Source organism: Heterocephalus glaber, unplaced genomic scaffold (assembly GCF_053883595.1).
Source record: "Heterocephalus glaber isolate CG9 unplaced genomic scaffold, H.glaber_assembly_v1.0 deba00001452, whole genome shotgun sequence".
Lineage (NCBI taxonomy): Eukaryota > Metazoa > Chordata > Mammalia > Rodentia > Bathyergidae > Heterocephalus > Heterocephalus glaber.
This window is the reverse complement of record NW_028258302.1, coordinates 11740815-11852868: the sequence shown is the minus strand read 5'-3', so window position 1 is coordinate 11852868 and position 112054 is coordinate 11740815. Positions and strand designations below refer to the sequence as shown.

The 112054-nt window shown below is 42.7% G+C and overlaps 3 protein-coding genes across 6 annotated transcripts; 1 reads left to right on the top strand and 2 right to left on the bottom strand.

Annotated features, from left to right (window-relative positions):
• Window positions 1–15292: 15292 nt before the first annotated feature.
• Snrnp40 (small nuclear ribonucleoprotein U5 subunit 40) lies at window positions 15293–44625 on the bottom strand. The gene is made up of 10 exons (XM_087215427.1): window positions 44424–44625; window positions 41594–41723; window positions 37894–37987; window positions 35885–36050; window positions 30006–30128; window positions 24901–25021; window positions 22390–22472; window positions 20826–20887; window positions 17019–17122; window positions 15293–15850 (listed from the first exon to the last, which is right to left on the bottom strand). The coding sequence occupies exons 1-10, from the start codon at window positions 44565–44567 to the stop codon at window positions 15801–15803; spliced, it is 1077 nt and encodes a 358-aa protein (XP_087071553.1). The 5' UTR covers window positions 44568–44625; the 3' UTR covers window positions 15293–15800.
• A 118-nt stretch (window positions 44626–44743) lies between these two features.
• Window positions 44744–92030, top strand: Zcchc17 (zinc finger CCHC-type containing 17). Of its 3 annotated transcripts, XM_004850809.4 has the most exons (8): window positions 44744–44886; window positions 47226–47345; window positions 53033–53090; window positions 66637–66737; window positions 67870–67961; window positions 75482–75582; window positions 77452–77597; window positions 91118–92030. In XM_004850809.4, the coding sequence occupies exons 2-8, from the start codon at window positions 47280–47282 to the stop codon at window positions 91277–91279; spliced, it is 726 nt and encodes a 241-aa protein (XP_004850866.1). In that variant the 5' UTR covers window positions 44744–44886; window positions 47226–47279; the 3' UTR covers window positions 91280–92030. The 3 variants fall into 3 exon arrangements, with proteins under 3 accessions (XP_004850866.1, XP_012929813.1, XP_087071551.1); XM_013074359.3 differs by lacking the exon at window positions 47226–47345 and having other exon boundaries at window positions 44762–44886; XM_087215425.1 differs by lacking the exon at window positions 53033–53090 and having other exon boundaries at window positions 44800–44886.
• A 751-nt stretch (window positions 92031–92781) lies between these two features.
• Fabp3 (fatty acid binding protein 3) lies at window positions 92782–100639 on the bottom strand. 2 transcript variants are annotated; one of them, XM_087215426.1, is made up of 5 exons: window positions 100564–100639; window positions 99914–100325; window positions 96397–96569; window positions 94537–94638; window positions 92782–93114 (listed from the first exon to the last, which is right to left on the bottom strand). In XM_087215426.1, exons 2-5 carry the CDS (start codon window positions 99984–99986, stop codon window positions 93061–93063), a joined length of 402 nt encoding a protein of 133 aa, XP_087071552.1. In that variant the 5' UTR covers window positions 99987–100325; window positions 100564–100639; the 3' UTR covers window positions 92782–93060. The 2 variants fall into 2 exon arrangements, with proteins under 2 accessions (XP_087071552.1, XP_004850869.1); XM_004850812.4 differs by lacking the exon at window positions 100564–100639 and having other exon boundaries at window positions 99914–100378.
• Between the last annotated feature and the right edge of the window lie 11415 nt (window positions 100640–112054).

Genomic DNA, 112054 nt, shown 5'->3' with positions numbered 1-112054 from the left:
ATTAGCATCACCCAAGTAGGGACCTTGGGTCACCTCCAGACTTCCCTGTCCCATCGGACCTGTCAATGAGTTCTGTAGACAGCACACCCGTGAATATTTATGAAATACCTACTATGTGCCAGGGGGATGAGGGAAGAAACTGGACAAAGTCTCTGTCCTCCCTGGGTGAAGTCTCGGTAACCATTCTTTTAAACAGGTCCTCTGCAGGGTCTCTTCCAGAGTCTCTCCAGTTCTCTCCGTGAGGTTAGCAGTGCACCCATAATAGTAACCATAGCTACCATTGGCTTACTCTGAGCCAGGGATTGACATATATTATCTCATTTAATCCTTACAATAACAGTGGATTCCCCTGGGGCTCTGCCCAGCCCTGCCAAGCTTACATCACCTCATGCCTGTGTGCATGAGTCCATCTTGTGGGTCCAGGAATGCCCTGTCTGACCTCAAGAGTACACCTCTGTCCAGGTCATTCCCATTCAGTCTGGGTCCTGCTCCCATGAGTCCAAGCACATAGCACACCAATTCACACATCCCTGTTTTGAGCATTTTATTTATTTATTTTTGGTTTTTTGAAACGGTCTCACTATGCAGTTCAGACTGGCATTAAACTCACTATGTAGCCCAGGCTGGCCTCGAACTCACAGTGATCCTCCTCCCTCAGACTCCTGAATGCTGGGATTACAGGCATGCACCACCAGGTCTGGCTGTTTTGAGCATTTTGGTCTTTTTGCCAGGCATACATCACTCATCCCGATCCTTATCCCTCAAATTCCTGCTCACTTTTCACATCTCAGCTTGGGTGTCACTTCCTCCAGGAGGGCTTTCTTGACACTCTGCCACCTGGGGTTCCCCTCCTTTCAGATCACCAGTGGTCTCTGCTGCCTCCATTGTAGGATTTACTACTCTGCCAGTAGAGTGTGAGCTTTATGAGGACAGTGACTGTTATGAGTCAGCCCTGTCTCCTCCAGGCCTTGGCTTTTGGCGGGAGCCAGCAATGCGAGGTGGATGAGTATCACATACCATCATCCCTTCTTCTGGCTTCGGGGCCCATCAGACCTTGGGCCTCTACATCCCTGGAAGTGCAGGATTCTAGGGGGAGGCCACCTACTGTAGGAAGAGATAGAATCATATTTGAGAGGCTGGGGGGTTAGGAACTGGAGGTGTGGGGATGACATCAGAGGGGACTTGTAGTTGTCACCATGAAGGATGACTAACCCAGGGACTAGGGACTGCTGTGGGGAAGATAAAGCAGGATTTAGAAATAAGGAACAAAGATGATTCAGAACATGCCCACGCTCAGGAGCGTGAAGGTGGAACCATGGTCAGCCAGGGAGGGAGGCCCAGTAGGTGCAATGGGGGGGTGTAAAGAAGCCATCCCCCTGATCCAAACCGAAGCTAGGCAGACTCTGCAGCTTTTGCCCTCTGTTGGTAAGCACTGACGATACCTGAGAAAGTTCACTCATAAGATAGCCGAATGTTAAACCTAACAATTTCCCCTTCTTTCAAGTCGGAGGACTGAACACGCTCACTAATTATAGCTTCTAGGACATTTTCTGTTACCAACCAATTCTTCACACCAGCTGGGTGTCTGACAATTCAATTCGGTTCTGAGGCTCACTACCAGGAGTTAGTGTAGATTCTGCAGGTTAAGGGTTCAGTCCCACAAGATAGCCCCGACTTCACATGCCAGTCACAAGCCTCTGCCCACCCCACCCCATACTACCAAGCAACACACTATCCATCAGGGGTTCCCAAGACCCCCGCTTTGCTTCCCAGAATTTACTACAACAGATCACAGAATCCTGGAAGCTACTTTAGTTGCGTTTACCAGTTTATTATAAAGGATGGGAGTGAATGGCCAGATAAAGATGTATATTGGGCAAGGTCTGGAAGGGACCCAAGCACAAGAGCTTTTATTGGAGCCAGGCGTGGTGGTACACATTTGTAATGTCAGCACACAGGAGGCTGAGGCAGGAGGATGGCAAGTTTGAGCCCAGCCTGGGAAACTTAATAACCTAGCAAGACTCTGTCTCAGAAATTGAAAAACAAAACAAACAAAAGAGCTGGGATGTAGCTCAGTACAAAGGCACCAGGTTTAATCCCTAGTGCTGGAAAAAAAAAAGGTTCATCGAGCTCTATCTCTCGGTTTCCTCCAACCCAACCCTTCCTGCAGGACTGTGGGTGACACTCAAAGTTCCAACCCACCAGTCACTTGGTCTTGCTGGTGACCAGCCTTGTTTTGAAGCGATCTAGGGGCCACCGTAAGTCATCTCATTGGCATAAATTGTGGTGTGATAAAAAAGGGTCTCTGAAAATCAAAAGACAACTTTGTGCTGGGGATATAGTTCAGCAGTAGAACATGTACCTAGCATGCGCAAGGCCCTGGGTCCCAGCCCTCGTATGGCAAAAGGGTGCAGTGGGAACCTCCGTAACTCACAAGACACCAGAAGTTTTAGGAATTCTGTGCCAGGAATTAAGGACAAAGATAAAAAAAATTGTGTTACACCATACTAGTTGACACCAGGTACCATAAACCAGGTATTGTTCTGAGTCGCTTGTATGCAGTCACTCATTCACCTCACAGCTACCGTTTAAGGTAGGTACTATTATCATCATGTCTCCATTTTCTAGATGAGGAAACTGAGGCTAGAAGAGGTTAGATTACTTGCCCAAGGTCATACAACAAGGAAGTGGCTGAATGTGTGTTTGAATCCAGGGAGAACTATTTTACCTATACCATTCCTTAGGGTTTCCAAACTTTTCTTTTACAGCAAAAGAGGTCTCCCTTTTTTCCCAAAAGAAAATGTACATTTCTAAACAAAAAAGTGTGGTTATAGAGGGAAAGATGTCCAGCAACCTTTGCTCTTAGCTGGTCCTCATCTCCTGTGAAGGCCTCCAGAATAACCATGTAATTCCAAGGTCCCTAAGGAACACCATGGAAAAGCCACCAGCCTAGATGGTCTTCGAGATGCCATTTAGAGCTGGGCGTGGTGGTGTACACCTGTAATCCCAGCACCCGGGGAGGCTGAGGCAGGAGGATCTCAAATTTAAACCCAGCCTGGGCAATGTACCAGTTTAGCAAGACCCTGTCTCAAAATAAAAAATAAAAAATGGCTGGGGGTGTAGCTCAGTATGAAAGCCCTGGGTGCAGTCCCCAGTACCACAGAAAAACAAATAAAAGTCAATACATCCATGAGGTATAGAAAGAGAATGCTGGACGCTGGAAAGGACTAGTTTTGCTTGGGAGTAAGTAGAGATGGAAAATTTGAGAGGAAAGATGATGGCTGCAATATAAATTGATAGGCAAAGACATGTGGATGCTACGAGGTGCATTTCAGGAATAATGGTCCCCTTTTCTTTAATGTCTTCCCTTACTTTTTGACTTCCTATTGCCTTTTTTGGGGGAGGGGGGACCAGGGATCGAACTCCGGACCTTGTGCTTGAGAGGCAGGCGGTGGAATCACTGAGCTAAATCCCCGGCCCTCTATTGTGTCTTTACTACCACCCTTCTCCAACCAGCTTTCTTCAGAACCTCAAGCCCAGAAGAAATCTGAAAAGGGGGGAAAAAAGACACTCTGAGAGGAAAGAATGGTTAGGGACGCTGTGGAAGTCAGTATGGAGATACCTCAAAGAACTAGGGCTCGAGGTCCCATTTGACCCAGCTATTCCCCTGCTGGGGATCTTCCCAAAAGAATTAAAGGAATCTTACCACAGCGATATATGTGCACCCATGTTTATAGCGGCACAGTTTGTAATAGCTAAAGCTTGGAAACAGCCCAAGTGCCCATCAACTGGAAAGTGGATAAAGAAGATGTATTTTTTTTTAATAAAATGGAGTACTACTCAGCCATAAAGAAGGAGAAACTAGAGACATTTATAGCTAAATGGATGCATAGTGAGGCCATCCTCTTAAGTGAAATAAATAGGACACACATGTGTAAATACTGAATACTTTCTCTAGTGTGAGAAACTGAAAGTGTAAATAAGGATTAAAATGAATAATTGGTAATTTGAAATAGGAAAAGGTCCAAAGGTGTAGGGGTGGTGGGAGGGGAAGAGGAAAGGAAAGAAGGAAAAGGAAAAATCATGAGAGGAGAAAAAAAGAATGGAAAGAAAGTCTATGTAAATAGGGAAGGGTGGAGGGGGGAAGGGCACACAGGTAATGGGGAAAAAATAAGAACCAAGATACATCATGTAGAGGTACAAGCACCCAATGATGAATGTAAACACATTGTATACCTAAAATGTACCAATAAAAGAATTAAAAAAAAAAAAGAATGGTTGGGGAAAAGGAAGGGAATACAATAGGTGTATAGAAAGGGCAGGGTCTGGGGCAGCAAAGCCTAAACAGCCCCGGGGGGCAGCGACAGAATCAAAGCTTTCAAAAAACATAGTCTCCTTGTCTGGGGCATGGGGTCCAGAGTCTCCAGCACAGGATCTGCTGACAGCCGAGACAAATTTCCTTTTCCACCAGCTCTCGGAGGCCACATGGGCTTTCAGTTCAAGCTGCCCTGGAGCCAGCTGAGCTGGGGACATTGAGAGATGAGAAGGGCCTTCTCCAATCGGCACCATTCTGCAGTTGGGCCTTCATTAGCTGCACCAGGCTTGTCCTGGGGCCAACAGGGGATAGGAAGACAGATGGACTCAGCTTAGGCCTAGCCCCGCTAGCAGGCCCCAAATGCCCTGATAGGATTCTCAATTCCCTGCTGGCTTCCCACCCCCTTCATTGTTTACAAGCCCTCACCCAAGTGTCCCTTCTTAGCAAAAAGCCCACAGAATCCTGAGATCAACATTTTAGAGTCTGAGGGAAATGCCACCTTAAAATCAGCTTGCAATAGAGTTGAAAGGACCCTTGGGACTTCTCGTGAAGCAGTTCCCACTTGTCAGTGTCCTGACCACCTGCATCTGCCCAACTCGGGCAGTCTCTGGAGGGGTACTGCTTCTGGGTAGTTTTAATATATTCCTCAAGGACTCTGATGAACAGCTGTAACCCTCGGAATCAATATGCTGCAGGAAATGGTCCCCAGCTTGTACACCTCCAGAGATGGGACTCCCTCCCATCCTACCCGTGGGCAGTTCTGACTCAGTGGCTCTTTGTTGATGGTCATTTGGTTGTTTTATAATTCACTTGGTCTTGGCTCTGCACTATGAAGTCTCCCAGAGTAAAAGCATTTGTTCTCTTCTCCAAAGTAGTTTTTTTTTGGAAACAGGGTCTTGCTGTGTAGTCCAGGCTGGCTTTGAACTCACTATGTGGCCAAGAATGGCCTCAAACTCATGGCAATCCTCCTGCCTCAGCTTCCCAAGTGCTGGGATTATAGGCTTCGAAGTAGCTTTCTGATGTTTGGACACAGTGATCTTATGTGTCTTCCCCAGTTCCTATAAGTGTTCCTCACAAAGACTTCCTGAGAGGACACCTAGAAGCAAAAGCAAGCTCAGCTTTGGTCCCCCTCATGTCCAGAGTACCAAGAAACTTCTGGCCTGGTATGGAAAAGCATGCCTATCATCCTGGCAATCGAGAGGCTAAAGCAGGAGGATTGAGAGTTTGCTCCCAGTTTGAGTTTTTCGAGGCCAACCTGTGCTACACAGACCCTGTCTCAAACACAACTTCTGGTAGCATTTTTTCCATGGGATGAAGCCAAAGCTGCCAACCAGGCTTTCAAGGCCCTTTGCAATTTGACTCCAACGATTTTCAAGTTTCCTGTTCAACTTACTCCAACACATGGTTATCACATGTTGTGTGTCATTCTGGGACACATGAGATCTGGTGATCTGTACCTGTTATGGCTTCTGTCTAGATATCCCGCTAAGGGCCGGGGATTTAGCTCAGTGGTTCCACCGCCTGCCTTGAAAGCGCAAGGTCCCCAGTTTGATCCCCAGTACCAAAAAAAAAAAAAGAATCTAGATGTCCCCATAAAGCCTCACGAAGCCATAGATGGGGATTTCAGAGGTGGCTGGATCTAGCGTGTGTGTGTGTGTGTGTGTGTGTGTGTGTGTGTGTGTGTGTGTGATGCTGGAATTGATTCAAGGTGTAATGCTACCTCAAGGGCACTAAGATTAAGGGTGTGGCTGCTACCCCCCACCCCCACCCCCACCCCAGTAGCTTGAATAAGATATAAGGGATAGAAAGAGATGTGGTCCCTCCCTTGCTTTTTTTTTTTTTTTGGTACTGGGGATCGAACTTGGAACCTTGCACTTGCGAGGCAGGCAGCAGAACCACTGAGCTAAATCCCTGGCAAGATTTGTGTGTGTGTGTGTGTGTGTGTGTGCGCACGCGCATGTGTGTTTTTGATTTTTTTGTTTTGTTTTTGGCTTGCTTGCTTTTGCTGTCTTCTGCCAGCCACGAATTGTTTCTCCTCTTCATTGCTTGTCTGTCGTGCCACCCTCCCTTGGAGCCAGTGGATTATGGACTAGAACTTCTACAAACTGTGAGCTAAATAAACCTTTTCCCCTTTAACTTTGGGTGTGGAGTATTTTGTCTCAGCAAGAGAAAAGTAACTAAGACAGTACTGTTGCCCATGTTTTCCTCACTGCCCAAACAGTCCTTACCCCTTCTCCAAGCTTCACCCACCTCCACAATTCCTAGTCCTCCTTTAAGTGTCATTTCCTCAGTCAACTTTCCCTAGCTCCTCCCTAGGAAGTGCCTCCTGACACAGGAGGAGGTACAGGTGTGCCTCTGACAGCATCTATGAGAGTGCATTTTAACTGTTTGTGTGTGTGTGTGTGTGGTTCCATGAAGAAAACACAAAGCACAGGCTATGTTCCTGCAGTGTCAATTTTACTTGGTGCTCAGTCATTTAAAACATTTATTAATATAAAACAAGGACATCTATATTATGAAGCAGCATACAAAACCCACATACATACACAGTCAGGGTCACTGGAAAAAGTAGGACTGTTCTACAGAGACAGAGATGGGGGGGGGGCAGGCATGGTGGTACACACCTTTAATCCCAGGACTTGGGAGGTGGAGGCACAGGATTACTGAGAGTTAAAGGGCAGCCTGAACTACATAGACTTTGTCTGAAATAAAAACAAAAACAAAAGGAAACAGAGAGAGAGAGAGAGAGAGAGAAAGAGAGAGAGAGAGAGAGAGAGAGAGAGAGAGAGAGAGAGAGAGAGAGAGAGAGAAAGAATAGGCAAATAGATAAAACTCAATTGATTCCAGATTGAAAAATAGTGGTAAAAGACATTTTTTTTTTGATACTGGGGATCGAACTCAGGACCTTGAGCTTGCAGGCAGGCACTGTGCCACTGAGCTAAATCCCCAGCCCTATAAATGACATTTTTTTTTTCTGGTACTGGGAATCGAACTTGGGTCCTTATGCTTGTGGGGCAGGCGGCAGAACCACTGAGCTAAATCCCTGGCTCAAAAAAGATATTTTTGATGCTAGGCAAATTTTAATATGATCATTGGATTGTATTAAGGAATTTCTATTTAATTTTTAAAATATTAAAATGGTACTGTGATTATGAAGGAGAATGTCCTTAACAGATGGTTGCTGGAATTTTTCTTTTGCCTTATTTTGAGATAGGGTCTATGTAGTGCAGACTGGCCTCCAACTTTCAGTGATCCTCCTGCCTCAGTCTCTCAAGTGCTGAGATTACAGGTGTGCGCCACCATGTCCAGCCTTTGCTGGAATTTTTTTTTTTGTACCAGGGATCAAACTCGGGTCCTTCCACTTGCGAGGCAGGTGGCAGAACCACTGAGCTAAATCCCCAGCCCTGCTGGAATATTTAAGAATATCTGGGCGTACAGAATTAAGATGTCTAAGCCAGGCATGGTGACACAAGCCTATCTATATTCCTAGCTGCTTGGGAGGTGAGGCAGGAGGATTATAAATTCAAGGCCAGCCTGGGCAACTTACTGAGACCCTGTATCAAAATATGGTAGAGGGCCAGGGATTTAGCTCAGTGGTTCCGCCGCCTGACTTGCAAGTCCAAGGTCCAGAGTTAGATCTCCGGTACCAAAAAAAAAGGTAGAATCCCCCTGGATTCAATACACAGTACATGGTGGCGGGGTGGGGGTGGGGAATTAAGATGTCCGCATCCTACTTTTCTTTGGTGCTGGGGATTGAACTCGGGTCCTTGTGCTTACACAGCAGGTAGCAAAACCACTGAGCCAAATCCCTGGCCCTACATCCTACTTTTAATGGTCATTGAAAGTTATATACAAGGTATGACCAAAATGTATGGTGAATGGTTAAATTTAAAAAATAATTTATCATAGTAAAAGACAAATTGTATTAACTCTCCTCAAAGAATCTGCCCCCCCCCCCCTTTTCGTACCGGGGATCCAACTCGGGACCTTGCACTTTCAAGGCAAGCAGCAGAAGCACTGAGCTAAATTCCTGGCAGTTGTTTTTTGAGACAGGGTCTCACTATGCAGTTGAGGCTGGCTTTGAGCTATGTACCCAAGGCTGGCTTCAAATTCACAGGGACCCTCCTGCCTCAACCTACCAAATGCTAGGATTACAGACGCCCATTACCACACTCAGGCCTTCCCCATTACTTTGAACACACTTATCTCATGGTTTTTGCCACTTTCTGAAGCAGCTCTGGAAGTTCTCTTTTATGAGTGTCTTTATACAAACGCTATTGTCATATGCTATCCAATGGCAAGGCAGGCTCATAAAAATATTCAGTGTAAAAAGAGAGACACCCCCCCACACACATTATAGTGTGCCCTCACTCACCTTATTCAGCAGATCTAGCATCTTGCAACTTCTGACTCTTTCCCAATGTCAAAATGGCTAGGAAAGGGAAATATTTTGAATTGACTTAGGACATTGAGGCAACCATGACAGTTTAACAAAAGATGTTAAGACTTTTGAACACAACTACTTCAGAAAGTGGCAAGTATGATGGAATAGCTGGGTGTGGTAGCTCACATCCATCTTTAATCCCAGCACTCGGAAGGCTAAGGCAGGAGGATTGCTGTGAGTTTGAGGCCAGCCTGGGCTACATAGTGACCCTGAACTATCTAGCAAGACCCTGTTTCAAAAACCAAACCAAACCAAACCAAACAAGCCAAAACAAAACAATGATGGGATAAATGTGTTTGAAGTGGGGGAGGTACTTTGAGGTGGATTAATGGTACTGTGTCTTTTACTGTAACAATTTTTTTAAACTTTAAACATTCACTATTTTTTAATCATATTTTTTTTTTTAGACTCAATCCTACATTGTATGCATACAAAAATGTAAGAGGAAAGAGTGGATCTAGGTGGAATAGATGTATATACTATGTGTGTTCAGTATATTGATCTTTCAATTTTTGTTTGAAAATTTTCAAAATAAAAAGTTGAGGGAGGTGCTGGGGATTTAGCTCAGTGTTGCCGCTGCCTGCCTCGAAAGCAGAAGGTTCTGAGTTCGATCCCCGGTACAAAAAAAAAAAAAAGTTGAGGGATCTTGGTTATAGCTCAGTGGTAGAGCATGTATTCAGCATGAATAAGGCCTTGGGTTTGATCAACACCAATAAAAAGAAAAACATCTCCCTGAATGAGCAAAACCACTAACTACTAACTATATATGCATGTGAACTTGGGAACATGCTATCTAGTCTCAATTTTCCTTCTGTAAAGGGAGGTTGGACTAGATGACCTAAGGACCTAGTTACCTACAAGGATTTTGGGGACCTTTTGCCCTTGTGGTTCTGGGGATGGAACTCGTACATGCCAGGTAAGCACTCTACCACTGCACTATACTCTCAGCCCTTGTACCTGGGACTTTGTTTTTATTTTATTTTTATTTTTTTTGGTACCGGGGATCAAACTCCGGTCCTTGCCCTTGCACAGCAGGCAGTGAAACCACTGAGCTAAATCCCCGGCTCTATACCTGGGACTTTGAAGAAAAGTCAGGAGCCTTTTAAAAATACAAATTCCCACACTATCACCAGGAAAATGACCAAGATGGTTCTCTGGCCAACTTCTTAAATTTAAGCTCAGCCAAGGGCTTTGGGAGGAGTGTTCTGAAGCTCATAGAGAGCATGTGTGAGAAGTAGCTTTCCAGAGCCAAGGGGTCACAAAGGAAGTCGGCTGGGCCTTATGCAGCCCTCCTGGCTATAGTTATGGCCAATGGCCAGCGCCAGTGTTCTCAACCTTGACTGCACCTTGGAATCACCTCCAACCAAGGAACCGAGGCCTACCTCCAAGATTCTGATTTAATGTATCTGGAGTGCAGCCTAAGCGTCTGGAGTTGTAAGGCCTCCCCTGGCAATTCTAATGTGCGTTCAAGTTTAGAAGCCACTACAGACCACATGGTGGGAACTGGGGAGATCCAGCTAGGTTTACATCTTGGATTTGCCTCTTGGACCAGCTAGATGATACTAGGCAAATTACTCCTCTTTGGTTTTTTTCTTCTCTTTTTCTTTCCTTTTTTTTTGTAGTATGAGGATTGAACTCAGGCCTGCACACTGAACTACATCCTCAGCCCTCTTTTTATTTTTTGTGGCAGTCTTGCTAAATTGCCTTGGCTGGGATTGAACTTGAAATCCTCCTGCCCCAGCTTCTCAGAGTGCTGGGATTACAAGTGTGTGTCACCATGCCTGGTTAAATTCTTTGTCTCATAGGTGAGAATCAAGTCAGTACTGCATGTGGTGAGCCAAAAAGCATAACTAATAGTGAAGAACAATTATGGAGTAAATAGGAGCCTCTGTGGCCACCGTAGGAGAGACTAAAACTTTCTGAGTGTGTAGAATGATTCTCAAATGTGCATCAGAACCACTTGGAGGACCTGTTAAAACAGACTGCAAAACACCCCTCTGAAAGTTTTTTTTTCTAGTGGTGGAGACCAAACCCAGGGCCATATGCACAGTAGGCAAGTGTTCTACCAGTGATCTACATTCCCAGCCCCAGTTCCCCGGAAATCTCATTCAGTAAGACTCAGTGGGTCTCAGGGATCTGTGGGTCTTTGGGATTTACTTTTGTTTTTTTTGAGGTCTTGGTGTGTAGTCCAGGCTGGCCTTGAACTCACAGCAATCCTCCCGCCTCAGCCTCCCAGGTTGGAATTTACATTTTTAGCAAGGTGTTGAGTCACTGCTCTAACACAGGGTTTCTCAGTGGCATCACAGTGATATTCAGGAGCTAATTCTCTGTCCTCTACTCATTTAGATGTGTAGTACCCCATTAGGTATCTCCACTGTCAAATGTCCTTTTCAGGGACAAAAATGCCCACCTAGGACATCTGCCATCTGCCCCGAGTTAAAGAAGAATCCAAAATCTAGGTGGGCTGCAGAGTACAGTGAGGAAAAGAACTTGCAGCCAGGAGTCCACTCCTGACAGCTCCTGGAATTTTTTTAGAGAATGTCATCATGGGTCAGGATAGACTACTGATCAGGGCAGGCTGGAGCTGACTGGGCTTCATTTGGTTCCACAGGAACATGGGCTGCTGATGTTAAGGCTGGATCTTCCATTTGTCTTAGCTGTAAAGCCCCAAGATGTTTTGTTTTTTGGTGCTGTGAATTGGACCCAGGCCCTTATGCATGCTAAGCACACGGTCTACAACTGAGCCACACCTCCAGCACCCCCACACCCCAATCTCTTCAAAGGAACAATCCTGTCCTAAGCCAAATGGCATGACATCCTTTCCCTAAGGCTCAAGTGCCCGCAGTTTCAAGTTGCTAAGCATTCTTTTACCAATTGATTTCCCACCCTCCACTTTGAGCTATTAATAAAGAGTAGACTTGGGCCAGGGATTTAGCTCAGTGGTGCTGCCACCTGCCTCACAAATGCAAGGTCCTGAGTTTGATCCCCGGTACAAAAAAAAAAAAATAGTAGACTCTAGATCTATCAATGAGAAGCAAATAGTCTATAGTTTTGCTGTGAAGAAACAACTCTACCAAGAGCCTGACTTGTCCATATTAGCTACCGAGACCCAAGCCCTGGATAAGGTTTTGTCTTTGAAGACAGCAGCTTCACTTCTTATGGTTGCTTGGAACAGAGGACAACTGGATCTGGCTCCCTACAGGACTTGTCCTTGGTAACTGTGAGGGCTGTGAAGGGATCCACAGCTTCATTTCTCTCACCTGCAAAAGGGTCAGCTGTGTACAACCAGGTCAGGTAGGTGAGAGAACATGGCACCAACCAGTGTTTTGATGGCTTGGCAAATAAACTATTTAGGGGGTTAGGACCAAATGGGATTGGGGCTACAAGCTAGCGGAAAAAAGGCAAGGCTAGCAAAAACTGCTAAGTCCTGAACATCCACTTCCCTGACATTCAGCCCACAAAAACCACCCAGCAAAGAAGAAATTTGGCTCTTTACGTGCCAACAGTATTAAGTGCTAGAGACTGTGGAAGCCATAAAGGGAAATTAACTGAAAACCAGAGATGCCATGACTCATTTGGGAGCAATCTATCTCTCCCAAAGTGAGAATACAATGTGCACCCTCCTCTGGGGATGTTTTATATTCAAACCTTTATTCCCCAGGCTAGGTCTTCTATCTCTTCAACTCCTAAGAGGCACTGCTGTTTCCTGGTAGTGGCTCCTACCCAGTAGCTTCTTGAAGGCACTTGGGAGGACTAAAGAGGCTGAGGTTAGAGAAAAGCCCTTGCAGCTTCCAGGACCTCACGTCCTCCCAGTCACTGCCAACTTCTCAAGGGACTGGTGGGCTTTGAACAGTGCAGTGTCAAGGTTCAAGCCTTCCTTTATCCCAAGCCCAGAAAAACGAGAGAAGGGACTGAACCCAGTCACTTGTGATAGTGCTGGAGGCACGGAGAGCAGCTCATATGCCATCTTCAGCCAAATCTCTCCTTGTTAAGGGTGTAACAATTTACAAAATTATTGTTCAGACCAGAAATCTGAGAGTCACCATTGCCTCTGGAGATTTTGCAGTACTTTGAACATGCCATCTTTATGCCCCAAAGTACATAACAACCTGTCTGGGAAATGGTGTTCTGTGAATAATTTTAGGAAACCTTCACCTAGAGGACCAAGTATCTGAAGTACAAGCTCACCAGGATTGGCTCCTACTTTCCTGTGCTGCTTCCCATCACCAATCAGACTCATTCCTTGGTTCACGAAACACGAACACATTCAAGCTTGTGCCTCTGTTTCTTGGAATGTACAATTTTTTGTCCCCTTGACAAGCCCTACTCATTTTCCATGTCCAGATCTAAGCACAATCACATAATCTGTGTAACTTCATCTCTCCCTGGCACAATAAATTGCTTCCTCCTGTGTTCCCAGTGTACTTTATTCAAACTTCATTCATTGTAGTAAACATAATTGGTTTGAGAGCTTTACCATCCTGCTAGATTCCTCATTAATGAGTTAAATAAATCTTTGGCATGTGCTCACTCAAAAAATAAAACAGTAATTGATTTGAGATAGTCTCTTCTACTGGTTGATGGCAAGAATGGATCTTCAGCCCTCAACAACAACTATCAAACCTGACGCAGAATAGGGCTTGGTGTTTTTTGAATGATAATGCCCCAAACCCAGGGTAATATCTTCTCTCCTACTAAATATAAATACAGTATATGACTCAAATTTGTAAACTAAGCCAGCACAGTGGTGCACACCTGGAAGGCTGAGGCAGGAGGATCACCATGAGTTCAAGGCCAACCTTGACTATGTAGTTTGTAAACTACAGTATAAAACCAAACATGCCCAGAATAGGGTGAAAATGAGATGCGAAGACCTTTTTTTTTTTTTTTTGGTACCAGGGATCGAACTCGGGACCTTGCACTTTCAAGGCAGGCGCTGGAACCACTGAGCTAAATCGCTGGCCCTCGAAGACCTCTTTGAGATGGGAGATTCAGGAAAAAAAATTTTACTCCCTAGTGGCACATGAGATTCATTAATGCTCGTTTGAGTGCTAGGCAGTCACCCAGAGATCCAGGAAGACAATAACTTGTCTGCATGATACAAGGCAAATCATAGGTGATGATGATTATTATTTTGAGACAGTCTTGCTATGTAGTTCAGGCTGACCTTGAACTATCTATCTAACTTTGAGGCTGGCCTCAAAGTTGCAGCCATCCTCCTGCCTCAGCCTCCTGAGTGCTGGGATTACAGTCATGTGCCACCATACCTGGCATTATTATTTTTTGTGGTACTGGGAATTGAACACAGGACCTTCATAATGATATATTCCCAGCCATTTTTATTTTTAATTTTTAGCTTTGTGCAGTGGCAGCAACGTAGCCACTGAGGTTTATCTGAGGTGTGATTATTGCTAATTTTGAGACAAGGTCTCACTAAGTTCCCAGGAGGGATTTGAACTTGTGATCCTCCTACCTCACCCTCCCAAGCAGTACAATTACAGGTGTGTGTGCCACCATAACCAGCTGCATTTTTAAATGTCCCTGTCAGTGTGGGAAAAGGGAAACAAATAGAACCAAAGTCTCACGTAATGTCATGGTTAAGTTCCACAAAAACACTCTCTTAACCAGGTACAATGGGTCATGTTTATAACCCAGCACTCAGGGGAGCTGAGGAAGGAACATCACCATTTTGGGCCCAGCCCGAGTAACTCTGTCAGACCTGTCTCACTATGTAGTCTATGCTGTACTCAAACTTGCTATGTAGCCCAGTCTGGCCTCAAACTTGTGATTCTTATGCCTCAGCTAAGTGCTGGGATTACAAGTGTACGCCACCATACCCAGCTAGTCAACGACTTTCTACCAGTGCGACTATTGCAAATTGGCCCAGTTCAGGAGCCAGAGAGGACACAGACTTTGTTCATTAGTCTAAGTTCAAGCAGACAATAACTGGTTCTTTTAAGACTTTTATCACCCCAACCCTGCCCAGTACTGGGGAATGAACCCATTGCCTTTGCATTGAGCTACATCCCCAGTTCCTTTTGATATTTTATTCTGAGACAAGGTCTTGCTAACTCCTTATGTTGCCCAAGCTTGGACTGAACTTGTGATCCTCCTGCCTCAGTCTCAGAGTGCTGGTATTATAGGTGTATGCCACCACACCCAGCATTTATCATTTTTCAACTGCTCTGCTTCTAGTAGGAGAAAAGTATCTGTTAATTACTGTCTGTCATTTTGATGGGAGTGAGGAAATCTAGAAACACAAAAAAGGGGGAAATAAACCTAACAGCTTCTCAGAAGTTGAAATGAAGCTGGGCAAGATGGTGTGTTCCTGTCACCCCGGCACTCTGGGTGGCTGAGGGAGGAAGACTGAAAGTTTGAACTTGGCACGGACAACTTGGTGAGATCCTGTCTAAAAAAAAAACAAAACGAAAAGAAAAGTTAAATAGTATCCCCTGACCATGTCATGCCCTGCTCTGATTTATAGCAATCAGGCCTCAAAGAAAAGATAGCAAGCAGCACATGCAATTCACATGTCTCTTGTAAAAAGGCATCTATTTGGTTTTTAATACAAAATGACTCAAAAACATAGAATGAAATCATACAAGCCAGTTACTAAATTAAAAACAAAACAAACCAAGAAACTTCAGTTGATATTTCCTGTCTTCAGCCAGGATTAGAAAACAGGAAACTGTGCAACAATCAATGTCTTGTCCATTTGAAATCTTTTTTTTTGGTAGTGGGGATCAAATTCAGGACCTTGCGCTTGTGAGGCAGGCAGCAGACGTTTGAAGAAATCTTATTAAAAACAAAACAAAGGAGAAACAGGTCCCTGAAGTCTGGCAGGTAGTATCAGAGGCCACCGGGAGCCTCAATCATCCTGGTTGACTGGGGTTCAAGTGGTTGATGGAATGTGCCCACCAGCTCTTGTTTCTTGCTAGTAGCGGTCATAAGAAGGGAGGAGAACCTGGGCACCGTTGGAAGCCAATTATGCGGCCTGAGGCCTCAAGGTCAAGCAGCCTCAGAGTCTTCCATCCTGTATCTTCACTGAATCTCCCCCATATACAGTCTCTTGTCACTAGATGCTGAGAGAACTGAGGTAAAGAGAACAGAGAAGATGACTGGAAATAATGAAGGCTCAAGGAGACTTGGTGCTCAAGGGCTCTTGTGTCAAGAGCCAATTTTGGTATATGAGAGCAATTGGATTCAGCTTGAATTCCCCACCTAAACACCATCCACAGGAAATTGTAGCCTGGCTTTTCAACCCAAGTCCTCTCAAAACCCTGAGGATGATTGTGCTATGGGATATACATTATCAGGTTCTAAATCCTGATGTCCCTTGTCACTCAAACCCCAAAAGATCTTCCTAGTCACTGTAGAAGAGAGGAAATCAATGTCTGTGCCAATCATTTGGAATATGCTTCTGCTTGTTATATTTAGCCCTGGAGAAAGTTACATTTTCTCCTTAAATTTAAGGTCTACTGTTTGGCTTAGCTGGCTAATGAAATTTAAGGTGCAATTTATACCTAAGAATTAAACACTGTTTTAGCCTGAGGTCCTAGCTACCTGGGAGGCTGAGGCAGATTACTTGCGCTTATGAGTTCAAGGCCAAATTCTGTCACACAAATACATTACTAAAGCATAGACTTGAAGCAAGAAAACACAAAAAGAACCAAAAACTGGCTGGGTGTGGTGGTGCACACTTGTAATCCCAGCACTCAAGAGGCTGAAGCAGGAGGATAGCCATATGTTCAAGGCTAGTCTGGGTTGCACAGTGAGTTCAAGACTGGCCTGACCTACAAAGCAATACCTTGTCTTAAAAATTGAAATAGCAGCCAGGTGAGGTGGCGCACCTTTGTAATCCCAGCACTTGGGAGGCTGAGGCAGGAGGACTGCTGTCAGTTCGAGGCCTACATATTGAGTTCTAGGCCAGGTTGAACTATAAAGTAAGACCACGCCTCAAAAAACAAAAGAAAACATTGCAGCGTCCAGAGTTCAATCCCTGGTACCAAAAACAAAAAAACAAAACAAAACAACCAAAACTAGACTAACAAACCTTTCCTTTCAGTTAGAGAAGGAAATGGAACATTACTCTTACTTTCAGCACTTAGGTCAGCGATGGTAAGACTGTCACCAATACCTGTAAGGACTGTTTACATGGAAATTCACACAAAACAGATGCCTACTTCTTTCTCTGTACTCCCAGGCCCCTCCGGGAAGACTAGCACAATTCCCCTTTCCCAGTAGTCAGGAAAGACTTACTGATGGGCTCATCAGGATGGAAAGCTACTTCATTGATGGAGCCAGCATGGCCAGGCAGCTTATACAGTATTCTCCTGCTTGTGGTGTCCCACACATACACAAACCTGCAAGGTATCATAAAGAGCAGGGGTGAGACCTCCTAAAAGTGTAGCTGGGGTACAGGTAAGAATCTTTAAGGGAAATGGAAACCACTCCATGTTTACTGAACTTTGTTCTAACTCTTAGAAACTAGGAAGAGTTTGAGGAAAGACATGGACCCTGCTCTTGAGCAACTGAACAGAGAAACACAAATAGTTAAAATTCAGTACTGCTGGTATTTTCAAATACAAACTTCTGGAATGGGAAATATCATAGAGAAGAAATGAAAACAGCTTCTTTACAAAGGCCCCATACAAAAATGTTCCTGACAGTCTAGTATAATTAGGGTACAGTTAACCTCATAATCATTCAGGAATGTCTTGAAAGTAGCATAACCACTGAGCTAAATCCCCAGGCCTGTACAGTGAATTTTTCAAGGTGACATATTTCATTAGTGGCAGAACTAAAATTAGAACTCTTAGCCAGGCAAGTATAATGGTACCTGCATATAATCCCAGCTACTTAGAAGGCTGAGGCAGGAAGATCACAAGTTTAAGGTGAGCCTGGGTAACTCAGTAAGACTCTGTTTCAAAATAAAAAATACAAAGAGCGGGCCAGGGATTTAGCTCAGTGGTACCGTGCCTGCCTTGCAAGTGCAAGGTCCTGAGTTCAATCCCTGGTACTGGAAAAAAACCAAAAAACAAAAAACAAAGAGGTGGGATGTAGCTCATCAGCAGAGTGTGTGCCTACCACGCACAAGGTCCTGGGCAAAATCTCCAGCACTGAAAAAAACTAACTACCAAGTTCTGGTCCAACATTACACTTTTGTTCTAAAATGCAAATAAACAAGAGCTTCTTAATTATACTGCTGAGTGCTCAGAGGTTCACAGACTCAAAGGTTCACAGAGGTCCATCAGAACTGAATAAAAGCTCTAAGAGGATAGAAAAGCAGGAACCTCATCTGCCTAGACCCCTTGGCTCTGATGCTCATGCCCTCCATGGTATCTTCTTTCCTGCCACGCATAAATAACTGGTCACCATTAATCCAGCTAAAGGCAGTGTGGGACAGTGAAACAGTGTGAGCACTGAAGTCAGAAAGACCTAGGTTCTGAGGATCACAAGTTCAAGGCCAGCCTGGGTTACATAGCAAGTCTGAGGCTGGCCTGGACTACATAGTGAGAACTTGTTAAAAAAAAAAAAGAAAAGAAAAAAGAAGCGGGGTGTGGTGGTGCATGCCTATAGTTCCAGCATTCTGGGAGGCTTCAGAGGCTCTAGGTTTAACACCCTGTATTGAAAAAACAAAACAAACAAAAAGGATAGATTTCCCAGGCACATAAGGGGCAGCAGAATTCCAGAACTTCAGCAGTTTACTTCAAAGCCTCATTCTTGAGAGCTGCCAATGAGATGCTAAATTTAGAAGGGTTCTTTGTCCTTTCATCATTTTGGCATGGCGACATTCAGTGGCAATCAGGCTCCTTATGTAACAGAGCTGGTTGCTGACTCGGGGCTAACTGGCAAGGTGGCCTGTGAAATCTGGCCGACCACAGCAGGTAGGGGTGGGCTCTCTTCAGACCCAAGCCACACTTCTACATGGAAAGTTGGAAGGAACAGTGGGAAGGACACTGAAAGTCAGAATGGGCCAATGTCAGAAACTACTCTTGTCAAGAAAAAAGGCTTTCTGGGCATGGTGGCAAATGCTTGTAATCCCAGCATTCAGGAGGCTGAGGCAAGAGGATCTCCATTAAGTTTAAGGCCAGCCTGGGCTATACAGTAAGTTCAAGGCCAGTCTGAATTGCATAGAGAAACACTGTCTCAAAAGGAAAAAAAAAGCTTATGCAAACACAACTTGAAAGACTAATTACACAGGAAAGATATACTATTGCTGCCGAAAATTATATAAAAATACTTAGCATGGTCCTTGCCCTGTCAGAACGCAGCAAATCTTATTCTGTTTCTTTCTTAGCTATATCCCCAGCCAAGTCTGCTTCTTAAGATCTTTAGTTACTTGACATCTGAAAATCCATTAGATTCCCTCTTAAACCATGGTGTCTCAAATCGTCAATGTGGCACTGTTTTACCTAGAACCACCTCCTTCCAAAAAAATACCTCAGCACTGGTCCATTTTTCCTGGCAGTAAACTTGTCAGGAAAAAAAAAAAAGTAGACACTGGAGTTTTTCAAGTATGTTCAGGATTAGTTACAAAGAGGGTGGGACAGATCATGTGAAACTTCTCCACGGCAGTTCTAGGGCTCCAAACAGGAAAACTGCAATGTGCTAAAAGCTTTGTAGCGCTGGGAAAGGCTTCCCATTTATAGGCAGTGCTTGCTGGAGTAGGGCAGGAGAATATCTAAAGGGGAAAAAGATGGAATTAAGCTAACAGGATCAAGACAACTCCCAATGGAAGTTAAAGCCAGAATTTGTTGTCACAAAGTCCCTTTACCATCCAATGTTTTTATCACATCAGCCTTGACACCTTGGACATACCTATTCAACCTCTGATTGCCTCCCAAGCACAGTACAGGTCACCAAAGATAGCAATTACAACAGCATCTGATGGAAGAATTCCCTCCCTGTTTCATTCACCACATAATGCTTTGAGTCAGTTTAAATTCACACATAAGAAAGTATTAGTTTATTAATTTGACACAGGGATGGGAAATACCTAACTCACATGTTGTTACGCTCTTCCCACTGAGCACTTGTGGCACTTCCCACTGAGCCCAGATCCAGCTCTGAATTATTCTTGACACTGGCTGTTATACCAAGAGCTGAGTTAATATGTATGGTAGAATTTGATCACTAGCTTTGAGCTAGGAACCCATTCACGTAATATTCACTAAATGCTTAGGACACCTTGAGCTTGACAAACACTGCCCCAGGTTCAGAGATGGCCAAGACTCATTACCTGACTTTTGTAGCAAGTATTTTATTTTATTTTTTGGTACCGGGGATCAAACTTGGGTCCTTGCGCTTACGCAGCAGGCGGCAAAACCACTGAGCTAAATCCCTGGCCCTGCAGCAAGTATTTTAGTGGATATTCCACCATGTTTGTGTGATAGTAAGATGTAATAAATACTAATAAAGGTTAGATGTATGATGTGTGACTGTAGCAAAGAGCAATCAGTTATGCCCATGAGGTAAGGGAGAGAGAAGGCCAGGCAAAGTTTATAGACATAACACAGAGGTGGTTACTAGAAAGATATGGAAGTTTGGATAATGGAGAAGGGGGGCTTGAGAGAGAACCTGGAGGTGAGAATGCAGAAGGGAGATTAGAGTAAGGAAAGTCATGAGAATGAAAGAATATGCCATGATAAAGGAGGTGAGTAATAAATATGTATTTGAATGAACTAAAGCTGAAGTAAAGCATGGCAGAAAAATCTAATTTTATTTTGATGACAAACAGAATATAACAGAATCAAATACACTGCGCCTCCTGCGCAAGCACAAGGATGCAAGTTCGATCCCCGGTAACAAAAAAAAAAGAATCAAATACATTGTTGACCCTTTAGGTCTAAAATGTATCTAAAGAAGATAGAAATTATATACACACAAACACACATATATGAAATGATGTTTGTCCAACAGGATTTTTAAACCCTTCAGACTACACATGGCTTCATCTCTGAGTACAGCTGTAACTCCGCTCTAGTCCATATTCATACTTCATATATTAAACATGAGAAGACCCGCACAGCTCCATCACTCTCCCTCACACCCAGTAATGCTTACCTGTCCGCTGAGCCAGCTGCTATTTTGCTCCCATCAGGTGACCAAGAACATCTCAGGAGATTCTGTAATGATGAATAAAGAATCCTCTGAAAAGTAATGTAGCAAACTCTTCACTAGACTATAGAATCACCAAGAGACTTTAAATTTCCTAAGCAGACTTTAAATTATTCTTCCTACAAAGATGATCAGCAATTATCTTACGTGTGTGGCCCAAAACAGCATACTTGGAACCACACACAAAATGAACTGTGGAAAATAATTTAATCAGATTAGAGCTGGCAACAAAAATTTGTTCTGCCTATAAATGGAGGCTCCCTTTATCTTTTTTTTTTGTTTTGCTCCATTTATCTTGATGCTCATTAAAAATATTTTCTACTTCTCTCTTCAGCCAGGGATTTAGCTCAGTGGTTCCGCCGCCTGCCTTGCAAGCAAAAGGACGCGAGTTTGATCCCCGATAACAAAAAAAAAGAATCTTCTCTATTCATTCTGTCTTGAAAAGTAAAAATAAAACCAAACTCAATTAAAAAAATAAGATTTTATTTATTAAGTGAAACAATGTCAATGCACCCTCAAAAGTATTAATCTCTATAAACAGATTTTTGAGGGGAATAGCTGTTTCCAACAGTACTGACCCGGAAACTTGAAGATCTGAGAAAAATTTTGTCTCTCAGAACCTGGGCCGTACGGCTTATAGAAGGGAGGGGTGTATTCCTAGGTTTCTAACAGCCGGAAACTGGGAAGACGAGGGAGGCCATCTCGGTAACAGCTATGGGAACCTGGGTCCTATATGAACACTGATCTAAGAGGGTTGAAATTCCCAAGGAATAAAAGGGTAGGAGTATCCTGCTTAGCGTAGAGTGATGCCCGAAGTCCTCAGTTTGTGGGCTGGCCCCATCACCATCTAGTTATATGTCTGTCTTCTCTGCTATGCCTCTATTCTTCTTATTTTTTCGCCTCTATTATTTTTTGTTTTGTTTTTTTGTTTTGGTACCAGGGATCGAACTTGGGTCCTTGCACTTGTGAGGCAGGCGATGGAACCACTGGGCTAAATCCCTGGCCCTGCCTCTATTATTTTTTTAAAATAAATTTTATTTTATCCCACCCCTCCCAACATCCCTCCCCTCCCTATGTACAAAAGCTTTGTTTTCATTTTTTCCTTCTATTTTTACTTTTTTTCTTGTCTCTCCCAGCTCTATTAGTTTTATTTTCCATGAAAACAATTTTGAGGGCCGGGGATTTAGCTGAGTGGTGCCGCTGCCTGGCTTGCAAGCACAAGGTCCCAAGTTCAATCCCCGGTACCAAAATAAGCCACAAAACCAAAAAAACCCCCCCAAAACATTTTGAGGGACCAGGGATTTAGCTCAGTGGTGCTGCCACCTGCCTTGAAAGTGCAAGGTCCCGAGTTCGATCCCTGGTACCAAGAAAAAAAAATTTTTTTGATAAAGAACAATTAGTAGGACACAGCCCATTTTTAGCAAAGCCACACTTCTCTATCCTTAGTATCACTTTAAATCTTTCTTTCACTTAAATGGACAGTAAAGTCATTCTGTCATACAGCACTCACCTTTTCAAAGTTATGCACATTTCCTTGAAATATCTTTACACACCTCTCTTTAGGGGCAAATGGACGGACATCCCAGACACGCACTGCAAAATAAATCCAAACTCATCAACAAGCAAAATAACTACCAGTCAGAGGCCTCCTTAGAACATGGCTGAAACTAGTACAATATCAATGACAAATGCTGTTTCCCTGGTGAAGAAGGCCCAAAATGACACATTACTACCCGTCAAGATCTTTGCTTCTTCTAGTGGAAGTAAAATATGTCAAAACATCATTAACTGGAAAGCTGAGAGGGTAGAAAGGAGAAATGGCAAACACATTGCTGGGAATTTGCAACAGAATACAGAGTGGTATGACACTAATTTCTTTTTCTTTCTTTATACTTTCTCTTTCCTTTCTTTTTCTTTCTTTTTTCTTGAGACAGTGTCTCGCTATGTAGTTCAGGTTGGCTTTCAACTTGCAGTGATCCTCCTGCCTCAGCCTCCCAGGTGAGGTATTACAGGCACCTGCCACCACGCCCTAATTTTTCTCATATGGGCATTTCAGTGTGTAAACCTGAGCAAGACCAATATAACAAAAGAACACTGTACCAAGAATCCAAAAGTGTGAGCCTTTTCCCTCTCTCCCCACAGGTGCTAGGGATGGAACCAAAGGCCTTGTCCATGCTAGACAAGTGCTGTCCCACTAAGCTACATCCTCAGCCCTGGAAAATGAGACCCTGAATCTAATTTTATCTCCCTCTAAATAGGTGGTGTTAGGTAAATAGTGAAGCTGTTTGGTTTCCTGTTCAAAATTAAAACTGCCAGGTGTGGTGGTGCATGCTTGAATTCTAGCACTTAGAAGACGGAGGCAGGTGGATCACAGTGAATTTGAGGCCAGCCTGGGCTGCACAGTTAAGTTCAAGGCCAGCCTGAACTATATAGCAAAGACTCTGTCTCAAAAAAAAAAAAAAAAAAAAAAAAAAAAAGGAAAAGGAAAAACAAAACACAAAAAAATTTTTTTCCCCCTGGTACTGGGGATTGAACTCAGGACCTTGGGCTTGCAAGACAGGCATGATGTAGTGAGCTACATCCCCAATCCATCACAAAATGTTATTTTTAAAATAAGTCTATTCTGAGGATCAAATGAGATGATGTATGTGAAAAGGTTCTAAAATTTGGAGGGAATAAACAAAAATTAAGAATTTACAATTTTATATAGCCATGACAAAACATTCTTATCATTTTAATAACCATTTTGGGAAGCCCACTGTTCCTCATTATAAAGAATGTAAGAATTAATGGTAAATCTACTGAAATCAAGATGTGCATATAAACATCCACTGTGAGCAATAGCTACAGCCATTATAACTGAAGCTAATCCTACAGAGAAATTTGAAAGGTACCATTTGAGTGCGAAAAAGTAACACCAACACTTGGAGTAAGACAGGCATAAAAAGACAAAGTCATGCATTAGTTTGCTATTGAGATGAGAATATATTCAGGAACGTAAAGATGTCCGTTTATTCAACAAATATTTACTGAACATCCATTGAATGCCAGGTACTATTTTTTTTTTTTTGGTACCAGGGATCAAACTCAGGGCCTTGCACCTGCAAGGCACCACTGAGCTAAATCCCCAGCCTAGGCACTATTTTTGTTACAAGGTGTCAGTGAGTAGATTTTTGTTCTTGATAAGCTATGAATTTTCTAACTTCCCCCAATATCAAGGATATAATCGCACAAATTACCTTCTTGTTTTGCTTTAGTAAATCTACCTCCCCACCCTACAACTCAAAAACAAGTAAAGAGAAAGGGGAAGAGCATGTTTGTGTAAATCCGTAACACTGATTTTTTTTTTTTGGTATTAGGAATTAGAGCTAGGGCTTTATGCATAATTGGTAAGCACTTTGCCACTGAACTACATCCCCAACCCATGGAGTGCTGGTAATTTAATAAGGACCTCCTCTCACACCAATGCTTTCCAAGTGGGGAAGACATACTGGTCTACTCATCATCCAAACATGGTACTTTCTGCAAATGCTTGAAAACTGCCTTCAGCAGACCACAGGACTCTTAATTTTCTCATTAATCTAATCAGTTGTATCTTGCTTGGATTTACTGCATACCAGAGTTGAAATGAGGCCTTAAAGGAAGCCCATTCTCTAATTTTAACCATGTAGAAATTGATGTCCAGAGAGGAGAAAGGCTGTGTATAAGTTTGTTCAGGACTAGAATCCTGGATTCTGGATCATCTTGTCTAAAGCTTTTCCCATTATGTCATGTTCTCCTAACTGTCTGGAAGAATCTGGGCTATCCCTGACTTTTTCCTTGGACTCTCATTTATCTTGGTACACACCTTTTCCCTTGTTTTTGTGGTGCTTTGGATCAAACCCAGGGCCTTGTATATGCTAGATACTCTACCGCTGAGCCACACCACAGGCTCTCTCTCCTCCATTTTTAACACAGTGCACATTTTTCTTAAGTATTCACAGAAAATGGACACTGGAAGGACATTCCTCTCCAAAGTTACCTGTATTATCCATTGCATTGGACAAGAGATAAGAACCTTCAGAACTTAAACTCAGACCAGTTACTGAATCTGCATGGCCTCTCATGGTGTAGGTTAGCTTGTTTTGGCGTAGGTCCCAGACCTGTGAAAACAAAAAAGTGCTCCCAGAAATAAAATTAAGAAACAGCAGAAATACAAAATTACTCAGGAATCAACTGCCTGGAGAAATTGGTTCTCTCCTTAAATCTGGCTCAGGGTCAAATATTACTTTACCACAAAATATAGAATTTCTGTCAAACAGGAAAAAACTCTTTCTAAAAAGGGAGGCAAAGTGACTATGTTTAACTAGAAAGATATAAACTATCAAATATTAAGATGAAGTTTAACAAATAACTTAGCCAAGTGTGGTGGTATATGCCTATGATCCCAGCAGTCTGAGAAGCTAAGGCAGGGAGACTGCAAGTTTGAACCTAGCTTGGGCACTCAGTGACTTAGCAAAACCTCATCTCAAAATAAAAAATAAATTTAGGCAGTGGTTTTTTTTTTTTTTTTTGGTTCTGGGAAGCGAACTTAGTACCTTGTGCTTGCCAAGCAGGTGCTGGACTGCTAAGCTATACCCTAGGCCTGTGGAAGAGTGTTTTAATCCCAGCATTTAGGAAGATGAGACCAGAGGAGATCAACACTGGTATGAGGCCAGCCTGGACTACATAGTGAGTTCAAAGCAAGCCCAGACTACTATACAAAACCTTGTCTCAAAAAAACCCCAAAAATCAAAAACCAAAAAAATTTTAGATAGAAGTTATTTTCAAATCATAACAAAATGTATTAGCCATGAAAGAAAAAAAAAAAAAAAGCCAGGCATAATGACACATGCCTGTAATCTCAGCACTCGGAAGGCTGAGGTAGGAGGATCACCGGGAGTTTAAGGTCAGTCTGGGCAACATGGTGAGTTCAAGGCCAGCCTGAATGACACAGTGAAACCTTGTCTCAAGAGAGAAAAAAAAGGGCCGGGATCCACCGCCTGCCTCGCAAGTGCAAGGCCCCAAGTTCGATTCCCAGTACCAAAAAAAAAAAAAGCTTGAACAGTAATTCTTAGGCACTACAAAGAAACTATTAGAATTACATTTAAAAAAATGTAATTTGAAGACGATTATTTACATGTAAAATTGTGTAACAGTACAATATACAAAATTCTGATGCTTAAGATTATTCATTCATTCATTCATTTTTTTGCTTTTATGAGACAGGGTCTCACTATGTAGCCCAAGCTGGCCTTGAACTCACAGCAATCCTGCCTCAGCCTTCTGAATGCTGAGATTATAGATGTGCACCACCATGCCAAGATTTTTTATTTAATATTACAATAAAATTATACATATAAACAGTATTACATATGTGTATACATGCACATATCCTATGGAAAAGTATATTTATTCCAAGAAAAGTAAACAGGAAGGTAAGATAAACAGTTTAGTTGAAAACAATGTATACATCAAATAGAGAAAAGAGATGGTCTACTATGGCTCAGAAGCACACTGGGACACTCTTGAGTTTTCACATAGGAGCCAGCATGGCAGGGTAGAAGAGGAGGTTTAGGGTCAGAATGAATGGGAGTTATGGGTCACTGAGCTTGCCAACCCTTTGTGACCCTGTCCTGGAAAGACAGGGATAACAACATTTACTGCTCATGGCTGTTACAAGGATTATAAATAAGAATGCTTAGCATATGCCTGGCACATGGCAGGCCTTCTATAACTGGCAGCTATTATTAAGCAGTTTCTAAAAATAATTTTGAAGGCTAAACATAAAAATATTTACATAATAAGCTATTAAGCTAAGAAGGAAAACACAAAATGGTACTTATATAAACTGCAACTATATAAAATAAACATCATCAGTGACATAAACAGTAGGGATGTCACGTGGAAAAAGAATAGCAATTCTGTGAAGGTCACTGGTACACAAAGTTTCTCCCAAATTTTATTTAATACTAGGGCCTGGGATTTAGCTCAGTGGTTCCGCCACCTGTCTCGCAAGCGCAAGATCCTCAGTTTGATCACCGATACCAAAAAAAAAAAAAAAAAAAGGCCCCAATTTTATATAATACCGCATGTAATTTTTCTAAGTGAATAAAATTTTCCTTGTCCTCTAAAGCGATGCACTTCCCCTTACCCAGAAATGTTAGGTACCTATGGTATGCCAGGGCCATACATAAACAGACAACTCTACTTTTTCCATCAATAACCCACTCACATGTGGAGCTCAACACACTATATATACATACATACATATATACATATACATACATATATATATATGATCGTATTTTTTTTTTGGTCAGGATGTTTGCTGCCTCACTAATGAGAACCTGAGATAGCCGACACTGATAGAAAAGGCACTACTGAAATCTTTAGCTTAGTAACAAGTAGGACAGAGTGTGCTTTACCACCAATCTCAGCACTTGTATGCTATTTCTAGACCTTTCTCCTAGAGGCCTACATTTTTGGTTTATGCAGGGCCAGAGAGTTTCTGGGATTTGCCACAGAAAGAGTGACTATGACACTAATTTAAGCAAAGCATTTTGCAAATGTCCCAATCAGCTGTTCAATGAACATTTGGGCATTTGATTAGTGGCAGGCACTGCTGGAGATTAAAAAAAGACAAGAGTCTCTGCTGTCAAGAAGCACTCATTCTAGCAAGGAAAACAGACATGTGAACCAGTATTGAAAGGCCTATACAAGGTTCAGCAGTACAGAAGATGAGGCTTAACTCTCTTGTGGAACAGGGATAAGAATGAGAAAGGGAAGCATTCACAGAGAATAAAGCACCTGTAGAAAGTAGGGAAGGAGGAGATTTTTTTTCAGACAAAGTGGAACTGTACTTCCAAGCACAACATGATAAAATTACTAGATTGCAGGGACTTAGGCACAGAGAGGGCTGCAGATGATGTCTGAGGGGTATATAGGCAGGGACCACTCATAAGAGGTTCCCCATGCTTGGCTTGGACCTTAACTGTGAAGTCACAGAAGGGTTCAGAATAGGGTAGATTTGCATTCTGGAAAGGCTTTTCTGGCCTAGACAATCAAAGAGATAAGACCAGAGAGTAGGAAACCAAAAGCATCTATTTTATCCCCTTAACCACTACATTAAAAAACAGAATAAGGGCCAGGGATTTAACTCAGTGGTGCCGCCGCCTGCCCTGCAAATGCAAGGTCCCGAGCTCGATACTCAGTACCAAAACAAAACAAAAAAACCAGAATAAAAACCAAAAAGAAGCTGAATAAAAACAACCTACCGGGCTGGGGATTTAGCTCAGTGGTTTCGCCGCCTGCTGCGCAAGTGCAAGGACCCGAATTCAATCTGAGGTACCACAAAAAAAACAAAAAAACAAAAAAAAAACAACAACCTACCAACTAAACTCCCATCCTACCCAGAGCTCAGGTTTACGCAAAACACCAAAGGATTGCTAGCCAGATCTTCAAACCCTCAACAAGCAGGAACACATTTTCTTTTTTCATTTTTCTCTGACTTCCCAACTGTAATACTAGGAAGAAATTCCCCAGAGACTTGTGTATGTTCACAAAAGGGGCTCCCATTCCCTATCTGTTCTTTCTTTTTAAAAAACAGGCAGTGTTAGCTGAGAAGCAAACAAGAATCAGGCTTTTATTTATTTATACTTTGGTGATGGGACTCAAACCAGGCCTTGTGCGTGCTAAAAAAGTGCTCTACCGCTAAGCTATACCTCCAGACTGCGAACCAGGCTCTTTGAGGAGCAGCTCTTAATGTTGTGAGGCAGTACGGTGATTTGTTAGGCAAGTGCTCAAGACTGTTGAGCTCCTAAGTGCTTCAAAGTTAACCTGTTAATTGACTAGAGGCAACAAGACAGAGTGGAGAGAACATCAGTCCTCTAGAGACAGTCCTCTGATCCCGGTTCTACAACTGACTGACATTGTGATCTTGGCCATATCACTTACCCTCTTGGGACCTTACCTTAGTCATCTGTAAAATAAAGAGGGATGGACCAAGTGTTTAAGGTCTCATTCAGGTTTGACATTCTTTCAGTCTGTTTCTGATTGAAAAGGAACCTCTTGGGGAGGGATTTAGCTCAGTGGTGCCGCTGCCTGCCTCGTAAGCACAAGGTCCCGAGTTCGATCCCCAGTACCAAAAAAAGAAAAGGAACCTTTCTTTTGCATGTTTAAAGAAAGTTATAAGGCCTGAGGATAATTAGGAGCATTTCTGGGTTGAGAGGCAATTACTGTGCCCTAAGCATGTAACAGCAAGGTATTTTTAGACATGAAAAGACTAAATTTTAACAAGCTCTCATATCTGTTCAGCATATCTCTTACTTATAGAAGGGTAAAACTGGAGACAAATAACTGCAGCAACCTGATTTCAAATACTTTATTAACTGCTGCTGCTAGAAAACAATCCAAAATCTGAAGCGTCCTTATACCTGTTAACTTTTGTTAATGGTACTGGTGATCAAACCCACAGTCTTATGGATGCTAGGCAAATGATGCTGTACCACTGGGCAATGGGTACCACTGACCCAACACCTGACACATTGATTTTTATCTGGAAATGTATTCTAAGGAAACAAGAAATAATTTATTTATTTGGGGGGGGTTATTGGGGATTGAACTCAGGATGTTGTGCTTGCAAGGCAAGTGCTGTGCCACTGAGCTAAATCCCCAGCCCTCATTATTAACTCATTCTTAGAAAAGTTTAGAAAACTTCTTTCTATAGCATCAAAAACAAATAACTTGGAAGATGAAGGTCGAGAATCACAAATTGATTTACTACTATCTCAGACTAAGACAGTTAAAAATAATATTTTAAGTGTCTTTAAGCAGGGAATGAAACACTCTATGTTTTTAATACAGTCCCCGAACCCAGTGATTTCACACTTCATATTAACTGCTTAGTCCTTGATGGGATTTGTATGAGGTACCATGTAACCTTTGATTTAGGCAGGTGATGAAGACAGGAGAGAAGGAAAATTTCAAGTTACTACTATCCTTTCAGATGGTTTTAAGTGCCAAGCTAGCACAATCTCAGAAGTTTGCAAAGATTTGCTTCAGTGAGTGTATACAGGTGAAAGGCAACTATATCATATATAAACGTACCTTTATATCATTGTCTATTCCACCAGAGATAATCTGATCACTTGTGTCATTAAAGGTCACAGCTAATACCTGGTATGTGTTTTGAAACGTCTGGATAGCTGCTTTCTTCCGGATGTCCCAAAGCTGAAGAAGAAGCACAGGTAGTCAGTCTATCAGTTATCACTACACTAAGAAATAATCACACATTATACTACTGAATTCAAGGACTCTGTATAGCTCCAATAGGGACCTCATTCAGAAACTTTCCTAGATATCCTAGTAATACATGGTGAAAAATGACCACAATTTTGTCAATGTATTTGAAAGTTTATGGTCAGACTTTTGGGTTTCTCTTGCCTCAGTCTCCTGAATAGTGAACTATAGGTTTATGACACTGTGCTTTGCTCAGACTCCTTTGTTAAAGTATGAATAAATAACACGTGTACAGTCTCAGCTACTCAGGATGCTGAGGCAGGAAGAATGGATTTAGCTCAGTGGTTCTGCTGCCTAGCTCACAAGTGCAAGGTCCCAAGTTCAATATCTGGTACCCACCCCCCAAAAAACAAAAAAGAATGCTTGAGCCCAGGACTTTGAAGATACTGTATATATATATATATTTTAAAGACAGGGTCTTGCTACCTTGTTCAGGCTCTGTCTCTAACTCATGGCAATCTCCCTGTTTCAGCCTCCCAAGTGCTGGAATTACAGGTGTATGCTACCATGCCTGGCTGAGACCCTGTCTTAAAAAAACAAAAAACAGCTAGGCATGGTGGTATATACCTATAATCCCATCACTTGGGGGAGATTAAGGCAGGAGGATTATAAATTTTGAGGCCAGCATGGCAACTTAGTGAGATCCTGTCATCAAAACAAAAACCCCAACCCAAACAATAAAAAATCAATAAAGTCTGAATAAACATAGATAATCACCATTCCCTTGGAGTAGAAGTCTTCTACCTGCTTATTTCATATATTCTTAGGATTAAAAAAAAACAAACACCTAGGGCTGGGGATGTAGCTCAGTGGCGTCGTACCTGATCCCTGGTACCAAGAAAAAGAAAAAACAAACAAACTCCTAGACCATTGTTTCTCAAACTGTAGATCCTAGCTCATTAGCAGCTGTAACCTACAGTTTAAAAAAGTGGGAAAATCAGTGAAAAGTGTGACAACAGGAAATGTCAAAAGCCTGTCTCTCCACAAAGGCAATGAACTAGTAAAAAAAAAAAAAAATCAGAATCAATTTTATCAGAATTAAAGAAACTAACTGAAAGGTAAGAGCATGAAAAAAACAAAGAACACTCAAAGTCTAGTGAGAGATCTCTGTAGTGTTTCAGCCTACTCCAGCTCTGACCTCTCTCTGCTCACCAAGGGTTCTGAAGACACAGCCCACATTCTCAAGTGTAGGTTCCTTACTGAAAGGAGCAGAAGGACTTTATCCTTTATTCTTAAGGAATTACGAGGGCCGGGAGGGAATGTAGCTCAGTGGTACAATGCCTGCCTGGCAAGCGTGAGGCCCTGAGTTTGATTCCTGATACCAAGAGAGGAAAAAAAAAAGGAATTACAGCTATGGACTATTTTTTTTACCTGGTGGCTCTCTGAAGGATAAGCTCAATGGGTTTACATTCATTTTGCCTACCCTGGAATCCCTGAAAACATTTAAAGGCAAAAGCCTTTGGCTCTGCTGTCTGAGGCAAGGACTAATAGAGCAAACAGGGTAACCAAAAAGCTTGGGAGGAAAGGCTGGGGAAGAAGACAGTTTGGGGGTAGATGCTTGGAAAAGCTCTGACATATCCCTGGGAATCTAGAAAGCCACTTCTGGGCTCAGAAAAGACCTAAGAAGCCCTAAGCTCTCACCTCTGGTTGACTTTCAGTGTCTGTACAAGCTCAAAGTGAAGGATAATGTGAAATTGCAAACTGCTGGCCAAGAGCTGAAGGCAGGCAAGGTCTAACAAAGAGTCAATTACAAAGACTGGCAGAAATGTCCTTCTGTCAATCAACAGCTGACCACAAAGCTAACAGAACAAGATCTCAGAAGCAAAACAGGACAAAGAAGATAGACTTTACAAAATCAGTTCAAAAGGACACTAAATATAACTGGGTGCAGTGCAGCAACCTTGTAGTCCCAGCTACTCAGGAGGTAACCAGTCTGGGCAATACAGTGAAATTCTGTTTCAAAAAAAAAAAAGGGCCGGGGATTTAGCTCAGTGGTTTCACCGCCTGCCTTGCAAGTGGAAGGTCCCGAGTTCAATCCCCGGTACCAAAAAAAAGAAAAAAAAAAAAACTGGGGATTTAGCTCAGTGGTGCCGCCACCTGCCTTGAAACACAAGATCCTGAATTTGATCTCCAGTACCAAAAAAAAAAAAAAAAAAAAAAAAATCACTAAACAATGACTACAAGTTGTACCAATAAACTCTTGGTAAATGTCTACTTTTCCACAAAAATTATTAAGTATGCAAATAAAATCTTTTTAACAAATGACACTGGGACAACTGAATAACCAAAACAAAAGAATGAAGCTAAGAGCCAGGTATTGTGGTGCATGCTTGTAATCTTAGCACTATGAGAGGCTGATGCAGGAAAATTTACAGATTTGAGCCCAGCCTGAGCAACTCAGTGAGACCCCATTCTCAAAATTAAAAAAAAAAAAAAAAATTGTTTTTCGTACTGGGAATCGAACTCAGGACCTTGTGGTCACCAGGCAGGTGAGGGACCACTGAGCTAAATCCCTGGCTCTCAAAATAAAAAATTAAGAAACAGTTAGGAACTTAGTGTAGCGCAAAGGCTGTGGTTCAATCTCCAGCACCTCCACCCCCTATAAGAATGAAGCTAAGGGCCAGGGATGTAGTAGCTCAGTGGCACCGCACCTGCCTGGCAAGCACAAGGTCCTGAGTTTGATCCCCAGTAACAAAAACAAAAACAAGGGCTGGGGATTTAGCTCAATGCTTTCGCTGCCTGCTGTGCAGGTGAGTTCAATCCCTGGAACCAAAAAAAAAAAAGAAAAAAACACACAAAGAAAGAACAAGCTGGGGATGGGTAATTGCCTAGCATGTCCAAGGCCCTGGGTTCAATCCCCAGTATCAATTAAAAAAAAAAATCCCTACCTTACATGATACATAAACTTAATGACAAGGCCGAAAAACTTAAATGTAAGCGCTAAAACTATAAAAACTCTTAGCCTGCTGCACAAGTGCAAGGACCTGAGTTCGATCCCCAGTACCAAAAAAAAAACACCAAACCTCTTAGAATAGGGGAGAGAAGGGATGAAGACCATAATCACTATTTGTTTATCTATCATCCATTGATGAATGTTTGGGTTGTTTCCATCTTTTGTGTATTAGAAATAATGATGCTAAAAACATGTACAAGTTTCTATGTGAATAATACATGTTTTCATTTTATTTTTTTATACTGGGGATTGAACTCAGGACCTTGCGCTTGTGAGGCAGGTGCGGTGCCACTGAGGTAACATCCCCAGGCCCCATGTTTTCTTTTTTTTTTGGTACTGGGGATCGAACTCAGGTCCTTGCACTTGCACAGCAGGCGGCGAAACCACTGAGCTAAATCCCAGGCCCTGTTTTCATTTTTTGAATACAGACCTAGGAGTGAATTGCTCAGTTAAGTGGTTACTGTTTATGTTTGAGGAGCCAGATCTTTTGCAAAGGTAAAGGGACTAAGAGATGGGGGGAACAAGGAGGGAGGGGAATGGAAATAAGAAGAATTAAGGTGTGTTAGTACATGTACCAATTCCCCATGATGAATGCAATGACAGCCCCTGGGTCTGATCCCCAGTAGCTGGAGGTGGTGGTGGTGGTGGGTAGTGGTGTGGGGGGGCTGGGGTGGGGGAGAAGCCTAGTGCAAATGTGCTGCAGTTAATTCCTAGTACCAGGTTTGGGGGGCATTAATTAATAGGTCTAATTCTGCCAGAATTAAGTCGTTTTGGGCTGGGGATTTAGCTCAGTGGCACAGCGCCTGCCTCGAAAGTGCAAGGACCTGAGTTTGATCGCCAGCACACACACACAAAAAAGTTAAGTCCTTTGAAGCAGGATGTACTCAGCCAGACATGGTAACTTATGACTGTAATCCTAGCACTTGGGAAACTGAGACAGGACTGTCAGGAGTTTAAGGGCAGCCTGGGCTACAAAGAAAATTAAGGGAAGCCTGTACTACATAGTGAGACCCTGTCTCACCCCTCCCTCCCCTAAAGCAGAATGTACTTTGTTTACAGATGTGACTAATGCTTAATCCTTTAAATTTTGGAGTGATACTGCCTGGAATATAGTATTTTTCTCTCTCTTTTTTTTAAAATTTAAGGCATCATCTATAGCTGGTGAAGTTTTATACTGCACTGGGCTATCAACTGAAACTGTTGGGAGGTTATGGTACTGAAAGGGGACTGTAGTATTAAGTAAACCTAATTATCACAATTAAAAATAAAGCAGGACTGGGGGTATAGCTCAGTGGTAGAACATTTGCCTAGCTCTAGATTCAATCTCCAGTACTGCCACCCCACTCCCACCTCCAGCAAATTTCTCAGGTGTATGCCTTTGAGGTCCACTTACATAGTCATTAAAATACAGTCTAAGAATTCAAAATTGGTGCCAAAGTAAAGATATAATGGTCGATACTATGAAGCAATGTGTCCTTGTGCATCTTTGAGATAAGATACTTTCAGGCCCCATTTTCTTCATTAGTGAAATGAGGAGACTAGATGAGATTAGTTGACTCCTAAAAGGTCAGACCTGAAACTAAAAATTCTGATTCCCATTCCATATCTACTGAATCTGAATAGTTTTAATAGGTTCTTCAGGTGATTCTAATAAACAGACAGCTATTGGACTAAATGACATTTAAGGTCCTCTCTTGAGCTACAGAAACCATTTACTTAGCTTTTTATATATCTGTAATTTTACCGTACTGTCCCTGTAAGACATTTACATTACTGTCACTGGTCTAAAGAGCGGGAAACAGGTCAGATGTGGTGGTGCAGCTTGTAATTACAGCACTTGGGAGGCTGAAGCAGGAAGATCACAAGTCAGAAGCCACTCTGGGCTACACAGTGAATTCAGAGGCCACCCTGGACTATGTATCAAAACCTGTCTCAAAAAAACAAAGCAAGCAAACAAACAAAACAAAAAAGGAAACTGAGGCTCAGAAATGTGAACTGCTCAAGACCACATACAATTGACAGCTAAACCAGGTATGGTGGTACATGCTTGTAATTTCAGCACCCTAGAAGGCTGAAGCAGAAAGATTAAATTCAATCCCAGCCTGGGCAACTTGGGGAGATTTTGTCTCAAAATAAAAGATAAAAGTCCCTCGCTTCAATTGCCCAGAACCACCAAACCAAACCAAACAACAAACCAACAAAAACAATAAATCAAATCAAAACCAAAACCAATTAAACCCATACGATCCATTTTACTCGAGTCATTTATTCTTGTGGCAATCCTCCTGCCTCTGCCTCCTGAGTGCTAAGAAAACAGGCATGTGCCATTATGCCCAGCCAATTCTATGGTTTTAACATTATTCTGTATGGTAATTAAAATAGTGCCTATTATTATTTTTTTTTTTTTTGGTACTGGGGCTCAAACTCGGGTCCTTCCACTTGCGAGGCAGGTGGTGGAACCACTGAGCTAAATCCCCAGGCCTTTGCCTATTATTTTATTTATTTATTTTTTGGTACCGGGGATTGAACTCGGGTCCTTGCGCTTGCGAGGCAGGCAGTGGAACCACTGAGCTAAATCTCTGGCTGCCTATTATTTTAAAAGGGGAAAATTTCAAGTGTCTGTTTTGGGAACTGAATGCTAAAACTAAATTGTGCAGAGGAGGGAGGGTACAGCACAGATGAGAAGGTTCACATTATGTCACGTCAAACTGCAACACAGACTGGTAATACATACCTTAACTGTACCATCATCGCTGCCAGTGCAGACAAGCTGGGGTCCCCTCCTGGCTGGGTAACAGGAATTTACAAAGGAAGTATGTCCCTTCAGCCTTTTAACCCTTTCGCCTGTTTCACTATCCCATACTGCCACAGTTTTATCTGTGGATGCGGAGAAGAGCATACTAGAAAGTAAAAGGGAAAACACAGAAGAAATTAGTGAAGACAGTAACAATCTATCTTTCCCACTTGTCAAAATCTGCCAAATTCTTCCAGACTACTGACCAGTTGTGCTTGTCAGTAGGGAACACAATGCTAGAATGCCTTATCCTACACATAGAAATCCTACTCATCCTTGTCTAGACCCAATTTTAACGATGATCCTCTGATGTTTTCAAAAATGTCCTTGTGAGTCCTCATGACACACCCCATACCTAATACGACAGTTTTCTCAAATCTTTTCCTCATCTGTGACAGATAACATTTTACACATAAGATATTCCCATAGGGCTAGGGATTTAGCTCGGTGGTTCTGCTGCCTGTCTCCCAAGCATAAGGTCCCGAGTTCAATCCCTGGTACCAAAAAAAAAAAAAGAAAGAAAAAAAAAAGATATTCCCTGACTTGGAAATTTTTAATCACTCCCTGCTGCCACAGAGGTAAGAGAGACTGCAATAATTCTGGATCCAACACTTGAGTCAATCAATCCTCACTCTACAAATCAAAATTTTTATTTTTTCTGAGGATAAGTTCTATTTAATTTTATGATGCTTTAAAAATAATTAGGCAAGGGTATTAGGGAGAGGTATAAAATCAGAGGTGGGTATAATGCTTTCTTTACTTAAAAAGTATATAATGCTATGTATCAATTGATGAAGCACCCTAAGACTTTAGACGTCAGGAATGTAAAAACAATCAGCCAGGCATGGTAATGCACACCTGAAATGCCAGCACTAGAGGCTGAGGCTTGTGTTCAAGGCTAGTGTGGGTCAATAGTGAGCAATGAGACCCTAACACCTCCCCACAAAGCAAGCAATGTTCACCAAGATATTTAAAAATGTAACTAATTTACTTCATATAGACAAATTTCTGTATTATCTACAGATATTCTAAAACTTCGATGGAATGTCTATGTTTGTAACAAAGATGTTAGATGAACAAGGTTAAAGGGAATAAGTCACCAGACAAGATTGTACAGTCTTAACAAATACACCAAAACTAAACAGTCTGGAGAGCTGGGTGTTGTGGTACACATCTATAATCCTAGCACGTGGGAGGGAGGCTAAGGCAGAGGATCACTGAGAGTTTGCAGCCAGTATGGACTACACAGTGAATTCAAGACCAGCCTGACAACACGGAGAGACCCTGTCTCAAAAAACCCAAAAAGAATCAGCCTGGACTGCACAGCAAGACTGTATTTCAAAAAAACAACCCACCCATCCATCCTGGGGCTTTAGCACTGAGCTACATCCCTAGCCATTTTTATTCTGAGACATGCTTTTGCTCAATCACTAACCTAGGCTTGGGCTCCAAACTGCCATTCTCCTGCCTCAGCTTCTCAGAGTGCCGGGACTATAGCCATGTGCCCCTATACCTGGCTCATTACTCTGCTTTTTTTGGTTTCTCAAAATAGTATTTTATTACTTTCATAATAAAAACAGCTAATTTCTACATATAAAAATTACAGGGGCCAGGGATTTAGCTCAGTGGTGCCATGCCTGCCTTGGAAGCATAAGGTCCTGAGTTTGATCCCTGGTACTGAAAAAAAAAAATTACATTTTGCTTCATGTCTTACAGAAAAACCAAATTTATCCAGAATACCAATGTTAGATAACAGTGTGTATTTATAACTGCTTACACACATTTCACTTGGGGTTATAGTAAGAATGAGAATAAAGCAGCTACACAAAATGTAGCAGTTTGTGACAGGAAGAATCTCCTGACAGAAGTAGCTCAAGGAGGAAAGGTGAAAGGATACTGAGAAAAATTAACTGAGAAGGTGTTGTCATTCCACTATGCAGAACACTCACCTGCCATCTGTGTTATAATGGAGCTCCATCACTGCTCCACTATGTCCTTTCAGTGTGGCATAATTATCACAGTCACCATAGACATTCCACAGCACTGTTAGGGAGAGAGGACTTCTGTAAGTACTACAGCCTGTGCATACCAGCTGTGCAGAGGTTATTTGTGAATTTACTTGTACAGTTCTAAAATTAAACTTATTGGATACCACTGGTTCTACTAAGCAGACCAACTTTCCTGACACTAAGATAAAAATAGGGCCAATATTTTTACGATTCAAAAGGTTAGAAAACATAAATTTTGAAAATTTAAACTTTTCTTATAATTTTAAGAAGCTGGCACCTCCCCTTGTCTCCACCTCTACCTATTTGTCTTCTGAGTCTGGAAGCAGGTACAAAATAATGGACTTACAGAAAACCTAGGAAGCCACAACTTCAAGGTCATGCAGCAATGACTGTATAAGGTCTGATCAAGAGAATACAGTCAATGTTTTAAAAGATTCGTTGCCATTAATCTCCCTTGGAATACTCCCCCGTGCATTGAACCCACTTATTCCATTGTTGTGATTTTTCTGAAGCTGTTCTGAAAGTCCTCTTCTGTGTCTTTAGTTGCATTATTGTGGCTGCCTTGATGTCCTGAATTGATTCAAAATGTTTAACTTTAACTGTCATTTCAACTTTCACAAAGAGCCAGAAGTTGCAAAGTGTCAGATATGGTAAATAAGGTGAATGAGGACACGTTTTTATGAGCCTGCCTTTCTGCTGCATGGCACAAGATAGCAGCATTCACTGTATTTTTCATTACAACTCAAAGACACTCACAAAAAAAGACTTCCAGAACTGCTTCAGAAAGTGGCAAGAACAATGGGATAAATGTGTTCTAGGCAAGGGGAAATATTTTGAGAGATAATTAATGGCAAATGTGTTTATTTACTTATTCATTCATTTTTTGGTACCGTGGATTGAATTCAGGACCTTGTGCTTCCCAGGCAGGCATGGCAGCACAGAGTTACATCTCTGGTCCACGAATATGTCTTTTACTCTCATAGATTTTAAAAATTTAAATATTCACTGTATATTTTGACCTCATGTACTACATTTATACATTCCACATATACTAAGTAAGTACCTATCACATGCCTAGTGCTGGAGTAAATGAACATAGTTGTTATCCCAACACAATGTAGTTTAGCAAGGATTAAAGTTTGATGAATGTTATTAAAGATCACCGGCATATGTAAGAGATATATTTATATATGCCTTTTTTTCTGCTAACAAAATTTGCTTCTAACTTTATGAAATTAAATATATCAATAATTCATGTGTGTCCTGCAAAGATCACTAAGCCTTCCAGATGCTTGGCTGCTGGAAATTACAGGGATTATAGGATTAGAACATCCAAATAGAAATGAGCAGTGAAGATTAGAATGGATCCATTCTGAGGTACTGTTATGGGTTGGGTCTAGATGTTCCCCTGAAGCCTCACCCAGTCACAGGTGGGGCTTTTCAGCAGTGGCTGGATCTAGAATATGTGATGCTGGGATCAAGGGTGCCTGATTACTAAATTAGTGAATGGTTTGGTATAGTTCTGGATGTGAATAATGGGAAGGCCCACCCTAGGTGTGAGTGCTACCAGCCCTAAGGGCATGTAGCCTGGATAGAATACAAGAGACAGAAAGAGGGCTGCTGCATCTACTTTGCTACTTCACTGCTTTGCTGTCCTCTGCCCACCATGAACTGTTTCTCCTCTGTGATGCCCCTCTGTCATGCCACCCTGCCTTGGAGCCAGCCAACTATGAACTGAAACCTCTACAAACTGTGAGCTAAATAAACCTTTCCTTTAACTTTGAGTGTTTGGTATTTTGTCTCAGCAAGGAGAAAAATAACTAAGACAGGTAAAAAGTTAACGGATAAAAAGCCAAAGAACTCATTTGATTTCATAATGAGGTAAACGAAGTCAGAAATCAAATAAAAGAGAGCTTTGTTATTTTATTTGCTTTTTCTCATGACTCCCTCAAATGGACTTTTTCTGCCTTCTTAAAGTGTTGGGGAGCTCAGTGGTTTTGCCGCCTGCTGCACAAGTGCAAGGACCTGAGTTCGATCCCTGAAATTGCATCAGGAGAGAACGGTATTATCAACCCGTAAAAATGCCTTTAAGAAGATAACAGAGAAGCTAACCAGAGAACATGAGACACTGAAAACACAATTACAAGAAAATGAGATGCATTCTCAGCTTACAAATTGGGAGAGAAAGTGGCAACACCATGAGCAAAATAATTTTGTGATGAAAGAATTCATAGCAACCAAGAGTCAGGAAAGTGATTACCAGCAAATCATTAAAAATGTGACCAAGCAGATTTCGGAGTACAACAGAACCATCGTGGATGCTCTACATAATACTAGCAGGAACAGAGTCTGAATCAACCGATAGTTTCTATAGAAGTTATCTTCTTTTTTTTTGGTACCAGGGATTGAACTTGGGTCCTTGCGCTGCAGCGAAACCACTGAGCTAAATCCCCAGCCCAGAAGTTATCTTCTTGATGCTGAACTTTGTACAAGATGACTGAAAAATTACAACATTTTGCCTTTTAAGAGTTATATCTAAAATTTCTAAATGCTGTAATTTTTGTGGCCTCTTTAAAGAGTGGTGTTTTAAATAGTTTAATAGTTCAGTAAGGAATTCTCATTAATAAATAAATAAATAAATAAATACAGCGTTGGGGATCAAATCCTTTGTTAGGTAAACACTACCCTACACCCTGGACCCATTTGTCTACTTGTTTTTCAAGAGTACTCCTGAGTTATAGCTAAGAATCTGTTAGCAAATTATAATAATGTAAATGTAGATTATCAAAGTAAGTTGCCACTTTGGAAATTTCTTCTTCCTTCTCACATACTAGAATTCTGGGTATGGCTCAAGAGGAGGGCCCTGTGGCTTTGGGAATAAAGTGTTTCTTTGTTCATAACTCCCATTAACCTGTGAAATCTGGATTGTTTATCTTGTTAAGCTGGCTCTAGACTTCTCTCCACGAGGAATATATCCTCAAACCAGAGCAACTCACTTTCTTTCCTTTTGTATTTACCACATGGACCCAGGGTGTTGCTGCTGTAATTTTTGGGTTTTTTTGAGACAGGGTCTTGCTCTGTAGTTCAGGATGGCCTCAAACTCGTGGTGATCCTCCTGCTTCAGCCTCTGGAGTGCGGGGATTATAGGCGTGCACTACCACATCTGACTGGACCCCAAGTTTAACACCTTAGTGATGATTCAGCATTTTTATGCCCTGTTTTAGCATGTTAAGTCATGTAGTTTATGTTGCCAATTTGTAGTTTATGCTGCCATTTGTAGTATCCAAGATTTTAAAAACCTAATCAGTATTTGGCAGAGCCAATTACTGTGGATTTAAAAACTATGTCTTGGGCTAAGGATTTAGCTCAGTGGCACTGCGCCTGCCTCAAAAGTTGCAAGTTCCTGAGTTTGATCCCCGCTACCAAAAAACAAAAAAAAACCAAACTATGTCTAGCTGGGCAACTGCAACCAAAGGCTGAAGCAGGAGGACTGCCAAGTTCAAGTTCAGCCTGGGGAACTTGGTGAAACCATTTCAAAATTAAAACAAAAGGGCTGGGGATGTAGCTCAGTAGCACAGCACTCCTGTGTTCCTTCTCCAGTACTGAAAAAAACAAAACAAACAATATAACTATGTCTTACGTATCAATCGGTCAAATCCTGCAGATGCCAAGGTGGAGCCATTGGGGTGAAACTTGCAGCAGTACACTTCTCCTTCATGTCCTGAGAGTAGCATGATTGGGGCTTGAAGGGAGGAACACCTTGGAGGTCCCTAGACAAAAGAGAAGTATGAGGTAGACACTGTACAAAGAAGGCTGTGAAACAAGGTTGAGGAATGGAGGAAAAAGATCAGGTAAACAATGCTTCAGGGGATTTCACCTGATTTTAGAGAATGGCAACTCTGCTCACATATCTCTTATCTCCCTCCTAACATTCCAGTATCCACCTGTTATACTGACTCCTCTTCTCTCACTTGGGTCTGGTCCCAGAGCCAACTTGCTGAAACATGTTAAAAGTCATTTTGACTCAGGATCTTCACCCATGAAGTTGTCCGTGATGAGAATTCCTTCTCCTAGATTTGGCTTTCAAGTATTTCTTTAGAAAGTCTTTCCTTGATCATGCAAACTCAAGAAACATGCCACACACTCCACCTATATTGTTCGATTCAGAGTCCAGAGTGTTCACCATTACACCATGGAACCCATCCCCCTACCTGTATTAACTCCATTATTATTCCTTCACAGCACTGAGCACTACATGAAATTACCTTCCTCATGTAATTGTTTATATATCTTGTCTTTTCCCAAAGAAATGAAGCTCTGTAAATGCAGGGACTTTATATGTGTCATTCAACACTGTTTGCCCAGTCTCTGGTTCATTTAATGAATTATTGAACTGGGCTTCCTGACAACCCTACAGGATTCAGATTATTAAACAAAGTAATTTTAATTATGGTCTTGGACACTAAGCCTAGGCTTGGCAATTCACTTAAACTTGGGCTGATATTCTTACTTGTCAAATAGAAGAACGGATACACTACAGAAGAATCCTCAATCTCTTTAATAGCTTCCAGCATATTTATTCATTCAAAAAATGTGTCAGGCAGTGTTCTAGGCACCAAGGAAAACAATACTGAACAAAATAATGAAGCTTGAATTCTAGAGGGAAGGAGGGGGAGAAAGAAGAGGAAGAGGGAGGAAAAAAGGTGGGGAAGAGAGAGAGGGAGACAGGGAAGGAGGGAGGGAGGGCGAGGGGGTGAGGGAGCGAGGGAGAGGGGGAGAGAGGGAGAGGGAGACAGAAAGAGAGAGAGAGAGAAAGAGAGAGAGAAGGAGAAAAGTAAAACATGACATGGATGGTGGTATGTGCCATGGAGAAAAATAGATTAGGAATGTGAGTTCCAGAATACGGGGTGTTACAATTTAAAAGAGGGTGGTAGGAAAATACCTCACACTAAGAAATATCTGAACAAGGACTTGAAGGAATTGAGTATGTAAATCATGTAGACATTTGAACATTCCAGGAGAGGGAACAGCAAATGCAAAGGCCTTGAGGCAGGAGAGTGTAAGTCAGTGTGACTAGAGCACAGTAAGCAACAGAAAACTGGCAGATCAGACATGTAAACGGAGGAAATGATTTGCTGTGCCTGCCTGGCAAGTGCAAGGTCCTGAGTTTGATCCCCTGTACGGAGAAAAAAGAGGAAATGATTGTAAAAGTTCTTATTTTTATTCTGAATTAAATGGAAAACCACTGGTAAGTTTGTTGCAGAGAATGTGATTTGATGTTTAGAAAGATTCCTGAGTGCTAGTTTGATAATAGATTGTTGATAGGACAGAAACAGGAATCCAAATTAGGCCCCCTGGCAATATCAAATTATTGGCATTAATGCAAACATCTTTATTTGGGAACAGAAATGTTTTCTCTCTTTATAACTCTCATTAGCCTTTCAAACTTAGATGGCTTGTCTCAGACTAGACTGCTTGATGGGAAAATGACTTAGACCAGGAGGAGGTACTGATGGAGTTGGTAGAAATTCTGGTTACTCTCTAGATTTCTTTTTTAAGAGTTTCATTATGGGGCCGGGGATTTAGCTCAGTGGCATTGCACCTGCCTCACAATTGCAAGGTCCTGAGTTCGATCCCTGGTACCACAAAACAACAACAACAACAACTTCTCACTATGTTATCCAGGCTGGCACTGAACTTTTGGGCTCAAGCAATCCTCTTGCTTCAGCCTCTTGAGTACTGTGCCATGACACCTGGCTCATCTATATGTTCTGAGGATGATGCCAGCTGGATTTGCTGACAGGCTAGTTGAGAAGCTGAGAGGCCACTTATGTATTTCCTCATCTGAGCCCAACAGCATAGAAGAGGTGTAACCACTTTCTATTTTACAACAAATGTAGTTAGGGTTACAGATTTATTAAAAATCTATCATATAATAGGCAAGAATTTGTTTTCCCACCTGCAAAATGAGAAAATAATAGTTACTAAATCTTACAAGATCTATGACACAAAACAGTACATGAGTCAATGAAGTTAATATTCAGTTGCTGCTAATGACACAAATGCAGAAAAATAAAGAGAAAAGCAACTTGCCCAAAGTCCCAAAGCGAGCTCATCTCACTTCTTCCTTCCCTTGCTGATTCATTCATCCACTCTAGAAACTTGTATGTTTACGTTACGCTGGATCCGTGGAAGATTTAGGATGCGGAAGCCAGGGTCTTTGTTTTTTGAGCCCAAGGTTTTAAACTAATTTTAACGTTACCTCACAGAGCAGTTAAAAGGCTGAAAACGGACATTCAACAGGGAAGCAGAGATGGAGCACTGCAGGATTTTGGGAGCTTTCATAGCGTTTGTGCGCTTCAACATCAGGTACGTTCTTGTTTCGCCAGCGCAGTGTGGGATCAACCAAAACAGCGCTCTGAGGCAAGGAGATGAGCTAAGGGCCCAAGGCCGCCTGCCTTTTCACTTACCGCTTGAAGTAAAGCTCCCGGGGTCGCCTGCTGCTGCCCTGCTCCGGGGCCTGACCCCGCCGCTGCCAGGAGCAACTCATGTCGCTGCCGCTTGACTGGAACCAGTGGCAACTCCGGGGCCTTGCGCTTCTGCTGTTCTATCATGGCGGCAAACGCTCTCCTCAGCGCCACCACGGACCGCGCCGACCGCCCCAGGCGCCTCGGATTGGCTGCGACTTACTTCTTCCTCAAGAACTTCCGCCTTGGAGAATCCAATTGACTGCCAAAGTTCCCCTCTGCCCCGCCCTCCCACGGTCTCCTGTGATTGGTTCTATCGTTCTGACGTCACGAGAACGCGACTGCAAGATTGGCGAGCGAACCTGGCGTCCCTCCTAGGCGCTCTGTGTCTTGTGGGCGGGAGCGCGCTGAGTGGATTTGGCCTTTCTGGCAATGCGGCGCCTCCGGGAGTCGGAGCCGACGCCTAGTAAGTAGCAGGGAGAGCTAGGGAGAGCGGGGGTGGGAGGCTGCTAGTAGGAGGCGATCTCAAGGTTGTGCGGCCTGAGCTCAGTTCCCAGCTGGGTCAGTCCCTTTGCGTGCAGGAACAGAGCTGAGGTCTGGCCCTTGACGGCTGCCCTTTTCTACAGGCGCCTTCTGTGTCCACCTTGTTCCCGGGTTTCCCTGACAGGCCTGTCTCCCAACCTCCTTCAGTGCCCCGTTTAGCTGAGGAGGCCGGCTTATTTTTGCTTCTGATTGTGTAGTCTTTTAAAGGGCCTAATCTATGTCCCTGAGGGGAACAATGATGCAGGAAATGCCCAACTCCTTCAGTCTCGTTGAAAAATTTGAGACTTACATATGAACGAGGCCTCCTCAGTCGTTCAACTGATGTTTCCTGTGCAGAGTGTTAGCGGATACATTATGAACCAAACGTAGACCCTAATCTTAAGGGATTGGAGTCTGTTGGGAGGGTAGATATTAACCCGGAATCTCACTAATAACTGGAACTGCTACCCAGGAGAGGTACTTGATGCTATGAGTGCCTGAAATAAGCAGGAATTCTTTTCTGAGGAAAAAACGCCCGAGCTGATATCTGACGGAATAATTCAAAAGAAATGAAGAGAGAAGGCAGAGCATTCCATACAGAATAGCATGTGCAGAGGTTCCATATCAGTGGGGAGGAAAACGACGTAAAAGGCACAAAGGGCCAGTTGTGGATGATATAAAGAGAATGGGGAGGGTATAGTAAGGATGAAGCTGGAGGTTTTAGAGGTTAGACCTTGCAGGAATTTGTAGCTTTTACTTTAAAACTGTTGGGAACCCCTAAAGGTTTTCCTTTCCTTGCAGAGTGGGATGTGGAGGAGGTAGCTTGATCCCTCAAGTTTAATATGTGATGAGGGGAGCTGTTAAGGCTTGTGTCTAGATGTCCCCCTCAAAGCCTCACGCAGTCATAGGTGGGGCTTTTTCAGAGGTGGCTGGATCTAGAGTGTGTGCCACTGGAATTGATTCATGATGCAATGCTTGGCTCAAGGGCACTAGGATTAAGGGTGTGAGTGCTACCCGCCCTAAGTATCCTGGACAAGACAAAAGGGACAAGAAGATGCCTTTAAGGTCCCTTGTTGCTTTGCTACCTTCTGCCCACTGTGAACTTTTTTTTTTGGTACTGGGGATCGAACTCTAGTCCTTGTGCTTGCAATGCAGGCAGCAGAACCACTGAGCTAAATCCCTGGCCCCCACTGTTAACTTTTTGTCCTCTGTGAAGCCACCCTGCCTTAGAGCCAGCTGATTATGGGCTGAAACCTCTACAAACTGTGAGCTAAATAAACCTTTTCCCCTTTAATTTTGGGTGTCGGGTATTTCGTCTCAGCAGTGAGAAAAGTAACCAAGATAGGAGCCTTGGTGAATGTGGATGGATCACTTAGGAGGATATGCAGTAATCCTGGTCATAGATGGCAGCAAGGACTGAGTGGTAGAGCACAGAGAATTAGATTTTAGAAACATGTAGGAGGTAAGATGGGTAGGAATTAGTGATGGATTGGATTCAGGAAGTGAAGAGTGGAATCAAAGGTAGCTCATAGATTTTTGGCTTATGTAGTTGAATAGAGAACATTAGAAGATGACTGGAAACTAATTTTTGTTCTTTGTAATTGTGTGTATGATTGATGACATCAGGAAGCTGTTTCAAATACACTGCTGGTGCTCAGAAGAGAGATTAGTGTTGGAAATATAATTTGGGAGCTAATTTGCATATATGTGATAATTTAGTCATAGGTATGAATAAGGCCAGCTAAATTAAACAAGTTGGCCTCAGCTGAACAGGGCACTGAAGGAGACCAGGCACATGTAGTAGTCCAGAAGTTTGAGATCAGCCTGGGCAACATAGTAAGATTCTTATCTCAAACACATTTGGCACACATTTATAGTTACAGCACTTAGAAGTCTGAGGCAAAAGGATTGCCAAGAATTCAAGGCCAGCCTGAACTACATAATGAGACCCTGTCAGAAAAACCAAAATCTGGCCAGGGATTTAGCTCAGTGGTGCCACCGCCTGCCTCGAAAGAGAAATATCTGGAGCTCTATCCCCAGTACCAAAAAAAAAAAAATCCAGCCAACAATACCAGTAGTCTAATGGCCTTGGGTAAGTGACACGTGGAAAAGAAATCAAGGTTTCCAAAACTCTCCAGTAGTAGAATGACAAAAGAGATTTGGAAAAAAGTACATGGTGTTTAATCCAGTGCAATTATTTTGTAGAGAATAGCTATGGACTATTTTCACATTCATTTCTTCTTTAATTCAGGTGTCTAATTGTTGCTTACGTCTTTGTAACAGGACACCAGAATTAGCTTTAGCAGAAGAGAAATGGAGGAGCCATAGAACGTAAGGATGAATTCAGGAAGGCCTGAGACCATGGAAAACTTGCCTGATCTCTACACTATTTTCCAAGGAGAGGTATATTCTTTTGCACTTTGAAAACTTCCCATTTACAATGTGTTAAGAATAGACTAAGGGGGCTGGGGATTTAGCTCAGTGGCACTGCACCTGCCTCATAAGCACAAGGTTCTGAGTTTGATCCCTGGTACCACCAAAAAAAGAATAGACTAAAGGTGGCTGGGGTTTTATGTCAGTGGTGCTGCTGCCTGCCTTGTAAGCGCAAGTTGGATCCAAGTTCGATCCCTGGTACAAAAAAAGAATAGACTAAGAATGAAAAGCAGCAGAGTTTGATGTTCCACTTGAGACCCTTGAACATTACCCCTTAAGTGGGAAGGGCTAGTGGAACATCTGGCTACTGCATGTACTTCCTCTAAGATAAGATTATGGTCGAGTTAACAAGGAAAGGGAAACATAGTAAGAAAATGTGTGTGTGTGTGTGTGTGTGTGTATGTCCAGGTATGAGTATATATTTTATATACCAAGTGAGTTTGCTGTTATGTAGCCCCCTCACTCTTTTGTCTCCTCTGTATTTTACTACATGGTGGGGAGGAACAACTAACTTGAGCTGAGGTGCTGACAGAGCCCTGCTGATTATCTTCTCCTCTCAATTGCTCTCTCTAGCAAGGGTTTAACTCTTTCTAGTCAGGATTTGTCAGAAAGCTTACTGAGGTCTTCATCCTTTTATTTCTCTTTCTGTCTGTTTGTCCCCTTTCCCTACAAATACAAACAAACTGATTTTTGTGCCTCTTCTATTACTTTTCTTGAATCCTGATTGCTTTTTCTTCAGAATCTTTGCAAATGCTGTTTGCTTTAGTCCATTTGTGCTACTGCAACAAAATACCTGGGATTAGGTAATTTATAAGGAACAAAAATTTTATTTTTCACAGTTCTGAAGGCTTGGAAGTCCAAGATCAAGATGCTAACAAATTTGATGTCTGGTGAGGGCTGCTCTCTGCCTCCACCATGCTGCCTTGTTGCTAGGTCCTCCAGAGGTGACAAATGCTGTGTCCTTAAATGGCAGAATGTGGCAGAAGGGGCAAACTTACCTCCTCAAGCTCTTTTATAAGGCGCTATTCAATTCACTAGGCCTAATCACCTCCAAAAGGCCCTACTTCTTATATTTATTGCATTGGGAATTAAATTTCAAATGTTAATTTTGAGTAATACAGCCACTCAAACCACTTTGAGAATGAGATTGATGGCATTACAAAAATAGGTTTCAGAGTGTTGCCTGAGCCTTCTGTCCCTTTCACTTTGTGAGGAGAAAATGGCATTTGTCTGCTCTGAAGAATACAGCAACAAGGTGCCATCTTGGAAGCAGAGAACAAGCCGTTATCAGACACTAAATCTGCTGGTGCCTTGATCTTGAACTTCCCAGCCTCTAGAAACATGAAAAATAAATTTCTATTATAAATCATTCAACCTATGGTATTTTGTTATAGAAGCAGAAAGAGACTAACTCTGTTCCTTCTAACTACCCACTTTCCCACCAACTTCTCTCTTTTAGGTCTCAGCTGTAATGTCTCTTCAGAGATCTTTTACTTATCATGGGTAAATAATTCAACCTGTATTTAGCTGTGTACTCATTTAATGTCTGTCTTCCCCATTAAAATTGAAAAAATAAATTGAGGGCCAGGGATTTAGCTCAGTGGTTTCACCACCTGCTGTGCAAGTGCAAGGACCTGAGTTTGATCCCCGGTACCAAAAAAAAAAAAAAAAAAGAAAAAATAAATTGGAAACTGTTGTATGTTAGCTCATCTCTGTTATTGAATCTTTCCAAAAAGTTAACTCTTTTAATGGATAAAGAAACTTCTCAGAAGTTAAGTAAACTCCCAGTGAATAATAAATAGCAAAGCTGGGATTATAAATCTTTCCAGGTCTACTTTGTACTAAACTATAGCTGTGATAGCCCAACTTTACATGAAAGTGTGGTGCAACCAAAAGACATATAAAAGAATTATTTTCACAGAATTGAGGAGTAGAAAGAAAGTGATGGTAAGTCTGGTTGTTCCAATCATAATTATAGCATTTATTACAGTCGTTTTTTCCCTTTATGGTACTATTGCTTGAAGCCAGAAGCTTGCTCATACTCAGGAATTGCTTTACCATTGGCTTTTTAAAAATTTTACTTTGAGACAGGATCTTGCTAAGGTACCCAGGCTGGCCTTGAACTTTCAGTCTATCTGCCTCAGCCTCTCAAATGGCTGGGATTACAGGTATGTTATCACTGTTCCCAGTTTATCACAATCTATCACGTAATTTTTTTGTTTTGTTTCTAGTACTGGCAGGCAAAGCCAAGGCCTTTGTATTGAGCTACATCCCTAGTGCTTTTTAAGTTTTTTTTTTGAGACAAAGTCTCACTAGATCACCAGGGTCCAATTTGCAATGGTTCTGCCTCAGCCACCCAGAGTTCTAGATTTACAGACGTGTGCCGCCATGCCTGGTTTGGGCATCTCTTTTTTAAGTTTTTTAAAAATTTCACAGTACCTAACATGGTGTCTTGCATACAGTAAGTGCTTTGTAAATGCTGGGATAAAATTGTACCCAACCATTGTCCTTGAAGAAACTGATAGTACAGCTCATAGCCTAGCAGCTCTTCTTTTATCAGGCTCAGCAGTGGTGGGGGCACTGTGATTGAATAGCCAAGAATCCAGTATTCATCTTGCTCTCATTCTCTTAGTGGCAGTGTCTGTTAAACATGATAAAGGAGTACAAACATAGCAGCAGTGGGTGTTGGGATTCTGCTCAGCCTTCCCTTTGCTAAAGAAATACTGAGGGGAGATTGGTGTTAGGTAGAAATAGCATTGCACTAGAAGTCGGAAAATTTCTGCTCTATTCCTGGCTGTACTACTTTCTAACTTTGTGACCATGGAGAATTAACTTACGTTGTTGAGGTTCAAATTCATCATTTACATTATGAGAACAAGTTTCAAGGCCAGTACCACCTCTAATCTGAAGATGGGAAATTCATCTAATCCAAGGCCTGAATTCAGTTGAGATAATTACTGAATTTTTTCCCCCTGAGCCATCTGAGTATTTATTCTTGGGACACCAGGGGGACTGTGTGGTCATCTATGGCAGGTGCCATCCTTTTAATTTCAACTCTGACTGCACACTAGGAGACACAGTGATGGAAACATCTGGTGCTGATATGTAGGCAAGAATGCCTCTTCCTAACTTATCAGTTGAGTGCCTCTATTCTGGAGCACATTAACCTTACCTTTTGGGAGAGGCCAAATTAGTCTATTATTACTTCTAAAGACCATAATGTGACATTGGAGCTTCAGGATTGGAAAGTGAGATTGTCTTAATTTATAGCAGCAAGGTGGTTTGCACTCTAACTTCCAGATGGTACTGTTAGGTTTGTTAGATAATTATGCTTCTTAACAATGTTATACAGTGTGAGATTTCTTAGCCCTTTTTCTAGAATCCTGGAGCAAAAGGTACCCAGTCTGAATACCTTTGATTCATAAGTAAGGGATTTGCTGTTATTTTAATTAAAAATTAAAAGACCCATCTTCATCCACAGGGCCCTTTACACATAGAATAAATTGCTTTGTGTACTTAGGTAAGCACTTTGTATCTCTGATCTTTACTTTCTTCATTTGAAAAGTGAGAAGATTGGACCAAGTAATCTCTAAAGTCCTTCTTAAAATCCTCCCTGCAGCTGGGGATTTAGCTCAGTGGTTCCACCACCTGCCTTGCAAGGGCAAGGTCCTGAGTTTGATCCCCAGTACCAAAAACCCCCAAAACAAAAAATCCTCCCTGCAGCTCCACCTTGATTTAAACTGTTTCTTTGGGATTGGCTTGTCTTTAGTCCAGCATACTTAGTCCAGCTCCTCAGTGTAAAATAGTTTAGAACTTTTGGTTCATAACCCATTCTTTATGCTGTGTCTCGGAGAGTTAGTTCAGCTGCTGTCTGAATATCTCCCATTAAAAATGAGGAAAATGAAAGCTTTTATTTATTCCCATCCAACACTGAAATGAATGATGTAATTTGGTAAGGTAGGAGGCACTGAACTAGAAATGAAGATATCCAGGTTCTTTCCCTACAGTGTATCTAAATTGTATACCTTCTACCAGTCACTAATCTTTTTTATGCTTCAGGGTCTTGGACTGTCAATTATTAAAAGCTACACTTTATTGAATGGACATTATATGCCAAAGATAAGTGCCAGACATTTTATGTGTGTCATTTGTTATCTGCATCAGCAAAGTGAAAGCAAATGGGAACTTAGGCCCTGGAAGACCAAGTGTGTTGAAAATTTCACAGATAAGAAATGGCCGAGCTGTGATTAAAAACTACATCTTTTACCTGGAAGCCTATGTTCTTTCTCCACCTAGATTATTCTGCCTTATCTATAGTATAGGGACTTAGTCTATATACTTCCGAGGATTGTTGCCAGGAGCAAATAGGATACCAAATTGACCCTGACACTACTTCTGACTGTTAGAATTTTATCATTAAAGGGAACCCAGAAGCAACTTTAAAGTAGTTAAGACTCCATTCAAATCCCAGCTCTTGTTACTTACTAGCTTTGGACTTTGGATAAGTTACTTAGTCTTTCCATGCGTCCCTTTGTCATCTGTTGAATACATGTAATAAGACCTATTTCATACACTGTTATGAGGATTTTGAATAGTCTTTTACATACATACATACAGTGTTTGAATAGTGTTTTGAATATTCAGTATATGTTGTGAATATCAGTACAGCATGGATTGTTTTATTCAGGCCCCTTGTTTTAGTTTTAGTGGAGCTGAAACTGCTTAACACAACTAAAGGCACTAAGTTTTTGTATATGATTGTATCAGATATTTTACAAATAATAATGAATTTAGTGATAAGTACAATATGTAGTGACATCAATTCTAATCCACAGGTGTTGGGGGTTATTTGAAAATTGGGGGCAGAGAGCCTGGGATGATAATTTATCTGACAGGAGTTCTGGGCCTTTATATCACTAACATTTATTGGAAGCCTCTAACTTCTCCATATTCAGTCAACTCTGCAAAAGACTTGGGTATAGCTGGATTTGGTGGCACACACCTGTAGTCTCAGCACCCAGGAGGCTGATGCAGGAGCATTACCACAAGTTTGTGGCCAGCCTGGCCTACATAGTGAGTTCAATGCCAGCCTGAACTACACAGCAAGACCCTGTCTCAAAAAACTAAAAACAAACAAACAAAAGACTTGGGGACAATTCATTTTCTCTCTGATTACATCTTTTTTGATTCTATAAGATGTCTGTGTAAATTTTTCTACTTGTCCTGTTAAAATCTAAGATGGAGATTTGGATTGAAATACAAACTATATGGTCTGTTTTGAATTTAAGAAAAAGGAATGCTTTACAGCCCACATAATCTGTCCCAGACTATAAAAATTCTCTATATGAGATTGGAGTCCTCAGGCTTAGCTAATAAAAAGTGTGACTTTACTACCTGGTTTTTGCTGTTTGTTCCTTTTATTTATAAAACTCCTTTAGTGTCAGATTTGGGCATTTTTTGGTTACAATCATCCATGTGGCAGCACTCTAATCTTGCCAATGTTTTTAATGTATCCACATATACCTGTCAGTCTAAATTTAAAAAAGAACAGAAAGAACTATTTGACAGAACATCACTTCTAGGCAGACAGAGAGAAATGCTCTGGAGGAAAGATTTTCATTTTTGTGACATTGATTTTTTTTTTTTAATCTTTATAGGTTGCTATGGTGACAGACTATGGAGCCTTTATCAAAATCCCAGGCTGTCGAAAGCAAGGTGGGAGCCTGTAACTTGAAATTCAACCTTCCCATTTCATTCTCTCTGCTCTAACCCTATCATGTCCTAATTTTACGCTCTGCATTTTATAGATCATATTTTTTATTTGTTTTATTTTGGTTTTTGTATTGATATGAATACATATAATATCATATTAAAATGAATATTTTTATCAGGTCTTTGTGTGTTTGCACGCATGCACATGCGCACATGCTGTACCACAGGGCCCACTTAGCAGGTCTTAACTCAGAAGAATGGTGCTCTCATAACTTGGGGAGAGGGCTTGGGTATAGCTAATTGGATTTACTTGTGGAACCAGCTCCTCCCTAGATGTCACCTGTGACCTTAGGCAAATCACTTTACTTCTTTGGACATAGGAATTTGGAGATGACAAGCTTCTTCCTGAGGCTGACATTGAAAGTTTACTAGTATGGCACATGGCTTAGAAACAGTATGTGTATATGTATATGTTCCATTAGTGAATATTAATTATGACGTACTGTGTTTTATTGTGTGATTTCCATACATGTATATAAAATTTTTTATCATATCCACTCCTTCACTATTCTCCCTATACTCCTTCCCTCCTTCTTGATTTTCTTCCTATTGTCTAATAGCTCTGTTCTACTTTTTTTTTTGGTACCAGGGATCGAACTCGGGTCCTTGCACTTGTGCAGCAGGCAGCAAAACCACTGAGCTAAATCCCCGGCCTGCTCTGTTGTACTTTTGTGTCATTTTTTTCTCTAGATTCTTTTTTTTTTTTTTTTAGTTTAAGTGTCTCTGTATTTTCCAGCTAGCTTTAAATTCCTTGGTTTAAACCTTCCTACTGCCTCAGTGTCATAAGTAGCTGAGATGTGTGCCATTGTGCCCAGTTCCTAATTACATGTATTATACGTATCATGCTGTACATTTTCTTTGCAAATAGATAAGCATCTGTTGAACATTTTTGGAGAATCCTTCTCATATCTATAATCTTATTTCTCAAAACAGTGTGTAAGGAGAAAAGAAGGGTTCCACAGACTGGTGTCCAAGGTGACTTAGCTGGGCAATGGAAGAGCCAAGACTAGAACCTAAACCCTCTGGGTTAAAGAATTTTTATTTGTTTTTGGTTTTTTATAACTTTTTTTTTTACCCTGGTACCCAGAATTGAACTCCAGACCTTACGCTTTCCAGGCAGGCAGGGCACCGCTAAGGTACATCCCCAGCCCCTTGTTTTTGTTTTTTGAGGCAGATCTTACTTTGTAGTTTAGGCTGGTCTTGAGCTCATTATATAGCCCAGGCTGGCCTCAAACTTGTGGTGGTCCTCCTATCTCAGTCTCCAGGGTGCTGGGATTTTAGATGTGTGCTATCACACCTAGTTTAAGATTTATTAAAGATTTTATTATAAAATGTAACCTAAGAGGACTAGAAGAATTCAGGCATGGTTGCACACACATGACATCCCAACACTCTGCAAGTCAAAGGCAAGAGGATGAAAGTTTAAGTCCCACCTAGGCAATTTAGTGAGGTCCTATCACAGTTTTAAAAAGGCTTGTGGGTGTAATTCCATTTAAAGGCCCTGGGTTCAGTCATCAGTTCATCAAGGGGGATAAAAGCACTAGAAGAGTATTTTACTACATAAAAGTCAGAAACATTTAAGAATAATTGTAAGCAAAGTTAAATTGGGGAAAAGAATTTACTGTACATATGATAAAGTGCTAACAAAAAGGAAGAAGTAGCTGGGTCTGATGGAGAACTCTTTTAATCCCAGCACTCAGGGAGCCTGAAGCAGAAAGATTATGAGTTAAACCCAGTCTGGGAAACTTAGCAAGATTCTGTCTCAAAAAGGGGGTAGGGGTGAAGTGGGGTGAGGATGTAGCTCATTGTGAAGACCCTACGTTCAATTCATAGTACTTCGAGGAAAAAAGAAAGTAGGAAGGAAAAGGGACAAAGATATGAAAAGACAACTTTCAGGAGAATAAAACTTTGGTCAAAAAGGGGGTTTTTGTTTGTTTGTTTTTTGGTACCAGTGATCGAACATGGGTCCTTGAGCTTGCGCAGCAGGCTGGGAAACCACTAAGCTAAATCCCTGGCCCTGTTTGTTTGTTTTTTGAGAGAGGGTCTTGCTGTGTAGTTTAGGCTGGCCTTGAATTCACTATGTAGCCCAAGTTGGCTTCGAATTCATGGTGATCCTCTTGCCTCAGCCTCCTGAGTACTGGGACTACAGGTGTGCACCACGATGCCTGGTAGTCAGTATATTGAAAAACAACTCATTTCAGGATTGGGTGTGTAGCTCAGTGGCAGAGTACTTGCCTAGCATAATTGAAGCGTTAGGTTCAATCCTAACACAGGCAAAAGAAAAGAAAAGAAAGAAAGAAGGAAAAAAAGCTGTACAGTTCTATGGTTTGGGATGAATTCACAGTGTTTTGCAACCATCACCACAGTCTAATTCTAGAGCATTTATCTCCCCAGAAAGAAACCCTATACCCATAAGCAAGCACTCCAAATTTCACCCCACTTTTGGCAACCAAAAGCATACTGGCCACCAGTTTACTTTATCTCTAGATGTTTGCCTGTTCTGTGTATTTGTTATACATGGAATCATACAGTACTATATGTAGTCTTTTGTGAATCTACAGTTATATCAAAAGGTTTTTTTTTGGTACCGGAGATCGAACTCGGGTCCTTGCGCTTGTGCAGCAGGCAGCAAAACCACTAAGCTAAATCCCCGGCCCTATCAAAAGTTTTTAAAAAGTGATTTAAAATATTCAGAAGATTTTTGAGATTAACACATATTTTAAAAAATTTCGTGCAAGCACAAGGACCCGAGTTCGATCCCCGGTACCAAAAAAAAAAAAGATTGCTATTAATACCCAGTGTTGGAAATGGGCACCTTTACTCACTTTTAGGAGCATAATTTATCATAGACTTTGGCTATGACTATTTTTTTTTTTTGGTACCGGGGATCGAACTCAGATCCTTGCGCTTGTGAGGCAGGCACTGGAACCACAGCTAAATCCCCGGCCCGACAATGACTATTAACATTTTAAATCTGCTTGTTGTTTGTTTTGTTTTTTGGGTTTTTTAGGTACCGGGGATCGAACTTGGGTCCTTGCGCTTGCAAGACAGGCAGCAGAACCACTGAGCTAAATCCCCGGCCCTACTTGTCCTTTATTTTATTTTATGATTTGCTGTGGATTGAGCCCAGGGCCTCTCACATGCTGAGTTACATCTCAGCCTCATGTACTTACCCCCTCCTTATTTGTTTTGAGACAGGGTCTCACTATGTAGTTCAGACTGGCCTTGAATTCACTGTGTAGCCTAGGGTGGCCTCAAACTCACAGCAATCCTCTTGCCTCAACCTTCCAAGTGCTGGGATTACAGGTATGAGCTACTATGCCCGGCCATCATGTCCTTACTCTTAAATCTACCAATTTTAGGGAGAATTTAGGTACAGGAGAGAATTAAATTACAAACATCTGTGGAGTGGACTGTGCAGATGATGAAAGGATAATTATATTCTGTATGTGTGTGTGTATGTGTACCTGTGTATCTGCTCAGATCAAACCCAGGGCCTTGTACATGCTAAGTATGTGCTCTGCCTCCAAGCTCCATTTCCGGCCCCAATAACTATATTTCTACCATACTGATGCTTAATTTAACCAGAAGATGTCAATAGAAGTTTTCACACAATTCCATCACATGCTACTTGATAGCACTTGTAAGGCACATTGATTATAAAAAGCATTCCATCTTTTGTTCTTTTTTTTTTTTTTTTTTTGTACGGGGATTGAACTCAGGACCTTGCACTTGCAAGGCAGGCAGCAGAACCACTGAGCTAAATCCCTGGCCCCACCTTTTGCTCTTTTGTCATGTGAGGACACACACAGTACAGTTTTGGAAGCAGAGACTGGACCCTTGCCAGACACTTACCCTGTCAGTGTCTTGATCTTAGACTTCTAGCATCCATAACTATGGGCAATAAGCTTATGTAGTTTATTTTTTTAAAAGCAGCTTTTTAAAGCAAGTATACACATGGCTTTATAGTTTTTAAATTATTCTGTATGTTTAAAAGAATATTGAACAAATTATTAATAGTGGTTACCTTTGGGCTTGCTAAGGGAGAGATGGACATGGAAAGAGAACTTTCACTTTGCAGTTTTTAGTTTTCTTTTTCAAAAAGCCCAACAGCTGATCTTTAGATAATAAAACCATGTTTCTATCTTTGGAGACTACTGTGCTGCAGATTGCATCTTTGCATGAGAAATGGCTTACCAGCAGTTTTCAAGCTGGCAGTCAGCAATCTGTAATTAAGTTTCTCATTTTATGTTAGCTGGGATTTAATGAGGTGGAACTCATCCCCACCCGTACGGGACATGCACCTCTTTCTGCCCAAAGACAGGTTTTCTTATTAGTGTACTTGCCATGACTGCCAATGCCTGAAAGTGCCATTTTTACTTGGGTATTTATGTGACACTTTGGGGACTTTATGGAGATTAAGGCCTATCTTTTGGCAGTTACTTTTCAACTCACCTGTTTTTATACCCTATCAGGTAATGCCTCTGATTATGGCTGACAGCTTACAAGTGAATTTATCATTCTGACAGCTGTGCTGAAACAAGGCTTGGAGTGCAAGCACAGGGAACCAAATAATTGGGTGGAAACTGAGTTTTAATTTTGACATCTTCTGTAGGATTTTTTATTTTGTTTTTATAAGTTAAGCAACTAACTTCTCTACAGTGTATCTTAGCTTCTGTAAAGGGGATGATCATAAGGTCCCACTGTGAAAAAATTAAGCAGTGAAATAACTGTGGTCTGATCAGATCTTACCATCTTTGATTCATGAAGGTAGACTGATTTGAATTAGTTTCCCCAACTTATATTCTCAGAATTATTTAACCACTGTTGAGTTTTTTAGTATCAGATATAACTAGATTTTCTTTATCCTCCCATAGTGATGTGATGTGGTGTGTGGTTTGGTTTGGTTTGGTTTGGTTTGGTTTGGTTTGGTTTTGAGGCAGGGTCGCACTATGTAGTTTAGGTTGGCTTTGAACTCAGTATGTAGCCCAGGCTGGTCTTGAGCTCACAGTGATCCTCCTGCCTCAGCCTCTTGAGTGCTGGGCTTACAGGTGTACATGACCTATTTTTCAATACAACTTCCTATAATGATAATATTCAGTATCTTTTTTGATTTGTTTTCTGGCACTAGTGAATTCTCCATTTCACCAGACACCAACCAAGTAGCCAACAATTCAGGTAAATTCTGACATTGTCTACCTCAGATTGCAGTAGATCCTACAAGTTAAAGGGGTTCATCCCACAAGATTGACCCCCTTCAAATGCCCCTATACTTCTGGCCAACCAGGTACAAATTGGAGGTTTCCACAACTCCCTCTTCAGGTTTGATAATTTGCTAGAATCGTTCACAGAACTTGGGAAAACATTTTGCTTGCCTTTGCTGGTTTATTATAAGGGATGCAACTCAGGAACATCTGAATAATGGAAAGGGGATACAAAGGGCATGGTATGAGTGCAGAGGGGTGAGGGGCTTTTATGTCCTCTTTGATACCACACTCCTTGTACTAGAATGTGTTCATCAATCCTGATCTACAAATCCCTTTGTGTAAGTATTGGAGTTTTTGTTTGTTTTTGTTCTTTTATGGTACTGGGAGGTTGAACCCAGGGCCTCCTATGTCTAGACAAGCACTGTACCCTGTGCAGGAGTTGTTGTACAGCCCCTACTCCCCATTCCTGGAAGTGGACATTCAAATCCTTTAATTGCTTGGTCTTTCTGGTGACCAGCTCCATCTGGAGGCTGTCTAGGGGCATCACTCTGTCACCTTATTCTTACAAAGAGGGCTGAGGATATAGTAAATGGTAGAGCACTTGCTATCATGTGTGAGGCCCTAACTTTAATCCCCCAGTACTGCAGAAAAACCAAAACAAAACACTGAGCAACTTCTCGAAACCCTTGATGCCCTGGGTTAAATCCCCAGTACTGAAAAAAAAAAAAGTAGCACAGTTGTACAGCATCATTACCAAGTACTGTGTTATGTACTGTACATAATTGTGTGTGTTATACTTTTATATGATTGGTAGCACAGTAGTACTATGTATACCATACTGATATCTCCAGAAACATGTGAGTATTGCGTTTCTATAGGACATCACTAGGTAATCGGAATTTTTCAGCTTCATTGTAATCTTATGAGACCAGCATCGTATTGCCATTTCATTGTTGCCTGAAATGTCGCTGTGCAGTGCATGACTGTATTTACATAACGTTTATGCTGTATTAGGTATTACAAAGTATAGGTGAGGGGACTGGTGTAGCCCAGTGGCAGAGCTTGTGTTTAGCATGCACAAACCTTCAGTTCAATTCCCAGTGTGCGCACACATACACACAGTAGAGAGGAGGATATGTGTAGATTATTTGGAAATACCATGCCATTAAAGCACTGAGCAGCAACATCTCACTGTGTTCATGGGTTCCACATCCGTGTATTCAACCAAATTGTGCATGAGAAATTTTAGGAAAAAAATTTCCTCTGTACTGAATGTATATACTTTTTTTCTTATCTTTATTCCCTAAATATATATAATTATATAGTGTTTACATTGTAGTAGGTATTATAGGTAATCTAGAGATAGTTGGAAGTGTACTGGAAGATGTGTGAGGGTTATAGACAAATAGGACACAGTTTTATTTAGAAACTTGAGCATCTGCAAGTTTGATATCCTGCAGGTCCTGGAGCCAATCCACCCTAGAACTGAAGGATGGGATGATTTTCCAAGCATATGTATGCTGAAGATTCTTACATCTCCAGTTCATGCTCCTCTTCTGAGCTACAGACTTACATAGGCAACTGTCTACCTGACATTTATTTTCAAGATTGAAGACTAGACCATGTCTCATTTAACTCACTGTGTAAGATAATGTGTTTGGTAATAAACCATTAATATTTCAACTTTTTTTTTTTTTTGTACCTGGGATTGAACTCAGGACCTTGTGCTTGCGAGGTAGGCGCGGTACCACTGAGCTAAATCCCCAGCCCAGTATTTCAACTTTTAAAATCTTATACCCTAGGTTCAATCCCTGGTACCAAAAAAAAAAAAAAAAAGTCTTATACCCCGGTTAACTGCTCTTAATATGCACTTTTGGTCTGTGTCCAAATGAGACATAGTTTTACATAATTTCAGCTATAGTGTCTATAACTTAAAACTTTCTTTAAAGATATTTTATGATTAAAAATAATGCATGCTTATTATAGAAAAGTAAGGGAGAAAACAATCACTATGTGATAGTACTACTATGATTTTCACCCCCTTTTGCAGTACAGGAAATTGAACCCTCATGCATATTAGGCAAGCATTTCAGTGCTGAGCTATATCCCCAGCCCTTTTTAGTTTGTGACAGGGTCTTGCTAAGTTGACCAGGCTGGCCCCAAACTTGTTATCTTCCTGCCTCAGTTTCCCAAGTAGCTAGAATTACAGATGTGCATCACACACTTTGCTTGGTGTTTTAATAGTCACATACTGTATAAAATTTAACATGTTGAGGGCTGCAGATGTAGCTCAGTGGCACAGCTCCTGCCTGGCAGGTGTGAGGTCCTGAGTTTGATCCCCAGTAGCAAAAAAAAAAAAAAAATTAACATGTTGAGATAAACATGATTCAGCACTCTTTCTTTAAAATTTGAGCTTTTTAGCTGGGGATAGTGGTACACACCCATTATCCCAGCATGATGGGAGGCTGAGGCAGGAGGATCACGAGTTTGGGCCCTGCCTGGGCAACTTAGTCACTTAGTGAGCCCTGTCTCAACATAAAAATTTAAAAAGGGATGGGGATGTAGTTTAATGCAAAGGTCCCGAGGTGAGTTCCTAGTAACACACACACACACACACACACACTCTGTAGCTTTTTACACTTAATAAACCTTTAATATTTTCCCACCTTTTAAAATACTTCTGTAGGGCTGGGGATTTAGCTCAGTGGTTATGCCACCTGCCTTGAAAGCATAAGGACCCGAGTTTGATCCCCGGTACCAAAAAAAAAAATCTCTAAAATACTTCTGTAAACATTTAATGACTTTGCCATTCAGATTCACTACATAATCATTTTAAATTGTTTCCAGTTTTTTTTTTCTGTTAACATGCCTATATATATCTATGAGACAGGTGCCTAGATTGAAAGAATATACTTTGGTATCAGGTGGGAGGACAAATTGTTGATTCCATTTTTTCTTTCTGATACTTCAATAAATAAACTTTCTCTTTTAGAGAAGAAAGATAAGATAATGTTCTCGTGAGCATATTAAGCTCAAAATTAATTTCCTTCACAACTTCCACTAACAATAAAGGAAAGGTGAATTTTAACTATTAGAGGAAGGTGCAGCCAAAAGAAAAAAAATCAAGGTAAAAGATTTCTTTTTTCTTCAGGGGATCTGAATTCTTTCTTCAAATTTTCTTTTTTTTTTTTTTAAATTTTATTTTATTGGTACATTTTAGGTATACAATATAAGACATTCATCATTGGAAATTTGCACCTTTACATAATCTCTCTTGGTTCTTATTTTTTCCCCTTCCCCTGCCCTCCCTTCAACCCCTCCATCCCTTCCTGTTTACAAAGACTTTCTTTCCATTTTTTAATTTTCTCACATTAATTCCATTCCCTTCTTTCCTTTCCCCTACCCTTCCTACTTCCCCTTCCCCTTTGCCCCTTTTCTTCCTATTTCACATTGCCTATTATGCCTTTTAGTCCCTGTTTACACTTTCAGTTTCTCACACTAGACAAACTATTTGGTATTTACACATCTGTGTCCTATTTATTTCACTTAAGAATATCACCTCAATGTGCATCCATTTAGCAATAAATGTCTCTAATTTCTCATTTTTTATGGCTGAGTAGTACTCCATCTTATTAAAAAACCACATTTTCTTGATCCAGTCTCCAGTTGATGGGCAGTTGGGCTGCTTCCAAGTTGTAGCTATTACAAACTATGCTGCTATGAACATGGGTGCCCATATATCACTATAGTATGATTCTTTTAATTTTGGAGGGAAGATAACCAGCAAGGGAATAGCTGGGTCAAATGAGACTTCCTGTCCTAGTTCTTTGAGGTATCTCCATACTGATTTCCATAGTGGTTGTACCAGTCTACACTCCTACCAGCAGTGGAGCAGTGTGCCTCTTTCCCCACAGCCCCGCCAGCATTTGTTATTGGTTGATTTCGTGATCACAGCCATTCTTTCTGGAGTGAGGTAGAATCTCAGCATTGTTTTCATCTCCGTCTCTCAAATGACCAGTGATGTTGAACATTTTTTCATATGTTTATTTGCTCTTTCTACTTCTTTGAGAAATCTCTGTTCATTTCAGATGCCCATTTTTGGATTGGGTCTTTAAATTTGGGAGATCTGATCTTTTTAAGTTCTTTATAGATTCTAGATAGTAGACCTTTGTCTGAGGAAGAGCAGGTGAAGATTTTTTCCCACATTGTGGGTTGTCTCTTCACACTGCTGGTGGTTTCTCTTGCTGTGCAGAAGCTTTTCAGTAAGAAGAGATCCCACTTGTTGATTGTGCTAGTTCACAGGCAACTGAGATTTTGTTCATAAAATCTTTTCCTACCCCAGTGTGTTCAAGAGTTCTACCTAACCTCTGTTTCAGCCGGTTCAGTGTTTCTATTTTAATATTTAGATGTTTAATCCATTTCAATTTTAGTTTAGTGCATGGTGCGAGATATAGGTCTAGTTTTAGTCTTTGGCGAGTTGAAACCCAATTTCTCCAGCACCATTTATTAAAGAGGCTATCTTTTCTCCAGTGAGGGTGTTTGGCTCCTTTGTTGAAGAGTGTGTCTGGAGTTGTTTCTGCATCTTCTAATCTGTTCTACTGGTCCTCAGGTCCGCTTCTTTGCCGGTACCATGCTGTTTTTGTCACTGTAGCTTTGTAGTATAGTTTCACATTGGGGGTTGTAATACCCCCTGCCATGTCTCTGTTACCTAGAATTGCTTTTGCTCTTCTGGGTCTCTTCTTGTTCCAAATGAATTTTTGGATTGTTTTCTCAAGATCCATGAAGTATGCTGCTGGGATTTCAATTGGGATTGCATTGAATCTATATAGCAGTTTTGAAAGTATGGCCTCTTCAAATTTTCTAATGAAGCAAGTCATAGAGGGTGATAAAATCCCATCTGCATGAATTCTACCCAATTTGGAGAGTATGTATTGACCCAAAATTTAAAACGTAGTTTATATAATGTATATAAAACGTTTTGGAGGCCCAGGATTTATTCAGATAGGTAGGCTATGAACCTCTAGAATCAGCTGATGTATAGTATGAGAAACTAGTGAGCATATGTAAAGAAAATAGTTACTTGTAATAGGAACATTAAACAGAAAGGTAGATACTTTGAGTTTCAGGCATGTATACCTGTGCTTCCCCCTCCAGAGAGGGGGGAGGAGAAAATAATCATGACCAAGTCTCCCAAGCAACTTTAGGAGCGTTTAGAGGGGACAATTATTTTAGACATAATTCCTTGTTTATTCTGGCTTTTCAAAATAATTGTTTAATTATTTTCATTTTTTCTTCAATAGAAGTAATTTTCTCTATTATGAAAATATTTGAAAAGAAGTGAAAATGTTAGCTTGTAATACTATGACCATTGTTCACATTTTAGGTCATTTCTTTCCAATTTTTAAAATATACATATATGTGTATATATATATATGTGTATATATATATATGTGTGTGTGTGTGTATGTGTGTATATATATATATATATATATATTTTTTTTTTTTTTTTTTTTTTTTTGTACCAGGGATCGAACTCAGGTCCTTGTGCTTGCAGGGCAGGCAGTGGAACCACTGAGCTAAATCCCCCTCCTCTTTAAAATATATTTTAAGTATTTGTAATCATAGTATTAATTTTGCATTGTACTTTCTTCTTTTGGGGGGGTACCGGGGATCGAACTTAGGACCTTGTGCTTGCGCGGCAGGTGCAGTGCCACTGAGCTAAATCCCCCGCCCCTGTACTTCCATTTTTTAGCGTGGAAAAATGCTAGATTCTTACAGTGTTCAACATAGTGGGCACGCAGTTATTCACTAATGAATGAATTACTTTTTTTTTTTTTTTTGGTACCGGGGATCAAACACAGGACCTTGTGCTTGTGAGGCAGGCATGGTGCCATTGAGCTAAATCTCAGGCCCCTATTGACATTTTTTTTTTTTGGAACCGAGGATTGAACTCAGGTCCTTGAGCTTGCAAGGCAGGCTGCGGAACCACTGAGCTAAATCCCCAGCCCCTATTGACATATTTTTTTACATAATCTTTTGAAAGACCTTTCAAGTGACTATACCTTAACTGACTTATTCATTGCCCTTGCATGAGATATTGTTTCCAAATTTTCCTGTCTTAATACATTTAGCCAAGTGTGGTGGCACTTACCCATAGTCCTAGCACCTCTGGAGGCTGAGGCAAGAGAATTGCTTGAACTGCCATTTGAGATCAGCAAACAAGAAAAAAAAAAAGATTATTTCCTTTGGACAGAGTCTCAGAAGTAATTATGGTGAAATTAGTTAGTAGTCAATTCTTGGCTGCAAGGGACAGAAACATAGGTAAGAGATATTTTGGACAATCTTGGTAGGGACTTGAAGAATGAATTGGCTGTTATCAAATGCTCAGTATTGTGTCTGTTGTTTAGTAGTGCTTTATTTCCCTCTGGCCAACTATTGCCATCTTGTGGTAAAGATGGACATTGGCAGTTTTTTGTGATTTCTGGTCCTTAAAAAATTTTGAGAAAGGTAGTTGTCGATTTAGCTGGTTTTTTGCTTATAATACTGAACCACTTACCTCGGCCAGGGAAATAAAGTACTGTACATTGATTGAGTAAGCCTGTGTATTGTTCCCTTAATTAGGGGTTAGGTCAGATTCAACCAAATTACAGATTATTTTAGAATATAAGGAGATGGTTCTCCTTAGGAAAGGACCTTGGAGAGGCAGGAAACTGATGTTCAAATATTATTAAATTATTATTTAATTTTTGTTTATTTCTTTTGTGGTGCTGAGGAATCAAACTCAGAGCTACACGCATCCTAGACATGCGTACTATATTACTCTACTATACCCCCAGACCTGTCATTCTTTTTTTTAAAATAAATTTTACTTTATCCCATTCCCCCCTCAAGTCCCCTCTCCTCCCTGTTTACAAAAGCTTTGTTTCCATTTTTTCCTTGTATTTTCATGTGCCTTCCTTTCTCCCTCCCTCCTCCCTTGTTCCCCTTCCCATTTGAACACTTTCTTCCCATTTCCCAACATCCATTGTACATTTCAGTCCTTATTTCCACTTTTGGTTTCTCACACCAGAGAAACAATGCAGTATTTAAACATGTGTGACTGATTTATTTCACTTAGGAGTATGCAGACTTGTCATTCTTGAAAGGTATTGCTAAGTGATTTTCTAAAGTTGATTCTAGCTTTAGTAATATTTCCCATTTTACTGTGCTTTCACCAACATTGGATATTGTTACTTTTTAAATATTTTGCTAACTTAATAGATTAAGAATGGGGCCAGGGATGTAGCTCAGTGGCACCTACACCTGCCTCGCAAGTGCGAGGTCCTGAGTTCGATCTCTGGTACCAGAAAAAAAAAATTTTAAATCGTTGTTTATATTTTCCTTTTTCACTTAACATTTATCATAATTATTTTTCATAATTGTAATTTAGATGGCTTTTATTCTTCGATTTGACAGACTCTTCATAGTTTGCTAAGCCATTTTCCAGTGATTGGTCATAGAAGTTGTTTTCTGATTCTTATTTTTTTAACCTTTGTAAAGAATAATGTTGCAACTTTTTTATGCCCAAGTTTTTGCCTCTGTTGTGTTTTTCTTTAGAAAAAAACTTCAGTGATGATATTCTTGCATCAAAAATACAAGTATCTTTGTGCCTTTGCTCACAAAGAATTTTACCAACTTGTATTTCTATTAGTATTATATGATTGCTGTTATTTTATCGTACATTTACTAACATTGAGAAGTATTTAAAATTTTTTTTTCATTTATAGTTTTTGGTGGTAGGGATTGAATCCAGGGCCTAGTGAATGTTAAGTACATTTTCCACCTCTGAGCCATATCCCTAACCAAGCAGTATTTTAAAGAATGTTTGCTGGTTGATCTAGGTATAAAATGCAATCTCAAGCCAAGCATGTTGGCACATATCTGTAATCCAGCACTCTTGTAGGATGAGGCAAGAGGATCACAAATTGGAGCCCATCCTGGGCAACTTAGGAAGTCCTTGTTTCAAAACTAGAAATAAAAAAAGGCTACAGATATATCTCAGTGCAAAGGCCCTGAATTCAGTCCTCAGTACCATACCTGCGTGCACGCACACACACACACACACACACACACACACACAGAAGCTCTCAAATTATTTTAATTTGCAATTTTAAGTTAATTTTCTTTTTCAATGAAAAACTTAATTTATTTCTTGCATTCTTCAACTCCTTTCTTCTCCTTGCCTGTTTAGAGTATAAATACCATCATGTCCTCTCCTTTATTTTATTTCTTCTTGTGCCTAGGTCTGGTCCATCGAACTCACATGTCATCTTGTCGGGTGGATAAGCCCTCTGAGATAGTAGATGTCGGAGACAAAGTGTGGGTGAAGCTTATTGGCCGAGAGGTAAAGTTCTATGCAGCTTAGAAAGGACTAGAAAAAGCTGAAATTTTCTTGGAATTTTATAAAGGCGAATGTGTAAATGTTAATTGTGGCCAGTAGTTTTATTTTTAAATCCTGCCACAATCATCTGTCTTAAACTTTAATCTTGTAATTGTCCTGCAGACTCAGAAGAAATTACATGAACTACAAAAATGTGAAATAAGTATATGTCTGTAAATTTGCCTTCTATAAGTCAATAACAACTCAATTGAAAGTATGAGGGCTGTTATTCAACAATATTTGAGTGCTTAATATATACCAGGTTTATGATAGTGAACCGTTCATAAATGATCCCAGCTACCATGGAGCTCATATAGAATATAAGTGGAGGAGACAAATTTTTTTAAAAGGAACATATTTATAAAATAATTACAAGTGGGCCGGGGATTTAGCTCAGTGGTTCCGCCGCCTGCCTCACAAGCGCAAGGACCCGAGTTCAGTCCTGGGTACCAAACAAAAAAACCAAACAAAATAATTACAAGTTATAAATATAAGTACCGTGTTGGGTTCAAACAATATTGAAGGTAGATTTAGATAAAGTCTGGAAAGGGCAAAGGACATGGTTTATGAACTAAGGCCCAAAGGAAAAAGAACTAATCATATGATGTTAGAATAAGAACAGTCCAGGCATAGAGAATAGCTGATGCCAAGGTCCTGCCTTGAAGAAGAGCTTCATGTGCAGCAGGAAGCAGTGTGACTCACAGGAGACTTTATGTTTAAAGAAGCTGTAGACCAAATCCAGAAGTACTAGATCTAATCTCTAAGAATGTCTGAAAATCTCTTTTGGGCTTATGGATCTCTGAACTGATCACCAGCTATGCTAAACTTCACCTTTTATTTTCTGTCTGGTACTTCTGCAAGCCTTAGGTTTCTCAGCAACCATTTCTGTCTTTCCCCTAGGGATAGGAATGAGATAAAGACCATTTCCTAAAACCCTGCTATAGAGTCTGCCTGCAGTGTTCCTAGCACAGTAACTTGGCTATTAGAGGAGCTCAGTGATATGATGATGAAAACTTTGACTGTTAGATAGATTTAGATTAGCAATCTAAATTGTGTACTTAGAGAGTTTTGGTGACTCTTCTGTTTTGTTTTTCAGATGAAAAATGATAGGATAAAAGTATCCCTCTCCATGAAAGTTGTCAACCAAGGGACTGGGAAAGACCTCGATCCCAACAACGTTATTATTGAGTAGGTAATAGGTTGGGAAAAGCTAAAATCTTAACTCCAGAAGCATAGAATGCTATAGTAAATCAGACTGAACTGGGAACTCTCCATTTGCAGGCTGTTAGTATATTGACATGTTATGCAACCTTTGTGATCTTTGGTTTTTCAAGAGTTTTAGGATTAATTGCTAACACAAATTTAGCAGATAAGTGTTCCATCATTGGTTTTGTTTTCTTCCTCTTAATCTTTTTCTGCTGCTTCCCTTTAGCCAGCTAGCCAATAAGCATTCCTGAAGTACTGTTATTTGCCCTATCTCCTAGTGATTTTGGCATTGGGACTGAAAAAAGGTAGAGACTTTGTGGGAGAGAAGAATAATACAAGATGAACTCTGTAGTGGGGTTTAGACTGCTGCATCTTCTGGACATGGCACCCTATTTTCATTGGCTCTTTTTGACCTTTTATTTAGGAATGGAAGATTTTTCTATCTATCTGGGATAATGTCTGCTGACACAGAATATTCACTGTCTGTCTCAAATTCTTTCCTCAATTTTTTTTATGCCTGTGGTGAGGATTGAATCTAGATTAGGCAAATGTTCTATCATTGAGCTACCATCCCAGCCCCTCTTTCTTGAAGCCAGAAGTTTTTGGATCTCTAAGATCCTTTGAGGGATCTTGGGGGATTTATTAATGTTTTCAGTGTTTCGAAAAGCCAGTCAAAATCATACATTTATCCTCAGATTAAGCATAACATCATATTGCTTTTGACCATGAAACATCACATTATTTCTCTTATGATAATTAGATACTCTCCATCGCAGTTATGTCATTGATTAATTTAAAAAATAAGAAAAAGTAATAAATGATATTTGAGTTGGATCTTGGCTATAAAAAGATTTGGAAATCCTTATGTTTATAGTTTTGAGCAAAATAGCTTTGGATACACAGGAATTTTATCTGAAAGGAAAGGAAGTGATATTTATTGAATGTATACCACGTGCCAGAGATTATACAAAGAAGCTTATATACACTAGAAAATGTAACTCTCATAACAACCAGCAAAGTGGGTGTAATCTCCATTTTATTTTATATTTCTGTTTTCTAGCTTGGTGTGTGATGGTGAGTAACTTACCTGTGGTAACAAATTACAGTGAGTCACGAATTTGAGTCTAAGTTCTGATGTTAGAGCTAATGTTCCTTGCACCATAAAATATTTCTAGCTCTTGACTGTAACTTAGAGTTTTTCATAGTTCTGTAGTTTAGTCTCTAAATATTGTCATATTTCTAAGGCTGATTATTGACAAGATGCTTTTCATTTACAGTAGAAATCTTTTGTAACTCAGAAATGTTATTTAGCTCTGACACTTACTGATTGCATTGTAATAAACTGCTTTTGTGCCAGAGAATCTTATGGTATACAGACTCATTAAAAAAAAAAAAACAATGAAATTGGGCTGGGGACTTAGCTCAGTTGTAGAGCACTTGCCTAGCATTTGCGAGGCCTGCCCTGGCTTTGATCCCCAGCACCACACACACACACACACACACACACACACACACGGCAATAAGAGTTCCCATAGCCCCTTTTACAGTGGTAAAATGTAAAACAAGTAAGGTAAAAGGGTAGGAAAGGGGAAGGCTCTCTGTATGTGTCCCTATGTATAGGCTATTTCTGGTAATAACCAAGTGGTGGAAACAGTAACTTTTGTTATAAAAAGTTACTGTGACCATAGGTGCATCCAGGAAAGGATGACACAGTGGAATGATTATAGGTTACAGAGTTAGAATTGATCAGAAAGAGTCTTAGTTCTCTAAACTAGTGTATATCCTTGAACAAATTAGTCTCTCCAGACTTAAGATTCTTTACTTTAAAAAAGTAATAACACATATCTCAGAAATGATGGAATGATTTAACTAAAATCTTTCTTTATTTTCTTATTTTTGAGACAGAGTCTCACTATGTAGTTCAGGCTGACCTTGAACTCACTATGTAGCACAGACTGGCCTTGAATTTGCAGTGATCCCCCACCTCAGCCTCCCAAGTGTTGGGATTATGGTGTGCGCCACCATGCCCAGGTTGAGTAAAATTTTAAGATAGAATCTTGATAAGTTGCCTGGCTGAGCTTGAATTTACCATCCTCTTGCCTCAGCCTCTCCAAATGCTAGAATTACAGGTGTGTGGTACCCACCACACCTGACCCAAGCCCCTTCCTTTTTTTTTTTTTTATACTGGGGATCAAACTCCGGTACTTCCGCTTTCGGCCCTCCTTCGTTTTGTTTTGTTTTTTAAGACAGGGTCTCACTTTGTAACTCTGGCTGGCCTTGAACTCATGGTAATCCTCCTGCCTCAGCCTCCTGAGTACTGGGATTACAGGTTTGTGCCACCACACCAGGCCCCGGCCCTTTTTTTTTTTTTTTTTTTTTAGTTTAGTTTGAATCTTTGATAAAAAGACCAAAAACTGGGCCAGAGATTTAGCTCAGTGGTTCCAGTGCCTGCCTCGCAAGCACAAGGTCCTGAGTTCAATCCCCGGTACCAAAAAAAAAAAAAAAAAAAGACCAAAAGCACATACTGGAGAAAAGATAACCTCTTAAGCAGATGGTGCTGGGAAAACTGGCTGTCCACTTGCAGAAGATTGAGCCTAGACCCACTCCTCTCTCCATGTGCTAAACTAAAATCAAAATGGATCAAAGATCTAAATACTGAAAAAGAAATGCTGGCCAGGGGATTTAGCTCAGTGCTGCCTCCACCTGCCTCGAAAGTGCAAGGTCCCAAGTTTGATCCCTGGTACCAAAAAAAATAAACAAAACAAAATAGAAATGCTTACTTTGCTGAAAGATAAAATAGGTAAAACTTTTGATAGCCAAAACCTTTCTGAACAGAACTCTAGTTACACAAGAAATAACATCAAGAATCAACAAATGGGATCATATCAAATTTAAAAGCTTTTGCACAGCAAAGGAACAACCAACAGTGTAAAGAGACAATTTACAGAATTGGAAAAAATGTTTGCCAACTATTCCTTGGACAGAGGGTTATTATCTAGAATATATAAAGAACTCAAAAACTTAGGGTCCCCCTCAATAAAAGATACAATCAAAAAATGGGCAACTGAAATGAATAAACACTTCTCAGAAGAAGTAAAAATGGCCAGTAAATACATGAAAAAATGTTCAGCATTTATGGCTGTTAGAGAAATGCAGATTAAAACCACACTGAGAATTGTGTCTTACCCCAGAAAAAGTGGCTATCATTAAGAAATTAAACAATAACAAGTGCTAGTGAGGCTGCGGAGGGGAAGGAATCCTACATTGTTGGTGGAAGTGTAAACTAGTACAACTACAATGGAAATCAGTATGGAGATTCCTCAAAAAATTAAAACTAGAAATTCCATTTGACCTAGCTATTCCCCTTTTCAGTATCTTCCTGAAAGAGTTAAAGACATCATGTTACAGTGATACATGCATACCCCTATTTATAGCAGCACAGTTTATAATAGCTAAATCTTAGAAGCAGCCTATATGTCCATCAACAGATGAATGGATAAAGAAAATGTGGTGTTTACACACAGTGGAGAACTACACTGCCATAAAGAATTGATAAATGAGTCATTTGTAGGAAAATAGTACACCTTAATGTTAAGTGAAATAAATCAGGTCCACAAACTTAAATATCACATTGTTTCTCTTATATGACAAACCCCAAGTTATAAATACAGAGCAAAAATTATGTAAAGGTACAAATTTCCAATGATGAATGTCATTATATACCTAAAATGTACAATAAAATTTAAAAAAAATACAGAGCAAAATAAAAGACAGATAATACTAGGAGGCAGAGAGATCTTTTGCAAATGAGAAGGGACCAATGGATAGGATGGGGGAGAAGGGGTTAAAAAATATTTAAGGTGTGTTATGTACACGAACCAACTCCGCATGAGGAATGTGATCCCTGTGTACTACAAATATGTACTAGTAACAAATTAGAATTGAAACAAAGTTTGAGATAGGGTCCCTCTAAATTTCCCAGGCTGAATTTGAACTTGTGATTCTCCTACCTCAGTCTCCCCAGTAGCTGGGACAACAAATGTGTGTTGTCATGCCCATCTTAACACCTTTTCTCTTGAAAATATATAATCCATGGTAACAGGAGCTATGTCTTTCTTGTCTCATATAGTCCTGATGTGTAGCATTCATTTAATTAGTGCACTCATTTATTGACTTTTCAACAAATATAAGGCAATGTGAGTGGTTTATAAAGAAATGGTTCTGAAGGCTGGGCATGGTGGTGCATGTCTCTAATCCTAGCACTTGGGAGGCTGAGGCAGGAGGATCACAGCGAGTTCGAGGCCACCCTGGACTACATAGTGAGACTCTGTCTCAAAAAACCAAGAAGGAAAAAGGAAAGGATTCTAGGAATTAGCTTGAGGAGGAAGTGTTGATTTCAGGCAATATTGGTCAGAGAAGAGGTGGCACTGGAGCTAGTTCTTGAATGGATAAGATTTTGTTAAACAACAGAAGGAATGGTGTTCTGGGCAAGTGAAATGGCTTGAGGAAAGGCATTCGAAAGAAAAGCAGTAGTGTTTTTGAGTCTTGTTTAAGGAAAGAAGAGGCTATGGTCAAGTTGAAAGATATGGGGTCACATCAGTCAAAGAATACAAATTTTTGCTGGGTGTGATGGCACATCCCTGTAATTCTAGCACTCTGGGAAGCTGAGGCAGGAGGATTGCAAGTTCAAGCTGAGCCTGGACAAAGTAACAACTTAGTGAGACCCTGTCTCAAAATAAAAAGGGGCTGGGGCCAGGGATTTAGCTCAGTGGCGCCGTTCCTGCCTCACAAGCACAAGGTCCTGAGTTCAATCCCTGGTACCAAAAAAAATTACATGAAGTGGTTAGCTGTGTTCTGCTTTTACATAGCTTTCCTGCATTTTGCTAGATAATGTAGCTGATTTTGCAGAATATTTTTCTGTTTTTGGTGAACTATAGAAACACGGTAAAGGGTTTGAAATTTTTAGCTGTAGTTACAGCAGAGGTCCCCAACTCCCAGGCCACAGACTGGTTCTGGTCTGTAGCCAGTTAGGAAGTGGGCCATGCAGCAGACACGCATGGTCAGAGTGAAGCTTCATCTGTACCTACAGCTGCTCCCCATCACTTGCATTACTGCCTGGGTTTCACCTCTTTGTCAGATCAGCAGCTGCTGTTAGATTCTCACAAAAGTGTTAACTCTACCATGAACTGTGCATGGAGGAGACATCTGGGTTTGCATACTCCTGATAAGACTAATCCTGAAACCATCCACCACCCCCATCCAGTCTGTGGAAAAATTGTCTTCCACAAAACTGGTCCCCAGTGCCAAAAAGGTTGGGTACTGCTAAGTTAGAGTGAGATCAGACGTGGAGAATCAGGGCTGGGGGTGCAGCTCAGTGGCGAAGCACTTGCGTAGCATGCACAAGACTTTGTGTTTGTTCCCAAGCACCACAAAAACAACAAAGTTGAAGAAATTTGGGTAAAGTAAGAATATTTTTGCAAAGAAATTTCAAAAAACGTTTATTGAGTTGGCATGGTAGTACACACCTCTAAACCTTAAGGTGCTGAAATTGGTAGATTACAAGTTGGAGGCCAGCTTGGGCAACTTCGTGAGACTCTGATTCAAAATAAAATTTTACAAAAGGGCTAGGGATGTACCTCATTGCTCCCTGGGTTCCATACCACTCTCTCACACACACACACACACACACACACACACACACGCACACACCCAAAAAGTAAAAAACTTCATTGACGCTTTGTATGTGTGTTGACCTTTTGGCTAAGTTGCCAGGGAATGAATTCAAGACCTTACCTGTCCATAGAAAAAAACATAATGCATGATACAATAAAATATGAATGTGATAGGATTGATGTGTGTGTAACATAGAGTTTGAAAAGAGTGATGAAGGAAATACTCTTCGATAAACACTTTCTGAGTACCCAGTCTGTAGGTTCTGTGTGTTATAGTAAAGTTAAAAAAAAACACAAGCTATGACAACTGGAGCATTTATACTATGCTGGTTGGAGTGTAAATTGGTAAACATACGATGGGAAATTGGTCATGTCTACAAAAACCCGGCAGTTTGACTCCCATATGGAAGTCCCATCAGGACTTCCCATCAGGAATGCATGTGTATTTGCCAAAAAACATGTATAAGAAAGTTCATAGAAGTATCATTCATGCAGAAATTACTCAAATGTCCAACAACAGAATACTCAAGCCAGGTGTGGTGGTGCACATACATAGTCCCAGCTTCTTGGAATGCAGAGGATCACTTGAGCTCATGAGTGCAAGACCAGCCTGGGCAACATTGAGAGACCTCACCTGAACAAAATAAAATAAATAAATGGTAGAATAATATATAGTCACGAAAGGGATTGGCCTATGACTACTAATAACAATATGAGTGAATTTCACAAACAGGCAAAAAAAAAAAAAATCCCAAATTCAGAAGTCCCTATTTTATGATTGCATTTACTATATGTAATTTATAAAAATTAGTAAAAAACACTCTATGCTGTTAGACATCAGAATAGTAGTTACTTTTGGAGGAGGCATAGTGACTAGAGTTGAGCATGAGATGGGTTTCAGAGGTGCCAATTATATATTTTTTTTATTTGAGTACTTATCAGTTATATGGATATGTTCAGATTGTGAAACCCAAGTGTATACTTAGTATTGTATACTTAGTACAAATACCTTTCTATTTGCATATTATACTTTGGGCAGAAATTTATAATTTTTTTTAAAAATGCCAGGCATGGTGGTGCACGCCTGAAATCTCTGCACCAGGAGGCTGAGGCAGGAGGATTGCTGGGAGTTCACGGCTAGCCTGCACTACAAAGCAAGACCCTATCTCAAAAAAAAAAAAAGTGCTATCTATGAGAATGTGAACAAAGAAATTAATTCTGGCTGGGGGGTTCAGGGGAGAAGACTTGATAGAAAGATCAGAGCCTTGAAATATTTGAGTATAGTGAAATGATAGGATGGGAATAAAGGGAGGGGAGACCATTTCAGAGAGTGGGAGCTGCCTGAGCAAAAGCACTGAAACATCTATAGAAGATAAAAGAGTCTCATTTGGCCAGGATGAGTATAAATAAAAATGAGGCTGGAGAAGTAAGTTAGAGGCAGATTGTGAAAGGCCTTGAATGCCAAGGTAAGGAATTTGGACTTGATTTTCTAGAAAGACTTGGAAGATCTTTTAAATCTATGAACTGGTAAGCATTATAGGGCATTTAGCATGGTCACTAATTATATTTCATCCTCTGTGCATTAATAAGATGAAGCCTATTCTCACTCAAAATTGCTAATTTAAAGCCTTGTCCCAAATGAAAAAAACATGCACTATTTCATGTCATTGCTTTCATTGCCTATCTTGTTCCTCTCAGCACTTTTCCTGTTTCTCTCCCTTCTTCATGCCAGAGACAAAACAAAAACACAACAAACCATAAGTGTTAGCCTATAGTGCCTCTGGCCACATCTCTTAAGAGGGCCAGCAGTCAGTATCTTTCTCATTATAGGCAAGAAGAGAGGAGGAGGCGGTCCTTCCAGGATTACACTGGGCAGAAGATCACTCTTGAGGCTGTCCTTAACACTACCTGCAAGAAGTGTGGCTGTAAAGGTAAGGTGAAGCCAGCCATTTCTGTATTTCTCTGCTTGTGGTGAACCAACCCTCTACTGGGTGAAGGAGATAGCCCAGTATTAGTTTATCTCATCCTGCTTTGTAGCTAACCAATGGTGTGCCTGTTCATGCTGTTGTTTCTATTGGACTTGTATCAGAGTGTATGGCTTGATGCTTTTTATAGTTACTTTTTTGTCTTTTTTTTTTTTTGGTACTGGGGATCGAACTTGGGACTTTGTGCTTGTGAGGCAGGTGGTGGAACCACTGAGCTAAATCCCCGGCCCTCTAGTTACTTTTTGAATGGTGGCCCTGTGAAATACTGTATCACATAGCACACTCCCCTCCCTGAACTTCTTGCACCATAGCTGGTGACCTGCCTGATTAAAGGCCCCGTATACTATTCCAGGAGGGATAAAGTGTTAGATGGTGCTTAACATCTAAGCTTTATCTTCAGGGACAATTATTGTTCTGCAAATACTAAGTGACTAGGAACTATATTCCTTAAAGGTCCAAGTTAAATCCTTTTTTCATCTTTATTTCTTTAACTTCAGAGTTCTAAATATCCTTTTAGTAATAAAGAATGTAGGATAGTCACTTTCTTTTAACTTTGTTTCCTCAGGTTTCTTCTAGTCTTACTCAAATATTAGAAAGCTCTTTCAGCCTGACTTCCCCTTTATGGAGCTATAGTGAGAGGGATTGCCAACTTCTCATTTTCAGTGACCTCAGTTTGTTACCTCGTCTCCCTAGCCTTCCATACATCCTGCTCTGTTCATTTTTCTACAACTGGTAGCAGATTTGTGCTCTAGTTGAAATTGTAGGGTTTTATGTCTCTATTTATTATTGATGTCGATGGAGAGAAAGGAAAAGGTAAAATTGAGAGAAAGAATACCTCCTCAGGGGAATTGTGGGAGCATTTCAAGTATTTGGAAAACTCTGTGCTGTGTTCCGTTTCCAGGCACCATCCAGCTTCTGGACCCAGAGATGCACAGTAGCTTATACCTAGCTTTTAAATTACCTCATGCAGTTCCTCTGTGCCCTTCAGACAGGTTCTACCAGAAGCTTAGACACAACTAGCTATTGGGCATATAGCATCTGTTTAAGGGACCCTTTAATAATACTGTAGACTCGGGGAGGTTAGTCTCCTGCCTTCAACTTGTATCTACCTGATGTTGAGTAAGGCAGAATAGAATACTGAGATGTGGGATTTTCCCCAATCAGCAAAAATCAGGACAAAGGTAGTTGACTCTGGTATAGCAGAAAGAGCACAGGGAAAGAGGGCATAAAATCTAAGATAAGATTTAGCTCTCCTGCTGTCTGTGTGACCCTGAACTACTTCTCAACTCTAGCCTTTCATATCCTCTGCAAATGTTGGATGATCTACAAGGCCCTTGCCAGATCTGACAATCTGTGAATACTCAGTGCCCATAGGTGACTGCTTCTCTGAATGCTAGTTTGGATATGAGTGCCTACTTCTTGCCACCTAACTTCCTTTAGAGGTTGGCCTGCCATTCAGCTCCCTCTGCTAAGCGTCCTGTTCTCTGGAGCAGCCTTTCATTGTCAAGAATAAGTTCCAAAACAGACCTTTAAAAATTAATAAGCCTTATTGCTAATGGAGGGCAGCACAAGCCTGCACCCTCATATCCTCTGCCATTTCCAAAGCAGCATCAGTGTTTCCCACAGCTCTGAGACCAGCTGCTTGCCTGGCTTGGATGAGTGAGCAATGCCATCTTAAGTTGACAGAAAATCTGCTCTGAATGAACTCAATAATACTCCTGAACCACTGGGCCCCTCTCAGGAGCCTCTGGGGAAGATCCACCTGCTAAGAGGACAGACTACTTTCTTTCCACTTGCTCTGCTTTTCTTCTGCAGGCCACTTTGCAAAAGACTGTTTCATGCAACCAGGTGGGACCAAATATTCTCTGATACCCGATGAGGAAGAGGAGAAAGAAGAGGCAAAGTCAGCAGAATTTGAGAAGCCTAATCCTACAAGAAATTCATCCAGAAAAAGAAAGAAGGTGAGTGTTGTCTTACTTATATTTATCATATTTTTGAGTCTTAAAATGAAAATATGTTTTTTGCAGAAATTTAGAATTATTGAAAAATAAAAAAAAGGATATCCTATAATCTTTCCATTCAGAGACTGTTATTAATATCTTTGGGATATTCTAATCTTTTTTCTGGCTGATAATAAATATAGATATATATCATTGTACAGATCAATACAAAATTATTATACTAAGAATCGTTTATAACCCAACTTTTTATTTTCTAGTATCCTTAAGTGTTCACCAGAAGCTTAATGTAAGTGCAATACAATATTCTGCCCTAAGGCTATATGATTATTAACTTATTTTCCTGTTGCTGGATATTTTTTATTACTTCCAACCTAAATTTTTGGCTCCATCTCTTACTATTTTCTTTGGATGGATTCTTAGGTAAGATTACTCAGTTAAGACTTTAAAACTCTTGATATATCTCATCAAATTGTGTTTTAGAAAGTACTTATCTGTCTTCAGCAGCATATTAGAGTATCTGTCTCCCTAAGTTTGCTTCATTTTACTACTTAAGCAGAGCAACTCATAAAACAGAGCTTACTGTGGTACAGAAAGAAACAATGCATTTGTGGCATGCTACACAGAAAGGAAGTAGAACTATGCTGTAATTTAGTCAGAAAATAGTTGTTCTCTTATCGTGTACAAATGTTTTTGTGACAAGTTATTGACTTTTGTTTTTAAATCTTTTTTTTTTGGTACCGGGGATTGAACTCGGGTCCTTGCACTTGCGCAGCAGGCTGCGAAACCACTGAGCTAAATCCCCGGCCCTGTTTTTAAATCTTTTTAACAAACTTGTTGAGTGGTCATTTTGTGACAGGCATTGCAAACTCTAGGAATACAAAGACTATGATGAAATCCTTGCCTTCAGCGAGCATTATCTATAAGTAAAGTATAATCTTCATTTTATGAGGAAAATGTTCCTTTATACTGTTATAAGGAAAAGGTTCCTTCATGCTGTTCTAAAAATCAGCCAGTGATAATTTATGGATCTGTATATTCTCTCCCTGAGTGTTCCTGTCTCTCCTAAGACATCAGCTTTCTTGATGACTTTCACATCCCTCCAATGGCCCATGGGTATCTCACACTTTGGCTTGAGTCATTCAGTTTTGCATTCACTGTAGTTTTTTTTGGTATCAGGGATTGAACTCAGGTCCTTGCGCTTGCGCAGCAGGCAGCGAAACCACTGAGCTAAATCCCCGGCCCCAAGTCATTCAGTTTTTTGAGGCCCTTCCTGTGCTACTTACCTACCATGTAATTTGGAGCTAACTTCATTTTCTTCATTTGCAAAGAGGGATTGTTGTGATCTTTGGTGTCAGTATTTCTGTCAGCCGGATGCCAGCTCCCCAAAACAGGTAGAAAGCACTGACAAGTTCCTAATAATGCTGTCGTGACTACCATAGTCTTTATTTTCAACCCTTCTCCTTCCCAAACACATGCTCATACACCCTACCACCACAAAATTCTTGTTTCTCTTTCTATCTTATAAGGCAGTAATACTCTCCCAGTCTCCCAAGAAGGAATCCAATATGCTATTATTTTCTTCTCCCTTCCATCTCACATGTAGTCAGTCACCAAGTCCTACCAGGGGCACATTTTAAGCATCTCAAAATTCCATTCCTTCCTCCTACTCCCATGTGGCAGAGAACACATAACATAAAATTTACCATCGTAAGCAGATTGTGGTAATGCATGTCTAATCCCAGCATGCTGGAAGGCAGGAGGATCACAAGTTTGAGCCCAGTCTGGGCAACTTAATGACTTAGTGAGACTCTGTCTCCAAGGAGAGAGAGAGAGAAAAAAGGAGTGGGAATGGAAGGCCATGGGTTCAATCCCCAGTAACACCCCCCCAAATTTTTTAAAATTATGATTCTAAATTCTTCCTCCCTCCCTTCCTTCCTCCCTTCCTCCTTTTCTTCCTCCTTCCCTCCCTTCCTTCCTTCCTTCTTTCTTTCCTTCCTTTTCTTGGAGTGCTGGAAATTGAATCCAGGGCCTTGCATGTGCTAAGCAAGTGCTGTACCATTCAGCCACAGTCCCAGCCTCCATTTTAATTATTTCAAGTGTATAGTTTCATAGTGTTAAAGTATATTCACATGATAGTGAAGATAATTGCTTCTTGAAATGCATTTATTTATTTTATTGCATATACTTTTGATATTATGTTGAAGAAACTCCCCTAAGAGTTTATACATTTAGATATTTGATCCATTTTGAATTAATTTTTATATGTGGAAGAAAGTAAGGGTCCAAACTTTTTTTTTTTTTGGGCACTGGGGATTGATCTTGGGACCTTGCGCTTGCGAAGCACTGGCGGACGAACATTTTTTGTATGTGGATATCCAGTTATCCTGACTCCACCTATTGAAAAAATTGTTCTTTTTCCACTGAATGGTCTTGGCATCCTTTTCAAAAGTCATTTGACCATATATGTAAGGATTTATTTCTGGGCTGTTTATTCTGTGAGTCTATGTCTGTCTTTATGTTACCACTACACTATTTTGATTACTATAGCTTTTTAGTATGGAAGTATGAATCTTCCAACTTTGTTCTTGTTTTTCAAGATTATTTTGACTATTCAGGAACCTTTGAGATGTTGCATGAATTTTAGGAGGAATTTTTCTTTTTTCACAAAAAAAGTCATTGGGATTTTGATGGGGATCACTTTGCATAGTATGGACAACTTAACTATATTATATCTCTCATTTATTTGTGCCTTTAATTTCTTCTTTGCTTTCCTTTTCTTCCCCTTCTTCCTTTCTCTCTCTTCCTCTCTCCCTCTGTCCCCTTTCTCCTTCCTGCTCTTCCTACTCTCCCCCTCTCCCTTCCTTTCCTCCTTTCCTATTTCCCTCCCTCTTTTCCCCCTCCTCCTTCTCTTCTTCTCCCCTCCCCTTACTCCTTTTTACTCCTCCCTCTCCCCTTTCCTCCTTCCCTTTTTCCCTTCCTGTCTTCTTTCTTTTCACCTTATACATACTAAGCACATGCTCTGAGACTAACCTTAATACCCATAAGCCCTTGTGGCTTAAATTTCTTTCAACAATGTTTGTAGTTTTTTCAGTATATAAACCTTTCATCTCTTTATTTATTCCTAAGAATTTTATTCTTGATGGTTGTAAATGGAATTGTTTACCACTTGCTTATTTTAAGTGAATAGAAACAACTGATATTTACATGTTGGTTTTGTATCCTTTAACTTTGCTGAATTCATTTATTATTTTTTTTGTTTTACCTTTTTTTTTTTTTTAGTAGTGGGAATTGAAGCCAGTGGTGCTCAACTGCTAAACTACATTCCCACATCTTTTTGAGACAAGGCCTGCTAAGTTGTTTAGGCTCACCTTAAATTTGGGATCATCTACCTCTGTCTCCTAAGCAGCTGGGACTACAGACATGGGCCACCACACCTGTCCATATGTTAGTTCTAATTGTGTTTGAGAGAGAGAGAAAGGGGGGGGTGATCTTTATGGTTTTCTACTCATAAAATCATATCATCTGCAAAGAAATGATTTTCTATTTTTACCAGAGCTAGATTTTTAAGTGTGAGTATATGTGTCAAAGGTTACTCTTTTTTAACCATTTATGGAGTTAAATAGTATTTAGATTCCTGAAGTGGTTACATTGATATTTTATGTCTGGGTTTTTGATTAAGTTCTTTTTGCATTGCTGAATATATTAAGTTCTATTCATTATTCCTTTTTTCCTAAAATGCTTTGAGATAGCTACTTCAGTTCACCAAAGCAATTTGTAAGGATCTGCCAGCTACGAGGCTTTTTATAACCTATTTGGTTAACCCACTATCCTACCCTCTGCTATCTGCACTTAGTAGAGGAATGGTCTAATGAACAGTGGCAATAGTAATCATTATATCTTACTTTTTTTTTTTGTACCGGGGATCAAACTCGGATCCTTGCGCTTATATCTTACTTTTAAAAGTATCTTTTTTAAAAGTGTCTTTTTGTATATGAACTTCTAATTTATTAGTCTTCTTGGATTAACAAGTACTGTGGGGCTACCACTGTAGCTCAGTGGTAGAGCATATGCTTAGCATGCATGAAGTGTTTGGTTCTGTTGCCAGCAGCAAATTAAAATTTTTCTATAGAGTTGAAAATTTAAAACCTCCCCCTCTTGATGCAAACTTGTTTCCACCACTATATCATCTAGCATTATTGTCCTTTCACATCATTTGTCAGTCCCATCATTATCTATGTGTGTGGGGGGGGCGGGTACTGGGAGTGAACTGAAGGCCTTCACAGTGACCTACATTCCAGCCCCTTTTAATTTTTTTTTTTTTTCAAATTTTGAGACAAGGTCTCCGTAAGTTGTCCAGGCTGGCCTTGAATTTGGCTTGAGCCTCCCAGAGTGCTGGGATTACAGCTGTATGCCATCATGCTGTGTGCATTCATTATCTTTTTTTTTTTTTTTTTTTGGTACTGGGGATCGAACTTGGGTCCTTGTACTTGTGCAGCAGGTGGCGAAACCACTGACCTAAATCTCCAGCCCCTTTCATTATCTTTTATGGCTCATATTTGTCCAGTACGTATAGTTTATAAAATACTTTCCTAATTTCATTTCTTTTAATTCTTTTCTTTCTTTTTTTTTTTTTTTTTTTTTGAAACAGGGTCTTGCTTTGTGCTTCAGGCTGACCTTGAATTCACTATGTATCCCAGGCTGGCCTTGAACTCAAACAGTACCAGGGATCGAACTCAGGACCTTGCCCCCTTGCAAGGCAGGTGTGGTGCCACTGAGCTAAATCCCTGGCCCATTAACAATATTCTTTATACCACACTTCAATTGCTCATTTAACTCTTTGGTTATTCATTTACTAAACAATTATGTATTATCTGCTTCATATTTATCTAGCATTTTGTCAAGAGCTTCACATAACAGGCCTCATAAGGTCACTTTCTGGCTGGATTTTGTTTTGTTACCAGTTACCCTTTGCAGCCATGTAATGTGATCTGGTGACTTGTTTCTGTGTGTAACCAGAAATCAGGGTTCTAGGCCTCCTGTTTGCCCCACTAATTCTGATTCCAATAGGAGACTGGCTTTCTTTTCCAGTAAAAAAAATCTGTCTGAGATTGAGGCTTTTTGTTGTTTTGTTTTGTTTTTTCCGGTACCAGGGATCGAGCTCAGGACCTTGCACTTGCAAGGCCGCCATGTTGCCACTGAGCTAAAGCCTCAGCCCATACTTTCCACTTTTTGAGTGGCAGGTAGATGTGGACACCTGTTCCACCAGTACCTGGCTCTGGGAGCCAAATGTGGAACTAAGTGTCTTTAAGCAGTCCATGCTACCAAATTGGTCGGTGAACAACAGGGATGGCTGGTGTGTGGAGGGCATATGTGATAGCTCTTGTGAAATAAAGGTCATAGTACCTACACTCAAATAGCAAATTGCTTCAGGAGAAAGATAAGCAGCCAAGGTATGTATGGTAGTAAGGGACAGAAACTCATTCCAAGAAAGTTACCGAATCTCATAGAAATCCAAGGACAGGAAATGAGCTATAAGCCAGACTACTGAGGACAGACACTGGAAAGTAAACTGAAGCTCTTGGGTCTTATCTCTGTTAGAGAATGCTAGGCATGTTGAGAAACTAGGAAATGGCCCAGAGTAAAGAATGAATGCCACATATTCCAAAAAATGCCTGAGATATAATAGGCATGCTCTACCTATCTTTGTATATTTCTGTTACCTGTAGCTCTTTAAATTCCTTAACTCAGTGAAACCTGCCCTCAGTTTGGAGAGTAATAGGCATTGGCTCTAGCTGGGGAATAATGAAGGGAACAGGGCAAGAGATCTTCTGAACCTGGGACCCTCCCCCCACCTCTTTCACCAAACATACATGTGTGGAATGCAAGCCCTTATGCACAAATCTAGGATGTGTTGGTTTAGCTTTGTGTTCAGTACCATGACAATTTTTGTTCTAATGTCATATGTTGTGAGTCATTTTTGTTGGGTATAGAGCATAAGACTCACTTTGTTGGACTTACCAAAGAATCCAACTTACAAATGTTCTCCCAGAACAGAACTCATTGGTAGTCGAGGACTTACCTTATTTAGTATAAGAGGAAACTGTAGCAGATGGAAATGGGTTATGAAGTGATGAGTAAAATAGGAATTGTTGTTGTTGTTTGTTTGGTAGGTTGGTTGGTTTTTTGTTTTTTTCTTTGGTACCAGGGATCAAACTCAGGACCTTGCACTTGTGAGGCAGGCGCTGGAACCACTGAGCTAAATCCCCAGCCCAGTTGGTTGGTTTTTTGGGGCAGGGTCTCCCTTTGCAGTTCAGGCTGGCCCTGAACTCACTATGTAGGCCAGGCTAGCCTCGAACTTGAGGTGCTCCTCCTGCCTCAGCCTCCCACTGAGTGCTGGGACTACAAGCATGTGGGACCATCCCCGACTCTGGGAATGGAGTTTTTTTATAGTGAATCCCTGGGTAATCTTCCCTTGAACCTGTAGTCTGTGCTTTGCTCACCTCTTTCATTTATCATATGTCATCATGGGTCTTTCTGAATTAGTGCTATATTATGAGGAAACATGTGCCTTGGGGAACAGACTACCCACTGATTAAAATGAAGTTGAGGGCCAGGGATTTAGCTCAGTGGTTCTGCCGCCTGCCTCACAAGCACAATGTCCTGAGTTTGATCCCCAGTACAGAAAAAATGAAGTTGAGCTGTGTTTTATCCAAAATATAATTTTCTTTTTTTCTGTAATCCCAGCACTTGTGTGACTGAGGCAGGAGGATCACCACAAGTTTGAGGCCAATCTGAACTATATCACAAGACCCTGCCTCAAAAAACAAAACAAAAAAATTATTTTTTCTTTTTTTGATTTGGCTATTATACTTGCTGTCTGCTATACCATATACAGAAGAACAAGAAACAGGAATACAAAAACAATTATAAACATTTTATATTAAACTGGCTGGATTTTAAGGTGAAAAAAAAAAAAGGAACAGGAACATATCTTTTGGCTACAGTGCTAGCTCTGTCCTGTCCATAGCACTCCTGGTGCTTATCTAAAAAGAGATTGCCAGGCCTGGGCCCATTTTATAGTGCAGAGCACAGAGGGTTGCCCAGTGTAGTCTTTCAGAACTTCAGAGATTCTGTGGCTTAACCTCTAAGGTCTCTTGAGACTCTTCAGATCTGCTTAGTTTTCCAGCATCTTCTCATATCAGTCCCTTCCCACATACACTGAACTCCAGTCTCATTCAGTAATGGACCTACTATGTACCAAGCTCTGTTCTAGTCACTGGAAGTACAAATCCAACAGAACATCTAAAATTACTATGTTCATAGCAGATTCTAATGGAGGTGATAGATACAAAATCCAAATTAATAGTAAAATATCAAGTAACATAGTGATAAGTAACATAGAAAAAAATTGGTTATGGGAGATAGGAGGTACTGGAATTGTTTATGTATTTGTGGTGCTAGGATAGAGCCAGTTAACAGATAATATTAACAATCCCAGGGCCGGGGATTTAGCTCAGTGGGGTTTCGCCACCTGCTGCGCAAGTGCAAGGACCCGAGTTCGATCCCCGGTACCAAAAAAAAAAAAGAGAGAACTGTGGAGTCATCAAAATATAAATGTTAATTTTGTTCATGAGATTTTATGAAGTCACCTGGAGAGTAAATATAGGAAAGAATAGGCATTTTAGGGACTGTCCCCCAGAGTGCTCAACATTAGAGGTTATAGGAATGAGACTGAATCAGCAAAAAGATTAAAAAAAAACCCCAAACAACTGAAAATGAACAGCCAGGAAAGTTAGCAGAAAAAAGTGAAATAAAATAGTGGAAGTCAGGGCCAGGGATTTAGCTCAGTGGTTCCGCCACCTGCCTTGAAAGCATAAGGTCCCGAGTTCAGTCCCCGGTACCAAAAAAAAAAGTGGAAGTCAGATGAGGAATATGTCCATCTGAACTGATTGATCAAGTAAATGACACTCAAAAATTGACCACTAGAGCCTGGGCATAGTGGCACATGTTTGTGATCCCAGCTGTTTGGGAGAATGAAGCAGCAGGTCCACAAGTTCAAGTCCAGTCTAGGCAACTTAGTGAGACCTTGTCTCAAACAAAGGGCAAGGGTAGGGCTGGGGCTTTAGCTCAGTGGCACCATGCCTACTTTGCAAGCTCAACGTCCTGAGTTTGATCCCTGGTACTAGAAAATAAAATGGGCAGGGGTGAGGCAGTAGGGCACAGCTCAGTATAGAGTGCTTGCCTAGCATGTGAGACCCTGGGTTCAATCCCTAGTATTGTGACAGGAGGGCATTAACCACTAGGTTTGGCCACATGGAGGTCATTAGTAATTCTGACAAGAGCTGTTTTAGTAGAGTGGTGGGATAACTTGATAACAGTTGTTCAGGATGGTTGGGTTTTTGTTTTTATCTAAAGGAAATATTAATAGCCTTTTTGTTTTGGAGACAGGGTCTCACTGTGCAGTTTAGGTAGGCCAGGCTGGCCTCCAACTTGTGCAATCCTCCTGCCTCAGCTTCCTGAGTGCTAGGATTACAGCATGCACCACCATGCCTGGCTCCAATAGCATATTTATTTATTGTTAAGAATGAGCCAATAAAGAGAGAAACACTGATGCAGAATAGGTGCAGTAATTCCTGAACTGGTGTCAGAGCAGGAGAGAAGGGTTAGGATCCAGGCATAATAAAGAAGCCACACACAATTATTTGTCACTTCCTGAAACACATCCTTGTCTCATCCTGTCTTCCTTCTGGCTAGACAGCCCTCACTTTCCTGCCATCAGCAGCACCATCACTCCATTCGCAAAATCATGTTCATGCTTCAAAATATAATGCTTTGTGGCACCACTCTATAACTGATTGGTTTCCATGGGGTGTAATGGTACCTTTGTTGTACCTGACATCATTTACTGTGGATTGCCTAGTGTTTTCATCTTTCTTCAGACTACTTTGTTTTTTTTTTTGGAGACAGGATCTTGCTATATGGTTCAGGCTGGCCTTAAACTCACTGTGTAGTCCAGACTGGCCTCAAACTTGTGGTGATCCTCCTGCCTCAGCCTCCTAAGTGCTGGGACTACAGGCATGCACCACCATGCCCAGTCAGATTACTTTGTTCTTGAAGGCTCATGGTCTCTGGTTTCTGACCCCACTAAGCTACTATAAGAGATGAGTTAATTAATATTTCTAGCTCATAAAAGGTCCTCAACAAATATTTACTGAATGAGAACATACTGTATAATTATAAAGAGTTACTCTTCTATTTGATGAGATTGGGTCAAGTTTAGAGGACACAGTACCAAGCTCCACTGCTAAGTGTTTTTACTTTGCACCCCCTAGCACCTGCATAGTGCTTTACACTAGAAGGTACTCTCTTTGTCTGAATTATATTAGGAATCTGTGTTGTCTTTATTACCTAAGCAACACTCTATGTAACTGTGGTTCTCTAAGTGCTTTATACATAGTAAATATTTGTGAGTTTTTTGATGCACCTTTTTCTTGGATTGCACTTTTTCCTTCCCAGGCTACAATAAACTGGTACCTTGTAGGCAAGTGCTAGCCAGAAAATACCCACTGTCCTACTTCCCAAAAGTTTATCCTAGAGAACCAGTTTGATAATCAAATCATCTTCTGAGAATCAGTAATTTCTTAAAAACAAATGCTTTCTTATTTGCCTGCTTGCTTGACTTCTGGCCAAATAAGTGCTTTTGGTTGGGGCTGCTAAGTTTGATGCTGCCTTTAATGTAGATAGAGCTAAAAGACCTTTCGCTTTGGAACCCAGGCTGAGTCAACTCCAAATTCTATCACATAAGAAAGTCATTCCATCTCAGTCACCCTCCTTGAGGTTACAGTGTTCTCTCCTGAAATTTTTGGGTTAATTATGCCCACTTTTTATAGATTTGTTGATGAAGGTTAGATGAAATGTGTGTGGAAAGTAGGCCTAGCATCTACAAAATTAAGTACTGAATAAATGCTCACTGGACTTATTCTTGCCTCTCTGAGTTTTTGCTTTTCTTTTTCTTTCACACTGGACCCTCTTATTCCTGTTTCAAAGCTATAGAGAAAATACTGTAGCAAGGGGTATGTGCTTTTCCTAGAGAGTCCTGGAGATGTCTAAGCAGTGGCTTCTTTCCAGTGCCTCTTTTGGCCTATCTCCCATGGGCTCACACACCTAGGTCCTTTTTTCACCCCTTAGCTTAAATTCTGCTTCCTACTTGAATACAGTTAGGTACTAGAAGTTCCTGGCTTTCTATCTTCCCACATCCAACTCTCTCTCATGTTGAACTTCAGCTCCTGAAGTAACCGTTTCTTAGGCTTTCTAGTTAGACACATGGTACAGGTCACACCACCTGCTGGAGTGTGAATGGTCTTTGTTTAGGCTGCAAAAGCACTTTTGCATTAAGATTGAGGTTTAGAAGGCAATTTCCTCACTAGTTAGAGTCCATTTCTACTGTGCAGAGTTCTCTAGTAATTTGTTTTTCTCTTTCCTCCGAAACCACATACTTGAGAGCGAGCAGACAGAAATAGGCCAAATTCTGTTAGAAAATACAGCGTTCTTCTTGCTTTACCCTTGATCAACTTCTGATTTCTAATTTCTCCATGTGTAGAATAAGAATAATAATTCATGAATTTTAGCTGTGACGGATTATAGCTATTCAAGAGGCTAGGACAGGAGGTCCTCCAGTTTGAGGCCAGCCTAGGCAACATAATGGGGCCTTCCCGATCTTCCCTATCTCAATAAAAAAGGTTTGTTTTGTTTTTTGGTACCAGGGATCGAACTCGGGTCCTTGTGCTTGTGCAGCAGGCAGCGAAACCACTGAGCTAAATCCCTGGCCCAAGGACCCAAGTTTGATCCCCGGTACCCAAAAAAAAAAATTATGTCTTGAATTCTGATTCAGACTATTATAATAATATAAGGGATACAAAAGGCTTGAGAAACTGTAAAATGGTTTTTGGAAGTAAGACAGTATTATTATTCTCATTTCCTTATGCAGGCTGGGCAAGGTTTAGAGGGGACTTAGTGTGCTACATTTGTTTATTTACTTTGTAAGGGGTAGTACCTGGTGTGGCTGCCAAGTCGGCAATATCCTGGAGTGGACCTCCACGGTCTTATCCTCTACAAAGGTACAGCACCGTAAGCCAAACCATCCACTTGCTAACTCTCAGTTCCTCCTAGCCATGGTTGCTATATCCTGATAATATGGGTCTGGGAATCTTTGTTCCCTACTATCTACTCCATTGGTAATGCCAAGAAAGAATTTTGGTTTAATCTTCTTTCAGAACTTTGACGCATCTGCTGTATTTACTTGGCCAGGCTGTAAGAACATCCTAGGAGCTCTCTGAGACGAGAGAAAAATATTCCTAGCAGGTTAGGAGTGTAGCTCAGCAGCAGAGCACATGCCTAGCTGTCCAAGCCCCAGGTATGATCCCTAACATGGGGGAAAAGACATTTCAAGTTACTACTTAGTACCTATATCAGGCACTATACTTAGAATTTACTTAATTCTCTTAGCATCCTTTGAAAGTGGTACATATTATTTCCAGTTTACTGAAAACTGAGGTTCAAAAAGTGGACCCTTACTTCCTCACAATAGTGATTTAAGTGGCAGAGCTGGAATTTGAATTAGAATTCTGTCTTATCCCAGACTTGTTCTGATCATCATACCATGAGGCCTCTCATCGCTATGGAAGAGGGGCCCTGTGCTACATAAGGTAACTCAGGAGATTCCCATTCACAGCATCTGCATGCAAGTCCCAACTCTGCCTGTGTGATCTGGGACAAGTCACCTCCAAATTCTCCCAGCCATGGATTTGTCTCATTAGATCACCATGGCCTGTGACATAGGTGCTATACTTACCTGTTTTCCATTTGAGGAGCCTAGGCCTCAGTCAGGTAAGATGACTTGCTAAGGTCACAGAATAGTGAATACTAAACATAACTCAAATTTATGTCAGATATCTGGTTCATTGTTCCTTCCACTCTCTCACACTGCTTCTAACACCTGATGTAGTACCCAGGCAAACAAAGTTCCCATTCACGATGCTGGCTGGAGGCCTGTGGAACAGGAGCCTCACCTTCTTCTGTGCTTTCCTTTTCGCCTCCAGTAGTCTCTCCTCCTTTACAAAGCTTACTGAAGTAATATACAGTGTTTCAAAATCAAGGAAAAGACTTGTGCAATGCTTAAAAACTGCCTATTTTCAAAAAAAAAGAGAGAGAGAGAGAAACCAAAAATGCCGCCTGCCTCGCAAGCATAGGGTCCTGAGTTCGATCCCCAGTATCAAAAAAAAACCCACTAAAAAACACTGCCTAGATTACCTGGTAGAAGCCTAGGAAACTGTCCCGTCCTTTATATGGATTTGTACTATATTACTCTAGCAACATGGTGTAGGGGGTCTAGTTTGGGAAAAGTTCTTTCTTAGCTCTGTTCTTTATCAATATACTCTTGTAAGCTTGTTGTGAAAGTGAGATAAATATTGAAGGATAGCAAGTAGGGGCTCATTAATTTATGGTGATTTTCCCTGGCAACAGGGTCTAACAGAAACCAAACTGGGAGTCACAAGTCCTAAATTTTTGTTTTTTGAGACAGGGTCTTGCTTTGTAGTTCAGGTTGGCCTCGAACTCACTATGTAGTCCAGGGTGGCTTTGATCTCATAGAGATCCTCCTGCCTGAGCCTCCCAAGTGCTGAGATTACAGGCATGAGCCACCACACTTGGTTTGTTTTTTCTTTTTTAACTGCGGATAAAAGCTGGATGTGGTGGCGCATACCTAGAATCCCAGCACTCTGGATGCTCAGACAGGAAGATTGCTGAGAGGTCAAGGCCACCCTGAACTGCATAGCTAGACCCTACCTCAAAAAACAAAAAACTGGGGGGGGGGGGCGGGGTGGTGGTGCAGGGATTTAGCTCAGTGGTTCCTCCACCTGCCTCACAAGTACAAGGACCCAAGTTCAATCCCTAGTATTCAAAAAAAAAAACCCCAAGAATAGTTTCTTGGGCTGGGGATTTAGCTCAGTGGTTCTGCCGCCTGCCTCACAAGCAAAAGATCCTGAGTTCAATCCCCAGTACCAAAAAAAAACCCCAAAAAACTGGGGATTGAACCCAGAGTCTTTGCACTGAACTACATCCCCATCCCTTTATTATTTTTTTTTTCTTTTTTTTGGGGGGGGTACTGGGGATCAAACTCGGAACTTTGTGCTTTCGAGGCAGGCAGTGGAACCACTGAGCTAAATCCCCGGTCCAAGTGATTTTTTTTTGTACTGGGGATTGAACTCGGGACCTTGCACTTGCAAGGCAGGCAGGGGAACCGCTTAGCTAAATCCCTGGCCCTACATCCCTGTCCCTTTAACACCTCCCCACAGAGGTCTTGCTAAGTCATTAAGTTGCCCAGCTGGACTTGAACTTTTGACTCTCCTGCCTCTGTCTTCTAGAGGGCTGGGATAATAGGAATGCACCTTGCACCCAGACTGTGTAATTTTTAAAAATCAAATATTTACACACAATGTTGAATTTTAAAATTTTCTTTTCAGGAAAAGAAGAAAAAGAAACATAGAGATAAGAAGTCATCTGACTCTGACAGCTCAGACTCTGAGAGTGATACTGGCAAAAGGGCAAGGCACACATCAAAAGACAGCAAGGCAGCAAAGAAGAAGAAAAAGAAAAAGAAGCATAAGAAGAAACACAAGGAGTGAGAGTAGAAGAGAGTGGGGGTGGGGGTGGGTGAGGGAATATGGATCCAGGAGCTTTGTACATTGAAGCCCTGGGCCCTGGAGAGACTCAGTAGTGAGAATATGGCCTCCCACCCCCAATGACTTCACTCCTGTGGGAGATGGTTTCCCCTCATGCAGCAGGCAAGTTTGGGAGTTGAGGTCAAAAGGAGCTGCCTGAATGAGTTGTTTCTTTATTGCATCTGACCCCTTTGCAAGTGACCCCTGCAGCCCACCCATTCATTCACCCGGCTTCCTTCACTCAGCAGGTGGTCCTTTTACCCAGCTGCCACTGCCAGAGCTGGATTCCTTTGCAGGGATCTGGGCTAAAGCCACAGGAACTGCTGTGGAGCTGAGCTCGGCTGTAGTTGGAGGAGTGACTGCCCCTTCCTATTGGACTGTCTTGAGCCAGTTGGCTCATGGTCTCTGCTGCACCCACACAAGAGCAGAGGGAAAGTGGCAGTAGGAGGGAGAATGTGGTAAGAAGTGGTGCTCACTTTTTACATTCCCTCAACATGGTTCTACTGTGCTAAAAGTGACATCCAGTGGCCACAGTCAGAAAACGATCATTTGCAGTGTGATTCATTTTGTGTATGACATTCCACCGGACACTGAACCACACATCTAAGGCCAAGATCATTGCTGTACTTTCTGTGTATTACTGTGAGAGTCTACTGGTTCTACTTCATCTCTGCTTAAATCCCTGGCACTAAATGGACTTGTGTTTTGTTTTAAACTTACTGAAAGTTCTTATTCCTATAATTCTTATTCGTGGGTAACTTATAGACGTCAAGTCACTGAGACTGCATTAGTTGACAGAGAATTTTCTTTTTCTTGAGAGAGTGTCTCACTGTGTAGCTCAAGCTGGCCATGAACTCAGGCGATCCTCCTAACTCAACTACCCCAGTGCTAGGCCAGAAAAGCATTTAATATGTTATCTTAGACCTTGGAGAGAGGCCCAGCTGAGGTATAGGCAGGTCACAGGCAGCTACGGCACTAGGTTTCTTGGGAGATCACTTGTAAGCCTCCCTTCTGTAATGATCAGAGAGCCTCTTTCCCCAGAGTTGGTTAGAGAATCACTCAAAATCCGTAACCTTGAGTACCACCCTGGTGCGTAGGTGGCAGTTTAGTAGTCATGTTAGTCAGTGATCGTCTTCTCCCACCACAGTGGCACAAGCCTAGATGCTGTGTCCCGAGCCTGTGCCCTGGAAAGCATTCCAGAGAACCAGACCCAAGGGTGTTCAGTGCAGGACAGGCCTGGAGAAGCCCCACACTGACCAGACTAGCTCATTTGACCATGGCAGCGGGCAGGAGAAGGGCAAGGTATAGGGGCAGTTGTTTCGTCAATAAATGTGTAAGTTGACCAGCTGACTAACAGTCCTTGAGACTATTCATCTGCCCCTCATCTAGTGCTTCTTCCTGAGTGACCTTCAGGAAGTCATTTCTGCTCACTGACTCACTCGGGAAACAAGACTCCCTTCACCATGTTATCAGAGGCAAAAAGGCAACTCGTGGCCTTTGCTCTGCTTTATTGACCTCAGAGCACCTTTTGGATACATTTTTAAAAAAAACAAAAAAACCCAGACCACATGCATTAATAGAAACTGGAACAGGATCCAGGCTGGTACCACTTGACCCCCCAAAGAATTTCCCAACCAAAGTGGAGTTATACAAAATGCCAGAAGAAAAAAAGTGAGGCAATGTGGTGCAGTTGAGGGGTAGTCATTTGACAGAGGAGTAGTCACTGACAGCGCTGGCAGCTCAGGTCATGCCTCCTTCTCGTAAGTGCGAACGCAGACTGCACTGCCATGGGTGAGTGTCTGGAAGGAAAGACAGAGTCAGATGGGGCGGAGGGAAGCAGAAAGCAAGAGCACCTTGCACTCCCTTATCTTGATGATCATCACTTGAGTACCTACTATGTGCCAGGCACTTTACATATTTTTTTCCTGATGCATAGGACAAGCCTTTAAGATAGGCAGTATAATCTGTTTTAGAGATTTGGAAAAATGAGCTTTGAAAGAGGAAGTAATTTCATCAAGATCCTAGAATGTTTCTGGTTCCCTTGCACCATTCAGCTTCCTTCAAATTCTTAGTGCTTAAAACAGTGCCTGGTACATAGTAGACAAATGATGAATAAAAATTTCCAGAGACTCTTGAGAAATGACTGTGCTAATCTACCAACTCCCATTCTATCCCTAACTTTGGGGAGTTTGAGGGCCAGATCCCTGAACCCCCACTATTTATTTAGTCTGGCATTACAGAGGCAAGCCCATGGCCTCACCATTGTCTGACTGTCCAGTGAGTACCTGGTCCTGCATATCACATCCTCGCCAAAGCTAGGCACCTCATTCCTAGTGGGATGTGAGTGCAAGAATGTGGCAGGCCGGTTACAGTGGCTCAGGAAGTTCTGCAGAGAACAGGCACAGAGGCAGCAGGCAGCACCAGTGGCTGCTGTCTGTGCCCCTGGCTCTGGGGAGGTTCAGTCAAGGACACCATTCTCCAAGTGAAGTCCCTAAATAGATCTGGTGACCTCATTGTGTGACTTCCTACCCAGATGATAGGTTCTTGTAGGAGGCTGGCTATAGAATGTACTGAGAGGCAGGACTGGGACAAGGGAGAGAGGACTGTGCTGCAGGTCACCACCCGTCACCAGCCTGTCACCCCTCATGTGACAGTCCAGTCCTAGAGAGGATAGGGAAGGAAATGCTGTGATGGGAGATGGGAACCTCTCCTAGAGAGCTTGGGATCAGATTGGCCCTGCTTTCTACCTCTTCCTGGAGGAAGCAAGGTAGAAACAAGGAAGCTAAGGCCATGGAACATCTGCTGTATTTCTCCCATTTGCATGTGTTTTCTGCCATGCACACACTCTCTCTCTCTCAGACTTGCCTTCAGCACTGTAAGGTTGGTGTGCTTTTTATGTTTTGTTTTTGTTTTTGTTTTAGTACCAAGGATCAAACTCAGAACCTTGTGAGGCACTACTGAGCTAAAAATCCCAGCCCATTGGTGTTATAGATACACATTTTACAGTTGCACTTGGAGAAGGTGACTTGCCCAAAGCAATGCAGTCTTTCGGGTGAAATTTGAACCCAGACCTGTGTGACTCCAAAGCCAGGACCCTGTCTCTGTCTCTCTTGTACCAGGTCCTGTGGCACCCAGAGGGGGGCATAGATTTTAAAACAGGCCTGGCTGAGGAGGCAGTAGTAGTAACCAGTTAGGTGAGGCTCCAGAGTTGTCCCTCTTACCAGGATGAGTTTCCCATCAATTAGCTCCCGAACAAGTGTTGTCTCTTGCCCGTCCCATTTCTGCACATGGACAAGTTTTCCTCCATCCAGCGTCACAAGGGACTGTGGACAGAGGACAGACACCTAAGCAGTGATCTGAGCCAGGACTGAGGCAGGATGGGATTAGGAAACAAGCTCTGATTCAAACTAGTGATGGTGCTGGGACCAAAGCTCAGGCTGCCCACTTCCAAGCTTGCCCTGTAGGCTGTCCAGTTCACCTTCAGCCTCTGCTCCATAGCTGCATGGCAGGGGGATGAGCCTTCAGGTAGGGAGAGGCACAGCCAAACGGCTCGGCTCAGAAGTGCCCAGGACTCCAAGAAGGGCACTTAGCTGAGAGGGTAGCTCAGTGGTAGAGTGCATACTTCACATATGTGAGGCCCTGCTTTAATTCCTCAACACAAAACAAAGCCAAACACAAAGCGGGCTCTTACCCTACACTCTAGGAGATGCCCATAGCCACAGTCCCCCTCAGGTATAGGGGGAATATACCTATCTGTATCCTTAAAAAAGACTGACTGAGGAGGAGGTATCTTATGGCCATCACTTGGTTCAGATGCCCATTTAGTCCTCTGGGTGCTCGCAACCTGCATGAGCTGGTTCTCATTTGGCAGCCCTCTCAGGTCTCCCCTGTAGGAATTTGGGGGGTATAGGCCAGACTAAGGAACTTAGACTGACCAGAGCTCAGTTGGAGGCTGGGAAAGTTGTGCTTCTGTGTTAGGGTTGCTTGGCTCTTGGCCTGCTGTCTGTGTAACACTTTACTCCTTATTCCTCCGGTTTTTTGCCTTCTCGGCAGATTATTTTTGGCCTAGACATCCCAGAGGACTATCATTGTGTTTAACTGGGGTTCTTGCCCCTCAAGAAGGTGGCAGGTTCATAGGAGGATGTGTTGGGCAGCCACCCTCATCCAAAGTGGGCTGCCATCTTTGGACACCACCCGCTACTTTGCTGCCAGCCTTCTGATCCTGGGCTGGGCTTCAGCTCCTCTTCCTCTGCAAGGAAACCAGCCCCTACCCTGTTCTTCCTGTGGGCAGCTGTGAGGAAGAGGAAACAGCTGAAGAGCTGGTTGTGGTAGAGGGGATACTGCTGTAGGGACACCCTGTAGAAGTCAAAGCCCCGTTCTGTCCCTTGCTGAGAGACCTGAGGCAAGCTGCTAAGACAGCCAGCGTGGGGTGAGCGCTCAGCACGCTGAGGGAAGCTTGCTGGGAAGATACTGTAAACGCCCATAACAGTGTGAATGCCCCATGCCAGTACATAGCTTTTCCTGCCTGTCAGTTGGCAGCATTGGAAACTGTTCATCAGGGGCACTACCAAGTCTGGGAATTGCAGGTTGCAGAAGTTGAGGCATTTGTTGAGGTCTCAGCCTCTTGTTCACAGCAAAGGAGGAGTCCTTCTTGCTAGAGGCCTGGATGGCCTCACTCAGTGTGGGGTCCTGACATCTGGGCTTCGCTCCTAAAACACTTCAGGTTACACAGCCACGGCCACTTCCTGCCTCCATCCGAGGAAAGAAATTCATTGCATACTTTATATAAAGTCACCCCACTGGGGCTGGAGCAGACACAGGTTAGAACATCCTGGCTCTGTGCTGCCCATTCCCAGATGCAGCCAGTTAGATGCTTCCCAAGAAGGAAGGAAGAAACAAGAGGACAAAACTAACGTGGATTTGGCCCCTGGAACACTCCAGCACTGAACAGGCTTTATGAACCTTGTTTCACTTAAGTCCTCCTGCCTTTAAGATGCAATGACAAGGGACCAAGACTACCAGCTTCTGTCCTGTCAGGGTCTCAGCACCCTCTGTCCCCCATTCCCACTTCTCTGACTCACCTTGACCTTCCTGTCATCAGCCGTCGTCTCATCAAACTCCACCCCCAGCTGAAAGCTGACCTCCGTATTCTTGAAGGTGCTGTGTGTTTTTATGACAATAGTGTCACCATTCTTTTCGATGACTGTGGTAGGCTTGGTCATGCAGGCCACCTGTCTGGTAGCAAAGCCCACACCTGAGGGCCAGAGGAAGGTTATGAGTAGAAGCTAGAACAGAGAGGCTCTGAACAAGCTGAAGGAGTAACTCAGGCCCTGGTGTGGGGCCTAAGAAGAAAGAGGATCCTAACTTTGAAAGCCTTGGTGTGGCTTTTTTTTTTTTCTTTTTTTTTTGAGACAGAGTCACGCTGTGTAGTCCAGGCTGGTCTTGAATTCACTATGTAGTCCAGGTTGGTGTTGAACTCATGGGAATCTTCCTGCCTCAACCTCCCAAGTACTGGGATTACAGGGATGTACCACCATGTGCCTATTTTTAAATTAAGTCTTCCCCTTAGCTCTGTGCACTGAACAATCAATCCCAATACAGATGAAAAATGTAAAAAACATGCATGCCAGAGAAAAGTAGCAAGAGCTGAAATCAGGATAAGGTACTAAGACTTTGTGCATGGTGAGGAACTGTACACATTATCTCATTCAGTCCCCCCTTTCCCCTTGAAGGGCTGATATGGTTATCTCCCCTTTACTGAAGTAAATACTGAGTTTAGGGCCCTGGAGACAGATCTAAGATTGAAGCCCCAAGTAATTTGATTCCAGAGCTCTTGCAACTTCTCAGCCCCAGGGCCTCCCAAGGTAGAGCAACAAGCTGCCTTCCAGGAAAGCCTAGAGGTAGTGAGAGTTGTGACTCCTAAGGCCCTATGACTTTCCTGACCCAAGCATGACTCCCCTGGGTGCTTGGCAGAGTCCTAAGTGTCCTATGAGAAGGTGGTATAGACCACAGAACTCAGGGTAAGCCTTCATCCCTTCAGGCTATAACTTCCCTGGGATCTGTCCTTTTGCTACCAGTCTCCATCATGACTGGCCTGTCTCTCTGCCCCCAGCAGCTTTGCTGTACTGTCCTCCAAGGCAGAGGTCAGGCAGGAGGCAGCTATGTGGTGAAGTGGTGTGTGCCAGGTTTCCAAAGGTGTCTGGCTACATAGTGCTTGCTGGAAGCTAGGTACATTACAAGTGCTCTAAATGGGCTGTTCTAATGCTTAGCCCTAAGGGTGGGTTTCTTATTATCTCCCATTGACAAATGAGACTGAGCGGTGTCTTACCCCAAAGTCAAAGAGTGATTGACCTAAATTCCCAAGTTATTCACTGTTCCCATTGTGCCATTCTACCCAGCACGTATTCAGCACCAAGGCCACCATTTGTGTCTGTGGTCTGTTGGAGGACCCTTGGTCTAAAGCAAGAGGGGCAAGGGCTTCAGCTGCAGCTGCAATGATGCCAGCCTACCCTGCCTGGCCAGTGGAGACTTGGCTTTGCCCCCTGGTGTCAACTGTGTCAGACCAGTCACACACATCAGGACAAATCAGGGCCTGGTCACTACAGCAGGAGCTGTTTGCTTAGGACTTACCCAGTGTGTGAATCTGAGGAAGGAAACCACTGGGAGAGTGAGAGACTGAGCCACAAGAAACCTAAGACAGCTGGACTGGCCAGGGGGCATAGCTCAGTGGTATAGTGCTTGCCTAGGGGTTGCCTGTGAGATCCTGGATTCAGTCCCCAGGACACTACCCCCACACACACATAAAAAAAGACTGATCTGACGGAATTTAGGAGACTCAAGAAGAGATGGGTTCTACCTAGAAATGAAGTCAAGTTATTTACTGAGAAAGGAAGCAGGTCTTCAGTGTCCTTCAGCCTATCCACCATGAGAAAAGTGGGCTGGAATTTCAGCCCCAAATTCCCCTAACAAAAACCTGCCCTGGGCTGGAGGTGTGGCATAGTGGTAGAATATGTGCTTAGCATACTGGAGGCCCTGGGTCAATCCCCAGTAACACAAATACACAAGCACAGAGCTGCCCAAAGACAACAGGTCTTTAGAGAGACCTTCCCCCTACCTAAATTGGAACAGAATTAAGGAATAGAGGTAGTAGGGTTGTTCAGGGATTCTACTCTTTGGGCCAACTGTCTGCATGGTTGAAGGAACTGGGCAATCCAGCTTCCCCAACAGCTGCCTGTGGCCGCTGCTTCTCAAGAATGGCTCCCTTCTTGGAATCACTGGGCGTAGTGCCCAGGGTAGGGTAGGCACCAGGAAGCTGAGAGTTATAGCCTCATAACCCACTCTTGTGGGCCCTGTTCTAGGAAACAGTAGGAGTTGAGGTGAGAGGGACCCCCTCACACCCCCTTCCATATCTGTTGCAATCCAGCCCTCCTTCCTCGGGAGAAAGGCATGGAACCTAGCTCAATCATGAACAATTTTCCTCATCCTTGCTGGGTGGACTAGGATAATATAGCTGAGAATTTCACAGGAAGGATATCAAGTGCCTCCATCTAAGCCCAAACCAGGAGGGAAAGGGCTCAGGCCAGCACCACTCCTCCCGTTCCCAGGGCCTACACTGTAGTGGGAAGAGCTCTGCGCTGTGGGTCCTAGGTTTTTGTACCAGCTCTGCTGTTGGGTTTGTAAAAGTTTCTGCTCACTCAGGGCCTCCGTGTTTCCCTGTACAGCTAGACCAGTTCCTTACACCTGTAACATGAATTGAAACTATTCTTCCCCATCTCAGCACCACACCCTCACTGACCAATGACCCCTCTCCAAACAGGTCTGGATCTTGCTCTGGGACCCTGGATGCACCTCAGAGGTCCAGTGGCTTTCTCCACCCTTCCCCTTCCCCTTCCTCTTCCCCCAAGGGCTGTAGGGAAGGCGCCGGTGGGGATGGGCCTCTTGCCCCGCTCACCCCCTAGGCTCACTGACAGCCCTAGTTACAAATCACTGTAGCACAAGGTCACACCTGTGAGAAAGAGGGTATCCTCCAGGGACAATCCTCTTCCCTAACCCGACTTGTAGAGGGGAAGAATGGTGGCTAATTGTGGTGAGGTCCTTGTCTCCCCAAATCCAATTCACCAGTTTTCTGCCCCAAGTCGCCCTCCTCCTAGGCATTTCCTTCTGCTTTAGGGCACAGTACACTCCCTATCAGTTCCATTGCCTTTCTGGGTTCGTCTCCTCCAATTTGCAGACCACCCAGGCACCTGTTCTCGCCCAGCTGGCCTCGCGCCTTCTGCGCTCTGTGCTCTCATTTTATCCAAACTCCCACCTGGGGATCATATGCCCCTCTTCCTCCAAAGCCTCCCAGCCTGACATCCATAAAGCTGCCTCCTTCCTGCGCCTCCCTTTCGCCCATTTCGGACCGTGAACGCCCTCTTTCAACAGACTCCCCACGCCCTAGCCCAGGCAGCCCCCGCGCGTCCCGTCTCGCAGTTCTCCAGCCTTGGCCAGGCGAGACGGATGCAGCAGGTACTGACCAGGCGAGGAGCCCTGCACTGGGTCAGGCACATGGCCGGCCCCTCCCCACCCGGCATCTGAGCCCCGCGGGTGCTCGCTCACCTAGTGACTTCATGTAGTCATCAAAATTCTTGCTGTCCACCAGCTTCCAGGTCCCCACGAAGGCTTCCACCATGATGAGGTTGTGCTAGGCTGAGAAAGAAGCTGCGAAACAGAAGGTGTGCAGGGACTCCAGGAACCGGCGCTGCGTCCCGAGCCGCCCGCTTTAAATAGCCCTAGCATCACGTGACGAGACGTGGCCCACGCCCCCGGCTCCCGAAATAGGAAGCCTCAGGCAAGCGGTCACCCTCAGGGGCTGGGCGCCCATCCCCCCAACGCGCTGGGGTCCGGGGTGGGGTGGGGCAGCAGTGGCGCGCCCCGCTCGCCTGGGTCAGCGCAGGTGTTCAGCCGCAGAGTCCCTGGCCCACGCTGGCCAAACCTCTCCCTTCCCTGATTTTGAGACGCTCTTCGGAATCTGAGAAGGAAGCAGCTGTGTTGGGCGCATGCCACCAGCATCTTCCATTCCCAGATATGACCAAGAGGGGAAATGAAACCTGTCCTTGAGCTGATGCCCGCGCCAGGGAAAGCGTTCGTTGACCCTAGTGGCACAGGCATCTTTGTCCTCAATTTATAGGAGCCTAAGCCCAGAAGGAAACTGACAAGGTCACGCTAAGTGGGAGGTGAACTGGAGCCCAGATAGGCACCTGGGCTACCTGGCTCCGGGCGGTGCTCCCCTCCGGCGGCCTGGTAGCGGGGACAGTCTCCAGGGCACTGTCTGTGGCTGAGCTGGAGCTGCCCGAGTCCCCACCTCTGGGTGTACGCGTGACGCACCCCTCGCCCCAGCCCCACACGTGCTTGCCCCCTCCCTGTGGAATGTCTCCTGCTGGTGCCTTTCCCCAGCCGCCCCTGCAAGTGCTGCAGGCTGTTCTGACCTCTGAGCCTGTACTCAGGTGGTTTCTCTCTCACCCCTCCTTTAGAAATTCTGTCAGTTCAGATCCTTTTCAAGGCCCGAGGCCGCCTCCCCCACCTGCCTGAAAGCTGCTTGCTTACAGCCCTTCCTCTGACCTCTGCACACAGCCAGCCTGCTTGCTCATATAACTTGTTGCCTCCTTTAAAGAGTCTACTGTGCTGTTGTTTTAGTTTACAAAGCACTTTTAATAATAAGACCCCAAACCCACATGGTGGTGCATGTCTGTAATCCTAGCACTCAGGAAGCGGAAGCAGGAGGGTTTCGAGATTGAGGTTAGCCTGGGCTACATGACAAGTCTTTGTCTCAAAACTACACACACATACACACTGTCAGGTAAAAGGGCCGAAGACCAAGACAGACCAGGCCACAACAAGCCTTTATTAGGGGAACAGATCTGCCAGGCTGTCTCTGAACAAAGGAGAGACAAAAGCAACATGGCTGGGGGAGGGAGAGTCTTTTATAGAGACTGGGGTGGGGCTTGTAAGGGCTGAGGTGGGGTTGAGTGAGGTGATCAGGGAGTGGAGGAGCCGGTGACATCACTAGGTGGTAGGAGATGAGCAAGTATTAGTTTACTCTCTAGGTGGGACCAGGGGCATGCTGGAAAGAAGGGTTTGTTCTTTGGTGGGAGCAACCATCTTGGCATGATGTCACACAGGGGAGGGGGCAAGGCACCATAGGAAGAGGGCAGCTACTATACATAATAGCTGCTAAGGTAGTGGGAGACCTATCACACACACACACACACACACACACACACACAGAATCCATCTCAGATTGATATTTCTGGCATTCAGAGGGCTTTAAGTACATTGTCACATTGAACTTTAAAAATCTATGAAGCAGGTTGTTATTTGTCCCCTTTTAACAAGTGAACAAACAAGTTCACAGGAGCCCATTCATTAATTCATCAGTTATTAAGCACGTGTTTTGTCCAGGCCCTGCTGTGGAGAATGACAACAAGAAATAAGACACACACTCAAGGAGACTGCTTCAGGGGAGCAGTCATACAGGGAGTGTAGTGACTGTCCTGGGAGGCTGGGCTGACCCGAGGCTCAGGGGAAGACAAGTGTAAGTGAGTCCCTGGGAGACCCTGGGGACAAGGGAGTGCTGCGAACTCCCCTTTAGCCCAGGGAGGACATGTGAAACTTGGGACTGTAACCCTGGACCCAGGGCAGGGACCTATGGTGTGGTAAGCCCTGTCCCCTTCCCAGGGCTCTATTTCCCTGTGTGGAAGTCCTTTCCTCCCTTCCCCTGACTGTTCTGGGAAGGAGACCAGGAAGAGTCCTCCCCACCGGTCTTCATTCCTTTTGGGTAGTCCAGTTGTTGGAAGACTGAGAGGCCCATTTCTGCCAAAGCAACAGGGACAGGCCTCAGGGCTGGGCATGGAGCCCTGGTGACCTCACTGCCAGAGAAGATGACAGGGAGAGTGGGATGTTTCAGAATCAAGGTCACAGCCTTTACACACTCAATGTCTCAGTGGCCAGAGACCCAGGGACCAGACCTGTCTCCCTGCATGGTCCTCACAATGAGGTGATGGGCAGCTATGCTAGGCTGACAGCTGCTGAAAGAAAGAGCTTTGTTCTGACCCTGATTTCACCAGTGCTAGCTGCGTGGCCTTGGGCAATTCACTTCAGTCTCAGTTTCATCTTTGAAATGGAGATATTTGGGGATCAAATGAGACAATACATTTAAAATGCTGAGCATGCGGCTGCTGTTGGCATTATTTTTAGGCTTATCTCCATGGATGGTTCAGGACTCTAAGAGTCTAAACTCTGCCCCTCACTGACTTTGGGTCACTCAAGGAAGATTGCTTTTCTAATCCTCATTTCTCCACCTTGAGACGGGATTAGAAACTGTTACCACTGTGAAGAAGGCAGTAGAGATCTTTGGGATGGGTTGGAGTAGGAGGCAGTACTAAGAAGTCTTTTACTCCTCTTGACTCTAGACAAACCCCAACCAACTACCCTTGCTGTAGCTACCATGCTAACTCCTAAGCCTCACCTCTCCCTTCCGCCCAATTTTGAGGCAGGTGGCAGCACCACTGAACTAAATCCTCAGCCCCTGTATCACCCAATTTCATCCTCCTTAGTATGTGTAGTTTTCTCCTCATCCCTCTTTGTTGCCCTGGTATGCCAACTGCATTTGGGGTGAGGGGGATGTGAGCCTTGCCCCCTTTCCTGCTCTTTTTGCCCTCGGTAGATCCAGATATGGCTGTCTCATGTGGCAGGCAGCAGAAGTGGATCCTGCCAAGAGCTGTATCTCTTCAGTCCTTGCCCTGTGGTGATGTCACCGTTCTATTTCCATAGCAACCATGGGCTGGGAAGATGGGCAAGAGGAGAGATGAGTAACCAGGAATGAGCCAATGAGATGGGCTGGCAGCACCGGATGATCCGTGGGGCCATGGGGAGGGGGGAAGCAGCGGGGCCTGCTCAGCATCTTCAGTAGTTTCCTGGACCCTCCCTGCCATCTGGATACCTCCACTAGGGAATGTGCTATTAGCATGGGAAGGAGCTTGGAGTAGAAGCTGAAGAAGCTGAGCTGGAGGCCACTGACCTAGGGATATAGAGACCCTATATTTGCTCCTTCCGGACCTAAGCAGATGCTTAGAGGTGGTCGACCTCTCCCACACACCCCCCATCCATACCTTGCAACTGGAAATTTTTCTTTGTTGGTAAAGGTGTCCAGGCTGTCTGTCTGTCACTGACTGCCCTGGAATTACCAGGCCTTAGCCCTTCTCTCTGCACTTTCCATACCCCTCCCTTGGTGCATTCAGAAGCACTGGGTTCAGTGGGGACTCAGGGGAAACCAGAGAGCTCCAGCCTTGCCCCACTCAGCTCAGGGCATGGGGAGATTGCAGTTACAGGTGGTGGGGGCAGTGTTCCTTCTACCAGTAGGAAACCTGCTTCCTTGTCTCTGGGGGTTATCCATACTCTGGGTCTGAGAGGACAAATGAGGGCAGCAGGTACAGGTTTGCTTAACACAGTTTACTTCTGAGCAACTGCTGCCTATGGTAAATGGCAAACTTCCTAGGAAGAACAATGGCCCTTCCTGCCCTGGGGAGTGGGGCAACTCAGGGTAGATGGGCACTCTGCCTGCCCAGGAGCCAGGTGTATGTATACTCCATTGTGGACAGAATAAAACCCAAACTTTTAGGGAGAGGGTGTTGAGGATTAAACCCAGGGCCTCCCGTGTGCTAGGCAAGTGTTCTACCACTGAGCTATACTTCTAGCCCTTTAAATTTTCTATTTTGAGACAGAATCTTGCTTGCTAGGTTGCCCAGGCTGGCCTCAGTGGAATACTCCTGCCTCAGCCTCCCAAACAGCTGAGATTACAGGCATGTGCCATTGTTCCCGGCTTAAAAAACCCAAATTCTTTAGCCTTGTCTTATCTGTTTTGCTCATTTAATTTATTACTAAAATGCTGTTCCAAGAAGAGCCCCTGGCAGAGGATAGGTTGCAGTATACTAAATGAGTGAGTGAATCTAGGTATCTCAGTAGCTCTGGGGGTTCTGGAAAGAGACTCACCTGGGTTTCAGTCTCTTCTCCATTACTTATATATCAGCTGGGTAACCTCGGACAGTCCCGAACTCCTTGGGTCTCAGTTCACTCATCTGTAAAAAACCATAATCCCCACCTTGCTGGCCTCCCATGAACTCTGAGAAGACAAGATAGGGTGCACTGGGGAATGCAGTGCTAAGGTTGTTTCTCCCCCTGGTTGTGAGCCCTCAGCATGAGCCCCGCTTCCCTGGCTGGGTCGCATGGTCTAGCCCCTGCCTACCTCTCCAGGCTCTCCACCTGCCACCACTCCGACCTCCCTGTAGGTCAGAGACCTTAGGCCTCCACCCACCACTACCCTCTCTGAACCTTGGGCATTCGTATCCTTTGCCTCTGGGTAACCCTATCCGCCCTGTCATGCACTTATCCTGGCCTGATGCAGCCCATCCATTTCCCAATCTGTCATTCCTGTTACACCAGAGGCCCTTCTGGGCTGCCTGGTCTGTGTGTCTCTCTGTCCTGCACAGGACCTGGCAAATATTTGTGTAATGGACAAACAGTCTCTCCAAGGCAAAGAAAGCCACTGTCCTCTTCCGTGTGCTCTCTGTTTGAAAATTCTGCCCCTTACCCCCCACTACTCTGTGCTTTCCCCTGCCAAAGGATCCGATCTCCTACCCCATTCCCACTCCATCCAGGACACTGGGCCATTTCCGGTGTGTAGTCGGCACCCAAGTTTCCTCAGGTAGGAACTGCCCTTCTGGATGCTCAAGGCAGCCTGGACCTCAAAGGCAGCTTTCTTTGGAAAGAGGGCTGTTCCCAGCAAGTAATGAAACCAGGTCCCAGGCTGACATTGGCTGTCCCCCCACCCAACACCCCAACTATAGTTTCTTCCTCTATAAAATGAAAACGCTGCCTCTGCAAGAAGCTAAATAACTTCTAATGTTGGATTAGATGATGTGGAATTAGAAAGGTAAAACTAATGCTTTACAAAACAGTGCCTCCCTTCCCTTTATACCATGTCACCTGGCTTCCATACCCTGATGGTTCTACCCACTCTCCTGGCACCAAACAGATGGCTCAAGGGACACAGCTCAGAGCGCACTTTGTTCAGAGACAGGCTGCCCAAGATTCTGGAAGGATCTGGGCAGTTCCTAAAGACCTGATGAGCCTGTTTGGTGAGGACAAATGGCCACTGTGTGTCCCTGGGTGAAGGGGGCTGGCAAGGTGCAGTGGGGGTGCTGGCAGGGAGTTGATCTTGGCCTCAGGAGTCCTGGGCTAGGTGTGTTCCAGGAAGCAGGGACAGAGCCAAGATGACAGCCTAGCTTGGGTTTTTCTGGGGGCTCATCTGGAGGTCCATGGGGACAAAATGCTTGGGCTCCAAAGTAAGCAGAGATACTAGGTCAGAGGAGGAGAAAGCTCCTATTCAGGAAGGACTGGGTGGGCTGGGAGGCGACTAGCACTGGAGCCCCTGGTAGAGATTTCCCTATCACTGTGATTGCACTTACCAAGCGCCAACACTAGACTTAGCAGCATTTTTTCTTTCAAGTTGTGTGATCTTGACAGTAATCTAGTGATGCAGGTATTGTTTACTGTTCCTATCCCCAGATGGGAGCCAGGGTTTGGACTTGGGCAGGCTGACTCCAATGGTGGCATGGCCTTCCCTGTGGCAGTCTTCATCCTGCCTGGCACTGTGACCTTGGGCCGGTCTCTTTCCTTCAGTGCTCCCAATTGCATGGTAGAGGAGAGGGCCAGATGATCTCTTCAGTCCTTTGAGCCTTGACAGTTAATGGTTCAGGCAGGGAATTTCCAAGTGGGTAAGAGGGTGATATGGGGCACAGCAGAACAAGGACAAATTTTTCCAGTGTGCCTGCCTTAAGCCTTTCCCTTATCCAAGGGTAGGCTGGTAGGCTCCCCTTTGCCCTACAAGTGGTGCCAAAGGAGCAGGTGATGCTCAGCCCCAGCCCAAAATACTTACTAGTCACTAAGGGTCACTGAGCTCTGAGTCCCAGGACTGTCTACCTTGGTTACCAGACTCAGAAGGCTGGTGGCCCTGGAGCAGGGCCACACTTGCCTGACCCACACTTTTCAGGCTCCACCTTCCCATCCTGAGCCACACCCTCTCACACAGGGGCAGATTATCTGGGCACTAGACCTGGTCTGGGGCTATTTCTAGATGTTCTCCCTGTCTCCTTTGCCTGGGCCTGCAGCCATGTCTGACTGTATACACACAATCTCTCTTGCTCGCCCTGACTCTCTCTCTCTCATTGAACTTGACTATCCATTGGCTTGGTGCTTGGTCAAGATTTTGACTCACATTTTGTCCCTTCCTTCATAGAAAGATGGGAGAGGTGGATGCATCTACAGGCCCGTGACAGGACAGAATGGCTGTAGACAGACCATGGAAGACCAGAGGAGGAAACCACTTGCCCAGAGGGTCAGGAGAAGCTTCACAGGGGACATACTCTTTGGGTTGGCTCTTAAAGGATACAGAGAAGTCTGCTTGTGTGGGGGAAGGAATGGGAAGGGCAGAGGAAGTAGAAATCATTGAGGGAAAATGAGCTTTTCCTGATGATTGGCCTGAGGTGAGGGCAGAAGATAAAAAATGGCAAGTGATGAAACCAGAAAAATTATTTACAGCAAGACCAGGAAAGCCCTTCCCATTATGGAAGAGTCTGTTCTTTCTTCTGAAAGCAATCAAGGATCACTGAGGGTTCTGTCAAAGGAGCCCATGCTCTGACTCACTATATGTCAGGAGTGGCTGCTTTATGTGTGACTGAAGGGAGATTGGTTAGGAGTTGCAGCAGCAGGGGATAAATGGTCTAGCAGGGCATCCCCCGCTTCCCTATGCAGCCAGCAGCAAGGTGGGACAGGAAGGGGACACACCTCTTCTAATTACAGGCATGACCTGGCAACCGCACACTGTTCTCTGGCCCACAGACTAGCCACTCCTTCACAGCTAGCCACAAGCAAGACTGGGAAACTTGGTCAGTATTCTGCACTGCTTTTTCCTCTAGGAAAAGGAGAGTGTAGATTTCAGGGCCTGGAGGTCTCTTACATGATGGATGAGAGTCTCACTCTTTTAAATCACATTTAAGTTTAAGTCCTGCTCTATCACTTACCAGCAAGGAAGGCAAATTTCTTACTCTTTCTGTGGCCTCATGAGCTAACTCACCCCAACTGCTTAGACACAGTGAGGCCCAGAGCTGTTTTCATTTTCTAGGAGAAGGTTTCTGAAGATGGTGTTGTCTGAGTCCCCAAGTAGGCATTCAGTCAGGGCTGCCAGGATGCCAGGACAATGTGCTGTACCCTTTAGCCTCCTTTCTCAAGCCCCATGATTTAGCTGAGGCAGAGGATGCTGGGAGCAGGAAATAGGGATCCTGGGAAAAGTAAGGAACATTGATTTGGAGGGAAACTGAAGAATGGGTAGCCTAAGAAGTGATACCTCTGCATCTAGGAGCTTCAGAGGCAGCCCAGCCTGGAAGCCCTTCTCTTCCTGTTCAGAAGACAACAGATATTCCAGGGTATCAGACAGGAAGGACATCTGGGGGCAGGGTGGGTGTGTGGAGCTGGGGGTAGGCAACTGGGAGTCAAAGGCATGTGAGGCTTAGACTTGGAGTTGCTGCTATGTGACCTTAGGCCTCTACCTACCACTGCCCCTCTCTGAACCTTGGGCATTTTGTATCCTTGACTTCCTGCCAGCTGATTGTGAAGAGCCGACTTCAGGCCTTGCTCTGGCATTGGCTTGCACCTTACAGGGCTGAACACCTGAAGGGGTGTGTCTTTGGCAGATGACAGTGTGCCCCCTCCTGGGAAGGAGAGCTCCAGCCTTCTGAGCTCTTCCTAGGTGTCTTGCTCTCTGGCTTTGTTGAAATATGCTTCTTTCCCTAGGCTATTAGTTGTAGGGCTGGGGATTTAGCTCAGTGGTTCCGCCGCCTGCCTCGCCTGCCTTGCAAGCACAAGGACCAGAGTTCGATCCCCAGTACCAAAAAACAAAACAAACAAACAACCCCCCCCAAATTAGTTGTTAAACAGGATTAGATAAGAATTGTGTGTGTGTGTGTGTGTGTGTGTGTGTGTGTGTGTGTGAGAGAGAGAGAGAGAGAGAGAGAGAGAGAGCAAGAGGAAAGAGAGGAGAGAAAGAAGGAAGAAGAGAGGAGTCCAAGCCCAGGAAGACTGTACAGAGATGAAAGTTGTATGTTGAAAGCCAAAATTATCTTGGACTATCTCTTAGGTTCTTTACTAAGCAGTCACCTTAACTTTTGTGTCTGACCTAACACCCTGTAACCAGGGTAATACTCTTGGAATGTATCACTAAAGTTATTAGACCTCTAGCCTCCACCAACCTTAAATCTAAGAATGTTATCATATCTGAAGCCTCTAGAAGAGATTTTTCTGCTTTTCTATATCATGCCTACTTGATGATCCTATCAAAGTAATTACTAAGTGCATTGATTTCTTTTGTTCTTTGGCTATAAAAGTTCACGCAACCTCTTCCATGGTTGGAGCCATCATTCAGGGTAACTTGAATTCATGTTCCTGGGCCATGGTTATTCACATTTGGGTTCAGAATAAACTAATTTCTTATTTCTTTTAAGGCAGTTATTTTATTTTTTTGGTACTGAGGATTGAACTTGGGACCTTGTGCTTGCAAGGTAGGCAGTGGGACCACTGAGCTAAATCCCGGGCCCAAGGCGTTTTTTTTTTTTTACCCTGACAAAAGAGATATGTCTAGAGTAGCTTTGGAGGGATCCACCCTCTCCCTGTTTGGGCCCAGACAGTGAGTTTACTGAGGGCAGGCAGTCTGCCTTACTCCCAGGGCACAGCATGAGCCCCCACTGAAAACAACTTTGCTTTCCAAGCTTATGGTGGAACCCCAGTCTCAGTCTCCTACTGCACCTTCAGGAACCAGCCCACTCCACTCCAGGCCCTGTTTAGGGGAAATCTGGAGACAGTCTTTGTGGAGAAGAAAAGACAGCTGGGAAGCAGGAAACAGTCCCAGGCCGGGGTCCCTTGTTACCTTGCTGTGTAACTTTGGACAAATCACTTGCCCTTTGGAGCCAACACCCCATCTGACTATCCAGGGAGACCTGGAAGCTGTGGTTTACACTGAGAATCCTGCCTTCAAACAAATGCTTAGGTGAGAGTTCAGGAGTTTAAATAAAAAGGAATTGCACCTGTAAAAGCTGGGCAGGGGTCCAGGGCTGCCCTGTGTGGTCTCAGGGGCCTAGGAAGGCCAGCTGAAAGAGTGGCCACTCTGCTGTCTGGGCCTCTGTGGGCCTCCAGCGGGCTGACCCCACCCAGCTTGCTCTTCTGGCCCTTGTTCACCTCAGTGTGAGGGTCCAGGCGGCCTGGGAGACAGCATCTCCCTTGCTGGTCCCACCCACTTATGACAGTGCTCCCATCCTGTGTCCCTGGGCTGGGGGAGGGGCCTGAGAAAGTCCTCAGATTCCAGGGGCTCTGGGTGCTCAGCAGGAATTGGAATCCTGGGAAGGGGGAAAATGAGGAGGGCATGAGATTTGGAGTCCAGAAGCTCTTGTTACCCATCTGTCTAAATGGACCAGACGCTTCCAGATCCAGAAGGCAGCGACCATGTCAGGAGCCAGAGATGGACAGGGGCCTGCAGCTAACCAGGGCTCAGGGCCAGGTCCCACTGTGCAGAGCTAAGAGTGACTGGCAAAGACAATAGAAAACCATGAGTCAGGCAAGACACAAGTAAAGGGCTTAGGGTTCATAACAGCCAATGTTTTTGGTTTACAGATGGGGAAACTGAGGCCCAGAAGGGAAACCAGTTGGCCAGAATCCCTGGACCAAGGAGTCAGCTGGGAGGTACAGGGAGGACTAAGGACGGAGACATTCTCATCTCTGGGGTGGGGAGGGGGATGTTTGCCTTGTAATTCCTGGAACCCCTTCAGAGACTGGCACTTTCTGATCCCCAAGTCCAGAAGAAAAGACATTCAGACATGCTCATACACACACAGCCCCCCAGCCCCCAGCACAGCACACAGATCCTCTACACGTGATGGTGACTGGAGACAAATGGGCGGGGCCCTGTGCACTGGGCAAGTGCAAGCCCCTGACTCTACAGTTATTGGGTGTTTCAAGATGATGACAGCAGAACTTTAAACCAAGAGTGGTGCCCTTGTGAGTGCAGGGCCTGGTGGACTGTACAGATCGGTTTCATACCTGCTCCCAACATTCTAGCTGATAAGAGAAAATTTCTGAGAGATCCCAAGTTTATCTCCAAAGGCCAGAATATGGAGGGGGAGAAAGAAAAGAAAGTTAATCAGTAAACAGCTACAGGTGAAACTGACAAAAAGACTTTATGTTGAAATCTTGACTCACACCCCATTATATCTGACTGCTGATTACTGGAGTCACCACACCAACCTTGCTTCTCCTTATGAACTTCCTTCCTATTCCAAGGCAATTCCTGCTTCATGTTATCCTGTCCTCTTTGCGATAGCTAGTTATAGTGCTTTTCTTCCCTAAAGTTTAGGAAAAAAATGCTCTTGGTTCTAGATATGTGGATACCTTTGCAACTGCTGCCCAGCCTTGCAGATGGTCATGTATGCAACTTGCTTGAGGACCTTGTCCTTTTTCTGGTGAGTGCCTGTAACAGCTCAGTAACCTTTTTCTTCTTTTTCAGTACTGGGAATTGAACCCAAGGCCTTTGCACTGATGGAGCTATATATTTTCAGACTTCTTTTATTTCTTTTACATTGAGACAGGGTCTCACTGAGGCACCAGGTTGCCCAGACTAGACTTGAACTTTTGATCCTCCTGCCACAGCCTTCAATACTTAGTTCAGTAAGTTATTTCAAAGATCTTGTGACCTCAAGAGTTATGGTGCAGCACAATCATTTCCTAAGGGACCCACAGTCCCACAAATACCATCCTGCCAATGACACACACTCACCAGAGCCAAACCTTCACCTCCCTAGACCTCAAACCACTGAGGGCAACCTCCCAGCCCATCTGCCACACACATCAGTGTGCGAGACTGCTGTGAGATGTGTCAAAGCCCAGGCATCTGAGGGTGTCAGAGGGCATCTGAGGACACAACTCTATCATATAGCGCAGGTGCACAACAGAGTTTGTTATAATAATAATGAATCTGCATAGAAGACCATGCATGTACCACATGGCTATGCAAGGTCACATGGATGTTTTGTTTTAGTGTGTCTCAGAAAAGCTGATAAAAACATGCAGCTCTTGAGCTCTGGAACTGCAGCTCCAACTCTCATGCTCTGATGCTGCCCTGATGTGGAAATTAAAGTTGGTTCCTGCTTTTTTGTGATATCTGCTCCTTGCATGTTCTTTTCTTTGGGAACCTCTCCTGACCGGACCTCCCTTCAGCCCAGCAGCCCCAGTGTTCTGTAGCCTCTCACTGAGCCTTTCCCAGCTGGGCAGGTCCAGCTGCTCCCACCAAGATAGGCACAGTACTCTTCCACTCTGCCCTCACCTGGGTTCTTCCACACAGTTCCCCACCCCCACTCCCTTAGACACAGTGCTGGGTTGGGGCAGATGACAGTATTTATCAAATGGTAGAATAGTGTGGGCACATGGTGACTGTTCAACAATTGATAGGCATTATTATTATTATTATTATTGTAATAATTAGCATTGAAGTATTATAAAATACCAGGCCACTCCCACTGAGCTACATATCCAGCCCTTTTTGTTTTTTATTTTGAGACAGTCTCACTAAGTCATTAAATTGCCTAGGCTAGACTCAAACTT

Coding starts and splice junctions, on each gene's coding strand:
- Snrnp40 (XM_087215427.1), bottom strand. CDS start 44,567: ATGATAGAACAGCAGAAGCGCAAGGCCCCGGAGTTGCCACTGGTTCCA. Junction 41,724..44,423: donor CGGGAGCTTTACTTCAAGCG/GTAAGTGAAAAG, acceptor TCTTTTGTCTAG/GGACCTCCAAGGTGTTCCTC. Junction 22,473..24,900: donor CAATGCAATGGATAATACAG/GTAACTTTGGAG, acceptor TTTATTTTGCAG/TGCGTGTCTGGGATGTCCGT.
- Fabp3 (XM_087215426.1), bottom strand. CDS start 99,986: ATGGTGGAAGCCTTCGTGGGGACCTGGAAGCTGGTGGACAGCAAGAAT. Junction 96,570..99,913: donor TGACTACATGAAGTCACTAG/GTGAGCGAGCAC, acceptor TCTGGCCCTCAG/GTGTGGGCTTTGCTACCAGA. Junction 93,115..94,536: donor TTGATGGGAAACTCATCCTG/GTAAGAGGGACA, acceptor CTTTCCTTCCAG/ACACTCACCCATGGCAGTGC.
- Zcchc17 (XM_004850809.4), top strand. CDS start 47,280: ATGAATTCAGGAAGGCCTGAGACCATGGAAAACTTGCCTGATCTCTAC. Junction 47,346..53,032: donor ACACTATTTTCCAAGGAGAG/GTATATTCTTTT, acceptor TAATCTTTATAG/GTTGCTATGGTGACAGACTA. Junction 66,738..67,869: donor TGAAGCTTATTGGCCGAGAG/GTAAAGTTCTAT, acceptor TTTGTTTTTCAG/ATGAAAAATGATAGGATAAA.